The 117,598-nt window shown below is 41.1% G+C and overlaps 3 protein-coding genes across 6 annotated transcripts in view; 1 reads left to right on the top strand and 2 right to left on the bottom strand.

Moving 5' to 3' along the window:
• Positions 1 to 23,233, bottom strand: part of LOC144005942 (glucocorticoid receptor-like) — a 31,435-nt gene extending 8,202 nt beyond the window's left edge. For 2 of the 3 annotated variants that reach the window (XM_077504454.1, XM_077504451.1), the window contains exons 1-3: positions 19,919 to 20,609; positions 16,204 to 17,191; positions 1 to 85 (exon numbers count right to left, since the gene is read on the bottom strand). The exon at positions 1 to 85 is cut by the window's left edge and continues 79 nt beyond it. In XM_077504454.1, the coding sequence (XP_077360580.1) occupies positions 1 to 85; positions 16,204 to 17,183 (1,065 nt within the window). In that variant the 5' untranslated portion in view covers positions 17,184 to 17,191; positions 19,919 to 20,609. Of the gene's footprint in view, positions 86 to 16,203; positions 17,192 to 19,918; positions 20,610 to 23,105 lie in introns of those variants that run through there. The other variant, XM_077504453.1, reaches the window with a different exon arrangement.
• A 7,820-nt stretch (positions 23,234 to 31,053) lies between these two features.
• yipf5 (Yip1 domain family, member 5) lies at positions 31,054 to 35,028 on the bottom strand. 2 transcript variants are annotated; one of them, XM_077505662.1, is made up of 6 exons: positions 34,878 to 35,028; positions 33,715 to 33,818; positions 33,430 to 33,602; positions 33,209 to 33,354; positions 31,757 to 31,938; positions 31,054 to 31,665 (listed from the first exon to the last, which is right to left on the bottom strand). In XM_077505662.1, the coding sequence occupies exons 2-6, from the start codon at positions 33,810 to 33,812 to the stop codon at positions 31,503 to 31,505; spliced, it is 762 nt and encodes a 253-aa protein (XP_077361788.1). In that variant the 5' UTR covers positions 33,813 to 33,818; positions 34,878 to 35,028; the 3' UTR covers positions 31,054 to 31,502. The 2 variants fall into 2 exon arrangements, with proteins under 2 accessions (XP_077361788.1, XP_077361789.1); XM_077505663.1 differs by having other exon boundaries at positions 34,810 to 34,977.
• Positions 35,029 to 39,391: 4,363 nt separating this feature from the next.
• Positions 39,392 to 92,545, top strand: kctd16b (potassium channel tetramerization domain containing 16b). The gene is made up of 2 exons (XM_077505433.1): positions 39,392 to 40,689; positions 91,906 to 92,545. Exons 1-2 carry the CDS (start codon positions 39,702 to 39,704, stop codon positions 92,388 to 92,390), a joined length of 1,473 nt encoding a protein of 490 aa, XP_077361559.1. The 5' UTR covers positions 39,392 to 39,701; the 3' UTR covers positions 92,391 to 92,545.
• Positions 92,546 to 117,598: the final 25,053 nt, after the last annotated feature.

The following is a 117,598-nucleotide window of genomic DNA, read 5'->3' on the forward strand; positions in this document are numbered from 1 at the left end:
ACACACCAGACACACCTTGTGGGACGGCTGCCCGCTGGCTTTGGCCTGGCAGGCGCTCGGCTCGCCTCCGCTTCGACCCGTCGAGCTGAAAAGCGGACCAGAGAATTTGAGAAAAACAAACAAAAAACGACCAGAGTACGGAAATGTGACAATTTGGCAAACGTGCTGCCGGGCTCATATGGAGCTCGTCTTTGATGACAAAAAAACAAAAACTCAGAATATTCACAATCCAATTCAGAATCAATTTTCCATTCAGAGAACGATTCTTGATTCAACAGAAATTTGGATTGACAACGATTCCTGCTTCAATTTACACTCACTGGTACCTCTACTCACGAAATTAATTGCTTCTGGAAGAAAGTTCTTAACTCATTTACTCCCAATAACGTGTAAATATTTTGTATTTAAGTGTCCAAAAGACGCATTTATACGTTTTTGTTTGGTTTTTTAATGCTAGAGCATACAGAAGGCTTTGATGCAGCCTCTCAGGTAGTTATTACACAAACGGCCAGCAGGTGGCAGCAGAGCAAAGGAGATCAATCAGAGCCATGTTGAAAAAAAGCTCAATGACTTACAATTTTGAATAATTTGTGAAAACTGATGAAACTTTTCTCTCTTCTCATGCTAATTGCTGCAAAACAAAAACAGATAGAAACATACTTTTTTTTTTTTTTTTCCCTGATGAAAAAAAGAGACTTGAATCTTTCTTTTGATAGGTTCCATGTTTTGATAGCAATTGAACAGAATATTCTGTGGGCCTTGCAAAATTTGTCCAAATCCAGTAAAACAGCCGGCAGCGAACGGGATTGCGCAATGTGAAAATGGCTGCAGGGAGTGAATGAGTTCAAACTAACTGAATTAAAAAAAAAAAAAAATGGAAATAATCCAAAACGATAATATCCCTACTGCCATATTACAAATAAATCGGTTTATATACTGCATCATTTTTCTAAATATGCAAAAGCACAAACAAATTCTTTGTCCAATTTTTCGGACTAAAGACGATTTCTCTTTGCGTCCTTCCGATTTTCTGGATGTGGCCCTCAAATGAAACACGTTTGGACACCCGTGCTGGAAGCCGCCAGTCGCCGATTGCCGATCGCCTCGCCAAGAATATGACGACATGCAAGTAGTGTCAAGTAAACGGATGAGTGGATGAAGAGCGCCAGCTGCTCCTTGCGCAAGCGTGTCAAGTTAACCACGAGGTGGAACAATCGGCCACTTAGTTCATGAGCAGGAACATCGCGTTGCGTTGGAAGGCAAAGATGCTATTCATTAATCGGCAGGTTGTTTTGTTTTGTTTTGTTTCTTAACGCCGCACTCCAACTGCCCTCCGGCGAGCAAGTCCAAAGTGCAATCTGCCAAAAGTCGTCCGGGATCGGCTCACCGTGACTTTAAATCAGAAATCGAAAATAAAACTGGCTGTCCCGATCATCGGATGACTCATTGACTGGATCTCGTCACGATTCAGGTGTTCACTGACGAGAGTTACGGTCGAGAAAATACATGAGTCATGAGTTGGGTTTTTTTTTCCCGCCACAGACCAGTTGATGCAAGTCTTGCAAGAAGCGCAGACTGGAAACCGGCGTGGCAGTTTGGAGGCGCAGAGACGAGCTTGAGCTCATTCGCACGCAATTGCTCACAAAAATGGAGAAAGACATTTCATTTCAAGGGTCCCAAAGACATATTTAGACGTTTTTTTTGTTTTTTATGCTAGAGCATACAGAAGCCTCACAACTGCAGAGAACGGTTGAAAAAAAAAAAAAAAAAAAAGAATAAAAATGAATGCAAAGAAGCGTCCTGATGACAAGCAGAGATATCGTCGTAATCGGGATACGTGACAGGAAGTGAAAGCGATCGTGTCGTTTCCTGGATTCATTCTCACAACACAATCAGAGGTGGAAAATGCAACGGGACACGCACCAAAAACTCAAAATGTCACTTTTTTTTTTTTTTTCCTCAAGCTCTTCATTCCTTGGCCTCCTCTCACTTCCTCTTTGCGCATCACAAAACTCTCCATCCCGCCATCACCCCCATCTGCCAGGGTTACGTAATAATAATAGCGCCGCCGCCGCCGCCGCCGCCGCTCCCTCCTCCCACGCCTTCCCTGAGTGTATCGGCTGTCAGCCAATCGGCGGCGGGCGATTCATGGGATTATCCGACTCACCTACCCGGAGACGAACGAGCACGCCAGCCTCGCTCGCTTGCTTGTTTGTTTGTTTTCTTCATGTGCGTGCGTGCGCACGAGAGTCTTTGTCTTTGCTACATTGTGGGGCCCACACACACACACGCACGCACGCACGCACACACACGCGTTTTTACAGGTTTAACAACATTGTTTGTTTGATTTCCAATCAATTGATTTTACAAAAAAAAAATAAAAAATAAAACATAAAAAATAAAATCATGAGCGAGCACAATCCTGCTAATGCTCCTCCTCAAATTCCCAATTTTGGAAGCTTTTCCAAACGAAAGCCTGAAAAGTTCCTTTTGAGGCTTTCGTTTGCTTGCTTACAGACGAACGCGGCTGCAAAACGTCAATAAGAGCGCGCGAGTGCGACCGGCTCGGCTGAGTCACGTCGTCCGTTGCTATGGCAGCCAACTCCAGGGTCACGCGCATTCGCCGTTTCCTGTGCCGTCGCGGGATGAAGAGCGCGGCGGAGGTGGAACGTTTTTGACAGACGGACGGACGGACGGACGCCATCCGACACCATTCAGGCAGCCGATTTTCGCGCTAGCAAAAAACACATCAAGACTTCACAATGGAATTTCAAACTTATTCATCAGCGGCTGCGAAACAAGAAAAAAATAATTTTGGGGAAAAAAAAGAAAAAACCTCTTAATTTCAAACTATGTTGACAGTTTTGAACAAGAAATTTCAAATTTGTAAAAAAATAAAAACATTTGAAAAAGATTGTTTTTTAATTTAAGGAAAAAAAACTTATTTTAATTTTAAACTATATTTGAACAAGAAAAATTTCAAATTTGAAAAAAAAAAGAAAAAATTGTTTTTAATTTTTGAAAAAAAACGTAATTTTAAACTATATTGATAGCTTTGAATAAGAAAATTTCCAAATTTGAAAATTCAAATTTGATTTTTTGAAATATTTTTTTGAAAATTTTCAAAAAAAAAAAATTCCAATTTGAGTTTGAAAAAAAAAAACTTTTAAACTATTTTGGTAGCTTTGTAAAAAAAAAAAAAAAAATCAACATGTGTTAAGTTAAATAATCAATTAAATAGTTCTCTAAGATTTTCTACTGTAAGATTTTCCAAAATTTCAACATCTCTTTATTTTAAATTTTTTTTAAATCAAAAAAAAAAAAAAGTGTAGGAAGTCCCAGCATCAGCATCATTTTTTAAATAAAGTGGAAAGTGTGTCTGAATCTGTTGAAAATGAAAATAAATTTCGCTCCGTTCGCAAGCATTCGCCGCTCAGTGAGATCGCAGCTTTATCGGCCTTCAGATTGGTGAGAGGGCCGATACCGATATTGGTCAAAATGCCGCCGATAATCGGTTGGTCCCTAATTTTCAAAATAAGCGATTTTTGTCATTTGAAGTCGAGTGGCATCTGAGCTGAACGATGTCGTGGTCCTTCCTGAGACGAAGCGCTCGACACCTTTTCAGGACAAAGTCACAAAGTCACAAAGTGGGGACGCTTGCGTCTTTGTTAGCTTTTGTCTCTCTCTGACTCACATGGCCTCGTCGCTTGATGGTCAAATTGGTCAGCGGAGATGCGACTTCATTGTTTTGTTGACCTCCGTTGCATCTCTGCTGGCTTTTTTTTTTTTTTTTTTTTCCTGGGATCATTTACCCACATTTGTTTGTCGTTCTTTTCATGAGCTCGCATGCGCCTTCGCTGATGTGGAAGATAAGATGGAAAAAACATGTTTGTTGTTTTGTTTGCATCGTGACCCAAATCAAGAAATTCCTCGCACTTGTTTTGTGTTTTTGTTTCTCTTCCATTTTGCTTGTGAGCAGCTTGTGATTTCTAGTTTATGATGTCAGATGACAGAATCGTACCACTTCGAATTTTTACTCTTTGTTTTAATAGACGCGACAATTTGTATCGTTTGCAATCCCAGTGAGCCCCAAAAACTGTTTTGATAACAAAAGTGAATATATGTAGTAGCATATTTGTCACTTTGGTTGGCAACAAGTTACTTCCGCTTTCATGGGTGATGACGCAACGAAAGGCATAGACCGATTAATCGGCTGGGCCGAATATCTGTGCCGATATTTGTCGGCCTTTTTACTGATCTGACATCCGATAAAGCTGGTGAATGCTTGCGAATGTAGCAAAACTTAATGGTTTTAATCAATATATTTTTGAGATGTTGACAGTTTTTACTTTTTATAAAACTATTTCCAACATACTTGTACAATTTTTACTGTCTGTGAAGACCTTTTGAAACCTTTTTATGAACCCTTCGCATACAATTCAGAAATGATGTTGAAATTTTGGAAAACAATCGCCAGAAGTTTACTTGCTTCGTTTTTAATTTAGCGCAACACATGCTGATGACTCTGGAAGCTCCCTGCAATTTTTGTTACAATTTTGAAACAAAGTTGTCAATTCAATGAAAAAAAAAAATACATTTTTAAAATTTTGATAACATTTTCTCTTTGACTGAAAATGAATATTTGCTTGAAATATCAGTTATCGGTGTCCTTGACTACTAATAATCGGTATCTGCATTGGAAATTAAAAAAAAAAAAAGATATCGGTCTATCAATACAATGTGCCATATGATACATTAAGTGCAACCTTTAGACGGTCTTTGTTGAGCATTCCTTTAGCTTAGCTTCTTTAGCTTTCTTATTTGTTGTTTCCGTTTTGAACTTGGTTTGATCTTTGTACATTGTGAAAACGTCAAGATTGAATGTGAATCTGCAGTCGCCAGTGTCAGATGGTTCATTTCATGCTTGACAAGCGGCAGTTTGTTTTTAATGGCAAGGACATCCAACAAAAATGATTTTTGGGGGGCTTTCATGCGCTGATGGACTCTCGAGTCTTGATGCTTTCAACCACAATTAAGGTGAGAAGACACATTAGCGTTATTCCACTGAAAATGTCATATTAGTAAAACGTGCACGAGTCCGAATGAGAAAATGTGATCGTTGCTCCACTTGCTCATTTTCTTTCCCAGCACGACCGCAATGGAGCCAACATGGCGTCACCGATGGTCCGTTCCAAACGGTGTCACGGCCCACGTCAACACGTTCGGCGGATCACGTTGCGCTGCTGATGAATAAATCAAGTGTTGTGTAACTGTTCATTTTGTTTTCATGCACTCGGACTTTAAACGGGCGGCAATAAAAGAACTCACGCTTGCTTTGCAGCCTGTGTCGACGTGACCGACCGACATTTTTTTTTTGCTTGCTGCTCTTTTTGGTTCAAGCCACTGCGTGACCCTGATTTGGTCCCATTTTATATTTTGGGCTAAAAATAGGCGGTAAAAGTCAATCTGTTTCCCCCTTGACACTTCCTACAACATCCAACATTCATAATTGGTGATTTAATGGGATGTTTACCTCAACCAAGGTCATATTTTTAGCACAGTTTATTTATTTTGATTTTCCTGAGGAGGATTATGCACACAATATATAGTTGATGAAAAGCATGTAGAGCATATTAGATATGCTCTTCATTATATGGTAGACAAAAGCCCCAGAAATGGGATCAGTTTTTTTTTTTTTTTTTTTTTTTTTTCAAAATCCAGCCTGTAAAGCCATTTTTCATTTTGAATATCAACTTTGAGATTTGAGCATCCCCAAGAAACTTTCAAACAAGTCTGAAGAAGCCACTGGAAATGTATCACTTTGCTTTCAAGAAGCCATTTTGGGCTTCATTTGACAATTTCCAGTGGTTTACTACAACTATTCAGACAGATTTTGTTCAATTGCTACCAAACCGATTGCAACCGTGCGTACGAGACGGGTGATTTGGAACAATTTTTCTATCCTGTGAACAGATATCTATAAAGCTAGCCTGCTATCAAGCTATCAATTTAGCTAGCCTGCTATCAAGCTATCAATTTAGCTAGCCTGCTATCAAGCTATCAATTTAGCTAGCCTGCTATCAAGCTATCTAACTATCTAGCTAGTCTCTTTAAATATAGTTGACAGTGTCCAAAAATGCACATTATGATTTGTTTTTGTCAAGTGCGAAATGATGGATTGTAGTCGCAATGTGATGTGCCGCGAGTGTCCTTTTGTGTTAATATATGTTCAGACAGTGATGGTGGGAGGATGTAAATGCGCCCGTCCATTAGTCAGCCTTAGCCAGCACCGACGTTTGTTTCAATACTCCCACTCGCTTGTACGCGGGTTTTGTTTTCCACCCTCACAGTCAGACGCAAAAATTTTGCGAAGGCTCGCTCAGCCTGCTCCGACGCAGTCACGACAGACAGAATAAACGTCTGTAATGGCTGCTGCGTGTATCCATCATCATCATCAGTCTTGATGGACTCCCGTCCTCACGCAGCGCAATGTTGAAACCTGACGACTGCGTCACACGCGTGATTGACACGAGTTTGCGTCACGTGACGGTCGTCATGGTGACCGCTGAGGCTTTGCACTGAATACGAGGACGTTGATTTCATTTGGATTACAGTCGTGGCCGGAAGCGGTTTGGGCGCTCAGATCTGACAAACTATGTGCTTTGTAGGTGCTGCTGTTTTGCTCAGCAACATGCTTCAAATGGGCTCGGCAGTTCGAGCCGTTTGAGGAAGGTGATTCATTTTCTCAAGTGATAGACACTTTTTTTTTTTTTTTTTTTAAATAGAGAAGAGCCTAAATTAAACGATTTAAACTTTACAGGTGAACATAATTTGACCTTCTCCAAACTTTTAAATGCACGTCCGACTGTTAAGAGAACATCAAGCAGTGCAAAAAGTCCTCAAACGACGGCAAAACTCACGAACGGATCAAAACGTTCGCTGGTAAAATTGCAAGTTTTTTTTTATTATTATTATTATTTAAGTAGTCGTCTTCCTCATGCGGTTCATGTTGACATCAAGATACCGAAGCTGACGAAGGCGCACCACCAACTCGTCTTGGCACCAAAAAAATAAATCAATAAAATAAAAATGGAAACGAGAGTGTATTGTGTAGGTCACGTTTGCGTGCGCGTTGTAAAGTGAAAAGTCAATGAAAGCTCAATCAGGACAGCGGAGGAAAACGGACGCCGACGCGCCTCGGGCCTTCACCATCCATCTCATTTCAAAGACGCGACGTGTCAGCGGCAAATTGGATCTGCGGGGAGCAAGTCAAGGTTCCGCGCTACACACGCACACACGTTTGTCTTTGTATCATTGTGGGGACTTCCCCTTGACCTTTCCCTAACCTCAACCGTCAAAAAATGATTGCCTAGCCCAAGGTTGGGCAATCTGGGTCCTCGAGGGCCTGAGTCCTGCAGCTTTTGGAGGCTTCCCACTTCCAACGCAAGCCGATTCCAATCGACGGGATCGTTATCAGTCTTATGCAGCGCTCGCTGATGAGCTGCTCGGACATCAGCTGTGTTGGAGAGGGGAAACATCCAAAGCCTGCAGGACTCCGGCCCTTGAGGACCAAGATTGCCCATCCCTGACCCTCTTGCCCTCTTCCTTAACCTAACCTCAACCAGAAACCAATTCAATGCTAAACTCTAAAACAGGGGTGTCAAACATGCAGCCCGCGGGCCGGATCAGGCCCAAAAAAAGGGGTTTAATCCGGCCCGCGAGATTATTGTGTAAAGTTAAAAAAAATAAATAAATACATTGGAATGTCAGACTAATTAATCAGCCAGCCACAATCAAAACACATCAAATATGTAATTTCACAACTCGTCCTGGATGTGATTATTGCGCACACAACTTAAAGTTACGGTTTGATGAATTCTTATTTTTTATTTTACGTTTTTTACATAACAGACCAACATAACATAACATAACATCCTTATAACGTCATTAAGTGCGCCACGCAATGCATTCTGGGAACACTATATATGCAAAACGGGTCGATTTAACACGTCCGGAACGTATAACGGCAAAATGTTGCCGCGTTACATTTGCATTCGTGTTATTTTTCGGAACAACACGATTACAGTTGAGCTCCATAATGCCACAAAAATCTGCGTATAAATGACGGTAATTGTTTTGAAGTTATATACCGTTAATTTAGCGATGCGGACCACTTGGGAATATATTTTCTTCCATGCAGCCCCTGAGCTAACATGACAAAAAGAGGTCTGAACTTGTGGGGACCACCAAAATGTCCCCACAGGTCCAAGTCGTTCCCCACAACGGTTGCTAAATCTGGAAAAACACGCGCGTATGTAGCAAAGACAAAAAGGTAACAAACACGGATTGAGCGGCGTCCACGTCGCGAAGGCGTGAAGCACCCCGAGGACACGCAAATTCTCCGCGAGCCAAGATTGAAACCACAAACCTGACGAGTGCGAGGCGGACGCGCTTAACCGCCCGACGCGCCGTCCTGACCAAAACTAAATTGAAGATTGACTTCACGGTCGCCGCGTCAATCATCTTCCGCATTTGGATGAGCACTTCTGAAGACGAATCTTCATTTATTTCAACGCCGATTGACAAAACAATCAACAACGCGCGCACAGAATCCAGCGCTTCATTTTCTCAGGAAAATTGCTTTTGATTTTTTTCCAAACGAAACGACGGTTGTCAATAATTTGCGTTAATAACGTGTTGCGGGCTAAAAATAGTCTGATGACTAACAGGTTGAGGAAGGAGGAAAGCACGAGTTGAGCCGCCAAACGAGTCGAGCGCTCGTCGCTTGTCATTCGTTCGCACGAGCAAGACGAGGAGCGCTCGTGCCAGCTCAAGCACCATTTTTGTTTTATCGGAAAAACGATATCTGGGAAATAATGCAAACAATTGCTTTTAACTGCACATTAAAGTATTTCCCTCAAATAAAAATACGATATTCTTATTTCAGACCTCTGAGGAGAGAGATGAGATCGGTGGAAACGATCGGTTTATTTTTAACTACTATTGCTTAAAGCCACCTCTTCATATCAGAAGCTGCATCAAAGCCTTCTGTATGCTCTAGCATAAAACAAAAGAGTATATCGAGGACTGTCTGAGAAAATGAGAATATCGTGATAAAGTCCTTTCTTTTATGTAATGCAATTAAAAACAAAAACAAATGTCATACATTCATTACAATTCATGACAAATCAACTGAAATATTGCAAGCCTTTTATTATTTGAATATTGCTGATGATGGCTTACAGCTTCAACAAAACTCAAATATCGGAAAATATTAGAATATCATGAAAAAATATTCTACTATGCTGTTCAACTAATCACTTGAATAGTCTAATTAATTAACTGGAAACACCTGCAAGTGTTTCCAAGTGAATCTCGAATGGATGACATTTTTGTTTTTTTAAATGCATTACAGAAACTAAAGAAACTAAATTGTCATTTTCTGAGAGTCTTTGGGACACTGATAATATTTAAAATAGAACGTATTTATACATTTTTGGGGGGGTGTCAGGCGATTTAATTTTTTGTAATCAGAATTAATCATTCAATAGTTAACTGGCGATTAATCGCAAATTTTATATTGTTCTAAATGTACAATAATTTATTTCTTTTTTTTGTTATCATACCCTTGTTAACATAAAAGTGGAAAGAAATGTTAAATAGTAATATGGCTGCTTTCTTTTACTCAATGATATGAAGTGACATAATTGCATTTGTAAGACGTTGGTGACAGCTGAGTGCATTTTTTCTTTTCTTTTCTTCATGAAATGATCATAAATGAAATGACTTTGTTTTAAAATGTTTGAAGAGATCTTGAATATGATGTTTTGTTTTTTTCTTTCTTTCTGTTTGCGACATTGCAAGTCATTTCATTTGCCACTTTGCTGACACTTTTTTTTTTTTTTTCCAGCCCGTCATGCGGCCATTCTTTTTTTTTTTTTGAAATAGCAACACAACCCCCGTCTGCGTCTATTCTCATCATGGCTACCGCAAAGGCTACGCTACTATTTTTAAACCACACTTGCCATGAAAATACTTTTAGTCACCGTTTACTGGAGGCTAAATCTGTGCCGCTCACACAAATCTGGCACACTTTTGAAAAGTAGCTTACTTTTGTTGTCGTTTGTAGTTTTGATCATGTACTTCACCACAGGTACGAAATAGGAGTGCGACGATATTGTGATAAATCATCGATACTTTGTCTCATGATAGATTATCGATACGCCTACGCAAATATTGCGATATTTGTAGTGAGCAATGACTTGACGGGCCACTAGGGGGAGCGCCTCATAAGAGTGGCGAGGAAATGGACGCAAGTCTTCAGGCGAACAAGAAGACTCATCACTTGTGTTTATCTGTCCGGCCAGTGACTCGCTTATGTATTCATTTCTATGAAAAATGTCCATTTTATCTTCAATTTTAAAACATATTTTATGTTTTGACTTTTTGAAGCACACAATTTCTGAGGAATATATATATATATATATATATATATATATATATATATAAAATACACTAAAGTACAGTAAAGTTGTGTTTCAGTGGTGGTTTAAAAAGAAACTATTTTCTCATTAAATGTTTGTCTTGAGTAGTTTTATCGTGGATTTATTACCTGACCAAGATATCGATAATCGCAGTATGGTCATATCGTGATATAATAGTTATCGTGATCCCTGCATCGCATATCAATCGTATGAAATGTAAAGAAAAAGTCCTACACATCATTTGATGCATGTTTTACAAGCCTAAAAATACATTGCTGAAAGTTTAAAAAAATAATAATAATCATTTAAAGTGCGTGTTAAACATGCTGAACAGGTTGAGCCATTTGCGATGCTAAATAACCGTCCTGACGTCCGTTTCAGTGAAGCCCGTGTCACTTTGCTTGATGAGGAGAATGATAAATAAGCCAAACGAGGTCGCTCAGTCGCTCGGTCGGTCAGCATGACTGGCACCGAGTCTCAAGTGTGACACGGGCATTTATTTATTTTTTTTTTCCACCAATTGACGCCATTTGGAAAGGAAAAAAATGGCTCTCTTTCTAGGATACGCGCCTACCTGAGAATTTTGCCGTGTTTTTGTCATGTCCTGTTTTGCCTCAGGCTGATGTGTCAATGTTCAAAAGGCGGGAGACAAATTGGAATCATGGGAAATCGTCCGACTCTTCAAGGCGGGAGATTTAATGAGCAATCGTGATGAATTCATGTTCATCTTCTGCTTTGATGTTTTCCCACGCGCTCGTAGCAGGACGGTGGTGTCACACGCTCGAATCCGTATGAACACAAACGAGCGGAACGACCAGATGAGTCATCATGCCGACATCCCTCTGCCCATTGTTTCTTTCTCATTTTACATGTGGAACAATTCAGAGTTCAACTAAGGACAAGCCCACAAAAATATGACTCAAAATGCAAACAAAAGTGAAGAGTTGACACTCGGAAATTTCATTGAATTGACTGCGACGTCGGTTCCAGTCTTTGCCGTACGGTCGGGCTTGCTCAATTATGGACAAATAATCATCACAATGATTTTGGCAGTAATTGAAATCATGAAATCATGTTTACACATTTAAAAATATTCAAACCAATTCAAATAGAAACACTGTAATTATGTAAGTTCCTTTTGGACCAAACAAAATTTTTATATATTTCTAATAATTATTTACTTATATGTATTTGCTTATTTATTATTATTATTATTTTTGTACAAAACAAGAACATGTTTAAATGTAAAAAAACAAATAAAAATAAGTCAGATGAAATTATTTGAAACACTAAAAGTTCCTTTTGGATGAAACAAAATTTATTAAATGAGTTATTTTTGAATGTTAAAAAAAAAAAAAGGTGCAAATGTTTACATTTACACAACTCAAAAATTAGTATTATTAATATATATCTTTTTTTTTTTTAAATGAAAAATTATGTAAGTTCCTTTTAGACCAAACAGAATTTACAATAATATTTATTTATTCATGTTAAAACGTATTTATGCAAGAAGTTGGAGTGTAGCATGTGCACTATGTAGAAGGACGATGATTCATTCGTTTAATTTTTTTGGTACAAAACAAGAAAATGTTGAAACGTGAAAAACAAAGATATTTTAATATCAATTTGGCCGTATATTGAATCGATACAAGAATTGCGTGCCGTAAAATCGTGATATATTGCTGAATGGATTTTTCTCAACACCCCTTTTATGTAGGAAACAATGATAATGATTTGAAATCATTCTGGACATTGTCGGAATTGGCCTTCTGGAAAAATGTTCACTTTTTGAATGAGTGGGGGGGGGGAAAAAAAGAAAAAAAAAAAAAGAACTTTCCTGCTTGTATTCTAAATATGTTGCGATGCACCCTATTCGATTTGTTTGACTTTACTGCAGGATTATTGAACAATTTCTTCATATTTCTCTTCATTCAGTGAAGAATGTTAAAATATTAGCGCTTCCAAAATAAAATGCATCATTTATGACGTCAGTAACGAACAATGAAAATCCCAAAAGTGGATTCTTTGAAGATGAGAATTCGAAAGGCAGCAAAGGTGTTATCGATCCAAAGTCCGCGTAGAAATATTATCGTCCCGTTTCCGTTTACTGCAATCAAATTGACTGTCACGGCCGACTGTACTTTTCCATCACCCCACCACCTTCTTTTTTTCTTTTCTTTTTTTTATGAAGCATTACTTCCTGTTTGGAAACTGTCGTCATTTCATGACTTCTTGTGCAAGGTTCAGCTTTGTTTGTGTTTCCCTCGTGTTATTGTTTTACCACAGCGGACCCATAAAAAAAAAAAAAAGTCCCACTACTAGCTTACAAGCTCCCGTTCTGTCACTTTTTTTTTGGTGCCATTGACCCGAATGTCTGTACAGTCTGACATTTGTGCTGTTGACTTAAGCTTACTCATTTGTCACACTGCCGACGCTGACACATGAAAACGGCGTTTGTGTTACTTTGAGGTTTTTACAATTGTGGGAATGCTTCAGGTACCAATTGAAAAATTCACTGAAAGGGAAATGAAGCAAAAATGAGGCTGACCAATTCTGTATAGCCGTGCACATATTGATCAATTGGCCGGCTGATTTGCTTCATTTTGGGGGATTGGTAATCATCCAATCCCTTAACTCATTCAAACCCCAAAAACGTGTAAATATGTTGTTAATTTATTTGTCCTTCATTCCCAAAAACGTATTTATGTTTTGTTGTTTTTGTTTTATTATTATTGTTATTATTATTATTATTATTATTATTATTATTTTTAATGCAAGAGCATACAGAAGGCTAACTGTTGAAACAAAGGTAGTTAAAAAAAAAAAAAAGGTATAAGAGATCAACCAGGGCCGTGTTGCAACAAGCTGCTTTCCCCACAGTTTGAAACTTTTTTTTTTTTTTCTTTCCCGATGAAAGAAGCGACTCATCCTTGTTTTGGTAGATTGGAAAGTTTTTTTTTTGTTTTTTTTTCCAATAAACTTTTGTCATACGACAAGCAAATAGGCTCGTTCAAGATTCCAGAAAAGTTTGTTATAATTATACGAGCAGATGCTTGGCATACTGGCAAACGATCTCAGCCGACCAACTTGACTTGGCAGTTTTGGTTTTTGTTTTGTTTTTTTCATACGCTGGAGGCAGAAAGAGAAGTCGGTCACCCGGAAGCTTGACAAAACCTGGCTCAGCCCTCTCACGTTATTAGCCCGGCGGTCTTGACCAACAGGATGTGAGGCCATGATCATCAACTTGTTGCCTTTTTGTTTTTTCCGTCTTACTTGCAAGCAGCTGTCCGAGCGTGCGGCGGTTACATAAGTTGCACGAGCGAGCAGCCACTTCAAGGGGGAATAAACGCTTGCCTGCGCACGGAACCGCAACCTTGACCGGGTTTAATGACTGACCGGGTCGAGCGTTCTTGCGCGCAGGCACGTGCGACCGCAGAAGCACAAAAAAAAATAAAAATGATGGCAGAAAATTGTGTCAAAGTGATGAAGAGGTTCCACATGTGACTTTTCGGGTTAAATATCTTTTTGCTCTGTTACCGTTCACAGCAACTGTACAGAGTGAGCAGCTAGTAATCATTAACTGGCATGAGCGACGAAAGGTCAAACGTCCAATTGGGACGAGCGCCAAATTAAACAGCCGCCTCCACAACATGTTACCAAGATTGATGCCTTCGTTGACACAAAAGTTTCTCATACGCGATAATATAAACAAGCATTCGGAACTAATATCCAAATGGCATCAGTTGCTTCTGTTCCAAAACTGGCAAAACAGGTTGCACAAAATCTTGGCCATTAAACATGAGGCCGCTTCCAATTGAAAACGGACAGTGCGGCATACCACCAAACCATATTCAGCAGGGCTGCACGATATCGGAAAAACATGCAGTATCGTTGCTGAATAGAGCGATATCGATATTATTAACATGTACCTAAAGAAATGACATTTTTATGATCTAATGAAAGAATGACATTTTTTTTTTCATTCAGCAAAATAATCAAACTCAATGTATTCTTAATTCATTGTCGATAATGTTCAACTATTGGATGGATCCATTCATCTAACCAAACATCCGTCCATGCATCCATCCAACCATCTGTCCATTTAACCATCCATCTAACCAAACATCCATCCATGCATCCATCCAAACATCCGTCCATCCGTCCGTCCATCCACCCATCGCAATGACGCCCGCCCACCTGACCTCGGCCCCACATGGACCGCAAAGCGCCATAAGAGCGACAAACGCACTAGACTTTTTTTTTTTTAACTCGGGTGGCACGAGGAGGCGAGCAATCGGCGCGTCGCTGCTGGAAATGCACCAACGAGCCACTTCCTGTTGCGAGGTGACACGTGTGGCGTGACGGCAAGCGAAACTGATGACTCTCCAATAAGGCTGCAGGCCGTTACAAACCACAGCCTCCCTCCCGTGACTAGCAACATAGTGACTCTTTGAAACCGTCTTCCCATGTCAACGGTACTGATCCGTTAACAGCAAAAACACTGCAGAAAACAGGAGTCGCATCATTCTTCCATTTTTACAATGAATTTGTCATGATGCATTTTTTTTTTGAAACTCATTAGTGGCTTCCAATATTCAAAGTGTGCACAAAAACAACATGGAAGCAAACAGATAAGTTGCCAAGGATGACGTTTACACGCAGTCAAGAACCAGAACCATGTCAACACACACAAAATCCTGAATGCGTTCTTATTCAGGTCTTTCAAAACCCTTACCCCATTTTCTAAACCGAATATATAAATGCGTTGGGAATCGGGGTGCACCGATCGCAATTTTCCAGCCGAACACCGATCTTTTGGAAAGTGTGACCTGCCAATACCGATTTTTGTTCCATTACAAGCAGCATATCCCCTTTTCAGACCTCTGAGGAGGGAGATGAGATTGGTGGAAAAGATCGGTTTATTTTGAAGGGATCGGCCGATCACCGATCTTCCAAAATGAGGGAAATCAGGGCCGATAAATTGGCCGGCCGAGAGATCGGTGCACCCCGAGTTGAGAATACCTCGTTTGAACGGCAATATGTTGTTTTCAGCGCATGCTCTATCCGCAAGGAATCTTGGCCGACTTCAATCTGTATCAGCTTGTGCTCGACTCCTGACATCATCGTCATCGCGCACACGCACACGCACGTCCTGGAAATGCGATGTGAAATTCCTAAAAGATGGCTGGAACTGAAGGAATGCTTGGCGCGCTGCGTCAACATGTCCAAGGGTAAAAACAACACCGAGAAGAAGAAAAACGGCACGAGAAGCCGAGCGGCTTGTGTCGAAACGAGTCAAAGGGGAAGACGCCGACGCTTCAAAGCAGCCAAAAGGCGCCGACCGCTTTGGCGCTTTCTTGTGCGGAACTCGAGTGCTCTTCAATTGACTTTGGCGGCACGACGGGTGAGCCGGTTGCGCTTTCAGCAAACTCAAGTCGATCGGCTTCCGAACCTCGCAACCTCATGTGGAAATTATTTGCACTTGTCAAGTGGTAAAAAGTGCAAAGGTGACAATACAGCTGCACAATCCATGTATCAAAAGAAGACCAAGTTGATCCTGTCAGACGAAGTCGATAGTTTGCAGCAGCGTCAAATCAAGCGAGCGATTGTTATCATTTTGGAGAGCCGTCACCAAAGTGAATCCAGATGAATCGGAATTTGCTACAACAAAGCCAGCAAAGACAAAAAAGCCAAATAAGGACAAATTAACGTCACCTACCTGGAGAAGCCGAGCGGGTACGACGTCAACGCGGCGTCCCTTGGCATGACGGGGGCCTCCACGTACCCGCCCCCTCGCATCCAGCCCTCCCCCAAGTTTGAGTGCACGGCAAAAGGCTTGCGGTCTTGTTGGTCCAAGTCGGTTGCGCAGCGGAAGCCGGCGGGGGCTGCGAAATGAGCCCAAGGCACGCCGGCCTGCAGGCACCGCGACCGGCAGAAGACGGGGTCCCGGTTCTCCTGCTTGACCACGCCGGGTGTGCGGATGTGGGCGAAAGCGTGCTCGGGCTCCTCTTCCTTGATGACCACGCTCGAGAGGAGCGCCGAGGGCTGTTCAAGCGGCTGGAGGTGGTGAGGATGCTGCTGGCCGCCGTTGCTTTTGGGCAAGCCGCTGTCGTGCAGGATCTTATCCAAGTGAGCCACTTCGGAATCCAAGTCAAAGTCGCTGATCTCCGGCAGCGTTCCCGGAAGGTCCAGGTCTTTCCAAAGCTCGCTCTCGTCCATCAGGCGACCGCCGCCGCCGGTGGACGCGTCGCAGGAAGTTGAGGCGGGAAGTCCGCCGTAACATCCCAATTCTTTATCCAGCGAGAAGTCTCCTTCCTGTTTGATGTGCTGGGGGAAAACGTCGTGCAGCGGAAGGCCTCCCAGGACGGAGGCGTTGATGACGGACACGTTGTCCAGATGGACGAGATTCTGGCTCAGCAGCGCCAGGTCGTCCTCCATGTTGAAGCCGCCGACGTCCTGCTGCCGGAGCATTTTCTGACCGTTGGTGGCCGGGCCTTCCAACAGGACCTGATGCTGCTGGTGGGGGATAGCGGGATCCGGATGCTCTTTGGGTCCGCCCCCGTTTTGGGTGCTTGGGTGGAGAGCGTTCAGGGGGGAACAGGCGGCCTCGGCCGCGTCTCGGCAGACTCCGTTGCCCAACTCCAACAGCGTCAGGCAGTCGTCGCCGTTCACGTTGCACTTCAAGCCGCCCGGATCCATTTTGTTATCTTGACGTGACAGTGGCGGCATTCCCAACACAAACAGAGGAAGAAGCGATCATGTTAGCGAGGATGGGACAATCATCATTGAGTGGATTCAATTATTCCTCAGAAAGTATTAAGAACCAACTTTAAGCCATTCACAAACTCTTCCCTAACTTTAAAGGAGCACCAGCTGCATATATTAAAGCGATACAAGATCAGCTATTCTGTTAAACGGAACATTTCAACTGTTCCCTGAAAAAGAAAACTGTCAATTTATGTCGAGCGATTATGATTCTATAGCACGTTTTATGAATATTTTTGCATTAAGTACTGTATCGGGCATTGGACAGTCGCGTGATCATCGTGATGTAGCGCGTTCGTAACATACACATTGAATGAACGACAACAAAGAACTCACGATGAATTATCGCGTCCCACGGCAGATCAAGGAAGCACTTCGTCAAAAGCAGTACAGCCAAATTTTGATTTGTTTCCAAACGAAAGCCGGATGAAACTGGCAGATCCGTCCGCCGGTGAGTCCAAGTGGACGGTAAACATCCGGGTGACTTTTACTCTACTAGGCTAAGCTACATGTCGTGTGCTAAGCACGCTTTAGCCCACATTAGGAGCGGCGCCGCACCCCCACACGGAATCGGAATGACATGAAACCGGACGTGTTGAGGATTTTACCCCGATTAGAATTGCCGCAGTATTTGGGACAGAAAACTTTCTTTTTCTTGCCCATGAACGAAGGCAGCTCTCGTTTACGCACGGGATACGTCGTCACGGTCACGTGACCAGGATAATGGCATTAATCGGTTGAAAAGAAAATTCCTGGACGAAGATGTCAGAGATATTTGCACTTTTATTCTTTGTGCACAATGCATAATCCAAGACTGGAAAATGAGTGAGAAGTTTTGTATCGCTTTCAAATGTTCATCCATCCATTTTCGATAGCACAAGTCGCCATTCGCTACAACCCGTACTGGTCACCAGCCAAGTCCACATCAGCTTTCAGACAACGCAATAAGCCACATGTGGAAGTTTTCAGTATGTGGTAGGAAGCCCGAAAGGAAACACAACAGAAGGCCCGAAGCGAGATTCAAACCCCAAACCACAGAACTGTGAGGCAGATACGCTCACCACTTAGACGGACCACCACGTCACGTACGAAAATCCAATTTATTTCAGTCGATGGAGGACCAAGTGCCCGATACTGATGAAATGTCAATAAGATGAGCGGGCGCCACATTTCCTGCCTTTAACTTACGCCCACGCCGGAACAACATGGCTGCCTGGCGAATGCCGCGCGCCAATCTGACCTGATTTCAAAAAGAAATCATGACAGACGGATGACTCGGTCTCACGCAACAGACAGTCGCTAACTGGAAGTGTCTGCTGGATGGAACTTGTACCTTTGAAGAGCCCTCACTGACACTCCCGCCACCGCACTCTAACTTGTGTTTTGGTGCTGCTGACAGTCCCGAGCGACCACGCGTCTGCCATTCAACTCACGCGAGGGCCCCTGGGGCCTTTTAACACACGCCGGCTGTCTCCACTTGCAGGAAAAAGTGCACGTGAAGACAAATACAAATAGTTTGGTGACGGTAAGGCATGAATCCGTGTCAACTTCTGACCGACTGAAAAATATTGACGTTTCACACTACCAAATGTTCTCAAAAATGTTTTATTGGGAAATGTTGAATAACTTTTTTTTTTTTTTTTAAATAACATCAAAATGTAGTGCAACAGAAAAATTCTTATTCCTAAGAAAACGAGTAGCTACTTCTCAGTTTTTGTGACTTGACTTCAGAGCAGGGTTAGTAGAGTTTGGGAATTTTTCATTTGAGTTAGTTTTGACTTTTGTTTTTTAAATGTAGTTAGTTTTAATTCAATTTCAAGGTGATTCAGTTAGCTTTTACTAGTTGTAGTTATTTAATAAATACTTAGTTTTAGTTAGTTCCTATATTAGTTTTTTGTGTGTATTATTTATGTATAATATTTAAAAAAAAAACAGCATGGGAGCGACGTCATCTGAAGGTCTTTTTCTATTGGTTGCTGCTAGATGACGTCACTTCTGTGTGACATACATTCAAACATCCTTATTCCGGTTAATATCAAAATAAATCTACTTATTTAAAATCATCCCCAAAGGCTCATGCATTAAATGAATTGGCAAAGACTAAAACGAAGAACATGAGTAGTTTTATCGTAGATTTATTACCTGATCAATTTATCGATGATCGCGGGACCGTCATATCGTATCGTATCGTATCGTGAGGTAGCCGCAAGTTCCCACCTCCAACACTCACCGGAAGTCAACCCGGATCCAAAATGAGGACAAGTGCTTGATGAATGGATGAATCGATTCGCTCAGGTGCGCTTAATTAATATTGCGTCTAACGACAGTAAACCGAAAGTTAGGACCACTATCATGCCTGTTGTAACTCATTTTGCAGAAGTGCGTCACAGATGTGGGACTATTTCAAAAAGGAAATGTTGGATTTTCCACGCTGACGTTGCATTGCATCGCTACGCAACATTAGTGCAACCTGTTGGCTGTCTGCTTCCACTGCAACAGATCACGCCGTCGAGCTTTTTTTTTTTTTTTTTTTTTTTTGTAAGCACGCTATTGCTTTTGAACCAAAGGTTCAAAGCAACGCAGTCAACACTACAAAGTGGCATGACATCGTTTTGTTTTTTGTTATAAATAAATATATTGAAAGTTGCATTCCAGAGAGGGAAGCTTACCTGCTGTTTGTAGAGAGACGTCGACCTCCCTTTTAGGACATGTCCTGTCCAAAGTCAGTGAGAAACAACAACGACGAGTGACGCAAAGTCGGCGCGTGGGAGCCGTGAAATAAAACGCATCACGTGCAGGTCAGACGGCAAAAATAAGAATGCTCGAAAGTGCGGCTTGAGTAAATATTCCCCGCTCGCCACCAACTATTTGTCAAGTCAAGTTAAAAAAAAAAAAAAAAAGGTCGAGGAAGAAGGCGACCCGAAAGCCAAAACGCTCGCTCCACTTTTCTGTGTTTTATGAAGCAGGAGGTGAAGGAGGGAGGGGAGGAAAAGAAATGGACGGGCGGATCCTGTCAAAAGTGTCGGCCCATGTCCAAGTCGCCGCCGAGCTCCACACGCACTCGAAAGTTATATAAGAGCGAGCGAGTGTGACGAGCGGCCGCATTCTGTCGACCAACTCGAGAGGACGCAGGCGGGGCGGGCAGACTGCCATCAAAGGCCGAAAAAAAGAAAAGAAAAGAACTTCCGCTCGCGCCCTGTCAGAGAAAAAGAGAACACCGGAAGCGCCGTCACCCGCCTCGACACCGTCTTTAAAACAGCGCGTAAATTCGGCTTTTTCTTTGTATGAATTCACAACAGCGACACGGCTTACCAAACGACAACTCTCGGCCTATCGATTCCGATTCGAACGTCGATTTAAAAAAAAAAAAAAAAAAAAAAAAAAAAGCTTTTATTTGATGTTGCGGATCTTTCTGTCGGCCCTGATGTGACTGCTGTGGCTTGACGCGACACGTCGTTTGACACACTAGCGGTGAACGCCCCTTTCTTTTCCTTTCCTCCCAGCAAATTTGCTTCCAGGGAATCTGTCAAAACGTGTCCTCGCTCCTCGTCGCCCATTTCGAAACTCGCGCTGACTTCCTGCCCTGCAGTGGGAGCTTTCAACGAGGTTTTTTTAACCCAGTCTGAGGTTCGCTAAGGCCGGCGCTAAAAAGGTCACGGAAGCAGTTTTCTCCATGACCAGAAGCGTGAAATGATCCGATTGCAATCTGCTGTCTTTTGTCTCCTCCGATATGACTCACAAACACATGAACATAAAGTGGTGACGTTTGGTTTCGATGTTTGTTTGTTTAGCTGATGCAAGAAGTCAGTTAAAAACTTTGAACTTGGACGGCCTTTTATACAATGTATGTTATTATTGATGTTATAAACAGTGTAAAAATGATAAATGCTGCAATGCAAGTAGATTGCAGCTGTTAAATACAAAAATAATAACCGAGTCCGCATTAATCGGCGTCTCCTCAACAAGCTGAAGGCCCCTGGCTCATCCTCACGTCTTCAAAACTGACAAGTTACCAAATCAAAGCCGACGCGTGTGCTAAAACACAAGCTTGCGCATGGATGTCATGAAAGATGGAGTCGTATTAAAAGTATCAATTCATGGTTTTATGACTCGATATTGGGCTATGAAAAAGAATATCGATTTGATATCATGGAGTCAGGAAGGACAACTTAGCCAACTAAAAGTGCTTTTCTTTTAACATCCTGGATGGCTGTTGACGTCAAAGATTCATTTTTACTGGGCTGGTAAGTGAACAACAAAGAACAAATGTCTCAAATTGTTCAAAACGGCCAATGACAATTGGAACGATCACGAATGAGGTGAACATCCGCTTGGAACATAAACCAACTGTCCCGGAACAGGCCACGCCAGGTCAAACAAGCCGAGTTTGAAAGATATCGGAACCCAAAACGAGCGAAGGCCGAGAAACTCGAGTCGCAAGGCGGACGCGCAGCATCCGGCACGAGCGGCCGGATCATCTTGCGTCTGCGAGCGCCCAAGCGAGGACAACCGGAAAAAGGAGAGCTTGTTTACACGGACGCTCGCACATTTGCTCGTCTTGCTCCGTGCCGGCCATTTTGATTAGAAGGCGCAGAGCGCGGCGTGCCGTGCATGCGAGACGTCTCGTTAATTAAAAAGGGTACGCGTAGCCCGAGACCAGCCGGAGCTCCCCCAGGGCCCCGCAAAAACCACCCTGTTCTCAAAACAGCGCTGGGAACACGCTGAATTTTTTTGCCCTCTCGCCGGCCAACGGCGGACCAGCCGATTTACCGATAAGACGTAACGTAAGGTACAGCCGGGGATAGGTTGGCGTGGGCTTGCGCAACGCCGCACGCTCCCTCACGCGAGCACACAAGACAAGCGTTCGCTACAAACGGAACTTAACACGCATCTTCCATCAGCCAACAACACGGCACACCGTAACGGAAGACGCACTCCAACCCGGACCGGGGTCAAGATGAATATCGTCCGTTGAGGTGCAGCGGAAACGCATCAGTTGACTCATAAACCTGAAGAAGGCAATTCCAGGATTGCGTCGGAAACATTAGCGACTCAAATAGCGGTGCAAAATGGCCGCTAAAAAGGAATGCCCAATCGGAATTTTCAGACTGGAGTCACAAACGGGTGAGAGGAAAGTTCAACGGTCACACTCGCATCTTCAGACCCGGAACAGTTTGCGTTTGTATACTGGAATATTTAGACCATTCGTGGGAATTCAATTGAAGCGTTCAGTCAGTCACATTTGTACTTCACTGTTGGCCTCTCACATCGTCACAGCAGCACACAAAAGAGTCAACAGGTTAGCATAGCGCTAGGCTGCCAAAGATGGGACTTTTTTTGTAGCGAGCATGGACCGATTTGGGTCGGTACTTCCGAGCACCATTTCACATCCGATCAAAAATCGCACTAATTCCTCTGTGGCTAATTTGTTTCAATTTGACAAGTTCTAGATATTAAAAAGTAATTGTGAAATAGATTTGTAAAAAGATATTACTGTTAAATAAACAATGAACTTCGATTAGCACCAAAATAAATAACATAAAAAATAAAGAAAAAAAATAAAGAGTAAAAAAAAAAAAAGCACGGAAAATTTGTTCCGTTGAGTCCCAGTACCGATTCCCAGGTACTGAGAATTGGAGCAGTACCGGTTCAAATGTGAAAGGTACCCATCACTAGCGCTAGCTAGCTGTGACGACACAGTACGGTTGGATTAAAAAATAATTCAATCAATCAATAAAAAAGTAGTCTTGTTTTTAAAAAAAAAAATGTTTTTGGGCTTATGTGCCCTTAAATAATTCAATAAATAAGACAAAATGACTTCTTTTTAAATGAGGCCTCAAATTTGGGGGAACAAACCTAAAAATGGAGTCTGAAGAATGTCTTCCAAGACGGAAATCCGATTTTCTTTTTTTGGTCGACGTCTTTCCTGAGAGGTCGCAACCGCTGAGTTTGGACAATAGACTTAGGAAACTTCCAAAAGGTGGCTTGCGGAATCTGAAAGTTTCCTGCTGGACACAAACAAACAAAAGAAACTTTTGTCTGATGTTTCACTTTCAAACGGCCAAGAAGTTGACGAAAGCGTCTGACGTTGGACAACATTTTTCCACCCGACGGAGTAATAGCAACTGCAATATTTTCAAGAGTCTCTTAAGACACATTAAAAAAAAAATGTGGATTGTAATTTTCACTCCTGGACGCAGCATTTGATCACCAAGCCAAATTCTTTGATGAATATCGTCCAACTGTGCATGTGATGATTTCTATCCAGCGGCTCTGCATCACCCGAAGAGCAAAAACACGACGCTAACCTTTAAAAAAAAAAAAAAAAAATGAAGCGAGCACGGCGACCTTTAGATTGAAAGGCTGTCAGGGAAATATGAGCCTTTAGCAGCCAACTATTTTTTTTTTTTTTTTTTTTTACAGGACATTCAGAAATGAAAAACACCCGCGTTGCTCAAAGTTTGGCAAAACGCTGCGTTTTCAAGCTTGACGACGATTAAGATGCGTCGTCTTTCCTACGGGTGTGAATTGGCGATTCGATCCGGATCACGATTCATAGGTCACGATTCGATCCCGATTAATCTCGATACGAATCTATATGTCGATATTTACACTGCATTGAAGGCTTCATGTTCGATTAATATAAGATTATTCCATGCTTAAAGTGTGAACAAGGACGATTTGTTGAATATTTCCATCAAAAATTGCTTAAACATCGATTCGGCTGCATATTGAATCGATACGAAAATTGAGCGCCGTAATATCGCGATATATTGCCGAATCGATTTTTATTTTTTAACACCTCTATTCTTTCCAAATCAAAGTTCAATCCCACACGTATGTAAAAAATAAATAAATCTTTGCACTTTTTATACGCAGATGGGAAATATTTCCAATGGTGCATGCCAATTTGATGATTGTTTTTTTCCTCCACTTGTTTTCTCAAACGATCATAACAGAGCTTGAAATGTGAGTTTTAAGTGCTTACAGGAGTTGACGTTTTTAATAAGCACGAACATCTTTTTTTTATTTTTCGATGGCTTGAACACACGAACGGGCTGTTCTGGTTTCTGTGCTCCGAAACCAGAACAGCCGATTCAGACTTGGGACGTTCTCAGCGCAATCGTGATGAAAACTTTGAGGTCATGTTACAAACTAGCTTTTCCTGTTGTGCTTTCTCCTCAATTCTATTGCGGCCAAATCACTTCTTCGTTGCGCTCTGCGTGTTCAGGGCATGTTGTTATGTTTAATGCGTTAGAAGTATTGAGGCACAAAAAAATGGAATTGATTCCATTTTCCAAAAGCGGGTTTAAATGTTTGGAATGCAATTTTGCTCTCCGTTGTATTTTGATGCAATAACGTTAAATGTAGGGCAAAGCAAGGCTCACAAACTTAGCAGCCAAAATGTATCACAGCCAGGAGGGGGGGAAAAAAATTCCCTCTGACAAGTTCCATCTGTGCATCGTTCCCAATCGTCAAGATATGAACATCTGGGACCGCACTGGCCTTTACGATTGCTATGTCGACATTCAAAAGTAAAGCCAATATATTGGCTCTCATTAGTAGGGCCGGGTGATCGATTCACATTTCCAAAATCGACTCAATTCACGATTCACGTTGTTTTTCGACTCAGTTAAGGCTTACATAGGAGTACCAATTAGACTTTTCTATGGAAGACATTCCCAGATGCAGCAATGCTGCAAAATAGTAAAAACCTCTCTTACTTGGTGCACCAGTCAAAATATGAATATTTACATTTATAACTGACTACAACACATTAATCATGTATGTTTTATTGAAGATGACCTGATCAAAAGCATAAATAACGAGACTAAGTGCAATTTCTGGAGAAATTGCGTGGGAATGCTGAAAGCTGAATGCTAAGCTGAAAGAATGATAAATTGTTCAAATTAAAAAGTAATTATAAAACTTGTAATTACTACTACTATTACTACTTGACAAACTTGGCATGTATCATCTCAAGACCTGAGACAACAACTGGGCAAAAAAAATGTGACTTTTCGAAATACTATGAAGGGGGCAGGGCATCAAATATTGCCTTTAAATTTTAATTTTATCATTGACTGCATTGCAACAAACACCAGATCAAAATTTCAGAGCCATGATTGGTCGTTTTCCTTCCTCAGCACAGGTGATGTCATCATCAGTCGACGGCAAGTAGAAAAATGACTTTTTAAAAAGGTATTCATTGTACATGAAAAATAATGACGTTATCACATTCATTCTGGACAAAATATGAACCGTTGACTGCTGAACATGACTCAATGAGTCAAGTATCCCTTTTCAAGGCGAAGGTTATGTGATTTGGATTCGCTTTCAGGTGAATTCATGAGCACAAACTCACACATACGCACAAAAAAAAAAAAAAAAAAAAAAAAAAAAAAAAGAGCAATGATGATGAGAAAAAAAACAATAGCGAGCTCTCAAAAAAAGAAGAAAAAAAAGAAAAGAATTCCGATTAAAATGAAAGATGTGTGTACCTTGAAGCTGAGGTGGCAGCTGGAGGCGGTCGCCATGGATACGCGCTGTGCCGCTGCGACCTTTCAAGCGTCGCAGCGACGCTCGTGCAAAGTGCTTGCTGGGGACACAGCTTTGTTGCTCTCTCACAAACACGCACACACACGCACGCCTGGATTGAACTTTTGTCATATTTCGGCTTACAAATTCAAACGACGACGAAGAAAACAGTTTCCAGGAAACTGGGGCTGCTGAGCCATATTTACATATGTCGAGTTTAGTGTATTTGATCCAGACATTTTTTTTTATTTTTTATTTTTAACCCAGCTGGAATATGAAATAATCCAAGAACTGGAACTGATTTGAACCGGTCACGAGTTTTCCATTTTGTGTTCTTGATTTATTTGATTTTTGATTTTTTTTTGTATTCCACTGATGAGTCCATCGTGCGTCAGTGTCGCCTTTTCAGAGAGGCGCGTGCAACCAGAGAAGCCAATCATGTGGGAGTCACTTTGCATGCGGTGCGCTTCTCTTCAAAAAAAAACAACAAAACAAGAACAATTAAGTGTGATTCATCTTGCAAGTTGCACACATGCCGTTTGACGAATAAGAGGGCGCGTGCCATTGTTTTATTGCATTTTTTTTTTTGCACTCGCTTTGGGGATGCCTTTGTGGATTATTTCAACATTTCAAAAAAGAGTCAAAACTCATACATCTGTTTTTCAATCATCTTTGAGGATAATTGTTTAAAAGGTGCAAAAAGGGAAACAATGTAGTACTCAATGGTGGTATTCTAGCATCAAATTGGTCACCATTTTGAATTTGCTGTTTGGAGGGCATGGGCGTGTGTGGCTAAAACGACACCGAGATACTCACTTGCTCCGCCCCCGCTGAAGAAGAACTAGAGCTGCGCTTAACACTTTCCCACCGAATGCAAGTTGTCTTGTTTTCGGATGATATCGTCAACATTTGGGATTTGACGTTTGTGCAAGCTGGCATCGTTTTCATAGCACGCTACTAACTCATTGACTGGCAGCCATTTTGACCGAAATGACCGCCTTCACTCCTGGCTTTACTGGATTTGGACTGATTTTGCAACGCCCACAAAATATTGTGTTCGATTGCTATAAAAACATAGAACTGCCAAAAGAAAGCTTAAAGTATCCTCTTTCATCAGGGAAAAAAAAAAAAGAAGTTATTTTTCTATCTGTTTCCATTCGGCAGCAATTAACATTAGAATAAAGTTACATCATTATTCACAAATCTGTTTCAAACTACAATTTCTTTAAGCGACCTCTTCGTCAAAAGAATATTTGTATCCGTTTTCGTTTTGCAGTTGAGATTCTGTCTGCTCTAGCATAAAAAAACAAAAAAACAAAACATAAAACAACATATAAATACGTCTTTGGGACACTTAAAACATTTCAAATGGAACGTATTTATACGTTTTTGGGAGCAAATAAGCTAACTACAGTAATGATACTAGATTGACAGCTAAAAATTGGATGGGGAACGGTTGAGTCGCTTTGTTTCATTTCCTTTCAAACAAATGTGAAATGTTGCGCCTATTACGATGAGTCATATCGTGGTTATGAAAAAAAAAAAGAAGAAGCTGTTTTCAATCCAATAATTGAGTTGAATACGGGCGCTGTTTGATGTCAAGCGCTGTATAAACACGCACGACTCATATTCGCTCATTATTAGGCATCAAGGAATGTGGATAATAATAATAATAATAATAATAGTGTGGCAGAGTGACGGCAAAGCACACGCCCAAATGGAAAAAGTTCATTTTGGTCATGGATGTCGATAGGCAGAGCTCCACGAGCGAGTTTTCACGCTAGCTGTTGAAGAAAAAACCCCAAAACATTTTCTTTTCATGCGAGGCTGCGGATTCCATTCCATGACCACAAATGACTTTTTCAAAACGCTGAAGAAAAGAAACTTGCTTTTGATATTCTCCACAAGCGCATGTCCTGCTTCTGCCGAAAAAGGCGCAAGGACAATCTGATAACTTTCAATAAAAGAGCACTTTCAAAACAAAATTATCATCCCGGCTGTTTTACTGGATTTGGACTGATTTTGCAAGGCCCACACAATATTGTGTTCTATAGCTATCAAAAAAAAAAAAAGATTAGACTATTTTTTTTTATCAGAAAAAAAAAAAAAAAAGGGAGTATATTTCTATCTGTTGCCGTTTTGCAGCAATTAGCATTAGAATGTCATCATCATTCACAAAAGTGTTTAAAACAGTGGCGAAAAGAGCTTGTTGCAACATGGCCCTAGTTGATCTCTTATACGCTACTGCCACCTGCTGGCCGTTTCTGTAATTACTCCCATTTTTTCCCACCCCTTTTCTGCAGTTGGAAGGCTGCATCAAAGCCTTCTGTATGCTCTAGCATAAAAAACAACAACATAAAAACGTATTAATACGTCTATGGGATGCCAAATACATTTAAAATAGAACATATTTATACGTTTTTGAGAGCAAATGAGTTAAATGTGATGGCTGCATGGACACGCACATAGAACAATTTTTTTTTTTTTTTTTTGCTATGTCCTTTTCCCTTGATCATCTTTGGGCAGTTCTCCAAAAGCAAGGAAGGGCTCGATTAAGGTGCTAATTGAGACACTAATCAGGAGTTTGTTTATCTAGGAAGAGCAATTAGATGTGTCAATTTGCACTCATTAGCGCAGCCGTGCTTTAAATGTCTGATTAGGATGCAGCCGGCACTGACAACGGAACATTGCCAACTTCCAATGCGCCGCGTCGTTTGCCCAACAAAGGTTCAAATACAAATATTGTTTTTCGTCAGATGAGTTACATCAAAAACATATTAGGACTCAGTGTAGCCTGATATTTTTTTTTTCATTTTTTTTTTTTTAAAGGACTTTCACATGGGGGGTTGGTTTCAAGTTGCTAAAAAAAAACCCCCCAAAAAACAGGTTTGGGAGCACCAGGAATTTTTCCATATAACATATCAGGACTTCTTCTTCTGCTCAATAAGTCGTGTCCCTTTAAAAAGTAGCATCAATCACCTGTGCGACCAATCATGGCTCACCTGTTTTCTGGCTTTGGTTAGCAAACTGAGCTATGATTGGGCGCTACACCTGTCAAACGGTAACGCAGGTGTCCTAAATTGTTTTTTAAAGGGACACTTTGCTCATTAAGCAATTTTCAGCAAATTGTGCCACGATTGGTCGTTACCTTCCTCAGCACAGGTGATGTCATCATCAGTCGACAGCAAGTCGAAAAATGACTTTTTTTAAAGGTATTAATTGTACGTGAAAAATAATGACGTTACCATATTAACTATAGACAAAATATGAACGTTTGTCTGCTGAAAATGGTTGAATGAGTCAAGTATCCCTTTAAAAGAAAAGAGCGGTGGTGCTTTTAAAGTGCTTTGGACGAGCGGCCGACTGTGGCGTCGCGCGTAGCGAGACGCTGGTGGCAATTAGCCTAATGAAGCACACAGCCAAATAACACTCAGCGCTGTGGCGGTGAATATTCATATGCATATAAAAAATGTCAAAAAACAACAACACAGCATTGCCTTGTGCTGAATGGCAATGGGCACATTTGCAGCACAAGGCGATGATGGTGCGCGGCGTTCACATCTGTTCCCTTCCGTGCACAGACAGCAGACGCCGCCGACGTCCCCACGGGGTCTGCGTGAGCGTCTGGCCGCGGCCTGTGGCCGACAGCAGCTCCAGCGCCAGTGCTCTCATTGTGTTGAGGTTTTGTTTTTTTCCCCCTTGCTTCGTACCTCTGCCTGTAAATAATCATTTAGGATGATCATAACGTCGCCGTCTCCATCCAGCTCTGAACTGCTTATCCTCACTCGTTCCCATTTTTTTGTTGTTTTTTTAAATCCAAAAACAATTGCCTCTCCCATTCAATAAGACTGACACTAACGCTGCTCGATTATGGAAAAAAATAATAATCACCATTATCCAAACGATTTTTGTTGTTGTTGTACAAAACAAGAAAATGTTTAAACATTTAAAAATATTAAATAAAAAAAAAATCCTAATAACACTATGATTATGTAAGTTCCTGTTGGACCAAATAGAATTTATCACAATATGTATGTTTATAATAATATATATTTATTTCTTTATGTTGGCAAAAACTTTAAGTTGGAGTGCAGCATGTGCAGTCGCAGAACCAGGACAATCTTCTTTTTTTGTACAAAATAACAATGCCAAGATAATGATGGAGCACTTTTGCTAAATAAGGCCACGTGACTGACTGAGGAAAATGACAATTCTTACCCAGTCCAATTGGATGACTTTGTTAACACTATTCTGCCATCTTGTGGCGTGCCGGTGCAGTAACGCCCCTCTCATGAGTAATAGTATAACTAAAAATAATTACAGTATTTCTCCCCAGTAATAAGCCGTGTAACAAATTAATTTCAAGTTTTGAGTCATAATATTAAGATTGACTTTTTTGGGTAAGACAGAAAACATGAGCTGTGACTGGCTGTGACCGACTTCCGAATCACAGGTGATGATGTCATCATCAGCTGACAGCATGTAGAAAAAGTACTTTTGAAAGAGATACTTGACTCATTGAGACATTTTCAGCAGTAAAAAGTGAATATTCTGTCTTATAATTAATGTGTTAACTACATTATTTTTCATGTAAAATTAACTTAAAAAAAAAAAAAAAAAGTCATTTTTCTACTTGCTGTGGACTGATGACGACGTCACCTGTGCTAACAACCAATCATGGCTCAGTTTACTGAGCAAACCCAGAAAACAGGTGAACCATGATTGGCTGTTATCTACTTCCTCAACACAGGTGATGTCGTCTTCAGTCAACAGCAAGTGGAAAAATGTGTTCTTAAAGTATTAAGTAAACAGTTACTTTGGCTAAGAAAAGAAATTGTTTTTTCAAACAAGCAACGAGTAATAAGTAATATACGTCTGATCTTGAGTAACCTGCCCAACACTAAATATAAACCAATAAAAAAAAAGAATAAGTGTGCAATTTTGTGCCACCAATTGTTTGCATTTTTACTCTCAAAACCTCACGTGGGGGACCATGTCAACTTATGTCAATTTTTTTGTGAACACGAGCATGAAACAAGTTGTATCAATGTCCCACAAGTACTCAACCGACATCTTCTCTGCTAGCAAACAAACCAAAGCGGCTACATCACTTTTTTTTTTTTTTTTTTTAAATCAGTCTTTTGTTTATTGACACTTTTTTGCACCACTTGTGCATGAACGTACACCTTTTCGAGAGCACGCTTTGACATGAACGAGCATACAAAAACCGTGCAACCGAAAATTAACATGGAGGAACTGAACGATGCAATGGCGCATGTCATTTTATTTTCGCCTCTTCAAATTTTTTTTTGTCAAAAGCATCCCGACCGAAAAGAATCTCAAGAGCACCTCTTTGAAGCCGAGGAAGATGGTTGACGTCCCCGCGTGGAAGTCAAAGCGTCCGTGAACGCGCATGACGAGGACAACACTGGCGCCCCCTGCTGGCTCCAATCTGCTGATATCAGTCCTGTTTCAATACAGGCGGGGTGTCCCAAACGGATTCTCACCGTTTTGTTGTGTGTTCTCATGAGTAGGGAGAAGAAATTAGACGAAAAAAAAAAAAAAAAAAACTAGATTCCATCCTGCAGATGGTCCCGTTGGAATGAAAAAAAGAGAAAAGAAATTCTCTCCCGCGAGCGTAACCGGTGCAAATCAGGCAATGACGACACTTAATCGGAGAGACGACGTTTCAAACCTGGACGAAACGGCGCTTGGCTAGAAGACGGAGATGAGCGCAAAGACGCCATAGAGGAGCGCGCACGGGTAGGCCACCAGCAGCTGCTGGCCGTCCATGGCCAGCGCCGAGATGAAGATCTTGGACGCCGACAGGCTGCACCAGCCGATGACGCCCGTCGTCAGGACGACGCCCATCAGGCCCCTGCGACGAGAGCAAGCGAGACGGGAGCTCAATCAAAGGAGACGTTTTATTGGAACGCGAGCGGACGGGCGGGCGGACGGACGGAACTCACTGTAAGGAGAAGAGGACTCCGAAGCTGGAGAGGACGATCATGGGAAGGAGGCAGTATCCCAGGACGCTGGCCACGCAGCCGAAGGACACGCCCGTCATGCTCATCAGGTTGAGCAGGCAGTACATGGCCAGGCAGCCCGTGGCGCTGATGCCGTACACGTAGCCAAACTGGATCTTGCCCGCCTAAGCGCGGACAAACAAAAAAAAAAGTTTGGTTACTTGCAATGAATTGTTTCCATCGGAAGAAAAGAATCTAAACAATCAAACATTACTATTCTTTTCAAGCGATACTTGACTTATTTAGCCATTTTTGGCAGTCAAACATGAATATTTTGCCTATAATAAACTTGATATTTGCATTATTTTTCATGTACACTTAGTGCCTTTAAAAACACATTTTGCAACTTTCTGTGGACTGAAAATGACATCACAAGGCTCAGGTAACCAATCACAGCTCAGCTTGTGAATGCCACGTGACCAAACCGAGAAAACAGGTGAGCTGTGATTGGTTACCTGTAGGGGTGTGAATTGCCTAGTACCTGACGATTCGATTCGTATCACGATTCACAGGTCACGATTCGATTCGATACCGATTAATCCCGATACGAATGGTCACGATTCGATACCGATTAATCCCGATACGAATTTATAAGTCGATTGTTGCGATTTTTTTCCATTCAAATTTAGAAAATACTATCAGTAAATTTGTACATGTACACTGTAAGATTTGTATGAATATATTTATCTAAAACTTGAGGCTTATAACCGTGAGCCACTGTACACAAACAGTTTGCAATCTGTTTCACATTTGAACAGCATTAAAATAAAAATATTAAGGCTTAATGTGCCGTTCATATAACATTCTTCCATGCTCAAGGTGTGAATCCTTAAAAAAAAAAAATAAAAAAATAAAAATAAAAATAAAAATAAAAATGATTCTGCCGATTATTGAATCGATTCGAGAATCGCGCGATGTAGTATCGCGATATATCGCCGAATCGATTTTTTTTAACACCCCTAGTTACCTGAGCCCTTGTGATGTCATGTTCAGTCGACAGGAAGTTCCAAAATGTGGTTTTAAAGGTACCAATTGTACGTGAAAAATAATGAAAGTATGTAATTAATTATAGACAAAATATGATGAACTTTTTATTGCTATAATGGGCTAAATAAGTAAGTCTCCCTTTAACTTATTCACTGCAGTGTTAATTTTAATTTAGTTTAAGTCTTTTGACAAAAATTCATGAAACTTTTATTCATAATTTCATCATCTGAACGTATTTCAATCCAATTTTAGTCGACGAAATTGACAGTTGCAACTAAAATGTTCAAATGAAATTTTGGCCAAGCTATTTTTAATAACATTGCCAACAACCAAAGTGTAAAAGTGCATCAAGCAACATAGACTTTTGGAAGCAAAAATGTGGATAGCTGACGACGTCGTGAAACGTACCAGGAGGAGCGTCGCGCCGAACGCCAAGCAGAAGACCATGGGGCCGGCCAGGTCCGTCTCGTTCATAATACTGCCGTCGGCCGCCTTCAGAGGATGCAGGACTGTCAGAGTCTTCTGCCAGATGTGGTCAAAGTTGATGCCTAATTCTACAATCAATCAATAGAACTCAATCAATCATCAGAGAATGACGGTGACGGCTCTCCCCGGGCGTGTCGCTCTACCTTCCAGGAGCGGCGGCTCGTCGTCAAAAGTGCTGCTGTACATGGACTGCGACGAGGACGGCGTGTAGGTCTGCGCCGGCTGGAAGATTTGTCCCGTGTACGGCTGCTGGGGTTGCATCATGCCGGGGGCGGGGTAACCCATTTGCTGGGAGTACTCATATTGACCGTATTGCCTGCGGAACAAACGACAACAAACAAACAACAACAAAAGATTCAAATTGCGATCTATATCGTCATTTCTTTTTTTAGTTTTTGTTTTCTCACAAATCAATGTTATTGTTATACCGATTGTCATTGTTGTAGCCATAGGCGGCCTGGTTCTGGTCATCGACGCTGTAGCTCGACTGGTAGAAGTCCGTGTTGAAGTTGTCAAAGCCAGACATCGCTCACTGCCAGAACAAACAAACAAACAAAAAAAACATTTTCAATACAGGTAGGAAGTTGTCGTTTTGTTCTGTCATCACATCACAACAAATAACATTTTCTGTATCGCAAGAAAATAAGCGGCATCGATTTTGAAGGATGAGTGTGTATTTACCCCCGCCAAGTTTCCAAGCAAATATGATTCATCCTATCCAGTAGTGTTCATTTGATCCGCCATTTTGAAATTTAGTCTCAGTTTTAGTCCAGGTTCAATCATGCTTGTTAGTTTTTACCATAGTTAGTCAGGCTCATCCCCTTTTTATTTAGTCGACTAGAAATCGAGCATTTTAGGCTGTATTTTAGTCCAAGAAAAAAAAACATTTTATTTGTCTAGTTTTACTCAACAAAAACTGTCAACTTTTTAAGTCTAGCTTTTAGTCAGGACAATCATTTAATCGTTTTTTTGTTTTTGGTCAGCAGATTACTGTATGTTGAACATTTGAGATCTAAAACTATTTCACATCAAATTTCTCCCATCTTTTTTTTTGAAAACAGTGACAGATTAGCACAGACAAGATTTGACAAAAATCATCATTTTCATCTCGTTTTTGTTCAAGTACTGATAGTTCCATACAACAGCTGTATTTACATAAACATTACTGTTTTTATTTTATGAACAACACTTTGTAAGCAGCCATGGTTGTTTTGTTTTTTAAGTGCTGGAGAAATAAAGTTCCGTTATTGACTGTAAACTTGCAGCCAGCTGTTAGCCACCGAGGCTAACTGTAAGGCTACCATTTTTCTCCTCACAGCCTAATTCATAATTTATCGTATGATGATATGTATATTGTACAACGCAACAGTCACCGCCCCTCAATTATTACCCGTTATAACCAAATTGACATGTTTATGTTGGAAATGCGTTCACATCGTTAACTTAGCTAGCAAACAATTGTTTGTCGGACGAGCAGACTTTTTTTTTTTTTTTTCGGCGCTACGCAACGGCGGCCACTTTACATTCCAGTCGAAGTAATTGGTGCCAACGTTGTTCTTGTTCATCGGAGAGTCCACGAATGAATGCCTACCCTCGGAGATGGATGGCTGGATGAATGGACAATCCGCTCGGTGAGCGACCAAACGCCAATTCGGGAGCGGGACTGCGCTGCTACGTGTCAAGAAGAGGGAAGGGACATCATCTTCCGGGATGCAACGTGACGTCACAGGCCGGAAACAGCCTCGTCTTTTGCACAAAACTGTAGCGACGCGCACAGGCAACATTTGGTATTACACGTTCCAATCAGAACTGCAATAACGAATCGAAAATGGATGATTTTCAAGAGAATGTAAATAAACAAATAAATAAATAAATAAATAAACATTTATTAAACCTAAAATGCACGGTAATCTTAACAGTGCATAACTTCACAACTTGACCTTCCCTAAATGTACAAACGTTTCAGACCTTTTTTTTCTTCTTTTTTTTTCTTTTTTTTTTTGTTGCAAAAATAAGCAGATGAAGAGCAAAATACACCTAAAAAAAATAAAATAAAGCCCCGACTGTGGCGAGAAATTTGGGGCAAAAGTCACGTGACTGGACAGCAGTAGAAAAACCACTTGTGACTCCTAGTGGCGACTTCTTTTTTTGACAATTAATTTCTGTGGTTGAATGGTTTATTTTATTTTATTTTATTTATTTATTTTTTATCTATTTATTTTTCAACTGTAATAATCATGTATCAAACTAAACACAAATATTGGAGTGATTGAAAAATGAGTAGGCTGATGATTGATTCGTATTTTACCAACTTCAGCTCAAAATGAACTTTTTTTTTTTTTTTCTTGGACAAAAAGTAGGACAAGATCCGCAGAATCGTGCGCTCTCCATCATTTTTTTTCCCTCTCGCTTTTTAATCATCTCTCCATGCACTTGAGGAGCGCGTCTCACATCTTCTTAATACACTTCATGAAAACAAAATTGAAAAGCGCTGCAGAGGGTAATTGAATTGAGGGCGGCGCACGCGCTCATAATTGCCTTCTTTTGTGGCGCCGCCGACGCCGACTGACTTGCATGAACGGATTTCAATATTGAATTTCTTTTTGATTGCGGCTCGCCCTCGTTTCTCTACCGATCCTCAATTAACATTTCTCCCTCCGCCTACCCTGAATCAAGTGGGGAACAATTCTTACATGTGTCTTGTGCAAGTTTGTTTTGTTTTGGTAGCAGTTTGTGCATAAAGTGTTCCACTATGCAGGACCAAAACTGCCAAAATTCAAAACTAATAAATGACTAAATAAATAAATGACTAAAAGTGAAAATAAAAACGGATACAAAAAAATATAATTCAAAAATTATATAAAAAAAAATAAATATAAATGGAAATAAAAATAACAATACCAAAATTTTGACTTCGATATGTACCTGCATAAATTAATAAAATACCTCGATACCGGGACTGAAACGGGACCTCGACAAAAATCAAAAACATCAGCAAAAACAGCAAAATTAAAACTGACCAAAGAACGTCAAATGACTTTTTATTAATTCAAAAGAGTTTAGGAACCAGATAGAAGTCAAATGCAGTCAAGTCTGGAGTGTCGAGTTGCTCCTTAACCTCGTTTGGATCCATCTTTAGATTTGTCACCTTTGCCTGTTCGTCACCGGCAGAAAAATTAAGACACAACTCTGTATTAGCTTTTCAAATTTCATAATTTCAAGTGTCAGTGTGTTTCCACTATATCCACGTTTGGTTCCTTTTTCTGGGTGAGGCGTCGAACTTTTTGAACGACCCTCGTACTGCATGTGCTTTCACATTCCATGCCAGATTCTTGAAGTCATGTATTCGATGGCATCCGTTTTCAATATTGATATTGATTCAGCGGCGCTTCAACGACTGAAAAGAACGTTTGCTTGAGTATCTGCTCTTTGCCATTCCGCTTCATTCTGCCTGACTTGTTGGTGGTCATGTCGGAGGGGTCACGCCAGGACCGTCACGCCAGGGTGAAGTTTGGGTTCGTGAGCGTGAGGTCAAGTGTCTGTTTTGAACCCATGTAACCATCATCTGGTTTCAACTGGGTTTATGCTATGTGATGTCATGAGCTTTGTGATGTCAATCAACAACCAATCAGATCGATTCACTGTCTGTCGTCGCAGTCTGAGAATTGCGTGCGTTGGCCGGATTATTGCTTTCTGTCCCTCTGTGCAACTCTCTTTGTTTCTCGTCTAGTCAAGTTTGTTCTACGCCTCTCGATGTGAATAAATACTTTGGGATCCAACCTTCAGCACATGACAGTTGGCAGTATACAGTACAGAATGTTTTTTTTTTCTGCTGCTATATACGGGAGTTAAAGAAGCACATGTCCAATGCAACACAGGAGGAGTTGTGTTCTGTTTTCCACATGTGAGTTCCCATGTGGCCTTTTGCTTTCCCCCCCCGCAGCGGTGCAATGGCTGCTTAGCAACGCGTCCCATCTGCTGGCTTTGCCAAACCAGCAGGGTCAACGTCCCCTGAGGCTTCTCACACTTATACTCTGCCAAACGGAAGATGCGGGCGGGCCAGAGGTTCAACTTCATCAATTTCACCTCACGCGTCCTTTGACTTCCTGTCATCATCACAACTCCCATCGAAATGCACGCTGAGCAGCAAGCGATTCCCTTTGGACTCGGATTCGAATTGGATTGAGCTTCTCTCTGTTATTGGAACGTTGGAACCTCTGCCAGATCTTCTTTGTTGTTACTGTTGTCCCAAGCAGTCACAGGGACAGGAAAACAAGCTCAAGCAGGAGTCATTGTCCGATGGAACGTTACAGTGTTTTTATTTCCAGTGATTTATCTGGACTTTTAGCACACTCTAGTGGTGAAATGCATATTACGTCGGACTGGAAATAGTTATTTAATTTTTTTACTTTATTGTCCAATGTGGAAATAGTTTTTTGTTTTTTGTTTTGTTTTTTTAAACTTTATTGTCCTGTGTGGAAATATTATTATTTTTTAACTTTATTGTCCTATGGGGAATTTTTATTTTATTTTTTTTAACTTTATTGTCCTGTGTGGAAATATATATTTTTTTAAACTTTATTGTCCTATGGGGAATTATTATTATTTTTTTAAACTTTATTGTCCTGTGTGGAAATATTTTTTTTTTTTAACTTTATTGTCCTATGGGGAATTTTTTTTTTTTTTAAACTTTATTGTCCTGTGTGTTTTTTTTCTCCTTTTTTTATTATTGGAAATGTCAGTTTGACTTTCTCCCAGAAAACGCTTTTGAAATGGTGCCAAGCGTGAATTGGACCTGCAGGCCAGCATCCTCAACTGGATGTGGCGATCTCATTTCGCCACATGCGCATTGATTGTTGACTAATGGCAGTGTCTTCCGCTAAAGCGGACGCTGTCGAATTGAGCCGAGTTGTCAGCGCCGGCGTGGACCCGAACAGGTTCAAGTGGCGCTCTTGAAATAGCAGCAAAGTGCAGCGCCGAGGCTCGGCGTGTATTTCTGATCACGCTCCTGACGTGGCCTACTTGTGGGTGACTGCTCAGGTCCCGGGTACAACAAAAGCACATCCTCATCCTCTATTCTTCACTTGTGCTCCATTTTTTTATTTTTTTTTAAGTCTCTTTCGAGAAAAGTCCAACTTGACTGATTGCATAAACGAATCTTGCGCAACCTTAATATTATGTTGAATGGTGATTTAAAAAAAAAAAAAAAAAGAGACGTTACATTAAATGCATTAGTGAATATTTTATAAAACCAATGAATCTATCGATTATTCAACCGATTAATCGACTAATCGGATTCATTTTGATTTTGCATTAACTCATTGACTGGCAGCCATTTTGACAGAAGCAATCCCGTTGGCTGTTTTACTGGATTTGGACGGATTTTTTGCAAGGCCCACACAATATTGTGTTCTATTGCTATAAAAACAGGGTTAACTTTATTTTAGTTATGAGACATAATTCAAAATATTTGCATTTATGTGAGTACCAATTCATAATTAAAAAAACAGTAATTCACAATTCCACAATTAATCAACAGTCAGAAGTGCTTTTAATAATTTACAAGATTTTTTTTAATGTAATAAAATAAGAGTAGTGTTGGTATGAGTGGACACTCAAGAGTTGAGTGTATTAGTCTTTCAAGAATTGGTATTAAACAATCTGATAAAAAATCCACAATAATTTGTCATTTCTTGAGATCCATTGTGCTATTTTTGACCTGCCGCAATTAACTTCAACGATCGTTTCATTGCGTGTACTGACAAACAGCTGCAATAAAAAAAAATCAACTTGAATGCATCTTAACAGCATTGAGCGCCACACAAGCAATTGATTGTTCCATTGGCGCACACAAGGGGGCGCTGCTGCTCACTTTACAAACGCAGGAAATGCAGCGATGACATTTTCTGGAGCCATTTTAGAAGCATTATTTGGCTATTATGGGGATAATAGTATAAAAAAAGAAAAAGAAAAAGAAAAAGGATTTTTTTTTCTCCCTTTTTTCCTACAGTGGGAGAAGCGAGAAGGGAGCGAAAGAAGACAGCAAGCTGCTGTGTGCAAAAGCGGGTCGGTGGGAGGGACGTACTTGGAGGTGGGACGGTGAGAAGGGAAGGCTGGGTCAGAACCGCGGACAGCTCCCTGGCAGAAGCACGCCGGCTTGCGCTCCTCCAAAAACGGAACTGAGGTGAGGATTTTTGGTGCATACAAAATATTTTTTTTCTTCAAGGAGGCGACAGATTGATGAGTTTGACCTCGTCTCCATCGAGTGAGCACAACCGTTTGGACCATAAGTTTGAAATACCGTTTTTTTTTTGTTTTTAATCCACTGGATTGCCCCTTTTTTTTTTTTTTGTTCTGTTCGGGATGGCGCCCAGAGAAGCACCGAATTCCGTCCGTGTCAGAGTTTTGGCTTTCAATGCAACTCCGGATTTATGATGTGAGGATTTTCATGGAAGTTCGGCCACCCGTCGGTGTCGTTTCCATCCCAATCTTGTCGTCCGTAAAGCGAGTGATGGCGCTGAGCGGCAACTGCAGGACTACTCAGCCCAAAAAAGAGCCGGCGTCGTCGTCGGCGTCGTCGGCGTCGGCGTCGTCGGCGCAACACAACAGCCTGCCCGTCCCCGACGTGCTGGAGCTCAACGTGGGCGGCCAAGTGTACTACACGCGCTACTGCACGCTGGTGAGCAGCCCGAGCTCCCTCCTGGCCAAGTTGTTCTCCAAGAAGGACGCCTCCGTCGTCCTCGCCTCCAACGACCTGGCCCGGGACCCCAAGGGTCGCTACTTCATCGACCGCGACGGCTTCCTCTTCCGCTACGTGCTCGACTACCTGCGGGACAAGCAGGTGGTGCTGCCGGACCACTTCCCGGAGAGAGGCCGCCTCCGGAAGGAGGCCGAGTACTTCCAGCTGCCCGACCTGGTGAAGCTGCTGAGCCCGCCGGCGGCCGAGGAGGCGAGCGGCAAGCCGAGCCCGGACGACTCGTCGGTCCACAGCGACCACGAGGACGGCTCGCTCCGCTCTTGCCCGCCGCCGTCGCTCGTGCCCGCGGACCGGAAGTGCGGCTTCGTCACGGTGGGCTACCGGGGCTCGTGTGCGGCGGCGGCGGCGGCTGTGGCCCGCGAAGGCGACCGCGAGGCGCACTTCCGCCGGGTGCCCCGCATCCTCATCTGCGGCCGGGTGGCCCTGGCCAAGGAGGTGTTCGGCGAGACGCTGAACGAGAGCCGCGACCCCAACCGGACCCCGGACCGCTACACGTCGCGGTTCTATCTCAAGTTCCGCCACCTGGAGAGGGCCTTCGACATGCTGTCCGAGTGCGGCTTCCACATGGTGGCCTGCAACTCGTCCGTCGCCGCCTCGTTCGCCGACGACAAGTTCTGGTCCAGCTACACGGAGTACGTCTTCTACCGTAAGTCAACCATCAGGGTTCTTGCTTCTTTCTTAGACACGCTTTCGTCCCGTTGGGTCGGACCCGGTTCTGCAGTGCTCATCTGGGGTTGGAACTGGTCAACCCAAGTCCGGTCCATCATTTCTTTGGTCTAATGACGGTCGCCTTTGGATTAAACCTGGTTCCATGTTGCAAGACTTTGGTTCTGATAAACATGACCTGATTCTGGATTACAGTTTTGGGCCATTAGGTTGGACCTGGTTCTGTATCATCCTGCTTTTATGCTCGAACTCAGTGGTCCTCGGGGACCGAGCGCTATCCAGCCCGTTTCCCACAGCCAACACAGATTCGCCGATGATAGGAATCACCCGTGTTGGCCGTGAGAGACATGGAGAACAGGCTGGATACCGGTCCCAGAGGACCACTGATCGAACTGGTTCCTTTGAATGGATTTGGTTCTGTACGATACAAGCGCTTTCACTTTTGGCTTTGGACCCAAATCCAATATTTTTGGAAAGGTTTATGGGTAAAACTTGGTTCCTAATCACAATTTGGTCCTTTGTATTGGGCCTGCTTCAATCATGGTCTTTGTTGGACCCGGTTCTGTATATCTTAACACAAATTTGATCCTTTTGGACAGGATGGGATTCTGCATAAAACAAAACGAGTCAAGAAAAATGTGATCCGATATTGTTCCTCACTTTGGTCCTGTGGTTCCACATATTCTGTTTGCTAAATTCGTGTTGGACGGTTCTGAATGTCTTCAGCTCGACCTGGAACAAATTCAGCGTTTTTTGGGGGGGTTTGGACGGATTGAAGGGCAACGAAAAAGAAGAAAGTCTTTGACACAGTCGACTCATTGCATTCACGGAATGTGTTCGGTTGGCTTCTTTTTTGGCTTTCTCGCAACTCGTCCTGGCTCCGGCTCGTCGGTTGGCGTCCGTCCACTTTTTGGCAGAGGACTAAGACAAGTGAGCGTGACGAGAGCGCCGCAACCTTAACCGGCCCGTAAGACTTAACGGCGCGACACAATCATCCGCTTCCACTAACCCTCCCCCGAGTCATCATTTATGATGCGCTATAGTGCCGACTATCATGAATAATACGTCGGGAGGAGGGTGACGCATGTGTCGCCAAGTTCTGAGCAATGAGTCACTGAAGGGGATTTATGGATCCGGGGATCAATGCCCTAAATTGGTAGCATGCTTTTTTTGACGTTTTTAGTAAGTATTAAACAAAAGACATTCCAAACTGTTGTCATATTAGTGTCGATTAAACTCTCACTATTTTGACTTGAAATGTCTTAAAATGACGATACTACAAACTATAACAACCAATATACATATATAAACTATATATTACTACTTTCCTGTTAGCCATAACAGTGGAGACATTTTGTGTCATATAATAAGGACCTAACAAAAAAATTAGGGGTGAACCGATCAATTGGTCCGATCAATTATTTTTCATGTACAATTAATACCTTTAAAAAACTATTTTTCTTTTCGACTTGCTGTCGACTGATGATGACATCACCTCACCTGCGCTAACGACCAATCACGGCTCACCTGTTTTCTGGGTTTGGTCAGCAAACTGAGCCATGTGATGGGCCTTGCAAAATCAGTCCAAATTCAGTAAAAACAGTCGGAAGCGAACGGGGGGGGGGGGGGTTGCTTCAGTCAAAATGGCGGCCAGTCAACGAGTCATTGATCAGTGATGTTGACTAGTTAGCAACAAAAATCTGACAACAGCGCCATGTTAGTCAAAACACTTTTGTGCGGCAGCCATGCAAATTTGCAATTCTTATTCCGTCCTCGCTCGGAAAGTCATTTCGGATGGCGCGGCGAAGCGGCGAAGGGGGGGGGGGCGAATGTCTCTGCTACTTTTAGCAAACGTAATGAAGTGCTGCTCCTCTTTCATATTCAACATTTTGCAGATCAAAAAGGCAAGACATTATTTTGATGTCTGGCAAGTAAAACGGGTACGAGCAGACACACAAACACGCTTAGAAGGGATATTTTATGATTCAATTTCATTCATTCATTCACATTTTTATTTCATTCCTGAAAAAAAAAAATAGAAATGAAAAGGGACAGAAAGAAGTCAAACTTATATTTTCTGTCCCTGATTTGTTTTGTTGTATATTTTGTTTTTGAAAAAAAAATATCTCTTCCTCTTAATTTATACTCACTTTCCTTATTTATTTATTTATTGTAATTTAATTTGTATATTAACTGGTAAAATTTCATGCTGGTCATTATTTTGAGACGGTTAAACCCCATCAATTCATGACATTTGAGAGTTTTTCATTGTATAAATAACGGCCGAGTGTGGTCTCTGCATCCGCAAGCGCAAATGACACGAATCGCACGTTTGTGCAAAAAAAAAAGATGGAATGCGTGTCGCTTTTGCAGGCGCACCCCCAACCACTTCAATGCAATGCGTCAAGCTATGGAACAATCCACGAACCATCACAATAACAAAGCATTCTTGTTCAATGATTTCAATCCCAAATATTTTGTGAATGACTTCAACCCCTCTGAGTTGCCCTCGAACCTTCCCATAACGCGCTGTGCTCTTTTTTTGGTCCAGTTTGTGTCAGCCGTACGTTGGGAAACGCCGAGCCGCATCTCAGTATGCAGCGCGAGCGAGCGAGCGAGCGAGCGAACGAGCTTTTCGACGCTTGGCTGCTTTCTTTTGCAAGCCGCCTGCTTCATATTCATGTTTTTTGCCCGCGCGCTTGTAACGTCTTCATTCATCTGCGCTCGCCTTCATTTTCGACATCAGTCGCATTTCGGCTGGTTTGTCGAGCAATCGGCTCCCGAATGGCGCGATGGGAATGGACGAGCGTCAATCAGATCGCGGCTTTGGCGCGAGGGTTCATTTCCTCGACGGAAACTAAACAAAAATCATTTCATCAACACACACAGGAGGTGGATTCACGGTGAACGGTTTAAAAATTAATAAAAAAAGTAAATTATAGTTATAATGCAACATTAATGCTAATCCGGCCGCTAACTAATGCTGGCTAGCTTACTAGCTCATAGCATGGATAGCACAGTAGCCACTTGTTGATATACTAGAATTGTGTGTCAAGTTGGTTGTCATCAAACAGATGAGAGAAAATTTGATGTGGAATACTTTTAGAGCCAAAATTTTCAACATTATATGCTGACAAAAAATCTACAGTGGTAAAATGATTGTCCCGACTAAAACGTTGACAGTTTTTGTTGGCTAAAACTAGATGAATAAAATGATGTTTTCTTGGACGAAAATGCTAGATTTATCGTTGACTAAAAATGAACTAAATAAAAACGGGATGAGGTTGACGATGCTAAAAACTAACAAGCGTGATCGAAACTGGACCAAAACGGATCAAATGAACACTATTTGGCGCCGTAGCGCCGCACGATCGCCATCGAGTAAGACACGATTCATTGACTTCTCGCCTCATAACTTGAAACAATCTCCCTCATGCTCAACATTTTTTCAGCTCAAATATTGCAACTTGAACACATAATAGGAATACAAATCTTTAAAAAAAAAAAAAAAGGGCCAGAAGAATCCTTGTGTGAGAAATGGCGCGCCTGCTCAACGGTCAATAGAATCGATTACAGCCATTTTACTGGGACAATAAAAACGTGGAAACCTTCAATCTTCGAGTAGACGATGACTGAGTAGGTTTTGTTAAATCATGAATTCAAATGTCGAAGAAAGCAAAAGAGCAATCGAGGATTTTGATGGTAGTTCACATTGCAGTGTATCGTATCGTATCGTATCGTATCAATCGGGCAATCTGCAGGTGGCGTTTTCAAATAAGCCCCACAGGGCATCGGAGCAATCTGATTGGACGCCAAGTGAGTTGATCTTTTGGCAATGCATGAAGGATTTTCTTTTTATGGGTTTTGGAACTCTTGTACGACACAGTTTCACGGTGCTTGACATACATTAATATTACATTAATATTACATTAATATTACTCTTGGATTGCTTGAATCTGTCGAGAAAGGACGAGATGGTGCGCAAAAGCTACAGACAAATTGTGCGTTGGGCGACACCTTCCATTGTTTCCAGGAATGTCAAGTTGAAGGAAACGTCATGCAGGAAATGCGTTTTGGACTCACTTGGTCATTCCTCGTTTTATACCTTCCAAGTTTTATTCGGGGACCTCCATTATTATCCGCTTCCGCTCTCACGATGCGTGCGACTGTTGAAAATGGCGCTCATCCCCTCTCGAGGGCGTATTCGTCAACGGGCCGCTCCGACTTATCATTTATCATCCCGGCTGACGGTCGAGTTCACCTGCCAGGTTCCACCCAGCGGATCCCGACAACAAAATGAACGGTTCACTTCACCCGTTGGTTGATGACGGAAATCCTTTTTTTTTTTTTTCCGTCTTGTTAAAGCGACTTAACTGCGGATCGTTGCGATGTCTCCCCTTGGGCCCGAGCGGCTGACGACATTAGCGGCGGCGGTCCCGCGCCGCAGGCGTGTAGCAAGTGATTAGCCGAGGAGCAGACAGGCCGTGACAGCTCTGAGGAGTCTCCAACGGTACAGCTGCTACCTTGGCCTCCGCTCGGCGGGGGGGAGTTGAACGACGCTGCATTATTCAGGCTACCGGGCAGAGCGGCGCTACATCGCTCTTCCCGCTAATGCTACCGCGGCGGCGGCGGCGGCGGCGGGTTCTGCTGCTGCTGCAAGAGCAAGCAATTCTCCTCACAGCCCTGCGACTACTTTGAGTCATGAATGGAAGTTTTACTGCTGCGGAACCATTAGCAGCATAACACTGTGATGCTTTATAGGGCAAGCGACGATATTCGCTAACCTTTGTTGGGGGGTTGAAAATGGATCTTATGCAGCAGCACAACCCGAAGATTTATACGATTCAATTAGAAATACAATGCAACATGATGCGTCTCGTGTGTTTCGGGGGTTAGGCCACTATAATGGCTCCATTGTTCATGACTTATTGAGCAATGACTTGGCGGGCCACTAGGGGGAGTGCCTCATAAGAGTAGCAGGTAAATGGACGTGAAGAAGACAATAAGCTTAGTTTTTATTATTATTATTATTTTATTTATACATATTATATATAGTTATATATTGTATTATGTATTTATATTGTATTTTATTTTTAATATTATGAATTATTATTTTATTTTTTTAATTCGTATTATTTATTCATTCTTTATTATCTATTTATTGATATTTATTTACATTATTATTATTAATAATAATAATATTTTATGATGAGTTTTATCGTAGATTATGGTGGATTTATTACCCGAGCTATATATGGATAATTGCCGTATCGTCATATTGTGAGATAACCGTTATCGTTGGCCTTTTATCGAATATCGTATCGTGCGATAGCTCGAGGTTAAATTGTGTAAGAAAGACGCAAATTTGTTGACAGAAAGTGGTCTCTGTTAGGAAGACATTTGTATTTGTTTAAAGAAAATACACTAAAGTACTCACTGTGAAGAAGACACCAGTTTGAATATTGTGTACACAAAAAAAAAAATTCTCATTGAAAACTCATCAGTTTATGTCTTGAGTAGTTTTATGGTAGATTAGCGTGGATTTTTGACCTGAGCAATATATCGATAATCACTGTATCGTCATTTTGTGAGATCATGGTTATCATGAGCCTTGTATCACATATCGTATCGTATCATATCACATATCGTATCGCATATCGTATCCTATCACGTATCGTATCGTATCGTGCGGTTCCCACCCGTATACTGTAACTGTACCATAAGATTTGTTCAGCAGTCAAGTTGCATTCATTTTAGAAGGTGAACTAAAAAATGTCTGATGAATGAGAGCACATCTACCGTATGAGGGAAATGATAACATTTTTGGCTCATGTCGCAATGTCAAATTATCCGCATGGTTATGCGTACAACATCTGAATGTGATCCAAACTGTCACCCGTGTTCTGATAACAGAAGAAGCTCTTGCAAATGTTGCAAATGATAATCGTCCAGGGTTGGAATGTTCGAGTATGTCGAAACCCAAAAAAATGCTTCGAGGCCAAGTAGGTGCCAAGGAGAGAAGATTGTTTTGGTGTCGGCTGCTCTTGACCTTCTCGCCTGGAAGCTTAGTGGCGCTCGCGAGTGTAATCTCAGAGGATACGTTACGGAAAGCCGCAGAGAACTGCAAAAGGGGAGACGGCCAGAGTCAACAACAAGTTTCCCATTGAGCCCGGGTGACTCGCTCGTGCTCCTGAGCCCGCCCGCCCGCCATCCGTCCATCTGCCATCCGTCCATCCGTCCATCCATCCATCCATCCATCCATCCCCTTTTTCTCCTCATCTTTTGACTGGCAACTGTCGATTCTTTCTGAGGTGGTCGCCGCCTTTCCCCAAAGTGAGGCTCTTACCAGCACGGTTATTATTAATTTTCCCATTTCACTTAGTTTTCATTCCGTTTGGAGTTTTGTTTATGAAATGGAGTTAGTTTTAATTCATTCTCAGGGTGGTTCGGTTAGTTTTCATGACTTTTAGTTACTTAATAAAGGCTCAGTTTTAGTTTAGTTATATATATATATATATATATATATATATATATATATATTAGGGGTGTGAATTGCCTAGTACCTGACGATTCGATTCGTATCACGATTCACAGGTCACGATTCGATTCGATTAATCCCGATACGAATTTATAAGTCGATTGTTGCAATTTTTTTTCATTCAAATTTAGAAAATACTAATCAGTAAGCTTGTAGAGTGTAAGATTGATATGAAAATGTATTATTTATTTATCTGAAATTTCAGTCTTATAGAGGTTGTAATCTGTTTCATGTTTGAACAGCATTAAAATAAAATATTAAGGCTTAATGTTCCGTTCATATCACATTCTTCCATGCTCAAGGTGTGAATCCTAAAAAATAAATAAATAAATAAATAAATAAATTAAAAAAAAAAAAAAAAATCGATTCTGCCCTTATTGAATCGATTCGAGAATCGCGCGATGTAGTATCGCGATATATCGCCGAATCGATTTTTTTTTTAACACCCCTAATATATATATATATATACATATATATATGATGATTCAATTCGTATCACGAGTCATAGGTCACGATTCGATTCAACACCGATTAATCCCGACACAAATTTCCAAATCGATTGTTTTTTACTCAGATTTAGAAAACACTAATCAGTAAATTTGTACACGTACACTGTAAGGTTTGTATGAAAATATATTGTTTATTTATCTGAAACTTCATTTTTTTAACTGTATTGAACAAACAGGTTGTCATGTTTCATGTTTGAACAGCATTGAAATCAAATATTAAGGCTTAACGCTCCATTAATATAACATTCTTCCATACTTTCGAACCCTAAGACGTTTTGTTGAATATTTTTCTGTCAAAAACGTATGTTTAATAATCGATTTGGCTTTCGATTTCTTTCCTCATCCAATGTGATGTCTTTCACATTTAAAAATGATGTCAAAACTTGTTTTTACGAGTACATTCGAACACACTTTTTCTGTCAGTGGTCCTTCGAGGGTCGTTCAGAATTTCTGTACGACAATTGAACAAATGCTTTTATGATATATCATCAGCATGTTATGGTCCGGGGAATTTTGTAACAGTTTTTATTTGTTTTGAGGATGTCACGGCGGCTCGGCTCAAAACGCTCTCGTGGGGCCGTTGCGGCATTCAAGACACGCAAATGAGACGTCGGAAGAAAACATGCGATTCGCTCAACAACATAACCAGCAAGATCGTTTGCTAAGTAGCAAGTTACAGTAAACAATCCCGTCCCGCGGGTGTCTTTTTTTTTTCTTTTTTTTTTTGTGCCTCCAAACTTTTCCAGAATTTTGCCTGATGAAAACATCTGGTCAGTCTTCAGTCCATTAGCACTGCGAGTTGAACGTAAGGTCGCATCACGTCTCAAACGACTCCGGCGGGAAATCCCGCATTGTCCCTCACGCGAGCAGCTTGAAGCGCAGCATATGGGCCGCGCGTCGATTTGCACGAGTGTATCGGCGGGCGACGTTTTCATTTGCCAGTCTTGAAATGTCCCTGAACAAACCGAGGGGCACTAATGTGGCCACTCCACAGGAAATTAACTCCAGGGGAAATTATCTCCAAAGGAAATGGCTGCAAACAGTCATCTTGATGGCTCGTGGAAATATAGAACGGCTTCTTTATTATCATTATGATTATGATTATTATTATTATGACTGACAGCAATGGCTTGCTTTGAATGTTTTCATCATGGACGTCCTTTATAGGACACTTATCAAAATGCTTTCAGAAATTCACTTGAACACATTCACTCCCAAAAACGTATAAATACGTTTTTTAAAATGTTTTATGTGCCCCAAAGACGTATTTATACGTTTTTTTTGTTTTTTTTTGGAATATTAGTATTGATTTCATTGGGAATTAATATTTATATTATTTATTGACTTGTTAACATTGTTAACATTATTTATTGACTTTGTGTAACATTACAATGTTACGCAAAAAAATGGTGTCACAGTGTATAAAATGAAAGAATTGACTATGTGACTGACAATTTTTTTTTTTTTGCACCCATGAGAGCATTTGAAGGAGGCGTGAAAGTTTCTGACGTCTTCCACTTGACGTGCACGGAGACGCGAGTGATTTACAACTGATGGTCAAGTGGTCGTAAATCAGCAAGCATCTTAGTCCGACAGCAGCTCTGCCAAACGAGACGTTTGCAAACCGGCGATCTGTTGAGAAGAACACCTCCGTTCTTCAAGAAAAGAAAAAAAAAACATAAAAGACTCTGGCACAAGCAAATATGGAACAGGAAGGTGAGACGTGCAAAAGCAAAGAAAGAAATAACATTTTGGTGTGAAAAAAACCCCAAAACTCCCACTCGTAGGTTGTTATCCAAAACACATTATCACCGTCTCAACAGTGCCAACATTCTCTCGCTAGTCTCCGCGCGCGCGCGTGTGTGTGTGTGTGTGTGTGTGTTGATTTTTTTGTTGCTCCATGCAAAATGTCAGTCAATTAAATAGTCAGTTATTTCATTTTATAAACTGTGACAACATTTTTTTGGTGTAACATTGCAAAAGTAAATAATCAAAATGACTTAAATACTAAAGCCAACTAGAAACATTTTCGCGGAAATTTTGGATATGACTGTTGATTCTTCTGAAGTTGAAAGCCGCATGTGCTGAACAGTTTGCCAAATCCTATTGAAATCAAGTCACTTCTTGTTAAAACCAGGGCTCTTCCTGTTGAAAACAGGTCACTTCCTGTTGATTTTAGGCCACTTCTGGGTCACTTCCTGTTGAAATAAGGTCACTTCCTGCTGAAATCAGGTCAGTTATTGGTCACTTCCTGTGATTTTAGGCCACTTCATGGTCACTTCTTGTTGAAATCAGGTCACTTCCTGTTGAAAGGTCACTTCTGGGTCACTTCCTGTTGAAATCAAGTCACTTCCTCTTGATTTTAAGCCACTTCCAGGTCACTTCCTGTTGAAATCATGTCATTTCTGGGTCACTTCCTGTTGAAACAGGTCACTTCCTGTTGATCTTAGGCCACTTCCGGGTCACTTCCTGTTGAAATAAGGTCACTTCCGGTTGAAATCAGGGTGCTTCCTGTTGAAATCAGGTCAGTTATTGGTCACTTCCTGTTGATTTTAGGCCACTTCATGGTCACTTCTTGTTGAAATCAGGTCACTTCCTGGTGAAAGGTCACTTCCTGTTGAAATCAAGTCACTTCCTGTTGATTTTAAGCCACTTCCAGGTCACTTCCTGTTGAAATCATGTCATTTCTGGGTCACTTCCTGTTGAAACAGGTCACTTCCTGTTGATTTTAGGCCACTTTCATGTCACTTCCTGTTGAAATCAAGTCACTTCCTGTTGAAACCAGGGCTCTTTCTGTTGAAATCAGGTCAGTTCTGGGTCACTTCCTGTTGAAATCTGTTCACTTCCTGTTGATTTTAAGCCACTTCCGGGTCACTTCCTGTTGAAATCAGGTCAGTTCTGGGTCACTTCCTGTTGAAACAGGTCACTTCCTGTTGATCTTAGGCCACTTCCGGGTCACTTCCTGTTGAAATAAGGTCACTTCCGGTTGAAATCAGGGTGCTTCCTGTTGAAATCAGGTCAGTTATTGGTCACTTCCTGTTGATTTTAGGCCACTTCATGGTCACTTCTTGTTGAAATCAGGTCACTTCCTGGTGAAAGGTCACTTCCTGTTGAAATCAAGTCACTTCCTGTTGATTTTAAGCCACTTCCAGGTCACTTCCTGTTGAAATCATGTCATTTCTGGGTCACTTCCTGTTGAAACAGGTCACTTCCTGTTGATTTTAGGCCACTTTCATGTCACTTCCTGTTGAAATCAAGTCACTTCCTGTTGAAACCAGGGCTCTTTCTGTTGAAATCAGGTCAGTTTTGGGTCACTTCCTGTTGAAGTCTGTTCACTTCCTGTTGATTTTAAGCCACTTCCGGGTCACTTCCTGTTGAAATCAGGTCAGTTCTGGGTCACTTCCTGTTGAAACAGGTCACTTCCTGTTGATTTTAGGCCACTTCCAGGTGACTTCCTGTTGAAATCGAGTCATTTCCTGTTGAAATCTTGCATGATGCATATGACATTCTGTCGCTAGTTAGTCTGCGTGCACGTGTGTTGATTTTGCTGCATGAAAATGATCGTTACATAGTCAATTGTTTCATTTCATGGTTTGACGTTTGTTTTTCCTGGAAATTTCCGTGCGATGAGTCAAAACTTTTGCATATGAAGGTGGCCGACGGCTACTTTTGTTTTTTTTTGCTTTCTATCCTGCCGCTCGTCATTTGGCCTTCAGCTTGGTGCTCTGGTATGAACTCTTCCGCTTTCCTTTCTTTTGTCTCCCTTTCTGGAATGGACGTTGAAATTTCCGAGCGCTGCAGGAAATTCTCCGTCTATTTCCGTCCACACAACCATTTGCCTTTTTTTTTTTCCCTCCTGCGGCAAGAGCGGCTGCCCTCTCTTATTATTTGCTTTCAATGTTCCGTCTTTTGTATTTTTGTTCTTTTGCTTTCCTGACGACCGGCTGCGAACAACGACTTTTTGTTACTTTACGCCGTTGACACGTTTGCTGAGTGAAAATCGTCTCGGCTGCAGCGCCGCTCTGTCAAACATCCATAAGATAAATATTACGATTGTCATAAGAATCATAATTCTACAACGACGTATTAGGGTCACATATAAATAGTTTAAACAAAGCCGTTGTTTTATTAGGGGTGGAAAAATCGATTTGACAATATATCGCAATAGCACACAATTTTTGTATTGATTCAATCGGTGGCTGAATTGATATTTAAACATCAATTTTTGCCGGAAATATTCAACAAAGTCTTAAGTTAGGGTTCACACTTTAAAGCATGCTGATTGTCGGTTGCTTTGACGATGAAATCTCACACCGATTAACGACGCGTCAAAGTTGTTTCGTCAGCATCTTGAAGTGGAGGCCGATTTTTCTTGCGTCCCCAAAACGTCACCGACCTTGACTGTTCATTTGCCTGTTAAATAGAAAGTTGTTTTTTTTTTTGTTCTCCTCGCGAGCGGCAAACTATCTGCTGGAAATGCGAGCTCAGCAAAGAGCGAGCGAGGATGATGCGGCGGCTCGATGCATCGGCGGCGCACGGCCCATAAAGTGGACAATCGCCTCCACCTGACTGAGCTCCACCGTCGGCTCCATTAAACACCGACAATGAACGGACGAGCGAGCGTTCGTTCTCACCTCGCTGCCGGGACATTTTGCCTTTCTTTTCTTTTGTTTTTTCATTGAGGACAAAATGGGCAACCAGCGTTTAGCATCGTGTCATTGCAACATTTTCACTCGCTTGCCTGTTTGTCATTCGCGGTGGGAACCTGTGGCGACCTCACCATACGCCATATAAGGCTCACCGTAACGGTGACGAACTCACCATATGACCATACCGCCAGGTCATAAATCATCAATCATCTACGATAAAAATAATCATAAAATAATAACAATAATATAAATAATTAATACAGAAAAATAAGATGATAAAATAAATATATTTCAATAAATAATCAATAAAAATTCTAATTGGAAAAATAATACATCATAATATTATACTAAAATAATAAAAATAAAAATAATATAAATACATAAAGTACCGGTAAGTACTGGTAACTTTTTGTTGAACATTTCCATCAAAAATTGATGTATATCGATTTGGCCGCATATTGAATCGATATAAGAATTGCACGCTGTAATATCGAGATATTATTGCCAAATGGATTTTTCTTCACACACAGCATCTTGAAAAAAGTTTGACGTGATGCCGTGACAAAGGACATCACTTCCAAGGACATTCTCAAAACTTGAGCTCCAAAAAATCCGGATCTATTCTTTTCCGTTTGCTTTGAAGTGACGGCTGTTGGGGCTCGCAACAAACGCGTCTTTTTGTGCGCGACGATTCCTATCAAAGCTATCAAAGCCGCAGGAATCGTCTGCTCGCTCCCAGATGGAATTCTTCATCCAATTCAATTTGCACGTGCACATCCGCAAACTTTATAAAAAAAACGTACGCTGACGTACGAGTTTCATCTCCAGCTCGGGGACGCCGATTCGAAAATGCAGCCCGACATGAGCAAAAGTGTCACGTGGCTTTTTATCTATTTTTCATTGGAATTCTCGAGGGAGGCGAATCGTCTCCAAGGATCGTTATCCCGTCATTTATCCAGGAAATGAATTGCAAGCGCTCGCTCCTTGTTTGGAGTCCTCCGCTCACCTCGGGGAGGACGTCTTGACTCGTGCACCGCGGCGTCAAGCGGGCCGCTTCATCGGCGTAATTATCGGCTGCCGTTTTGCTCAAGGGCACGTGGAGAGCGCATTGCATGCTTGCTCACCTTCGGGACGCACCCGCCGGCTCGCGCGTCCTGAATGCAAACCAGACATGGAAAGAAAGAAAGAAAGAAAGAAAGAAATCCCTTTTCTTATTCTTCGCTTTTTTTTTTTTCCAACGCCAGTCGGTTGTTTTCTTATAGTTTGACTTCATTATCGCAACCGTACCAATGGAATGCACCGCGCGGTTTGCAAATGAGAGTGAAATGACTACAAATTAGGGGTGTGCAAAAAAAAAAGAAAAAAGACAAAAATCAATTCTCATAAGAATCACGATTCTCATTTAGTACAATTCAGAATCGATTTTACATGGCCTAAAATCTATTTGATTTCAACGATTTTATACGGTCTTGTAGTGTTCATTTCGTCAACAAAAACCAAACAAAAAGAATTTTGTCAACACATTTTTCACCAGACTAAAACTAGACTCGACTAAAACCGTCATTAATAAACAATATTAAACAGCCCGTTGATGCGATTCCTCTGGACAGTGTCAATTAGAACTGAGATTATTATTTGAATTTAAATCGCTCTTGTAAATGGATGTCATCACATTGTAAAGAAGACGAGATCGTAAACGCACTTTCTTAATTAAAGGTCTATAAAAAAAAAAATGAGTGGAGGTGAGGTGGTAATTACGTCGTTGAGCCAATCAGTAAGACTGATATGCAACCTTTATACCAGCTTTTCATTTTCACAGTTACTGATTACAATTCTAATCGTGGCCATCTTGAAATCGCTGCTTAGTATTAAGTGCCCTTTTTGGGGGCCACAACTTGCCTGAAAAAAAATAAAATAAAATTGTTTCACATGCTTCTGTAAAATGTTGAAAAATATACGTGTTTTATGAGTCTGGAACATAATTGCCCCAGGAAAATTTGTTTCCCTTGCAAACAAATTGGGTGGACAGCGTAAAAAAAAAAAAAAAAAAAAGTGTCAAAGAGCTTAGTTTTTTTTATTATTATATAATTTATTTTTATTTATTATTATTATTTTATTTATATTTTTATATATTTTTATATGTTATATTTATATATTATATTATGTATCTATATTATATTATTAATTTATGTTATATGAATTATTTTTTTGTTTTTTTTATTTGTATTATCATGTATTTATTTTTATTATTATTTATTGACATTTATTTCTTTTATTATTTTACTTTTATATATTTATTATTATTATTATTATGATTAATTATGAGATGAGTTCATTTTATTATGATATAATGTATTTTTATTTCTGATGACCCATTTTAAGGATTTGCTCTGAAAACGAGTTTGCCACTTTCTGATTGAAATGAATTTCAAGTTGGGCTTTGAACTGCAGGATGTGAAAATTTGATTTGTGATTTAGAAGGCGGCCGAGGCCTGGCGGGGATTGACAGCGGCGCAACATTATGATGCGTCGCTTCCCCTTCTTGACAGGCCTTCTCGATGTTGTCAGGGATTTGCGTTACTGGATCAACGGGGCCGACGGCATAAATATCGAGCAAAAGCGGTTTGCAAGGTGACTCGTCCTAATTCCCCTTAAAGGACAAACTCAGGTGGAAACGCACTTTGACGTGAGCGCGTTGGCATGAAACTGGAAAGTTTTTTGTTTTTTTTGTGTGTGACAGTTATGACAGCCACGCGTTACCGTTTACAAGCTTGCGCAAGCACTCGCCAGAGCGGAAATGTTTAAAAATGTCTCTTTTTAAGATAGCTTCACTCATACCGTTTGGTTTTGGTTTGGTTTGTTTTTTTCCCCACACTTGCATTCAAACTGTTTTCAAGTCACTTTATCCACATGAAAACGCATTTGCAAATATATATAATTATAATAATATATGTTTTACTGGCTCGTAGGGGTGTGAATTGCCTCGTACCTGACGATTCGATTCGTATCACGATTCACAGGTCACGATTCGATTCGATACCGATTAATCCCGATACGAATTTATAAGTCGATTGTTGCGATTTTTTTTCATTCAAATTTAGAAAATACTAATCAGTAAGCTTGTAGAGTGTAAGATTTATATGTAAATGTATTATTTATTTATCTGAAATTTCAGTCTTATAGAGGTTGTAATCTGTTTCATGTTTAAACAGCATTAAAATAAAATATTAAGGCTTAATGTTCCGTTCATATAACATTCTTCCATGCTTAAGGTGTGAATCCTAACCCGAAGTCAGACGTTTTGTTGAATATTTTTCCATAAAAAATGGAAGTTTAAAAATCGATTCACACACAAAAAAAAAAAAAAAAAAAAAAAAAAAAAAAAAAAAAAATCGATTTTGCCTATTATTGAATCGATTCGAGAATCGCGCGATGTAGTATCGCGATATATCGCCGAATCGATTTTTTTTAACACCCCTACTGGCTCGGATATCCAAACGTCAAAATAGTGGATCGCTGCCTTTCGCCTGAAGTCGGCGGCTCTCGCTTCCCACAAACGGAGAAAATGGCGTTTTTCCGCATGGCGTGCGGGCAGTCAAGTTTGATGACTTGCCATAAAAGGCTTCATGATGACAACTCGGCTCCAGAAGAGAACTCGGCCAGATGTTGACTCGGGTTTTTCACGAATGTTCCCACCCGGACGAGAGCGCCTCCTGTTGCCAGAAATATCTCGCAACTGTGTTGAAAGTGGCTCTTTGGCACATTTCCTCATCTTTCAGGCTTTTCTTTGTCTTGCTTTGTTTACCCCCTGCCGGCGTCTCATGTCCCACGATGCTCCGGTTCTTCGGAGTCAATCGTGAAACGTGCGCTTCGTGATAAGTCACAACAATGCTTTGGACATTTGTCTCCCTTTCTAATATTGATAACAACGAACGGCGTACTCCACAACAAGCATCTTATCTGCTCGTAGACACGAGCGTTACAAATAGGCAAACCTCATTAATATAATCCCCAATAATCTCCCCCTGCAGCGGCGACACGCACACACGCACACTCGTTTCTTCCCGTTTCCACAAGAGTAACCGCACGAGAACGCCAACAAATGACGCTGATCCAGGGAAAAAAAGAAAAAAAAAAAGAAGTGAAACTGAACGTTCATTGTTGGAATGAGAATGAGGACTGGGAACTGGGAAGTGCCTCATGATACGATACGATACGATATGCGATACGATGTTGAGGATCTCACGATATGACGATACCGTGATTATCGATATATTGGTCAGGTCAGAAATCCATGATAATATACAATAAAACAAACTGATGGGGTTTTTTCAATGAGAAAATTGTTTATTTTTTTGTATTGTATTCACTTTGGAAAAAAACCTGTTTTTATGACTATTTTGGGGGGGGGGGGTTGTTTTTTTTAGTATTTTTATTTTTTATTTTTCTGAATATTTTTTTTCTGTCATAAAAAAAAATCCGACAAACAAAAAAATAAAATATTCAGAAAAACAGGAGGAAAAATTACTCAGAAAAACTGGGAAAAAAAACTTTTTTGGAGTAATTTAAAAAAAATATATTTTTATATTTTTCTGAATATTTTTTTCTGTCATAAAAAGAAATTCTGAAAAACAGGGAAAAACCATAAAAAAAAGAAAAAAAAGAATTCCAAAAACAGAGCACCAACTTCTGTTTTTTTGAATATTTCTTCTGTTTTTCTGAATATTTTTTTTTCTGTCAAAAAAAAATATTCAGAAAAACGGGAGGAAAAATTACTCAGAAAAACATTTAAAAAAAATAGAAAAAAAAACCTAAGCCACCCAGTCCCTGGCAGTCACAAATGACTCGGCTTCCCTCACACATTCGCGGTTTTGTCGCGTTCTCCCGTGCGGTCCGAGCCAAACGGATCTACGTGATGGTCGGCGTCAGATTCCGAGTCGGTAGCCCGGACGACTCGAGGGCCCAGGTCGAATTTGTGCACATTCAATAGCAATGTGATCAGAGCTTCAAATTGCTTTTCCTGCTCCGCCTCTTCGCGCTTTGCCGGTTGCTTGCTGCGGTCCGGCAACAGCGGCGGCCGCCCATCTTTGCCCCGGTTCATCGGCACGCTCTCTTATCTATCCGCCTCGCTGGCTTTTCCAGCTTTATAATTACGCCTCGGCTTTCTGTCTCTCCGACTTTTCTTCCCCATTCCTCACGCTACCACAACGATATATGACAATTCACTTTGGTTTCCCCCTTGAAAATTCGATTTTGGACTTTTTTTTTTTTTTTTTCCTCGATTGCATTCTATCAAGGTTGAGTTCATTCTCCAGTCTTTATGATGCAACGCTATGAAATGTGGATTCTGTCGGACGTCGTCGTTGGCTGTAGCAAAAGGAGAAACCTTGTTGAAAAGAGAGCTAACATGTCAGAGTCATTGAGAAAACACGATCAATGGCTTGAAGAATGAGTAGCTTGACTGCGAGAAGTGTCAGTGAAAACGAGGCTACGTGAGGTGAAGCACGAATCAGAACAGAACGTTAAAAAATTAAAAAATAGTTAATGTGATCATGCCGGTGAAGGACGCGATAATTAAACAGATGTTCTTGGTGGTAATGACACAGACATACTCTTTGGATTGCGTACTGACTGTAAAAGCTGACGCTAGCTAGTGCGCTAACGACAGCCAGAGGTGGGCGTGTCAATGAATTTTGAGCGTCCATCATTTTGGCAATCGGCAACAGTCCTTCCGTCATCAACAATCCGATAATATCTCAAGCAGAACTGAACCGTAATTGTTAATCCGTCAACGTCCGTCATGCTAAATTCGATTTTGTCATCACGATTTCGTCTTCGTTTTTCGGCAACGGGCCTGATGGAATATGTCACACTTAAGGACCCCTGTCTAACAACATGCCTGATGTAAAATAAACAACCGAAGCACTAAACTAATGCTTGCATAAACGTAGCGATAACGAGGAATTTACAACGGGATGAAAACGTCATCGCCGTCTGTCATTACTTGAGCTCGACGACACGGACGGTTATCAGTGTTGGGACAGAGCCAGAAGAGAGAAGAAGGCTTGGAGAATGCTGTGCCAGGTAGTTAGCGTGCTCGCTAAGCGCATATTTACTGCTTTACTGAAGGAGAAGAAGATGAAGTGCCTCGGCTGCATTCCCAGGAAAGAAGGTGTCAAAATTTTCCGTCATTCGGGAATACGTCAAAGGACTGATAAAGTTGGACTAAGAGTGGGAACCTCTGAGCCTCACGATACGCAAAACAAGGCTCACGATAATGATTATCTCACGATATCGCAATTATTGATGTACTGGTCAGGTCATAAATCCACGATAATCTACGATAAAACTAATCAGGACAACAACAAAAAAAGAGAAATTGTGAGAAATTGTTTCTTTTTGTACCATCACTGAAACACAATATGAAAACTGGTGTCTTATTCACAGTGAGAAATTTAGTGTATTTTTTTTTTTTTTTTAAACAAATACAGGGAGTCCTCGAGTTACGTTCCTTCGCTAGCGATGTAACCCGAATTCCAACTTAAGTCAATATTTACATCAAAATAATTTGCAAGAAAATATATAAAGTACATAAAAAAATGAATAAATAAGATGCTGTACTTATCCATTACTGCTAAGAGGTAGATGGAAAAGAAGGGGGGAGAGGATGATGTGGGAAAAAAAAAAAAAAAGAGGGTAAAAAAGGCAAAGATATAAGTGCACAAGCGCTAGCACTAACTAAGGGCTAAATAGTGGACAAGGGGAAAACATTGCGGGCTATATGGTGGACCAGGAGCCAAAATGGCGGACCAGGCATAACTATTGTTGAAAGGTCTTAAGTCAAGTGTGCCTTAACTCGAAGACTTCCTGTACTCTGTGGAGCAGGAGTGAAATGGGTGTCAAAATGTCCGTCACTGGGCTGAAAAGGACTGATGAGGTCCTTTGGTCCTGACCCGGTTATTGATGATAACGCTGACGGACGAAAGTTTCCCGTCAAGAAAACGGCCATCTGTCATTGACGAACCTTCCGTCGATATTAACGGAATGCTTCCAAGAAAATCCAAATTCCTTTTGGAATGTTGCGAGCGAGCTTTTTTCCCGGAGTCGGGTTGATGGAGAGCTTTGATCCCAGACGGCGGAGGCTGTGATCACCTGCCATCCCTCGACCAGGAACCGCGCTGCCTCCCCCAATCATGTTTCACCGGCACGGCACTCCTCCAGCATCAAAACACAATCACACAATCTCATCTCATCTCATTCCCGTCCATCCTTCTGGCACGGTCGAAGCGGCTCTCGGCCCGCCTGCGGCCCTCCGCGGCGTTCCGGCCTTTTTAGCGGGCCGGCGAAGTGATGGATTTACTTTCTTGGCGGCTCGTGACCTCGCCTCTGGCGATGCATCGCAACGGCATTTAGCAACTCGCATTTCTGCGTTAGTTCGTAGATGACCTTTCAACTCTGGATCTCCAGAAGCTTATTTAACTCTGCTGAGGCAACACACAAACAAGAAAGGACGGAGGAGGCTTGAAATGAAAAAATATGAGAGCAAGTTTGAACGGCAGGGCCAATTTCACGCTGCGGCTACTCATCACTGTTGGCGCGTTGTTTGAATAATGACAACAGCAGTAAGTAAGAACAAGGGCGGCGAGCCCGATGCATCAGAAATGCCTCCAGGTAACGATGCCGTACGTTGACTTTTAATGGAAGCGGGAAACCTTTGAGGAGCTCAAATAAGCTGATTTGCATGTTGTGCAAAATGGAAAGTGTCAATTATGCTGCCGCTCAACTCTGGACCAGTAAACTGGTCTCAAGTCGTGATTTGATGTATTTTTTGGATTCTTTGCGAATGGAGCTTACCCTACACCGGGGTTCACCAATTCCGGTCCTCGAGGTCCCGAGTCCTGCAAGTTTGAGATGTTTCCGCCCACTAGCACACCTGATTCATATAATCAGCTCATTAGCATGCCTGAAAACAATCCCCATCTTTAGTATCAGCTGTGTTGGTCGGCGGAAACATCTCAAAACTGCAGGACTCTGGACCTCCAGTACCGGAATTGGCGGACCCAGCCCTAGACCAAGGAGTAATGTTGTGGTTTTTGAGATCACTCTTGGTCTCAATACCACTTTTAGAGGGTCTTGGTCTCGTCTGGGATTTGAAGGCATTTTTACTAAGTCTTGTCTCGGTCTCGGACAGGTCGGACACAGGACATTTGATTTTTAATACTGGCCATTTTGTTCTGTATTTTTGGGGTGATTTGTCTTTGATAGTCTTGTCATTGTCTGTGTCTCCAGTCTTGGTCCATACTTAATGTCTTGGTCTCGGTTGGTGTGGTCTTGACTACAACAGGACCAACTAGACCCAGATTTAGGCAGGGTGCCAAAAGGGTAAACGTGGGACAGATTTAGTCCGCAGCGGCGTTGTATGGAAAACTGAATTTATACTATAAGATTTTGGTGTGTGAAGTGTGACTTACTTCGATCCCGATCAGATAAGTTAGGAGGTCCTGCCAAAAGCTGGTCTAGGATGATTGAAGTCTTGTATTTGTCATTCTTGATCTCTGGAATGTTCCGACTTTAGCATGTCACAGAAATCCTACTGACACACCTGGAACTGTTTTCATTTGTGGGGGGAAAACAATTTCTTTCCTTTGAATATGCTTTGCAGTGTGCAAAGAGCTTTTTAGTTTTCAGGACTTGAAGAGAATTCATTCCATTGGAAAGTTGCAGCCTCAGCAACTTTCGAGAGCAATTGTTTAGCCGTATCGATTGTTGGAAGTTATTCATGTGGTCCTCGTATTTGTTCGTCCTGTGGGATCGCTTGCAAACGACGACCTCGCCGTCACCTTGGAGAGGCGGACCAAAAAAACAAAAACAAATCGTGTGCACTCATGCCCATCCGACACGTTTGGAGTAAATGACGATGGCGATCGCGAGTCGGTCGACCGTCAAGTGACCTCACAGATGATGAATGGACGGCTGCAATCGACACGCTCCAAAACCTCACAGGAAGTCTTGAATTTCGGACACAACGTCTTCCAAGTCAAGTCTTGTGGTTTCCTCGTCTGACTTCTGTGCGGGTTCAATTTGTCCTCAGTGAATGCGAGTGTGAATGTCTCAACATGCTGATTGTGACTTTTCGCTCAAAGTTCACTGGGGTAGACTCCAAGTTTCTCGAGACCCTGAACAGAAAATATGATGCCAAGTTCTCTTCGTCCTCTCGTCCTTTATTGGTGGAAATAAGTGAGGACAGATGTTGGAAAGTGATGCGCTTCTTCCACTTCAATCTCTTCCCTTCTCCTCATCCAGGAAAAACTCCACAAACGTCAGACCCACTCAGCACTCCGTCCGGGTCGATATCTTCGCAGTCACACGTTTCTCGCGGCGCCGTGACCGTCCGTCCGTCCGTCCCTTCCGCCGGCACCTCCTGCCGTCCTCGTTTGTGACGCGCCCGCAGGCTTTTTTTAGGCCGTCGATAAGGAGATTTTGTCATTGATGTGTGGTCCGGATGTTTCTCTGCGACCGTTTTGACAGCCCGATAACGCCGGCAGACAATTTGAAAGGGGGATGAAGCTCGGTTATTGACCGGAGGTGTCTGCAAATGCGCACGGAAAAGCACATAAGCAAGCGGTGTCTGGAACGCAACGTTTGTAATTTGTAACAGAAATACACTCATATGGTTTCTTTCAGGGTCGATAGCGATGCCGATTATTAGTAGTCAAGGAGGCCGGTAACCGATATTTGAAGCCGCTAATTCGTTTTCATAAAATAATTAAAAAATTTTTTAAAAAGCATTGTCTTAAAGCATTAATGCTTATTGAACAATTTTTCAGACGTTTTTGTTGAAATCTTGGACAATATATAAAATGTTCAGGAAGCTCCCAAGGTTGTCTTCAAAATAAATAAGATAGCTCTGTTTTTTTTTTCCAAAATAAAAAAAAAAAAAAATCAAGACATCATTAACTTTCACATTTCTTTGTTTTAACAAAAACAAAAGGTTCAGAAGATTCCCAGGGTCAGCAGCATTTCTTATAAAGTGAACCGAAAATTGAAATAAATAGTTCCCTGACATTAAAATCGTTTTTAGCTTCACCTTTTATCGGCTGTCAGATTTTGGAGAAAAATGGCCAATGCCGATATTTGTCAAACTGCCCAATATCGGTTTATCTGTAATTTGTAAGAAATATTGTAACTTATCGGAAGGGTTCAGTTGAGGTGAATTTTGAAGTTGGGGACAAAATCGATTGGTTAGTGACACAAAAGCAGCACAAGACAAAATATGACAACGAATGAGCAGGTTTATCTGCACTTGTTTTGTTCTTTTTGTATTGTACAACGTGGCAGCGTTTGCAGGGTGAATGTAACAACGATGCCCACAGACAATTCCGTTTTCCTTCAGGCTAGTGGCATGCAAAAGCCGCGCAAGAAACCAGGAAAGCAAACTCTGGTGACACCGGGTCAAAGGTCACCATTTTGTTATGCGTAAGTGGAACCGCGCACGCGTGAAGAGAACAAACGTTCGCTTTCACTTTGGATACGCTTCAATCATGACGTAACTCTTCCCCAAAATGCAAATTGGGACAAATTACATCCGTCACTCATCTGAGAATCAGAAAGTCTGCAAGCTAACACAACAATTCAAATGGGTTTCGTGCAATTGATTTGATATTTTGGCCCTTTGAGCCCCCGATGGAAGTTGTTCTCAGAATGAAAAAATGGCTCCATTCAGGTTCTGCTCTGCTGCTGACATAACATTTCACACGCGGTTTTTTGTTCATGGTTCAATCTTGGCGGAGGCCATTCCAGTTTACGTTGGGACATAAAAGCTGAGGTCAATCATAATAAATGACGATGTTGATGTTATCAAAGACAAACGGGTGCTCGTGTTTTCGAATGCAAAGTTGCTTACGTTTGTGCCGATGTTGTACTCGCTGCTATTTGCCGTCTGACGCCGGCACGTGAAACGAGGACGTCCGTCATCAAAACATCTTTCCTGCTCAAAGTGCAATCCGCTCCAACCTTCAGCATCTCCGCGATAAAAAAGAAAAAAAAAAAAATTGATTCCGATTCCTTTGAACCACCGTAAGAGATTTGATTGCCTACCCGACGTCCGACGCTTAATTGCTACATTGTCGCGCGCATGCAGAAGACGCCTTTTGAAAACGATAATCAGTTTTATTTTCTTGCTCTTTTTTTTTTTTTTTTTTTAAAGTCAAGCTCGCTATTCATTAACCCGGCGAGCCAATTACGCGGGAGTCGGTTGCGACGCCGCGGACGTTTCCGGCTTTTGTCTCTGTTCTCGTTAAGCTCTGCTGCGGTTGGCTCGCTAATGGCCAGCCTGGTAAACGAGGAGCGCCGCTTCAAAATAACCTTCTCTGTGCGCTCGCTGGAAGATCCTCGGACAGGAACGCATTGGGGGGATGGTGGCAGCTTTCCCAAGACTGCATCGTGACCCCCCCACCTCACCTCGCCTCTTCCGTGGTGGGTGCAGTGGCAGCTGTCGGACTGCAGGTGTGCCACATCAGAGATTGGAGAATTCAGGACGGGACTGCGAAGAGGGCAGAGAGCAGAAAGGTTAAAAAAAACAAAAAAAAAAAACGAGTCGAGGGAGACGAGATCGCAGTTGCAGGTTTGACTCGGTTTTATGACGACTTTGAGTGGATTGGCCGTCGCCAAGTCATCTTTTACGCCGCACGATGACACCCGAACCAGCACAAGCACAGCAAGTGCTTCACAAAAATCGATGACTGGTGAAGAAATGACTCATCGGCGTTCTCAAATATCCTCATCATTGATTCAGATAAGAGGTCAAGCAAAGCAGTTTTTTGTTTTTTTTAAACCCTCGCTTGGTCACAAACAAGTAGAGAAACGCTTGATAGTCCGCATACAGATTGGTTGGTGACGTTTTTTTGTTTTTTGCCAGACCGTAACCTCAAGGTCAAAGGTCAAGGGAATACAGCGTTTATCGCAGGTGTCATCTTTCGCGGGCTCGCCGTTTTGGTCTTTGCAACGGTGTCTGTCCCGTCGCTCCACAACATTGCAACACGGAGATATAAAATATATACGGCGCCGTATAATACGGAAATAAACAAAAAACGCTTTTAAATGTGGAAAATTATTGTAAATGGAAAAAAAAAACAAATGATGAATGAAAAGCATTCATAAGAAACTAAAAATGGTACCAAAATGAAAAAAACAATAAATGAAAAAAAATATATACTGTGCGTTGGGATGTAACGATACCGGCAATATGGTGATATCGCAATATTATCATCGTCGTCATGTCGCAATATTAAAAGCAGCACATCTGTTAAAAAAAAAGTCGGGTTGATTTCCATTTGTGCAGTTCTAGCACCGTCTGGTGGCTCTTTTTTTTAGTGCAGTTTAATGTTCACAAGGCATGTTTTGGCCCTCCTACGTTTCAAATCCACGCTAATGGTCAGATGAAGATGAATGTCATGATTGCAGAGTCAATATGTGGATCAACTCAATTTATTGTATGTATTCATTTCTTATTTAATTTTAAATAATGATGTATTAATTTTATCAATAATAAAAGGGTTTGTTTTCAGCCGCAGCTGAATACCGATTATCAGGAGGAGGAAAGACGGCGAGGAAATAAAATATCATCCAAGGTCGATCGTCTGCTTCCACGTGCGACTTACGGTCTGCGCAGCTTCTTTTTTGTTTTTGTTTTTTTGCCTGTTTGCTTGCCTGCGCTTTTCAAGACTCTCGCTGACGTGCGCTCACATCGACATCATCATCATCATCATCATCATCATCATCATCATCATGGAGTAACTTCATCTGCAGCCATCTTGTTGCTGTCGGTTCCGCCCGAGTGGCAGTTTGAAATGAAGGTGATTTGAATAACGTTGACCACAAAATTGTGGCACCAGCACCACGTTGGTGAGCCCTGACGACATTCTTCATGTCTGAAAATAGTCAATCAGTGTATTTAAAAAAAATAAAAAAAAATAAAATAAAAAAAATCAAGACATTTCTGGGTGATATGCTTGTTATTTGTAAATGTTTGAAAAAAAATTACATCACCATATTTATGGATGGATGAGTAGCTTCATTACACACATATACATATACATATATATATATACATATATATATATATATATATATACATATATATATATATATTAGGGCTGGGCAATATATCGAAAAAATATCGATATCGCGATATTGAGAAATGCAATATGAATATCGTAAAGACATGCAATAATTTTCACATGGAATTTTTGGCTCTTACCTGAAATTGACCAATCAGACACAAACTTAAATGTGCATCACCATCTAATAGTTTAGGGTAATTGCAGGGTTATTACAGGGTAATAATAGTGTAATTACAATTAATTAACTAGGAACACATTGAACTTGCTTTTTACCACATGAACAAAATGTTATTCTTTCATTTGACAATAAAAATGTTATTTCTTTAGGTACATGTTAAATATCGCAATAATATCAATATCGTGATATTCAACAACTATATCGCATATCACATGTTTTTCCAATATCGTGCAGCCCTAATATATATATATATATATATATATATATATATTTGTAAAAGATCAAACTTTGGAGTGACTCCATTTTCAGCATTTTCGGATCCCAGCTGAAATATTTTATTTATGCGTGACACATTTTTATTCTTAATTGCTTCCCAAATTTGAAATAAAGAAATAAATAATTCCAATGGCTGAGCTCCAGTTGTAAGAATCTATTTCCATCCCCCCCGTGCATAATTGAAGCAGGAGGCTATTTTGGGGGGCTTTGTCAAGGCTGGCGGCCGCATTAGCCAAGTGGATTGGAGTCAAAGAAGAAGAATGATGATGATGATGATGATGATGATGATGATCCTGACTGCAGCATATATTTATGATCTCTTGGAAAAGAACTTGGCCGTCCCCCCGTGCGTTCGATCAGCTCGTCACTGCCGCTGATGGCAGAGCAAAACTCCCCCCGTATTCCTCGCATCCATTTCAGGTGACGAGCGAGGCCTCGAAGCGCGCCAAGCGGCTCCTCCCACAGGCGATCTGTTGTCACGGAGACGCTGCCGTCGCCATGACTAAAAAAAAAATCACAGCGAGCATGACAATACTCAGAAGACGCTGTGCTTGATTGACGTCTTTTCATATGCTAATTTACAACTTTTTCCAAGACGTCGAGTTTATTTATTTATTTATTGGATTTTTTTAAATGAAGTAAGTAAACCCGAAGAGGATTTGGGATTTTGCCGCCAGCATCTTGCAAGCTCAAGTCACGTTTATCGTTTGACTTTTTGCAATATTACAACATATAAAAAATAGGGATGTAAACGATATCCAAACATCACAATACGATATCACGATATCGCCGGTATCGTTACAACTCTCATAGAAAATGGAGATGTTGTGAAATTCTCGTGTTCGTGCTCCATCTTGCCATTCAAACCAATTTAAAAGAAACAAAAAAATCATAATAAAATGACTGTGTTCTAAATCCCAACAGAGCTCTTGACTTATGAGCAGCCGACAATGACATTTTTGTCTGGATAAAGAATCGTCGTAGATTTCCTTTGAAGGCAAATTTACGATCCGCTTTTAATGAAAACGATATTGACTTCTCAGTCAGCAAATCCGGACTGCTTGAAAACAAACAAGATTTATGGGCTTGGATATTTTGTGTTGATGGAAAGTTGTTTTTTTTTATGTACAAACAAATAATTTTGAAAATAAACATCTGGAATAAAAGTACATTGCTGCAATTGATAAAAAAAAAAAAAAAAAGGTTAACATTCAATGAGACTAAGTGCAATTTCTGACGAAATTGCTGAAAGCAAATTGAGAGATCAATTCTGAAATTCGAATCTGGTTATTGGACAACGCGCTTTGCCAAAGTGCCACCGAGCAGAATCGGACATCTGCGAATGATGAGAAGTTATGGGTATGGAAAAAAACAAAAACAAAATGAAAGCACGCTTCGTCGCCACCTTCCTGATGAACGATTAACATCAGCCGGCCCGTTTCGATGTGATTTATGAAGTCGAGTACGATGCATCGGCTTATGGCAGTAATTGGAAATAATATCGGCGTGAAGTTTATGAGCTTGTTTGTTGACTTTTTAAAAGCAAAAGTCAGCACGCACGTTGAATTTCCAACACTTTTTTTTTTTTTTTTTTTTTTTGGGTCCGGCAATCGGCAGCACAAAATCGTCAAAGTTGTTTGCACATATATTATTCATTTTAATATACAACAAATTGCTTCCATCGAAAGCCGCGGCGCCATCAATTATTTAGTTTACGGGCGTTTTTGCAAAGCATTTATGCAAATGAGGACGCCTGCGAGCATTTAGCGGGTTCAAAGGTCGCTTGCTTGCTTGCTTGTTTGTTTGTTTGTTGATCCGCCGTCAAGACGCTCGAAATGAGAAAAATTGTTCAAGTCGCCAACGCAAAACCTAAAAAAAAGTCTAATGGAGACATTTAGTGCTGACAAAATGGCTGCGAGTTGAACCGGGAGGGGGCGGGATCATTCGAGGTTAGCGTTGGTGGTTTTTTTTTGGTTTTTTTATGTCGTTTTGACTATTGGGGGAGGTCATTTCTTTATGTACACCGACGCAATATTAATAGAACATTAAGCCTTAATATTTTATTTCAATGTTGTTCAAACATGAAACAGATTACAGCCTGTTTTTTTTTTTTATTTAAGTGCCGGACATTTTCATGTGGTCTTCATTAGTCGATGAAAATGATTTAGTCGTAGTTATTGTTTATTAATGCGGGTTTTTTGTCTCGTCTAGTTTTAGTGCAGGTGAAAACTGCGCGTTGACGAAACGATTTTTGCTGACGAAATGAACACGAGTTGCCGAGTGGAACTGTTCAGAAATGAATCATCACTCGTTTGTTTTTGAGGAAATATTGGAAAATGTGTTGTGCTGTTTATGAATCAGGTCATGGAGTGCACTCGCTGACAGTGACCAGCAGAGGCGCTTTTGAGTCGGTTTCAAGTTGTTTTTTGTGTGAGTGAAAACAACAGAAGGACGATGTGCCTTCTTTATTGTACTTTTAAAAAATAAATAAAAATGATATTCATTGTTAGGCATAAAAGGAAGTTTTGTGAAGAAGTTGACAGTATGCCTTTGGACATATTTTGATTTTAGTTGAATGAGAGAAGCTCATTTTGAATGAGCCTACAGGGGAGTCGCTGTCTCATATCATTCGATACAACTTTTGAAAATAAATTAAAAACAACAACATTTGATCATAAAGTGGGTTTATTTCCTGCAATGCAGATGTGACGGGCATTTATTGTTTTATGGAACATAAAAAGTGAACGCAAGTCTGTTGACGCGTTCTGTAGGTGCTGCTCTTTTGATGAGCAACAATATTTTACGTCGCTCACGACATGTCGGCAATACAAAACGACACCGTTGGAGACGTTCAACGCAAAAGCGGCCGTTGTCAATCAAAAATAAATCGGCATTCTCGTCTCGCGTTTCGAGGGTCCTTGTGATTGTTTGGCTTTGAACGAGTCGCAACGCCGACACGCAAATACGCACTCGCTCGCTCCACGTTTGGCGGAATTTCACAGCCCACCAATGCGTCTCGCCGATGTTCATTTGATTGCATTTTTTTCCCATCCCAGCTAAAGAATTGCGAAGAGAGCGAAAGCGAGCGAGCGACTGTTGGCAGCTTTAACGGCTTGTCAACGAGCCGCAGGAAGTCAAGAGAGCAGACGGTGACAAAACCGCCTTCAACGGCCTGGTGGGTTTTTTTTTCGGGGAAACGCTGCAAAAACAGAAAGAAATGGGCACGAGGAGACAAAATGTGGAATGCTGGAGCCTATCTCAGCTGGCTCTGGGCAGTAGGCGGGCGACAGCCTGGACTGGTTGCCAGCCAATCGCGGTAAAATAAAATATCAGATACAAAAAAAGGAACTTTTACTTGCTAATGCACGCACACATCGACTTCCTCGACATATCGATTATCGACTCGCTTCACAAGACAATTACGACGATCATCTGACGATTAGCATAGATTTGAAACGCAGCAGGGACAAAACATGCCTTGTGAAAATGAAACTGCACTAAAAAAGTAGCCACCAGAGGGTGCTACAACTGCACAAATGGAAATCAATCTTTTCTTTACTCGATGAAAATGCACGTTGATTTAGTCCCACTTATTGTTTATTAATGAGAGTTTTTATGCTGCATTTGAGGATGGTGGGAAATCGGATGCATCCGGGTTGATTTTTCCCAGTTCTGACCTGAAAGCGTTCGAGGCAAAAGTAAACACACAAAATGGCGGCTAGTGATAAATTGTTTTTTATTTGGGTCCTTAAAACTCATTTTTGACCTCCAACAAATTTACCTGCTGGCAATTTTGCCTCATTTATTGTTTTGATCTCATTTCATAAGCATTCCATACAATGAAATAGTAGAATTTCATACTGTCACGTACGTGAACCCTCTTCAATAATCGACAAAAATGCATACAGATTTAGTCCCAGTTATTGTTTATTGAGTCCGGTGAAAAATGTGTGTTGCCGAAATCATTTCTTGGTTTTTGTTGAACATTATCTTGCGCATGTGATGATATGTAAACGCCAATCAACTGTAAATATGCTGACGTACACGAGCCTTGCATTTATTTATGTACACGTTCAATCGGTCGGTACACGTTTGGAAAATTGTCTTTTTAATAGCTTGTAAACTGCGTCGCTGCGTCGCTGCCCACCAATCGAGTGTGAAATTAAACAGCCGAGTCAATCTTTTGTTATCTGCTCGTTTTGAAAATAAAAAAAAATAAAAAAATGGTGCTGCTCTTCACGTCATTCCAGAACGTCACTGAGCTTCAGATATCATTTTTGTATGCTTGAATATGATTACGTGAGCCAGTGTAGTGCATTGAAAAGTTTTTTTGTTATATTCTGAATTTGTTTAACTTCAAATGCACACAACATGTTGACATCATACATAGTTATGTTTTTGTTTTGTTTTTTTAAAATAAATCGAGCAGCCCTACCGCTCGGCTTCTAATTCTGGCTCCCTCTATTGGCCATTGTTTTCATTTTTCATCAATTTATGAGAAAGAACAAAAAACGGATCCATTTTGTGTATGTTTGAATTGAAATGGAATATGAAGCCTTACCAAACTATATATATATATATAAAAAAAAATGAATAAAAATAAAATAATTGAAATAATAAGTCGTATTAAAAAGCTCACATTATAAATCCCGACAAAATTTGGCAAAGCGCTTTCCATATATCTCACGATTGTAATTGCGTTGTCACGTTCCGCAACAAAGTACAAGGAAACGTCCCCAATATTTTGCTGCTCTGTTTTTGGCGACGCGAGAAGCAGAAACGAGAGTGAGCATTCATTATTCATAACAGTCATGAATTATAAATTTGGACATGCCTGTCTGCCAAGAGAGTTGTGGTAAAAAAATAAAATAAAAATAAAAATAAAGAAGAAGAAGTCGGCAGGGATTAATAATGAGGCCGCATGAATCTTTGGAAGACGCGTTTGGGTTCCGAGCGCGCTTATTTGAATTTGGAAATTTTGGTTTTTATTATGGAGCTCGTTTGAATTGGTTTTCAGGGTGGTTCTGTCAAATTTGATTCGTTTTAGTTACTTCATAAAAGCTTAGTTTTAGTTTAGTTCAACTTAGTTTTTGGGATAGACCGATTATCGGCCGGGCCGATTATCGGTGCCGATATTTGGAATTTTGACAAATAGACAAAGATCTTTCAAAACGTTTTACCAACCCTGACAAAAAAAAATACAAAATAGTGACATAAATTCTTTCATGCATTTGTTTGCTCAACGAGATACAGGGAATGTTCCATTTATGGATTTCAAAACAAAGGACATTTTTTTGCCAAAATTATAGTTAGTTTTGTAAACGTAAAATTTAGTTTTGGAGTTTTGTTTTTAAAAAGCATTTATGTTTTTATTTGATTTCGTCAACGAAATTGTTTTTTTTTCCGTCAGGTTCTTTTTTTTTGACTAAAACAAGGTTTGGTTTGGTGGGAGTTGGTGTCCGCCAACAGGGAGTGGAAAGAGACTGAAAATCGTGTTTGGCGAGTGACTCGGGCTGCTGCTGCATTTGAAATTTTGTCTCTGCTGGCTGGTTGGCAAATGACGATAATAACATAATTGCATATGAGGCTTTCATGTTTTTTATTCGCGACTCCCCCGTCGGCTTCAGGTCATTTCATCCTTTCACGCCGTTTTTACAGCACTCAGTCACACCAAACATCTTTTTCTGATGAAAAAGGAACATCAGTGCCATGGTGGGATATATTTTGTTCGTGCACTCACAAAATGTTGCACGTTTCGATTTGGCAAGTGAAAATTCACGGTGATATATTCGTCAAGTATGTTTTTTTTTTGTTTTTTTTTCCAATGTTTAGTTGTGGAAGAGGGTCACATCCAGCTTTTTTTTTTTGAAAGACCTGTCATGACAAACAGATCCCTATAGGTGGCAGCACATTTTGATTTGATTACGATTTTTGGGTCTGCGATTCGATTCAGAATCGATTTCCGATTCAGAACGATTTTCGATTTAAAATGGTTTGATTGACAATTACTTCTGCTTCATTTTATCGATCAGCAAATAATCGTCGTGATCTACTCCAGTGTGACTCGCTAATGCTAATTAGCGCGCTACTCGCGGCACTTTTATCACTCTTGAGAAGGGCTCTTCATGTAAAACGCTGGGACGTGTTTGTGTTTTTGTGCGATTGGCTGCGTACGAGCAAACAAGGACAAGCGGCGTTTGGAGGGGGGAGAGGTTAAAAAACAAACAAAAAAAAAAAATCAAAATTTGCACGTGGGCGCAGATGAGAGATGGAATCAAAAAAGGAGCGAGAGCAAAGTTGAAGAAACGCGAGACGGCCAAAACGCATCCGGCACATGCAGACGGGAAAAGAAGGAAGGAAGGAAGGATGAGTCAGAGATGAGCGAGGAAAAGAAAGAAAAGAAAGAAAGAAAGATGGAGGTGCGAGTGGACGTGTGTGCGTGTGGGAGGAAAGATTAGTGAGGCAATATCAGAGTGTCCATCAATGTCACAGGACTCGTGTCCTCTGCAGGCCTTTTTTTAGCCATCAGCATGTTTTTTTTTTTTGGGGGGGGGGAGCTCGCCTGCATTTGCACACCAATTTTCACCTGTTTACCGATTCTGTCATGACACTTCAATTCCTTGCTTTTAGACGATATGCTGATAACAAAATCCCGTGCTCATATATATATATATATATATATATATATATATATATATATATATATATATATATACATATACACATAGAGAGAGAGATAGAAACTATTTGCTTAGTTTTGAATTTCGCACATGCTGATGACCCTGGAAGCTCCCTGTAAATTTTTGTTAGAATTTTTAAACAAACCTGCTGATTCTTTATATATTGAAATTTAAAAATATGCTTTTTTATTTTTTTTTATTTTGATGCTAATATTTTCTCTTTTACTGCAAATGAATATTGGCTTGACATATCGGTTATCGGTCTCCTTGACTACTAATAATCGGTATCAGTTATCGACCTTGGAAAAAAAACAATCGACTATCATCGATTCGCTGCATGCTGACGGAGGGCGGAGTATATTTTCTCATCCAAATTGTTTGGAAGGAGCACCTGGGAAATACTGAAGACAAATGAAAAGATTGTTTATTTCGCGGCGGCGGCGCAACTCGTTACCGTGGATACGCTGGATTTCAAACAAAAAGGAGCGGGTAATAGAGACACAAGCTGCGGGGCGCACACTTTATCATCGTGCTTATTATTGACTGCAGCCAGCGGGGGGGGGTGTTGAGGTAATAGCGAACAGGAGCTAGCGAGCGGCAGATTAGCGAGCGGGTCGATTATCTGGCTCAGGCAGCTGCCTGCGTCTGCGTGCGTTCAGCATGGAGCACAATTGGCTTCTTTCTCTTCTGGGGGGGGGATGACAGCCTGGAAGGAAGGACGGACGTGAATCCACGTGAAAAACAACATATGCTTCATAATTAGGGGGGCGGGGCATTGAAGATTGAGGGACATTTGGGAGTTGCGTGTCCCGAAGGAAGCGGGAATCTGGCATGCGAAATCCTTCAGGCGCTCAAAACACTCGTCTGCGTTTGCTCGCCAACGCGAAAACAACTTGACACACGATTACAATTTATCAATAAGTGGCTACTATGGCTCCATGCGAGTAAATTAGCCAGCATTAGTCAGATTAACATTATTGTTGAATTAATATATTAATACTATCATTTACTTACACTTTTTTTTTTTACTTTTTAAAAAAAAAAAAAAAACTTTTTAATCCTCCTGTCTGTCCATGTTTGTACATGTTGCGCTAGCTAGCTGCAGATTTGAAAGGGGGCGTGTCACCGAGTGTCACATGACAGTGTCACCGTGACAAATTTGACTAAATCAGAGCTCGATGAAAATTGATACTTATTTAGTCCCAGTTATTGTTTATTAATGAGAGATTTTATGCTGCATTGGAGGATGGTGGGAAGTCAAATTTATCCCAGTTGGTTTTTCCCAGTTCCGACCTGAAAGCGTTTGAGTAAACAACCAAGATGGCGGATAGTAATAAATTGTTTTTTTTATTTTGGTCTTTAAAACTAATTTTGACCTCCAGCAAAATTACCTGCTCGCAATTTTGCTTCATCTATTGTTTTGATCGGCATACGGTCACGTACGTTGCGTTACGTCAAGTTATGTCAAATATTCTGATCTTATTTCAGAAGCATTTTTGTTTTGTTTTCATTGACGAAATGAACACTCGTGCCAAGTCATCAAAACTGTGTTGAAAAACAAGTCTAGAAATATATTTAAAAAATAAAAAAAGTTCAGCCATGCAACACTCGCTACTCTTGGTTTCTTTTTCTTTTTTTTTACAAAAACGTTTGAGCAAGAACGAGGAAAAAGAAGTCACCAATCAAGACGACATTGCACAAAACAAGCTTCGGGACGGAATCTTGGAGAAAAACGAAAAGGGTCAGCGAAAGGTTGCTGGCGTCTTTGTAATCGTCTTTTCGAGACCGATTTCCTCCGCGTCGCGTTGCGTTGCAAGCCGCCAGGTGCGTTCTGCAAACACGCTTATCATCACGCTCGGCTTTCCAGGATGATTACAGAAAATCTCCACAACTTTTCTTTTTTTTTTTTTTTTTTTTTGAGTACATTTGTATGTGTCGCCATTTTTTTTTTTTGGTCCTGATGATCGGAAGCTTGTTGAGGGCCGGAACGTAATCTTGAAACATCGCACGTAGGACGTTTCGATTAGCTTCTCGCGTTTGCATTTAAATTACACGACAAATTGTGGGAAAATGGCGACATTGACTTTTCTCGCTGCATCTTTCATAAGCTCCTGTATGATAAAAAAAAAAAAAAAAAAAAGTGTGGGAGTGCGAGAGTCTGGTGGCCTGTAATCAAATAAGCAACATGACATTATAGGACGGGAGATGCCATATGGCGCGCTGTCAGCACGATGCAAAATAAATGCAGAAAAATGTGATTTATGGTGTCATTGCATCAGCTGAAGAACTCTCAAGAGTTTGTTTGGTTGATGAGATGCTGAGAAAGTCACGACGAACGCGAGCGCTAACGACGAACGAGCCGACAGGAACAAAAACGATTGAACTCAACTGACGAGAAAGAAGCGTCAAACACATTAGCAGCGTATTTTTTTTCTGCTAAACAGAACATTTCCATTTAAACTAGAGGGGTCAAACAATTCATTTTTTCATCAGATTAATCACATCTTAGAATGTTGATTCATCACAATTAATCGCTTCATTGTTTGTCTTAATGTTTTCGACAATTAATGTTGTGAGGACGTCTTCAAAAAAAAAAAAAAATAGACTGCACATGCTCATCCTCCTTTTTTCTAAATAGTTAATTACTTGCATGAATATGAAAATTGGAACTAGTTAGAGAGGTGAAAACAAAAACCTAATCGGCAGGCATGACATGAAAAACAAGCAAAACATCAAATTAAACTCATTCGAATTAAAACAAAGTCAACGAAAACAGAAAAACAGACCTTGACACAACCATCGAGAAAAGAATAAATAAAATAAAAAATAAAGAGGGAAAAAAAATAAAAATAAATAAACTTTGATACTGGACAAAAAAGATTTTCAACATCGCTGGCTCACATTTGTGTTGGTGCTAAATGATGTTCCGAGACAGTTTTAGTTCACGACAATAACGTTGGTTTCCAAACATGCTGCAAAAGTAACAAAAAAGCTAAAACTAATAGTCATAAAAAACTATTTTGTTCACGAAATGAAAGAAAAAAACAAAATGCTTAAAAAAAAAACACAAAAAAAAACGAAAACTAACTGAAACGACATTTTCTGTTCACAAAACAAATTACAGCAAAAATAGTCTTTGGTAATGAATTGAATGCATGAGCCGCTGGGGATGATTTTAAACGTGATTTTAAAGTCGATTTATTTTGATATGAACCGGAATAACGTTTAAAGTGTGTCACACAGAAGTGACGTCATTTGCACAGCCAATAGAAAAGCACCAAAAGATGACATCACTCCCATGGTGTTTTTTTTTTTTTTTTTTTTTTTTTTTTAATATTGCGCACAAGTAATACACATTAAAAAAAAACGAAAAACTTAAGCTAATACTGAAACTAACTCAAACTAAACTAAAACTAAGCATTTATTAAATAACTAAAACTGATAAAAACTAACAGAACCAGCCTGAAAACTAATTAAAAGTACATTTAAAAAACTAAACTCAAAACTAACTCAAAAAAAAAAAAAAAAAATGTCACAACTATAATAAGGCCGTTTGGAAAGCGGCGCAACGTAAAGTAGAAACATATGCACCATAATTCAAACGTGAGCGTTTGCGTGTCGCCCGTCATACGCAAAGTCGCTAATGAGGCCGACGGGAATCCGCCCGGACCTCGTCGGCGTCTTCCGCCGCTCGGGCAAAGGAAAGATGTCGCCCGCAAGGACTTGCGTCCGCCAGCGTTGGCCTGGCAGATGTCCGTCCTCGTCGACGGGATGACAGCTGATGTCCGCTGACGCTAAACTCCCCTCGGAGTCGTCCTGCATTCGGGGATGTTTTTTCCTCTTCTCCATTTAGGAAGTTTCAACACGAGATTGCTTCAAACTTTTTTCCATCACGACGGGAGTCGTTCATTTTGGGAATAAAACGATATTAATGTTTCTGAGACCATTATGTTTTTTTTTTCCCAGGGTCGATGCCGATTATTAGTAGTCAAGGAGGCCAGTAACCGATATTTGGAGCCGATATTCATTAGCAGTAAATTGGGGGGAAAAAGTGCAAAATCTCGACTCAGTTGTAATGTAATGCTGCATGTTTATTGAACATTTACAAGTTTATTTCTTTTGACATCCTTTTAAATTCCTAACAAAACGTTCAGGGAGCTCCCAAGGTTATCAATACGTCTTCAAAAGTTCAATGGAAACTTAAGCAAGTAGCTCTCGAGACCTTTCTACTATGAATATTTTTTTTCCCAAAATGTAATAATGTCGAACCAAAGCAAAATGCTCCGAAAGTTACCAAGGTCCGTAGCATCTCTTAGAAAGTGAACTGAAAATGATGAAAATGGTTTTAGATTTACCTTATACCGTCAGATTTAAAAAAAAAAAAAAAAAAAAAAAAAAGGTCGCTACGATGTTGGTCAAAAAGCCCAATATCGGCGCTGTTAATCGGAACCGATTACCAGGCTATCCCGAGTTCCTGGTTTACAGTAATCCCTAGGGGTGCACCGATCACAGTTTTCCGGCCGATCACCGATCTTTTAAAAAGTCTGACTTGCTGATCCAGATTTTTGCCACTAACGATTTTTATTTTGTATTTATTTTTTTCATTACGAGCAGCATATACCTTCAGTCTTCCAATCCTGTTTTATTGGAAAACATTGAACAATATCGGCGAAATAATACAAATGGGTTGTTTTAATGGCACATGAAGTAGTTCACTCAAATTAAAATAAATCCTAATTAATCGTGGCTGATTTTTTTCACACCTCTGAGGAGAGAGATGAAATTGATGGAAAAGATCGGTTTATTTTTAAGGGATGGGCCGATCACCGATCTTTCAAAATGAAGGAAAATCGGGGCTGATAAATTGGCCGGCCGATAGATCGTTGCACCTCTCGTAATCCCCCACTGAAAGATGCACTAAAATCCAGTCAGTCAGTGTCACAGCAGATACAGCAAAGTGCCCATAATCGAGCGCGATCCTTGCTGGCAGTCGAGCAAACCTCCCAATGAACCTGCTCGTTGTTGTTTTTTTCATAAAACAAAAACAAAAAAACGGGCCACCCACAGAGACGGAACGAGCGAGTAAATCTAAAGGGCGATATAAGGCCGCATTGATTGTACGGACGCCTTTCAACAGCGACATCATCCGACGCCTCCGCTTGTCACGCAATCGTTTGATCAGCCTGCCCGTGTCGCCCGTCCGCCATCCCCGCCTCCGCTCCGGTTTGTTTTCCAAAGAGCGTCGAGCCTGATTAGACCCGGCGGTCCTGCTATTGGAAGGGCTGCGTCCACTTTGTGTGAGCACGCGTCAGGTAACGTTCCACTGGGGGAAATCACGAGCAATCGGGTCATCCGTGAGGCCGCCTTTCGAACCCCTTCACCAAGTCAAGGTGCAACGGATCTGCCAACGTGACACATTCTTAACATATATACTCTATTTAACAACAACAACAAAAATCCATTCATTGTTTGGCTGTATTGATTAGCAAGGTTTCACATACCAGATAGAAAAGTGTCAAAGGAGTTACTCAAAGTATGCCAAGTAAGTTCAATCCAAAAGGTGCAACAGACGAGTAGGTAAGGCCCAGTTTACACGGAAGTTTGGTTCCTCAAACAAATCCTGTACAGGCAGAACCGTCTCAAGGCATGCGAGCGTCCAAAAGAAGACGCCGAGGACTGTTAACGGCTGTCATACATATGCCAGGACTGGTAGTGGCGCTGTAGCGCTGCCACGGGGAGTCAAACGGAAAGCGTAGAAGAAGAATCGGCGAAGAAGACGAACCACCGCTCCGAATAGCCGGTTTTGAAGCCGCGAGGGCCGCCATATTACTCCTCCCAAGAAACGTTTCTCGGCATACGTTTACTGGATCCAAATTAGAGAACATTTGAGCAGCTGAGCGAGAAAAGAAAATGGGGTCTTCAAAGTAGTTTAAAAAGTACTTTAAACGGTCAAGTGTGGTTTGCCGATGACTCGCATTATTCATCCATCCATCCATTTTCTTGACCACTTCATCCTCACAAGGGTCGCAGGGGTGCTGGAGCCTATCTCAGATGGCGGTGTACACCCTGGACTGGTTGCCAGCCAATCTGCAGTATTGAATTGAATCAAAAAATAATTTTTCATAGATGGCTTTTATTATGATGAATTATCTCTATTTTTATAGGTTTGATCAACTTAATGTATAAAAATCGAATCTGCTGACGGAGCAAGTGAACACTTGATTATGCCTCTTTGTCGTTCCCCTCCAATCCGTCACAAAGTAATGAGAGTCTTGATTAAAGTACATTTAGTGGCACGAGATGAGATTTGCGTCTTAATTAACTGAAGATGCGACTTCAATCGACACTTTTAAGCTGCCGACTTTCTTGAGGGATTCTTGATGTACCTCAAGTAGATGATGGATTCCCATGTAACAAAGCAACGACGGAATTGTGGACTTTTGCAAAAACAAATGGATTGTAATTGTAGATGAGAGATTTTTTAGTAGCGAACATTAGTGGATAATGTAGCGCCTTTGTGGTTGCTGATATTAGTGGAAAATATTATGCATGTATTGACACCCCCTATCTCTGGAACCACAAGTCCTACTGGGGAAATAAACATCCCCAGACTCAGCTCGACGAGGTCTTTCCAACGGTTTCGGTGCCGCGGATGTCCGACCTTCTGCTCCAGAGATTCAGGGTCGGGAAATCGGCCACTCCATACCCAGAACGCTCCGGGATTCAGATTGTAGTTTTTAGGATCGTAGGAACAGACAAGCCGACTATTTATTTATTTCATCCTTATCACCCGTTTTGGTCATCTGGTCTCATTATCGGCCAGTTCGCTCAGGACTTTCCGGGTTTGTGATGGTTCGTCCTCGGTTACGTGCCCGGGACGGATCGGTCCTCTGGAGGCCCCCAAACTTCAGACCACCATAACTTGGGCCCCGGGCATCGAGGGTGGGGGTTTGGGGTCAATCCCGGGTACCCCATCCCACCCTAAACTCAGAAAATTCCAAGTCTGGAATTTGGAAACAAAATGTGGAACTTGGAACCAAAACTTGGAAGTTGGAATCGAAGCTTCCACATTCATGTATGCTAGCTGCCAGAAACCAGTTGCAATTTGGCGGAATATTCAAATTCGTGATGTCCCGTCAATGGTGAAACCGAGCCTTCGTCCAAATCCTCGGGACTTGGGTGAGGAATTTAAACAAATGAGAGAAAGCTGATTATTTGGGAGCTGCTGAGAGAATCCCATCGTCAGCACACAGAAGCCATCGGGACACCTTCGCTCTCCTTTAAGCTTCATTCCAATCCGCCGATGTTGTCGAGTGGAGGAAGCGTGACAAAATAGCGGCCCAGATAGCGGCTGGCGAGCGCTCTGCAGGAGAGCGATAATGGCGGCGCGGTTGTTTGCCCATTACTCGCCGTTTTGTTTGCACTCGCTGCGGATAAGTCAGCAGTCGTCTGTGACTATGCGACGGCTGAATCAGCATGCAGGAGGCGTCGCTCATCAGACCGGAATGAATCAGCTCGGTTTGATCTAATTACCTCCTCCAAGGCATTATTATCTTTTCATTGGGACGCTTGTGAGTTTGTTGTCAGCAGGATGACATAAAAACGGCGTCACGGAAAAAACGTATTTTAAAGCTGATCCAGATCAAAATATGATCAAGCAGACATTCATTCCCCGCCCCAACAATTTCAAGCCCTTCCCAGATCTCCGCCATTCTCCAGTGAAAATAGCTCCCCTGGTGGCGGTTTGGGCTCTACTCAGTGTCATTCCACTAATGACATTTGACTGACTGATGGATGAGATCACAGACATTTTTGTAATAGAAAAGCCAACGCAAAACAGATGAGCTGTCTCGGACAGCAAGATGACGAATTAGGACACTAACTTAAAATGAAAAAAAAAACACTTTTGCCGGAAAAGGCTTGATTAAACGATTTTAAGTGCCTCCGTCGACATCGGCAGAGATTGAAGAAATTCTCCAGACGGCGCATTCGCTTGGACTGCACATGTGAAGACGGGACGAAGCGAGTTCATCCTTAATTGGACATTTTCATTCATCTCATAACTATTCAGAACGCGGCATGCTGAGAAATTCTTTTCATACGAGCTATTTTATATTTATTTCCCCATCCTGGAACCACAAACTCCTCGATGAGTTTTCGTATGCATCTTACAAACATGAAAGGGGGCAACGCAGCAAGTTTCACATTTGCATTTACCGCGTAGCGCCCGTCTCAGAGGATAAGCGTCCTCAGCGTCCTCCTATATAAGCGCGCCGACGACGGTTAGCTTCCCGCTGCTTCAAACAAAACACGAGCACGAACTGCAAACTGAAGCACGGGAGGAGAGAGGAAGCAAATCAAACTGATGGGAGGGCGTCCACGCAGAGAACGGAAACGTCCTCAAACTCCAACGTGGAATGTTTGGGAGGAAGAAGTTGTTTTTACCCGGAAAAAAAAAAAAAAAAAAGAAATACTGAAACTTACTAAACTAAAACTAAGCATTTATTAAATAACTAAAACTGGATGTACTGGTTTCTATGGATCTCACTCTGCCTCATTGATCCTTCCCTCCTTCCTCTCTTTAGTTTTTCCTCTGGTCTCTTGAGATCTCGTTAATTTGTTGGAATTTAGAGGCTTCTGGGGTTGGCGTAAGACTTTTCATTTTGTAACCATGGGGAAAGCAGGAAGTGTTTGGTCGGTGCTGGATTTCACTTTGATTTATCTTTCTTGTCTTTTTATCTTTTCTGACCTTTTCTCTGGTCTTCTGACCGTTTGAACCTCACGACTCTGGCGAGACTCTGAAGTACCTGGTTAAGATGAAGGGTCATGGGATTTTTAGGAGGTTTTAGGTGAATTAATGAGTATAAATTTATACGTATTTGCACGCACACATACACGTTAAAAAAAAAAAAAAAAAAAAAAAAAAAAAAAGAGAGCAATGATAAGACGTTGAATCGGTAAGATTACCGAATGAACAATTCTGGAAAAAAATGAAAAATAAATAAATAAATAAATAAAACTAATGAAAAACTAACAGAACCACCCTGAAACATAACTACATTTTTAAAAAAAATAAAAACTAAAATGAAAAATTCCAAAACTGTAGTAACCCTACTGCCATATTACAAATAAATTGGTTGATATACTGTAGCATTTTTCTAAATATGCGAAATATTCAAAATAAAAAGCACAAATAAATTATCTGTACAATTTCATAACATGATGTGGCCCTCGCGTCCTTCTGATTTTCTGGATGTGGCCCTCGAATGAAAAAGTTTGGACACCCCTGATCTAGACACACGCACACACCTGAAAAGCTTGGCGGAGGTAGAAGATCGGAACACGCCAATGCTGCATGCATACAAACGGGGACGACGTATTAAGTAACTGTTAAACGCATCATTTCACGCTGTCTCGCAACGGCATAATTATGCGCCGCGCTCCAGGAATAAGAGGTGGAAGGGGCGGATTCATGACTCATTCTTCATATCAATGATGTCGCCCTTGCATCGATATCTGCAGACCATCAATCACGACGGCCGCGCTTGGATTTTTTATTTTTTTCCCCCCATATAATCGGACAGCTGACATCTTTGTCCAGAACTCGTTTCCTGGGCCAAGCGCCAAATCGATATTTGACCACCGGCAAGACAAGACAAAGGCGGCGTGTCGCGTCTGGCGCGCTTTGGCGCCCTCGGCCATCAAGACAAATCGCCGCCAACTTTCATTTTTCCTCCCTTAAACGAGCGTCGGCGACCTCGTGAGAATCAACACATGAGCGCTTTGTCAATGCGTTTAACCTGCGATGTCATCGGCTTGGTAAACAACAAGACGGACGGACGGACGGACGGACGGACGCGCGTTTCAAAGTCAGTTCAACATGGACGACGTCAACCGCAACACATTTAAGAGTACACATCATCATCATCACTATACATTATGCATGAAAAATTCTGAACGGTAGCGGTTTGCAATACTGCAAATTTTGGTATCGATCTGATACCAATTCAATACAGGGCCAGTATCGCCGATATCAATCGATACTTTTTGAAAATTATGGTATATAATTAAAATCATAACAATAATAAGGTAGTTGTATCATTAAATTGCTTATTCTGAATCAAATTTGATCCTTTAAGTGTTTTTTGTGTTGATTCGTTTTTTTTAAGGACAAAGTTAATTGATAAATATCAATGTTTGCCCCCAGAAACATTCCAACTATGACAAAATAACGTTCTTAAACATATGAGAAGAAATGTAATCAAATATAGAAACTACAAATACAAAAATGGATTAAAAATGCTGCCTTCAACACTTTATTTTTCAACAGACATAAACAAAATGTTAAAGATTATCATGCAACAAATATAAACCATAAAACACATTTACCAAAAATATATATATATATTTTTCAAGTACAATACAGTACGTGTGCATACAGTCGACTCAAAATGTGAGATATGAACTCACATGCTCGTTATCCGTTTGAACAAACCGCAGAAGTGTAGAAAAGAACCAAACGGAAACCAAACTACGAGATCCATATTTTAGTGCTGCTATCGATCCGATATCGATACTGACTTGGTATCAATAACGTTGATATTTGGATCGATCCGCCCACATCTAGTGAACGGGAAGCCATTTATTTTGTTGCCGAACCTTCCAAAGTTAAACTTTGGCCCGCGTGGACGCCAGACTCCATTTTCTCCGTTTTCAAGCCCCCCGTTGAAAACTGTTCCGCTCGTCTGAGTGCAACACACAGTTTGACATCGTGTGAATGATCCGAGCTTATGCGCTGTTGACAATGAGGCTTACGCAGGCAGCTTGTGGCTTACGTTGATCCATTGAGGAATTAAGTTGGTAAGTTGCAGCCCCGGAATTACGTGCCGTCCTCCAAAGCAGGCTGGCCCATCCTAAAGGCTCAAAATAGAAACTGCATTTTTTTTTTTATTAGTAAAACAAATTTGGCTATCCACTGGAAATATTGCATGCAGGTGATTCCTACCTAAAGTAATTGGGAGAAAATGATAAGTCGGTTTGGGAGGCAGTTAGTGTTTTCTGTAAACAAATTCATTTTTCCCCAAACTAACAAACTTGTCATGTCACATGATGCATATATCAACATGTACTTTATGAAGCCACAGTCTTTGCTTTCTGTAGGTGTAAAACGCAGGATTATAGAGGATTTTACATTCAATAATCTTCAGCAAGAATTGGGTCGAAAGTATCAATATCGAATCGATATGCCTTTTCGTAGCCTGATAACGATTCATAAAACCATGAATCGATACTTTTATTGTGTCTCTTATAATACAGGTAAATGTGTTTTTATTGATCTATTAACAACTGGAACCTTCGTATAAAATATTTCACGGCAACGTAAATGTTATGTTTTTGCCACTGTATTTACATAGTGTTGAGTTTGCAATTGATTTCAATTATTATTTGTGGTTTGGATCAACTGTATTGGATTCAATGATAAATGTTAATATTCATATTTTTACTAATGCACCAAGTAAGAGAAAAAGTTTCTACTAATTTTCAGCATTGCTACTTTTGGGAATGTCTTGGACTGCATGAAATCCTTAACTGAATCGAAAATCAATGTGAATCGTGAACCCGAATCGGGCCCTTCTGAATCGAATCAAATCGATTTTGGAAATCTGCATGGATCGATACCCAGCCCTACTTGAAGTACTTCCTGTTTTCACTCTTCTTTCATATTGACACAGTATCAAACATAATAGTGCGCCGCCATCTAGTGGCCACCTTGTATTGCACGCAAAATAAACGGACGCGGCGCAAACAAAATCCGTTCAAATGCAGCGTCTGAAAGTTACAACCTGTGAAATCGGACTGCTACAGATCTGGCAAGAGCCAAAAAAAAAAAAAACTCGGCTCGGCTTGACTTTTGTGCGTACGACTCAAATGAGGCTAACAAGCCCCGAAAGGGAACATAAACTTGAACCGCGAGCCCACGCCGATAAATCCTGACAAATCGCGAAGAGTGACGAGGACAAGTGATGAGAGGCGAGGAAGACGCTGAAAAAAAGGGAAGCGTCAAAGCGGGTGATCGATGGGCAGACGATTTATTTGCTTTCGCCGCTGCGCCGTCATTTATCACCGGCGAGAAGAAGCGGCCGGGCTGCTTGACGGAAATCAATCAAGAAGCCGATCGTCCAAACGCTTCCAACTGATGCGGCCGGCCGATCGATAGCAGCCCGAAAGCGGGAGAGAAGGAATCGTCAACGGAGATTCGCCGGTAAATAAGCGGCATTAACATCACGGAAGACGTTTGACGTTCTCCCGACGGCTTTTACGAGCTCTCGAGTCAAACTGAGAAACGGAAGATTGATTCCTTTTAGCGATAGCGAGAAATGCTTGATGATGCGCAGATTGAGTTTTATTGTGGAAAAGATGGAGCGCACATGGCGGCTTTTACAAGCTCCCATCGATAAATCAGGGAAGGTGTCAGGACGCGGCAGAGCTCGTTTTGTGTGAGTGAGTGAGTGAGTGTTTGTGTGCGATAACATTTGACAGTCATTCGACTTTAATCGGAAGTAATACAATTCAAAATACAGGAAATGAAGTCATCTGGATTACAATCAACAGATTTATTCTACATTGACTCCATGTTTTGGCATTCTATGTTTTTGGATTACACTAACAATAGTTATGCAATGATTAATTCACAGCTAATCGATTATTAAATTAATATTTTGGTAAGTTTTTTTTATTGATTTAAAATTGTCCAAATCATCAGCTTTTTCGCTTCTCAACAGTAAATATTCGCCGATTTTTGTAGTCTTTCATGAAAAGCAGATTATGATTATCTTTGCATTGAACCAAAACAAAACAAAACATTTGCTTTTAAATGAACATTTTAAATTAATTACTAGTTGCAGACCTCCACTTAAATAAAGAAGCTGAACCATGAATGAATATGGAAGACAGTTTATGTATCGACTTTATTTTGTTACCAAACACTTCAACTTGCATTGTTTTCAGCGTTTACTATATAAACTTCACACAAAAAAACCAAGCAAAAATAATATCTAATAACTAGACTTAAGTGCAATTACTGGAGAAATTGCGTGGGAATGCTGAACGCTAATAGCTGAATTCTAATATTTGAATGCACGTGGAATGCTTATCAAGTAAATTGAGAGATAAATTATGAAATTATGACCTACTAATAAATGGACAATGCGTGGAAAGTGATACTTGGAAAAACTTCAATGTTTGTCCCATTGAACGGGGGAATGTTGATATTAAACATTCAATTGAGCAAATACTGTAAGTAATGCGGAATCAGACGATGTATTTTCCGGGAGGTGTGAATTTTTGAAACTAGTTGAAATTTGAACAGTGAAAATGCTCCAGCATTCCCACATTTATTCATATATCAGATTCTAAAAACAATGCAAACAAATCCGTGTTGATTTCAGTTTTTCATGCACGTAAACTCACCAAATTGAATGTCATTCATTATTTGTGTGTGGATTTAGGGCCAGATGTCCGATTACCGTTGGGCCTCTCGTAATAACTTATACTTCAAATATGTTGCCGTTTTTTTTTACGCAGACAATCAAGGGAGGATTTCAATTGATGAAGTCGTCAATCACCTTCGAAGTGTTCTGGACTTGATTTCTTGTAATTGAGGCTTCTCAAGCCGTAAACGTCCTTTTCGACAAGTCTAACTGGACTTTATTTCCCTCAGGGTCGTTAAAAAAAAAATAAAAAATGGAGCTAAAGTCGAGCCAATACATGGACAGACGCAAAAACTTTGCCCAAGTCATTTCGCCAATTGATCAATGTAGCTGATAAGTTGCGGGTGCAATGAAAAAGTGCAGAAGCGAAAGTTCAATAATGAAAGCAAACACGCTAACCTAATTTGCACTTCAATTATGCCGACATTATGAATGTAGCGACTTGCACGCATTCCCTTCAATTAGCAGTGTAAATAGTTTTATGCTATGATGATGCATCAACGCTGCATACTGATGACGTGAGCTTTTTCCACTTGCCTAATTACACCGCCGCAGCCAGCCAGCTCGGTTTTTTTTTCCCCAACCCCGCGAGTTAGCGCTGATTGGATTTAATGCCCCCGCAAATGTCTTGGATTGAATTTATTTCCAGTCAATTTGTCAGCACTCCACCAAAGCTTGGACGGAAAATTGCAAAGGAGCGAGCGGATCCCAAACGAGTCGTACGTCCGTTTACGACGCGGGCGAAACGTTAAATGGAGGCGAGCGTAATTAGACGACGCCGAGGCGAAGCTCGTCAAGTTTGTTGAACTGTTGGCGGATCCCGTCCGATTCATTTTGGTCTGGACGAGCAAATTGGCTTCCCGGCACTTTTGAACAATTCACACGAGTCCGGCGCCATTTTTCAAAAGCCCAATTAGGAGGCGCCTCTTTTTCAACCCGACGCTGACATAATGAACTCGCGTTAGCGTCAACGAGCTAATGATACTTTGCAATATGGATGATGAATGCGTTTGTTTACCTACGAGCTGCTGATGTGTTTTTAATTGTGCGAGTCTCTGAAACATGCGCACAAGCTCGTTTGTAAGCGTCAGTAGCGCGTTATTGTACTTTTGGAATTTTCATTTCATTTCATTTTTTTTTTTAAATGTAGTTATTTTTAATTAGTTTTCAGGGTGGTTCTGTTCATTTTTATTAGTTTTAGTTCTTTAATAAACGCTTCATTTTAAGTTTAGTTTTAGTTACTTTCAGTCTTTTAGTTTAAAAAAAAATGTGTATTACTTGTGCGACATATTTAAAAAAAAAACATGGAAGCGACGTCATCGTTTGGTGCTTTTCGGTTGGCTGCTGCGAGATGACGTCACTTCAAACGTCCTTATTCCGCTTAATATATTGAAATGAATCTACTTATAATCACATTAAAAAAAATCATCCCCAAAGGCTCATGCATTAAATGAATTAGCAAAGATTAAAATGAAGGATATTTTTGCTATAATTCTAGTTAGTTTATTTTGTAAACACAAAATATAGTTTCAGCATTTTCGTTAGGGGTGGACCGATCGATCGGCCAGCCGATTTATTGACCCCGATTTCCTAAATTTTGGAAAGATCGGTGATCCGCCGATCCCTTCCAAATAAACCGAACTTTTCCACCAATCTCATCTCGCTCCTTCGAGGTGTGAAAAAGTCAGCCACTGTCCTCTCAGATTTTCAGTTTGATTTCAGAGAACGACTTCATGTGCATTTGTATTATTTCGCCGATATTGTTCAATGTTTTCCTATAGAACAAGATTGGAACACTGAAGGTATATGAAAAAAAAAAAAAAAAAAAAAAAAAAGGATCGGCAGATCAGACTTTTTAAAAGATCGGGGATCAGCGATCGGCCGGAATTTTTTTTTTTTTCATGAACAAAATTGTTTTTTTGAATTTTAGTTCTATTTCTTCCGTTAGTTTGAGTTAATTAAAATAACCTTGTTCAGTAGTAATTAAAGCAAGTCAGTCAGTGCTGCCGGTTTAACTCGCTTTGGATGCGGCACTAAATTGCCATCGTTGAATGAACATAGAAAGTGTTTGTACAGAAGGATGACAACAGAAAAAAATATGCAGCTTTGAGTCTACTGGGAAGCCTTTTGACAAGATTTTTGTGGTGTGTAGAGGAAATTGCGTCCATTGATCCAGAAGACGACGCTTCCGACACCATTCGAGCGTTGCCTTTCATGCAGCTTGCACATTGCGGCAGCAGACACGCTGCAACACACAAAAGGGCCTTCCCCAAACTGCGGCCACAGAAGTGCACGAAATCCAAATGGATTCACACGAGCACAAGGTTCAAGTGACAATTTGTGCACGGCTCATGACAGTGGAATGAAATTCAGCATTCCCACAATTAGACTAAGTGCAATTTCTGGAGAAATTGCGTGGGAATGCTGAAATATGAAACGGAATGCTAAGATTTGAATGCATGTGGAATGCTTATCAAGTAAATTGAGAGGTTAATTGCGAAATTATGACCTCCTGAGGTTTTATAGATCTTATGAACGGCGCACAACAAACTGGTTTGCGCAGGAGTACGAGTTAAAAACAACACCAGAACACATGCACGGTTGCGGCGAACTTGCTGTTTTTCATGGGATTGTTTTAGATTTACTGGCCTAAATGGTCAAATGGCACAGATTGGCGATGGACGACCGCCGCGATAGAAACGTAACTCGGCCATTAATCTGACAATTGATGAAGATCTCAGCCGCATTCTCCAATCGGTGCACCTTCAACTCTGTATTGTCTGAGCTATGAAAGACGTCTTTGGAGCTTTCAAACGGGCGTGTTGGTGGTCGGGTGCATGCGTGCGGCGTGTTTATTTTAAGCGGGTTTATTTATAGCGTCACTCTGACTCCAACGCTCGTCAGTACATGAAAAGAACCGCAGAACGTTTATGAATAGCCAAACGCTTGACAAGCGAGCGCAGATGCGATTGTAGCGGGTGACGCGATCGAGTGACTCTCGGGTTTGGATCAACAGAGTCGTTCATCGGCAACAGATCGCCTTGGAATGATGCAGGAGGTTAGTCGGAGAAAAAAATGTCTGTTTCCGGGAAGTTCTTTTCTCTTCAGCTGGTTTCATCGCACAAGCCGGCGATTTGGATGATGGCCCGTTCGACAGGTCACCCAACCAAGCACTTCTTTGTGATGTTAAAGCGACATTATTTCACGGTTAACCCGAGCAGAGTGACCTGTATATATGACTCGATAGCCCACACATGCCAGTGCAAGCCGTTGAAGTCGCAGGGCGGCCATCTTGTTACTCCCACCTCGCTTGCAGACTGTATAAAGCAGAGGTGTCAAACTGCATTCCTCGTGGGCCGCAGTCCTGCAGGTTTTCGAGGTATCTCGACTCCAACGCACCTGATTCAATGAGCCGGTTAATTATCAGGCTCCTGCAGAACTTGATGATGAGCTTAAATATCCTTTGCTCTGCTGCCACCTGCTGGCCGTTTGTGTAATAACTAGCATTTCTGCAACCGTTCTTTGCAGTAGAGAGGCTGCATCAAAACCTTCTGTATGCTCTAGCATAAAAAAAATAAATAAAAAAAATAAAAAACGTATAAATACGTCTTTGGGACACAAAATATTAAAAAAACGTATTTACACGTTATTGGGAGCAAATGAGTTAAGCATATAACATATGTGTATTTAAGGCAAGTTGTAAAAAGTCTGAATTGCTCTTGTTTCTGTTTAATACATTTAAAAAGTCGATAAATGATGCTGTTTCGACTAAGTACTGTCTCAAAATGTTCTCCAAATTGGATACTGTAAATATATAGGATCATTTCTTGGGAGGAGCAATATGGCGGCCTCGTGACCTCAAAAGTCTTTGCCTATTGGCCATCCAGTCATATTCATAGAGATCAGTGGCATCGAGCAAGAAGGTCAAGTAAAATGACGGCTGGAAAAGTGCAGCGGCTGGCGCCAATTATCGAACGGAAGAAGATCGCAGAAGATGAACTTCAGTGCTTCGTTCATCAATAATTCTCTTTCTTCTGACATGAACGTGACAGATGCAGCGAGATCGTGAATATACTTGCACAGGACTCACAAATGTTTGTTGAATAAAAAGAAATGATCATTTCAAAGCGTGCAATGACAAAATGTTGGCTCGCTGGCCGCTGTTGTTCAAGTCGGCAATTTGCCGTTCGAATAGCGACGACACGAGCCGGAATGTCAAAGCTGCAATTCGAAGGCGAATGACGACAGTCGGGAGCGCTCAAATTGCTGCCGCTGGCACTCAACAAAACATCTTCATGAAGCGCCGTCGGCCTCCGCCGCCTTGCACAAGATTTTCGTTGCACCTTTTGACGTCCGTTTCCGGCGACGAGCGCGGATGCACGATTGCAATTTTCGAGCTCGTCAGCCATGATGAAAGTGGAAGAAAGCCAAGTTGTCGGATCGCGTTGTTTGAGACGATGCGCTGGCCGACTTTCCATCTTCCGCTGATCGTGAAAGTACCTTGACGATCCGACGGCACAAAAGTCGGACCGGCTGCGCTTGTTATGAGATTCTGTTGAAAAATGAGCCGCCGTCGGCACGTCAGCAAATCGCTCGGGTTGACCTTGCGCCTCACTTGAGCTCGTTGAAGCCAAGATGAACTTTTCGCTCCTCCGTTGACTCAATTGCAAATCTCAAAGGACTGTTTGACCTTTTTTTTTCTTCTGGACGAATGTACACGAATACTTCAGTTAATGCATTTAATATCAACCCCTAAAGTTCACGACAGTCATAATGAGTTGAATAAGATTTCAGATGTTCAACCTTAACAAGGTTCACCAGTTCCGGTCCTCGAGGTCCGGAGTCCTGCAGGTTTGAGATGTTTCGAACGCTGAGTCATATAATCAGCTTGTCAGCATGCCTGATAACGATATTAATCTGCAATATCAGGTCGGTGTGTTGAGGAAAATCGATTCGGTAATATTTCCCGATATTACAGCACGCAATTCTTGTATCGATTCAATATGCAGCCAAACATCCATTTTTGATGAAACATCTTACGTTAGGGTTAGGATTCACACCTTAAGCATGGAAGAATGTTATACTCATTTGCTCCCAATAACGTGTAAATACGTTTTTTTATGTTGTAAGTGTCCCAAAGACGTATTTATATGCTTTTTTTTTTTTAATGCTAGAGCATACAGAAGGCTTTGATGCAGCCTCTCAACTGCAAAGAAGGGTTGCAGAAATGCTAGTTATTACACAAACGGCCAGCAGGTGGCAGCAGATCAACCAGGGCCATGTCGAAAAAAAGCTCAATTACTCACAATTTGAAATATATTTGTGAAAACTGATGAAACTTAGCTCTCTTCTAATGCTAATTGCTGCAAAACGGAAACAGAAACTTACTTTTTTTTTTTCCCTGATGAAAGAAGAGACTTGAATCTTTCTTTTGATAGGTTCCATTTATAGCAATTGAACACAATATTGTGTGGGCCTTGCAAAATCAGTCCAAATCCATGAAAACGTCCGTCTCTAGTTTCAGGTGTTTTGGCAGGCGGAAACCTCTAAAACCTGCAGGACTCTGGACCTCAAGGACTGGAACTGGTGAACCCTGACCTAAGATGGAGTTTCGTTTTTACATTTTTATTTAACTCTGTTTTTCTATTTTGTTCATTTTCGCAATCGCCGCAAACCTCGGCGAGCACGATTTGCAAATGAATCCGAGTTGCCTCGCCAGCATTTAACGCCTCCTTTCGTGTGTTTTTTTTGCCAGGCGGCACGTCGCGATGGTCATCGCCTCCCTGCGACTGCTGCCGCAAGAAGCGCAAGGGCGACGGCGAGGGCGACGGCGAGGGCGAGAGCGGCACCTCCTTCAACGAGCTCTCCACCTCCGAGAGCTCCGAGAGCCAATCGGAGGCCGGCTCGCCGCAGGGGACGGTCATCTGCGGCCCCGTCCGCCGCCAGCCGCCGCAGCGCCCCAACGCTCACGTCCAAACCCTGGACAGACCTCTGAAAAAGGGCCCGGTGGCGAGGCTCCAGCAGTCGGAGCAACGGCGCAAAAGCGACCTGCTGCGTACGCTCGCCGCCGGCTCGCGCGACGCCAACGCCTGCAAGAAGAGGGCGCCAAAGGAGAAGCTGACGGTGGAGGAGGAGCTGGACCGCTGCATTCAGGACTTTCGCAAGATCAAGATCCCCGACAGCTTTCCCGAGCGCAAGTACATGTGGCAGGCGGACTTGTTGCGAAAGTACCGCCTCTGAACACGTGGCGGCGGGCCACCGATCCGTTTACACCTTTTTTTGTCCGTTTGCGACAAACGGAACGAAACTCGCTCATTCACCGTTTTGCCGGCTGGCTGAACAGCAACACGCTGCGGCGCGTACCGATCCCGACTGTTCTCTTTTTTGACGGAACGTTTGTAGTTTTGCTGCTTTGGCGGACGGTCCGAAGTCGGACTTGTGTGGAAACTTGAACTCGGAAATTTAAAAAGGATTTCACCCACTGACTACAATATGATGTCAATGGCGCCCGCTTTCCAAACAGACCTCGAAGGGTAAAACAATTTCCTCGAGTATAAAACTAGATCGCTTTTTTCATTCATAAATATTGGACATAACTTCACGTTAACGCAACCTGCATGAAGTTATACGATTTAAATTGCGTGGAATGCTTACGGAATACGATAAAAACAATAAATGACGCAAAATAATTGGAAACTAAGTTTGCTGGAGGTCAAAATGAGTTCTAAGAAGCACAATAAAAAACAATTGATCACTATCCGCCATTTTGGTTGTTTACGTTCGCCTCCAACGCTTCCAGATCAGAACCACGACTTGCGACTATCCTCGAATGCAGCATTTGCGTGCGCGTCGAGTTTCCCACCCACCGCGAGTGTGTTTTGTTATCTCGCTCAAACGATTCACAGCTTGGAATAATTTCAGAGAGGACCAAAGTGAGCCGGAAGTCAGACGAACCGAGACGATGATCGGTAATGGTGACACGGTTTTTGACGGCGGCGGCTGCTAACTCTTCATTTAAAAAAAACAACACAATCGTGCACTTGAAATCACAATTGTGTGCACTTGAAACGACGCAAAATACAAACTACATTTGAATGCCAAACAAATTTACTAACTCAAAATGTAAAAATTACAAAAAGCTAATCTAATAAAGTGTGGGACCAATTTGGTTTAATTTTGGTCAGTACTGACGACTTGTGTTTAGCAAAGGAGGAATTGACCCCGCCCCCTAAGATGTTTATAACTGCCGATAATAATTGTTAAAACCATCGATTTAGCCCAAGAGTACAATCCCAAAGCTGTTTCTCATTTCCAAGTCACCCTTGTATAAACAAATAAACGGCTTGCTTACCTACCAATGACGGAATTGGGCGTGTACAATCACATGCAGCGAAAAACACATACAACATACTTCCTTGACACCAATGACTAATTTACTATTAATTAGGGCTGCGACGCCATCTTCAGACAGGCCAATTTGTGAATAAGGAAAATATATATATTTTTTTTAATGTAAAGCAAAAATCCAAAACGTGGATAGATCAACGACATCATACGTGTGCGAGGTCTTCGGTTTACACGTTGTAGCCTACCACTAATTTATGCTAGCTCAATAGTCAGAATTACAATAAATATCCGAATATAAAAAAATGAAATTAATAACAGTAATATATGGTGGTCATTGATATATATATATATAAATTTTGTTCCGTTCTAAACCTCCACATGTGTGATGATGCTTAGTGAGACCCCGAGGTGACGTCAATCTCCACCACCAGGGGGCTGATAAACTCTCGAAAGTGCCGTTCCATCTAGTAGTGCCGCTCGAGTACGCACAAACCCTCTTTTTTCTTTTTTTTTTTTCCCGCACGCACTTCAGAGGCGGGAAAATGTTCCGATTCCATCAGCGGGCCAAATTAATTTTCCCATTCCGAATATGAGTTGTATTGCAAAAGGCGGCGCCTCGATTGCTTTCGGCTCCTGCAGAGCAATTTCCGAGATGGGCAATAAAAAGCCGACGTTGGGATGGTCAAATCGCGGATCGAGAAATACGCGGGTGCAATAAATGTCCCGATGGAGCGCGCCAACGCCCACGCCAAATTTTTCCTTCTCTTTTACCGCTCGTTACTTTCCAGTTCAAAATAAAAAAAATATATCAAACATATTGATGCAGGCGACGCTTGTTCGACAAGCAAGAAAAGGACGTTTTCTCATTTGTGGGTTGTTTTTTTTTTTTTACAGTTTCTTTCCCAACGGTTGACAAGCCGATCAATAGTTATTGACGAAGGTCTCAGCTGTGACAACATCGTCGATTGGTGGTTCTTGTTTACGGTTATTAATGACTCCTGACAAAAACAATATTGACAGAACAAGCATTACGCTTGTTTTACAATAAGTTGACCAAATTAAACCTTTTTTTTTTTTTTTTTTTTTTTTTTTTTTGGTGCCCGTCGGACTAAGCAGCCCTGATAAAAACGGAAAAATGAAATTAAAAGCGCCTATTAAGAGCAGCGCCATCATTAGGTTGACGTGCGGATAATTGGAATGCACGATATTGAAAAAATCTGAATATAGCGATAGCGATATTATTGCGACATTTTTTTTATTATCTTTTGAAAGGACGACATTTTTCCAATGTATTCTTAGTTGATTAATTGTAATGACCTCTGGATAATGTTCAATCAATCAATGGAAGAATCGTGCATTCAATGAATTGCCAAAGACCGAAACGAAGAACGATAATTTCAGTTCATTTTGGAAACATAAAATTTAGTTTCTGTCAGTTTTCGTTTTTTTTTTTTTTTTGAAAAAGCATTTTCGTTTTGATTTGATTTCATGAACGAAATTGTTTGCTGCAGTTTTTTCGTTTCTTTCCCGTTGACTAAAGTAACGTTGGCCAAGGCTAACAAATGCAAACCTCGTTGGCATTTCCGCTCCATTTTATTTACGGCACCGTTTGAATTGTCATAATAATAATCCGAGTTCGTTCTTCTGCGGAAGCGAGCCACAAATAAAAATTGAAAAGTCGTTTTACAGCTTGCGATGCGATGGAGGTTCAAGAAAGGCTTTTTGTGGCTCCCGGGGGGGGAAAACTGCAGCATCGATGACGAATGGCTTCCAATCACGGCGAGGAAAACAACCCGAATGTGCAGTTTGGAACCCGCTCATCGAATTGACTCGTTAGTGGGATTTAATTGAGTTTAAAGCTGACCAGAAGAATCTCAATTGCACAACCTCCAAAACTGTGAGAACGGCCCTCAACACTTCTTAGAGTTGCATTTTACAATTTGAAAAAATGAGCACAAAAGTTAATTCATGTTCAAGATTAATGCAATTATGCCATCTAGGGGCAGAAAAATGACCTCGGCACAAATCCATATCACACTATTTAAGTTATGCGATTCATTAGGATTAAAAATTTAATCGATTGACACCCCTATATATATTTTTTTTTTTTTGATTGATTGAAATGTTTATTCCGAATATATATTTGTTTATTGGTACATTATACTACAAATAAGCCATTTTTGACACCGCTTTGTCATGTACATGACCGGCGGTTGTTTTTTGTGCCATTTTTTTTTGGGTTTGAAAACGATCTGACAAGTCTGAAATCCGGAAATACAGCAGAGGGACAAACGGAGGCCTTGTCGACACGACGACGCAGTTTTTTTGCACAATGTGATGGTGGCTCTATAAAAAGAAGATCACCAAAAGGACATCATCGTCATCATCGTCATTTTGCAGAGTCGCGATCAAGTGATCCGTCTTAAGTGATCCGTCTTAAGTGATCCGTCTCGAGTGATCCGTCTTAAGTGATCCGTCTTAAGTGATCCGTCTCAAGTGATCCGTCTTAAGTGATCCGTCTTGAGTGATCCGTCTTAAGTGATCCGTCTTCCACGTGAGCGTCACACTTGTGGTGACGACGATCCAGACATGAAAGTTTTTCTCCACTACAACCTGCTCCCAAGATCGTTTTTTTTATGGGGGGGGGGACGAGAAACTGCAACACGCGCATACGGAACGGAATGAAATCGAGTACAAAAAGTGAGTTTGTCGATTTTTTGTCAATGCAAGTCGTGCCTGCTTGCGGTTCCGATTCTTTGCTGCCTTTGACTCGCCGGTCAAGTGGAAATTGTCGACACATCCTGTTTGAAAGTTCCAAAAAAAACAAAAAAAAAAGGGCGTGACGTGATGTCGTATGTTTGTTCTGATACACACACAAGCACACAGTTAAAAAAAAAAAAAAATGTTCGTGAGCATGTCGGTATTTCAAAACTATGACAGATTAGTCTGTTGTTGTGAAGAATCTTTTTTTTGTTTTTTTTGTTAAAACTGCTATTAACATTACAAAAAAGAAGAAGAAGAAAAGCACAAATGTTGATCGTGTCTAATGTTCCTCTACAGATGTATACGATTATTATCCAATAAAATTCCAACTCTGGAATGAATTGATTGCTTTTGTTTTCTCATCACGGCCGAGAAAGGAACCGAACTGAATTACATTATTCAGGTGGTGTAAATGGAATTATGTCTTTTTTTTTTTTTATAATGTATTTCTTATTTTGATCTCTAAATGTACCTCAAGATATGAACGTGAATGTTGGCGATGTTCACATCTGCCTTTAAAGACGCGACAGCGAATTTATTCGTCACTTCAACGTACATCAAATAAACAGACGGACTTTTTCGTGAGCAGGAGTTGAAATTATTCTCAAATGTTTTCATGTTGCCGCATTTGACGGACCAAAAGTCACTCCGGGGTAGCCGATAAATCACACCAGCTAAAAAAAAAATGCATCATGAATACAAGAATAAATACATGAATCATACGTCACTGCGGAGTATAAGTCGCTTTTTTTTTTTTTTTTAGAAAATGTTTGACAAAAACTGAGACAAGAACAAAGCACATGCGATTCGGAAATATGCACCAAGCGTGCACTGCTACACACCGACCGTTGTGCATTACTGCCACCTTCTGGCCACTGGTGGTAATGCACCAAAATAATTTGCTAACCGCCACGATTGGGGAATCCTGGGTGCCAATTCGAGTTCTAATTTTAATATGTCGCTCCTGAGTAAAAGTAGCAAGACCAACCAAGAAAAAAAAAAAAAAAAAAAAGTGAAATTATAGTCCGAAATATCCAACAACTGGATTTCATGACAAAAACGATTCCGATAGAATCCATCCATTTTCACAGCGGATGATTGAAATAGCAGTTGATGTCTTCATTTACTGGTTCATTTATTCAAATTGATAACTCAAATGTGCATTACGAATACACGAAAATTGAATTTGCAATTTTTTGATAAGAACCTTGATGAGTTTACCGCAGACAGAAAGTCAGCGGGGAAAAAGTCCCAGCATGCACTGCTTCACACCGACCGTTTGGAAACTCAAGAGCAGTGTGCATTACTGCCACCTTCTGGCCACTGGTGGTAATGCACCAAAATAATTTTCCAACTGCCAAAAAGAAAAAGTGAAATGATAGTCCAAAAATATATAGATTTCATGACAAAAACGATTCCGATAGAATCCATCCATTTTCACAGCGGATGATTAAAATAGCAATTGATGTCTTCATTTATTCAAATCGCTAACTCAGAGCCACACGCACACAAAAAAAGGCTGACGCTATAAATGTGCATTACGAACACACTAAAATTGAATTAGCGATTTTTTGATAAGAACCTGCTGAGTTTAGCGCAGACAGAAAAAGAGTCCCAGCTGTGAATGGAGAGCGTCTTCCCAAATGCAACAGCACTCGCAAGAAGCCGTCACTCACAGACGCGAGCGCGGCGGAGCGAGCGCAGCCCACCAAACACAAAAGGGCCGAAATGAAAAGACACGAAAGACACGAAAGAGCGAGAGATGCAATTGCAGACAAAAGTTGCAACAACGAGCACACTAGTAGAATCTCGTTTCACTTAGACATTATATATACACACCGTATATACCGTATATATATATATATTTTTTTTTTAAATTTGCCACTCCTCATTGTGAATCAGAATTCACCAAGATTGTTCACCCGCTAGTGAGCTGGATTTAGACCGTCGTGAGACATGTTAGTTTTATTCCTTGCTCACAAATTTGGGCCTTATTTTCTCAGCATATTGCACCCACCCTTTAAAAAATAATATTTAATATTTAATACGCCGTCGTAAAAAATCAAGGCATTATCGCTGCTCCTTTAAAGGGGGGAGCTCAGTATGGACCTGGAAAAAACCCAAAACAACCTGCACATAAAAAGCAGAATGAAGCACCAAATTGTGAAGACTTTCTTGTCATTCATGACTCGACTGAATTGTCTTCACTCATCCCGTCCTTCCCTTTTCTCACCTCCCACCCTCGTTGGATACTCTTTGGCACTTCTGCTTCACACTTGCGTCCACGCGCCTCCTGCCCGCCCGCCCGCCCGCCGTTGCTCCTTTTTCTCCGTCTTTTCATCACGGCCGCGGCGGCGCTCGCAACGCGGTCTTGTGTCGCTTCCCGTTGATGACGGCTAATCCCTCTCAAGCTATTTTTATGTGGCTCCCTTTTTCTTTCTTGCACAGTGAGTCGAAAACACCCACGCGGTGACACCAAACATTTCTTCTTCCTTCACGTTCACTCATTGGGACTTTGAAATGGCTGCAAGTGACCGTGTCGTCCGCGAACAAGCCGGCGGAACGGAAACGGAAGCGTTCCTTTCCGTATATTTGATGCCAACAAGATGAAGTCTGGCCAGAACTAATTCATTGTCTTTTCATTGAAGCCAATGGAAAAACTTGCTTTGGTTTGATAAACTTCCATTCCATGAAATACGATTATATATATAATATATATATAATATATATATATTATATATACCCGATGCCGACTTGACGCCTGAACGCCGGCCAGCGTGTGCAGAACAAACACGCAAAAGACGCAATGTCAGAACGATCCGAAAAGCCGGCGCGGTTGTCCAGGAGCCACTTTTGCATTCGCCGCCATTCAGAAGAACATTTCGTGCTTTCTGTCGCCGAACGAGCCAAACGTTTCCTTGCGGCGCGCCGGCAGCCGCACAAAAGAGGCGCAGCCGGCGTGCCAACTTGCTGTGTGGGCAAGTCACAGGAGGGCGCCGAGCAATTCTGAAAGGAGGCGGCCATTGGACGTATTTATGCTTCTTTTCAAGCCCAACGTGTCAAAAACATTTTTCAACACCTTTTATGCAATGTGACACTTGTTTTGTTGGTTTATTTTAAAAGGCATCGTTAGCATTCTTTCAGGTTTCAATGTCGGAGTGAAAGCAGCAGACGAGATCATCTATTTATAAACGGATCCGCCCGGTGTTCATGTTAGAAAGGAAATTGAGAGTCAAAATTGTTCAGTTTCTCCCAAAAAAACCAACAACTGCCGAACGTGCGAGATCAAACATTTGAAGTTATAACTTGAAATTGCAAAAATAAATAAAATATAGAAAACCCAAACAACAGGAAGAATGAGTTCCAAAGTCAAATCACCGGCATTCTAAAACTTTTAAATTTTTTCCCAAAAAACTTATAAATACGTTCTATTTTAAATGTATTAAGTGTCCCAAAGACGTATTTATACATTTATTATTATTATTTTTTTAATGCTCGAGCATACCAAAGGCTTTTATACACCCCCCCAACTGCTGAGAATGGGTGAAAAATGGTAGTAATTACAAAAACCGGCCAGCCAGGTGGCAGCAGAGTATAAGAGATCAACCAGGGCCATTTTGGAAAAAAAGAAATGTACTCACATTTCTAAACACATTTGTGAATAATAATGAAAGTTAGCTACATTCTAATGTTAATTACTGCAAAACAGAAACAGATAGAAATACGTATAGAAATACGATAGAAAGACGTATTTAGTTTAGTATTAATAAACATTTTCAGGAATTCACACCCGTAGTGTTTATTACAGTTGAGCTTCGTAATTTTGGGTTGGCCCAAAAATAGCTCAAATCTGCGTATAATTGACGGTAATTGTGTTTAAGTTATATACCATTTTTTAACCGATTCGGCCCACTTAGTAATATATTGTCCTCCATGCGGCGCCTATGCTAATATGAGTTTGACACGCCTGTTTTATGACATCATAACATGAGTTAGTCTGAGAGTAATCCCGTTTTAGAGCTAATGCAGTGCTAGCAAGTGAGATTGTGGCTAGCTAGCGAGGCTAACATTAGCAAGTCCGACTGAAATAATCACGCTCAAAGCAACTCATTTTTAATGGCTGTGTAAAAATCTCAGGTTGAAGTGAAGCAGGTGAACCTTTTTTTTTTTTTAGGAAGATTTTGTCTGAAAATTTTGGGTTGACTTTCAAATTGTTTGCTGTTGAAATGTTGACGTTCCACCGTGGATTCGTTTGAGTCCACAAATCGTGTTTTGTTCGTAAGACGTTCATACGGATTCACCGATTTCAAGTTATTGCTGGATTTTGTTGCAAATTGATGTTTTTTTTTAGTCAATCTATCTTTCCGAGTGCCGACTCGAAGTGTTGATGGAACAAAATATTCCGACTCTCCCAAAAAGTAGGCCATCTATTTTTGCCTCTCCTGAGTTGTCGAGATTTGCTTGGCAGCGTTCGTTTCTCTTTCACTGCAAAGGCAAACAAACACACGATAATCAACTCAACTCAGGGCGGGAAAAAAAAGCGCTATTAATGCTTTTCTTTGACCTTGTAGCGCGGAATTATTTTTTTGTGTGTGGGCTCCAAAAAAGCTATGAAGTGATTATACTGGATCATGTTCACATTGGCTGCCATATGCCTTAATTGCTGCGAATATATTTTAACACGTGCGCTGCATCACTTATATGAGGCATTAACATCATTTCAACGCAATCAAGTCAGCTCATGGAACTGTATTGTTTATTATTATGATTATTATTGGCGCTATTTGTTAGTGATAGACCGATATGGTTTTTTCAAGGCCGATACCGATACAGATTATTTGTAGTCAAGTCGGCCGATAACCGATATTTCAAGCCGATATTCATTTGCAATAAAATGGGGAGGGGGGGGAATTCTTTCAAACTATATATAATTTCTCACTGAGCAAATTCATGTGAATGTAGCTCATTTGGGGTTTTTGTTAGGGTTCGTAAAAACGTTTCAAAAAGATTTTCGCGGTGAAAAATTGTGTGAATATGTTCCAAATGTGTTTACGACAAATAAAAACTGACTGCGAACATCTTACAAATCCTGATGAAAACCCCAAATTCGCTACGTTCGCAAGTATCCCCTGCTCAGTGAGCTTTATCGGCCTTCAGATTAAAAAAATGGCCGATGCCGATAATCGGCCCTATCCCTACTATTTGTTGAACGTGCGCAACATGTTTCCTCTATAAAGTTTCATCTTGGCAAGGGCGAGCGTCATTTCCGCAACACTTTGGCAGGTTAATGGAGGTCCGTCCTCATTACAAACATGCTAATTCATCGACTGCGCACTGGCTGACATCGGCTGAAAAATAAACATTGCGCATGCCGGACTCGTTTTCCCAAAGTGACTCGATGATCCGTGGAGAGATTAATCGAGGACAAACATACTTTGGAATTTTGCGACGTCGTCAGTGATGTCGTCAATCAAGCTTAAGGTTCTGTTACAGTCGTGGCCGCTGAGGAGGGACCAACAAAACTCCAAACAAATACAATCCACAAAATGTGGACTGGAAGGCGCCCGCTTGTGATTTGAAGACATTCCACTTGAACTTCCAAATGGACGGGACGCGATATCGATATTGGCAGGTTTGGGGTTTTGCCGACGTACCATTTTTTTTTAAGCGCATTTTTTTACATAAGGTTTTTTATGTACAACTTTTTTAGTTCACAGGTACAATTTTATTATGTACACTTGTCTTTTTTTTCTTTTACACTTTAGTACAGTTTTTTTTTTACACTTTTTTAGTACACGTTTTTTTTTGTACACTTTTTTAGTACACGTTTTTTTCACACTTTTTTTTTACACTTTTTTAGTACATATTTTTTTTACACTTTTTTAGTACTTTTTTTTTAAATACTTTTTAGTACACTTTTTTTTTTTTTACACTTTTTAGTACATATTTTTTTTTACACTTTTTTAGTACAGTTTTTTTTACACTTTTTTAGTACATTTTTTTTTTTACACTTTTTTAGTACATTTTTTTTTTTTACACTTTTTTAGTACATATTTTTTTACACTTTTTTTTTTTTTTTTTTACACTTTTTTAGTACATATTTTTTTACACTTTTTTTGTACACCGTGGACAGGTCACGAGTCAACGCTAAGGCACGTGAATAAACATTCGACTCGAGTCTTTAGCCAAACTAGTGTGACAGGAATCCGTCGTACCCAGAAAGTATTTGGAGATCAGGCAAAGTTTGCCCCAGAAAACCATCAGCAAGATTCAAAAGCATCAAACCCAGAACGCTGATGACGTCGCGCTAAGCTCCAGTCTAGCGCAAACATCAGTTGGCATTATTAAATGACGAGTTAGAAACATCTCAGAAAGACGCCGTTCAGATGTCAACACGGTTTGTAAAGGGCAGATTTTTTTTTTTTTTGATCAAGCCTTCGTTCTGGATCTCATTAGTGAGAATGCCAAGCGATAAAAAGCATAAAACAGGGCTTAAGGTTGTAATCATGTCGGATATAATGAAAGCATCTCATATTGAATGGCGACCTTTCTGCTCGGATGCGCCGGATTTTTTTCCCGCGACACCGTTTCAAACATTGCGCCGGAATACCGATGAGCGAAAACACCGCGCCAATTATTTCCCCGATAACGTATCGGCGACGCACTTCAAATGTATTTCCTCCGGCGAAAGTAGGCCGCGTATTTGCTGCGTCGCGCAGAAAGGAAAAGAAAAAAGACGAACGACGGCACGAATGACATTTGGCAGCGGGTGACAAATACATTATTGCTTGTCGCGCCAGCAAACTTGTCACCAGAGCCGCAGACGCCGTCGCGCTATAAATATCAAGGAGAGAGGGAAGGCGAGATGTCCTCGGGGGGGAGAGAGAGCGCAGTCAGGTACATGAATTAGAAACATCGACAATATATTTTCAGGAAGCCGTTGAAACAAAATCAATGTTTCGCTTGAGGGAAGATGAGAACCAATAATGGAGCGAGAATTTCCGTCAGCTGTCACAAAGACAACTGGATAAACACGTAGAAAATAGGGGGGGTGCCAAAAAAAAAAAATCGATTCATAAAAATCGAGATTCTCATTTATTAATCAAATCGATATTCATATCCCAAAAATATATTTTATTTAAATTAGAAATGAAGAAGAAGGGGAAAAGGCAGTTGTAGCCCACATCCTGTTTTTGTGGCACTTGCAATACAAAATTCACAAAAGTTTAAAAAAAAAAAAGTCACTAATGTCTATTTGTCATTTTGTCTTGCAAAGCAGACTGGAGTCCATCATGACAATTTTTTGCATATCTGTAAATTGAAGCACAAATCATTTGTCCATCAAACAACTTTGAATCAAAAATCGTTTGAATCGAGAATTGATTCTGAATCGAATCGTAGACCCAAAAATCGTAATCGAATCGAATTGTGAAACAGTCAAAGATTCCCAGCCCTAATAGAAAACGATTAATCAAATATAGCATCCAGTATGTTCATTTATTCATACGTCTATTTTTTTTTATGTCCACATCCAACGCTACTGTTCATATTCACATCTGTTTATTGTACCGTATCAGTTACCGTATGTTTTCGCAAGTACAAGTTATACACACTGGGTTAGATTTGGGGTTAGATTTGGGGCTAACCCGTTTCTGGTGAGTGGACACATTTTCAGCAAATGTTTTATGATGTAAAGCCGCAAAAAAAAAAAAAAGAGAGAAAAAGAAAAAAACAAAAACAAACTGAGAAGGACTGTCTGTCCTGACCCAGATTGGCGGACGAAAACCTGCTTCAGTCCGTTCAAAATTTGTGTTTTGTTTTGTTTTTTTCAAACGTTTGCCTCAAATTCTCAACTTTATTTATAAAGTACATTAAAACAACGAATACACAGTGCTGTACATGAAACAGAAATCGGTCATGCAGTAAAGAGTAAAATGTTTTGAAAATAGCAAAGCAGTGCAGAAAAAAATAATAATAATTTTGAACTCTGGGGCCATATCAATTAACTTTGTTATTTTCCTGGAGGGCAAGTGTGAAGAGGTTACACCAACCACACCTGGCGAGCCAGATGTGGAGATGGTGGGTGGGGCGGGGTCTAATGGCCTCGCACTGTTTGACTGTTTCGACATACGGAGATTTGTCACCAACGCAGCTCGTGAAGTGAAGGAAAGGAAAGGGAAGGAAAGGAAAGAAGTCCCTCCCCGCTTTCCGCTTTCCGCTTTCCCTCCCCGCGGGCGAAGCGAGGCAAACACCTCCTGACCTCATTCCGCTCATTTTGCCTCGCCGCAACTTCTGCCTCTAAAAAAAGGAGCCTGGGAAGAGTCGTAATGAAGATGGCGGGCGCTTGCTTGATGCCAATTAATTTGTCTGCTTACGTTTCCGACAGGACGGGAAGATTTGGGGAGGCCTTTCTGACCTGCTTTTTCTTGTTTGGTTCGGCGGCGCGCGCGCATACGAAATCGGTTTCCGCTGCTTCCTAACTGGATTTACGTGAATGCAATTTTTCTCATTCTGTCGACGGTACTTTTGTGTCGAAAGATGATCATAAATTTGCACTGATGCTTCTGTTCAGGTGCATAAATTGAATTTATCTCAAGATACTTACATTTAAAATATAACATATTTATACGTTTTTTGGGAGCTAATGAGGGTTTTAGTCCAGTCTCGTCTAGCTTTAGTCTGGTGAAAAATGGGTGTTGAGGGCGAAAATGCCAAAGCTCCTCCCACAAGTGCACAAGCGTTAGCACTAGCTAAGGGCTAAATAGCGCACGAGGAGACAAAATGGCGGGCCGGGCGTGAAGTGGAAAACGCCTTAGGTTGAGTGTGCCTTAACTCGACTACTCCCCGTAGAGCGTTCGCAAACAGTCGGCAGGAGTTTCGACACTCTGGGAGAGAGTAATTGGAAAGAAAAACAGGAAGAAAGTGGGGTGCATCATGGGAAATCTCCTTCCAGCCTCGGCCGATGGCAGCAGCATAACTCACGAGATTTCAAAACAAACCTGAGCCAGCCTCCACCACAAACCTTATCAAAAAAGGAGTTCAAGGATGACCCAGAAACTCAAATGGGAAGCTGAAGCTCCACTTGCTGTCGCTGACATTTTAGCTCAACAATCAGCCATATATTCGCTTTTCTTGTGTGTTTTTTTTCGTACTCACGAGCATCTCCGCCAAGTCCCAGTGACTCACTTAAAAGTGGCGCGGAGCAGTCAATGTTTGGCAACAAGGCGACGCGTAATTATCTATTTTTGTGGCCCCAGATCGGCGGATGAAGACGGCAGCGGCAGCCGCCATCTGTCGGCGGCCATTTTCAAGCGGCTGCTGGCATGCAGGGACCAAATCACGTTCGCACGTTCCACCGGTTTTTCTTTTTTTTTTTTTTTTGGCTTTGACAGACTGTGCAGTCGTCACGGTGGCTTGACGAGCTTCGGTCCCCGCAATTTTTTTTTAAGATGACGCTTGGCACTCTCAAAAGACGAATTCAAGTCATTCCGGTACTGCAGCAAAAAAAAAATAAATTTTTAAAAAAGTGCCCTGACTTGGGTCATCCGTATTTTGGGTGGAGCGAGCGAAGGGCTTGTTGCAGTTGTTATCCGTGCCAGGCGGGGGCCAGATGGGACCCAACCTCGGCTCACTTCCCACTGGGCATTCGTTTTAGCGTTAATTAGCCGCTTTTAGAAGCTTGCTTGGCTCGTCGTCTTCCCTTCCAGACACAAATAATAAGCAAGCCAAGCTAAGCACTCGCCGCGCTAGAAAAGTGCACACAGGCTGTGCCCGCAATATGAAAATCTGGACTTGACGCTTGCTGCTTAACAGAATGTTAAGTGCCTTCATAAACCACATGTGAAGTCATGATTAATTCAAAAGCTTTTCTTTTTTATCTGTGTAATCAAAAGTACAGAACAAGTCAACTTGCAGATCCTTTTTCCTCACGAGGGTTTCTGAACATAAGAAACTTGGTTTTGGAATGCACAGGGAGAACCTGGAAACTCCACAGGGGAAGACTCGAGACCGGTTTCGAAACCTCTGAGCGGTTAGACGATGCGTTAGCCCGACTTGCAGACTGTTGCGGTTTCGCAGTGAAGTGAAAGACGAGGACCCAAATTGAGGAGACTGATCAGACAGGAAATGAGCTACGGAGGCCGATTTACTGACAAGTGGGCAGGAAAACCAGGATTTCGACGAGACGGAACTGGATGTGATTTGACGTGACAGAAGTTCTCAGCTTGACAGAACTGGACTTGACTTGACTTGACTTGACAGAACTGGACTTGGTTTGACTTGACGGAACTGGACTTGACTTAACAGAACTGGACTTGACAGAACTTGGCTTGACTTGACTTGACAGAACTGGACTTGACTTGACAGAACTGGACTTGACTTGACAGAACTGGATTTGGCTTGACTTGACTTGACAGAACTAGACTTGGCTTAGCTTGACCTGACTTGAAAGAACTGGACTTTGCTTGGCTTGACAGAACTGGACTTGCCTTGGCTTGACAACACAGCAGGCCTTTGTCAACGAGACACCCAGCATGACCCACATAACACCAGCAATGCACCCAAAAAACACCCAAAGATAACAAAATCCCAACCCCACAGAACCAAAACATGACACAGACAAGACAAACACACAAATCTTTTTTTTTTTTGTGCACCTCCGGCGCTCAGAAAAGCTTTTTACGGGGTAACCCTCACCCTGCAACGGGATCACAAGTTGGCATCGGCTATAAATTCTGAGGCTCATCCATAATGGATGGAATTCAGGGGGGAAGCATGCTTGCTACAAAATGTGACAAGCTCAAGTTGTTCTGTGAAATAACGTGTCCAACTCCTCAATTCAATTCCAAGTGTCGATTTTAGATTTCAAACGACTTCAACGCCTGCAATCGAAAACAACATTAACACATTGCTGACACTCATTTTTTCAATCTGCCAGGAAGAAAAAAAAAAAACACCCGATCGGCACACGACCAAACCGGTGCAAAAATATAAACTCCTCAATTCCGAAATGAACACGACATCTAAGTAGGCTTCATCAGTGGATTCAACAAGGCTCGGTTTGGATGGACCAGCCTTGTTCTGAAAAACGATGGACGGACGATTGACGATGGCGAAGGCCACTTAGTTGTTGGCGCTTTGATACGTTTGAGTCTCAAGTCCTCGGTGGGCCTCACTGCGAAAGTCCGCCCGTAATTGGGCCACCGGAGCCTCGATTGGAACGTCCACAGTCGGTGATGGATTATCGAGCCGATCGATTTCCAGCCGTGTCGAGGCAACGCGCGTCTGACGTGTTCCGTGAAGTCTGGAAAATCCATTCGAACCTCCTTCTTTGTTCAGCGACTTGTTGTCTACCTTCATCCATCAATCTTGATTACCTCCGCCAGGGTGGTTTTGCTTTTTGTTCGCGTGTGTCGGCCGGATCACACGAAAGCCTCTTGGAAAAGTTTACTTTCGTTCTCAGTGTTATTCTTGGGCTAAACGAATGTTTGTGGATGAGTCGCGAAAGGATTTTGAACTGACGTTGTCACAAACGAAGAACATTTTCGATTTTCACCATCCCTTGCATAAGGTCGTCAAAGGCTGAGGGGGCAAACGAGGTGCCAAACAAATCGGGCAGCCTTCCTTTGGATCGCTCCGCAGCTTCGCGAGCGTCTCGCGACTGTCCAAATAGCAAAAGGAATTGAAGATCTGTTTGCAAACAAACAAGCAGCCGCAGAAGCGCCGCTGTGAAGCCGAAAAGCGTCGATTTCACTTGGTTTGGCCCGCCCCAGGTGGCTCCTGCTAATGACTCCGGTTCAAAGGCAAGCGACGCTTTCATGTCTCCTCTGATTTGTCGGCTCGTCTCCGAGCGCTTCTGGAAAAAGGACGCTCGGATCCCGTTTGCGAGCCTGGATCAAACGTACTCGCGCCTCTTTTGGACTTTCCAAGATTCTTCAAAGTCACAACTGCTGCTGTTTGACAAGCCAGCCAGTGTTTCCTCAACTTTGACCCACGGACTACTTGGGGCAAACCCCGTGAAAGCCCCAAGAGTGTCTTCGTGCTTGAATTATTCAGCAGTTGGAAGAGATCAGACACTGTTTTTCATGCTACCTTAACATTTGAGTTGCTATGACACATTGATTTGACATATTATGCTCCATGTTAATCACATTGTATTTTTATTCAACATTTTAAGAAGTACATTTCATGATTAACTTTTCAAGTTTATTCACAGATAGTCGGTCAGCAGTTTGTACATTTGAAGTTTGTCACATATACTGAGCGGTATAATCGGTCAGCGGTTTTTATTCCGGGCAATATGGTTGCAAGGTGATTGTGAACTTGACTTACGATACGTTACCCAGCAGTGAGAATCACGAGATGAAGACGTTGGCTGGTGGAGAAAAACTGGGGCGAAACGACTCACACAAATAGAAAAGATTAGGAGTCAATGTTTTGCGAGGCTGTTTTTCAACGATTGTATAAATAAGGAGACCGTCAGATGAGGTATTTTTTGCCGTGTCCTTTGGGATCGTTTACAATCCTTTTCTCGCGCAGACCGAGATTAAAAAAAAAAAAAAAAAGAGACTTGTACTCTGTTTCAATTCTGAAGATAACTCTGAAACAGAAAAGATAACTTTAAAAATAAGATCAACCGAAGGCAAAATTTTCAACACGTTCTTTTGGAAACTATTTCCCATGAAAAACCGTAGCGGACGCTAGACCGGTTTACAACAACAAGTTAAACTGTCAAGAGAAGTGACAAAACAAAACGTGGACTTATATTAATATGATATATTTGAATTATATTTGTGATAGACTTGCCTTGACGAGACGAATCGAAATTCATCTTTTAATGGTGTTTTTTGGAGGCAAATCTTTTTTCCCACTCGGGAGTCGTTTATAACTAGTAGTGATGGGATTAGATGACCATAAAATTCTAGGATGGGTAAATGATTCCATAATGACAAAAAAAAAAAAGAAAACATTCTCTAAGACAACTGAAAATGTTGCTATGCATACAAGTAATATAAAATTTTTTTTTTGCACTTTATGGAGACTCGTGAAGCATTCGAGATGAATGGGACTCGATTATCAGTATTCTGGGATGGAGAAACAATCTGGTAATGACTCAAATGAGAAAGAGAAAATGAATTTCTCTAATGGTAACAAAAAAAAAAATATATATATATAAATATATATCCTTCTGTAATTGTCCTTCTTTGCCCCATTACAGTCGGCTGCTTTCTGCTTCATGAAGAATGACAAAGACTCGATTAATTTGCATTCTGTGATCTGGAGGGAATCCAGTCATAATTCAAATGGGATAAAAGGATACATTTACCAAACAAAATCTTTATTGTCCCTCACAGAGTTGTTTTAACATAACAAAGTCGGTTCGCCGACAGCGAGTCTCAAGGTCGCTTGCAAGCTAGCAAACTAACGGCGACAGAAAGTCCATAATGTTGATTTTGGTTTGAAAACCTTTGCGCGTTTTCACTCGTCGCTTGAGCGCGGACGAGGTCCCGTTTTACATTCACAGCGGCAACATGGCTGGCCCACGCGTGAGCTGAATTGGACTCCGGCCGCTCGGCGCGCTGCTGCGCTACGTTAGCGTCGTCGTTAGCGGAAGACCAGATCGTGGCTCACTTCAGGAAAAGATAAATGACTTCAAGCAAAGTCAGACGAATGGATGTTGTTGTTTTTTTTATGTGGCTGACAACAAAGTGGCGGAATAAATTGCTCGGAATGTTAGCATGGCTTCATTCTACATCACTTTTCACCGTGCGAATTTTATAGCTTGAAAGAACGCGTGTAACATTTGCAGACCGTACGGTTACAAAATCCCCCATTTTGAAAAGACACAAATGCTATCAGTGACATGCAGATTTTCATTTCCATCATTTCCAAATGAGGATGTTCATAAAACGATTGTTCCACATGAATATCTTTTGGTGTTTGAGCCTCGAGCAAACCAATTGGGCACATTTCTGATTTCGGCTTGAGCACGCTCAGATTCGTTTTGATCAAGTTATTGATTCATTGGAATCCATCAGTTAGCCTCCTGATTTGGGTGGAGAGTTCACATGCAGCTGTGATAACATTTGGCATCGTTTTATGGTGGCTTACGTCATTATTTTATACATACAATAATTTATGAAACGCACTCAAGTACGCCACAATTTTTTTTTTTTAACACAAACTGATGTCATGTAAGAAAGGACTCGTTATGTTGTCGCCATTGTTGTCTTTGTCCTTGAATTATTTTCTGTTTCCAAAGTCAAACTTTTCAAAGAGCAACATTTTTGTTTGAAAGGCGGAACCTCGTCAAAATCAAAAGAAAATGTCTGGAATTGATTGCTTTGCTCTGTTAGGGCGTGTTCATTAACCTGATCCATCTTTCTATTTGGAAATGTTGATTCAGTTCTTACACCCTTCCCCCTATTAACTCCCAAAGACGTATTTATACGTTTTTTTATGTGTTTTATGCTAGAGCATACAGAAGGCTTTGATGCAGCCTCGGAACTGAGGAAAACGCTTGAAGCAATGGTAGTTATTACACAAATGGCCAGCAGGTGGCAGAAGAGTATAAGAGATCAAACAGAGCCATGTTGCAAAAAAACTATTTTCCCCACTGTTTTAAACTAATGCTAATTGCTGCAAAACGGAAACGGATAGAAATATACCTTTTTTTCCTGATGAAAGAAGAGATGCTAATTTTTGTTTTGGTGGTTTTATAGCAATAGAATACAAAACTATGTGGGCCTTGCAAAAGCAGTCAAAATCCAGTAAAGGGGTTGCTTCAGTGAAAATGGAGTTAATGAGATTAAAATTCGATTAAAATTCGCATCAACGAGCCAATTCGGTCGGTATTGATTTCAGCAATCTGATCATTTTCTTCAATATTTGGATGCACTTTGACATGACAGTCTTCACGTTTTTATTTTGTATTCTCAGAATACTCGTACCGGCCGCTTATCGGGCTTAAAATTGATCTTCAACATCCTTAATGTCCTGCTTCGATTGCTACATAAAACACAAGCTAATACAAACGCCAAACTGGATAAAACGTGTTGCCATTTTTTTTTTTTATGGCAATTGTGCAGGTCAAGGTGAGATGGTAACGATGCGAGACGACACTCAATCGTACTGACTTGTGAGGTGTTTTAAAGTGGCTCCTTGCGGGACGCCGTTGGTATTCTGTCGCGCCGTCGTTTCTCCTCGGGAAGGAACGATCGACCGTTGCTGGATCGACTCCCGCACACGACTTATTTATACCCGCGCGTCCTCGTCTTTGTTGACAAAGCAGGAACGCAAGATTGATCCTTCTTTGTCTTGTTAGCGGCCCAACACGGTTACAACATCCCAAAGGGCTTCGCTTCTCTTCGGGTTCTTTTTTTACCACTTTCAATGAAATCTCGTTATAGCGGTTGTATTCTTTTACTGTAATGACTTTTTCCCGCCTCGAGCATTTGATTCGCTACGGGAATAAAAACCGCATCGTTCATTTAACATGAGCATCGAATCCATCGAAAGGCGTTTTTGAGACAATATCAGACGTGAAATCAATCCGACACGAGGGCCAAATTCAGAAAAAGAACCAGTGCGTAGAGAAAGTCTACACACACCTGTTCAAACGCCCGTTAACAGATTTCCACAAACTTTTCAGTCTTCATTTTGACAAGAAATTTAAATGTCGTTTTAGTTGTAGTCTGAAGACAAAAATTTATTTGTTTCAGTCATAATAGTTTTAATCCAATTTTAGTCGACTAAACTGACAGTTTAGTTGATATTTTCCAACTTTTATACAGAAAATTTTAACTGTAGTTCCAAACAGTGTCTTTATTCATTGTTGAACTGACAATAACAGTTTTCACCTAAATAAAAAAAAAAAAAAGTGCATAATTGCTCGAGATGAATCTTACAGCTGCACAATAAATGTAAAAATGTTTGAACATTAAAGTACAGTGAGCACAACAGTTTCCGAGTGGTTCTTTTCTCCCGCCCACGTTTCATTTCTTCTGATTGGATTGTGTCGATTTTCGTCACTGTTGTTTTTATTTTCGTTTTAGTCAATGTGAAAATTGACAGGTCAATTTTAGTTCGCGTTATCGTCTTCAACGAATGGTTTCTATTTTAGTTTTGGGTTCATTTTTGCCTGAAAAAAATTTTTCCTCATGAAAATTAGACAAAATTATCACTGGTCCAGGTTTCAAAAGCAAACATGGTGAAGCGGCATTTAGATGTGATGCTGCACACAAATGGAATAAGTTGACAACAGAAGTCACCTCCCAAGTAAACGCTTTTAAATCCAGAAAAATATGCTTTTTTTCCCCCAACCCTGAAGGTGTTAAAAGCATTTCTAAAATCAGTTTCACTATACAATCTTTCTTTCTTTTTGAATGTCTTAAATGGGTTGCGATGATGTCAATGTATGTTTTTGTTTTTTGTTTTTTTTAATCATTTTAATAAGCTACTTTTGTTCTCTTTTCTGAGAGATGAACAAAGTTTGTCCACAGATGCTTCATGCTCCCCTTAAAGAATCGTTTTAAATACTGACATTTTACACCACATTAAAAGCCGTATAATCGAGTTTTTTTTTTTCCGAGCTGCACTATTGGCCGTTACAAGTGTTGCTGCTCGATGCTTGTCAGTGTTAATGTGCGTGTTACACATTGAAAATCATCGCGCCCTCCATTAGCTGGAGCGCATTTTCCTCCTCGCGAATGTCGCACACGCGGCGGCCTTTAAATTTGCTTGTTTTTACTCGCCGTTAATTGGGCGGCCATTAAAGCCACAAACGTTTAGCATCGTTGTTGTTTTACAAGCTAATTGGTCCGTTCTTATTGGGTCGATGGGGCAATTGCACGTGTTGCGGAGAGCGAGAAAAGCATTTTAAGCAAACTTGTGCAATTAAGTCGAAAGATAACTCAATTAAGGCAAAACATCTTATCGCCCCACTGAGGCTCAGCTCAGGCAGGTCGTTAACTTGAGAGGGCAAAAAAAGCTGATCATCGACTCTTGTTAGCTTCTCTTTTTATGCAGCCTTTTTTTTTTTCACACATTTACACCAAAATTTAATGCATCATCTAATTTCATCGTTCTTTTCTTAATTGTCGCAGAATTCAGCGACATTTCTTTTGTATGCTAATTAGGGGTGGGACCCTCTGATACAATTAGCGATACAATAACGATTATCTCGATACCATTATTATCGATATATTGGTCAGGTAATAAATAGGGATGATATGAAGCTCACGATACAATAATTATTATGGGGAGTTTAGCGATACCAAAAAAGGTTGCAATATTGTAAAAAAAAAAAAATATATATATATATATAATATACTTAATATTGAAACACTTAGTTGCTAATACAAACACACATCGAGTTTATTGACATATTGACTCGCTTGACAAGCATATTACGTTGAGCGTTAGCGTGGATTTGAAAAATAGAAAGGCCAAAACATGCCTTGTGAAAATGAAACTCTATTGTCATGCAGACATGTCAGTTACATAGTCAATTTCATTTTCATTTCATGTACAGACACCATTTTTTTGCTTACCATTGCAAAAGCAAAGAACGAAATAAAACGACTTAAAAATTACATTACAATGAAATCAAATTGTGTACTTCAAAAAGTCGAAACATAAAATACGTTTTAAAATGTTCACACTGGAGCTATAATACACATTTTTCATAGAACACAAGTTCCACGAGTAAAACTCAGCTGGTGAGTCTTCTTCGCCTGAAAACTTGCGTCCGTTTCACCGCCACTTTTATGAGGAGCTCCCCCTAGTGGCCCGCCAAGTCATTGCTCAATAAGTCAATTAACAATGGAGCCGTTATCGTGGCTGAATATGAACTACAAATATTGCGATACTTGCATAGGTGTTGCAATAAGCTATCGGGAGACAAAGTGTCACGATTTATGACGATATAATTGATATATCGTCACACTCCGATGTGTTACAAAACGAGATCTAATGCATGATTATGAATGTACAATTGCGGATGACAGTCACTTCATCATCATTATTATTATTATTATTATCATTATTATTATTATTATTATGTCCCGGTAATTATCCAGTAATTACACTCCGATTTGACTAGTTCTCGTCAGCAACACGAGCAGTCACGAGCGGTCACTTTGACAGCTTGCGGCGTGTTTATCATCGGCCGGTCCAAATGTTCCATCGTAAAAAGTGACGCAAGACAAACCGATGCTGACTTCATTCCAGTTTTTTGTTTTTTTTTTGGAAGCCTGACTCGTTTTGACTCGTCAATCGCGATGCAGCTCACCAGCACGAAATGACAAACTGTGCGTATAAGTTTGTGGAGTCGCGGTTCCGTTTGCGTTTGCGTTTGCTCATCAAAGGCCTCCAACTTGAGATGCTTTGAATGAGAACGTCTGGCAGCCAATTATTGGAAATGAGCCGATTGCGCGAGTTCACTTCTGACGCACGCACGGCTCCCGTCTGCTGGTTTGTTGATGTTGCCTGTCCACACGCGTCCGTCTGGCTGCCTCCTCTGGCCGTGTCATCAGTTTTAATGGTGGCGATAAGTTTGAGCCTCGGTTTTTTTTATCTTCCTGTTGTCAACGAACGTCCATCCAGCGTTTAGTCATCAGACACAAATTTGGAAGCAAAGGACAAAACTCGGACTTTGACAAACTCAAACGAGGGAATTCATTCAAATGAACAGCACACAATTAATCGAAAGTCAATTCCAATTTCATTTATTACACGCCACAATTACTAAATCAGCATCATCGTCAAGATTATTAATGCTAATTTGAGTCGTTTCAATTTATACGTTTGCAGCTGTTTTTTTACATTTAAAAATAACTAATTTAATGTTTTTCATCCATAGTGTTTCAAAGAATTTTATTTCTCTTAATTGTTTTGTTACGTTTAAACATTTTCTTGTTTTGTACCAAAATATAAATAAATACATATTATTATAAATATATATTATTAGAAATTCTGTTTGATCCAAAAAGAACGTACATAATTATAGTATTTCTATTTTTTTTTTATGTGTAAACATTTTCTTGTTTTAAAAAAAAAAGAAATAATCATTTGAATAATCATGACATCAATTATTGACAAAATAATCGTGAAAATGGCAAAATTTGCATGATTCGGATTGAGGCACCTATGGAACGAGGAAACCAAATCAAAAGAGGGTGAGGAGAGAATTCTTCAGAGAGTGCAGGAGTGAATTGTTTCAGTCACTTCCGCTTCTCTCCTATTTGTCGACTTTAATCGATGTGAAACGTTCGATCACGTTCGCCCCTGAAACGATTGGCCGGCAGAGCAACGCGTCATCGCCGAACGGCCAACAGAACGACTCGCGTTGCTTTCCCCTTTCGAGTGACGAGCGCGGTTGCTCATTCCGCGTCGTACTTCCTCAATCGTGCGACAGAGAGACCAAGAGAAGCAGCCGGACTCACAAACATCTGGAAAAAGCGTCACGGCGAGCGGCGGGATGAAGAGACAACGAATGCATCAAACGATTATGTCGATTATGCGTGCACGCGTTTGGCAGAGGCTCGATCGCGCCCGACCTCCAATTTGCTGTATAAATACGCGTGACAGTTGTGGAAACGATCTCGGGATGGATGCGAAACTCCCGTCCAGAAATTGGTTTTATGAAGTCCGCCGTCAGACAAGCAAACATGGACACAAAAAAGAAACAATTTGAAAACACAATTAAACAAGTGAAGACAAGCCGTGTTTGTTCCTATCCAGCCTGACGAGACGGAAACATCGGAACGTCGTCTTTCGCCATCCGCATGAACGCAAATGCCACTGCGCACGCCTTGGCCACCAGGGGGCGCTGCAACACGGACATAAAGAATGTTTGCAGCTTGCGGTCGGCTCGGTCACGTCAACGTCGGCAGGAAACAAAATCACGATTTTCTTGATCAGCACATTTGAATATTTTCTCCATCTTCCGTTTCAGCATCAGCTCAGACGTTTTTGGGGTTTTTTTTGTTTTCACGCACGTACTCGTTCCACCGTCCTAATCGTTGTTGTTGGTTTTTCAGGTCTTCCGTGCGCAGACTGAAGATTAAATGAAAACGATCGTCCGACACATTCATTTCGCTTCTCTTTCAGATCGACGACCGACTCGGTGGCTTCTCCACGCACACGTTGGCCATTTTGTGAAAAAAAAAAAAAGGGATTTTCATTCACTTGCTGCTGCAGAAGAATCCAAAATGAGGAAGCAATAATATGTCACGGCCGTGTCAGGAAAATGAAGGACGAAATCCGTCTGATAAATTGGAAGCGTGCTCGTAAAAAAAAAAAGAAAAAAAAGAAGAACTTGTGATTTCTTTGGATATTGCTGAGGATCTGAAAGGACTTTTGCTATGAGACTTCAGTGGCAGGTTCAAATCCCGCCATGGATCAAAACTGAAGACGACGTTCCAGAAGGTTCTCTGTGGAAAATCTTCAGGAATCCGTCCATTTTCTATGCTGATTTTCAAGGTTCATGCATCGGCTAAATTGCAAATAACAACCCGGATTGGTCACCAGTCAATCATCGAGGACATATCGAGACAGACAAGAAGTTACAATCGCATTATTAATTCTATTCACTTTTCAAAGAAGGGTTCTGATTATTAGTGTTCACAAATCAAAAGTTGACAGAAAATGGAGCAAATTACCATTCACATTGTTTTCTTGTGAAACTTAATTGATCTTCATTCGATTCGTCACAATCTCTTAATTGAATCAGTTTCATTCCCACAAGTTCGATGCGGCATCTTCGGAAATCTGAGCCCGAATGCATTTGGGGGCTGCAAAATCATTCATCACCTGTGGACTAATTATTCAGTCGCTGGAAGCAGCCGGATGGAACAGCAAACAATTGAAGCGCGACCTTTCCATTTCGTTTTCGCGGCACGACGACAATTCCAACGAAACCAGCCGACATCGCAAATGTGTTGTGATCCGTTTGCTTTCGATTGGCACCGTCAGACACGTTTTTTGGTTCGGATTTTATGATTGCATCATTCGGGGAGACTTTGGACGTGGAACCTCCAAAGTTTGCTGCCTTTATTTTAGACTCTTTAAGTATGTTCCTACACAGCAGTTTGACACATCTTGAGATCATGCACTGGCTGCCAACCAATCATACAGCACTTATATATTAAATAAAAAAATTAAAAAAACATTCACACTCACATTCAGAACTGTGGACAATTTACAGTCTCTTCACCTTCACCGACGGATTACAATGCGACTGAATGGCAAAACTAAATTTACTCGAATATATATAATATATTACTATTTAATTGTACGGAATGCTCATGAAATCATACTATTAAATTGTATGAAATACT

This window comes from Festucalex cinctus, chromosome 18, assembly GCF_051991245.1.
Source record: "Festucalex cinctus isolate MCC-2025b chromosome 18, RoL_Fcin_1.0, whole genome shotgun sequence".
Classification (NCBI taxonomy): domain Eukaryota; kingdom Metazoa; phylum Chordata; class Actinopteri; order Syngnathiformes; family Syngnathidae; genus Festucalex; species Festucalex cinctus.

What these genes read in the sequence shown, in the direction of transcription:
- yipf5 (XM_077505662.1), bottom strand. Translation starts at nt 33,812, where the DNA reads ATGTCTGGCTTTGACAACTTCAACACGGACTTCTACCAGTCGAGCTAC. An exon ending in CGAGCCGCCGCTCCTGGAAG is followed by an intron (nt 33,355 to 33,429) that starts GTAGAGCGACAC and finishes GATTGATTGTAG; the next exon opens with AATTAGGCATCAACTTTGAC. An exon ending in TCGGCGCGACGCTCCTCCTG is followed by an intron (nt 31,939 to 33,208) that starts GTACGTTTCACG and finishes GTCCGCGCTTAG; the next exon opens with GCGGGCAAGATCCAGTTTGG.
- kctd16b (XM_077505433.1), top strand. Translation starts at nt 39,702, where the DNA reads ATGCAACTCCGGATTTATGATGTGAGGATTTTCATGGAAGTTCGGCCA. An exon ending in CACGGAGTACGTCTTCTACC is followed by an intron (nt 40,690 to 91,905) that starts GTAAGTCAACCA and finishes TTTTTTTGCCAG; the next exon opens with GCGGCACGTCGCGATGGTCA.